Source organism: Oryctolagus cuniculus, chromosome 6 (genome assembly GCF_051225735.1).
Source record: "Oryctolagus cuniculus isolate XC-2025 breed Fujian yellow rabbit chromosome 6, ASM5122573v1, whole genome shotgun sequence".
Taxonomy (NCBI): Eukaryota; Metazoa; Chordata; class Mammalia; order Lagomorpha; family Leporidae; genus Oryctolagus; species Oryctolagus cuniculus.
Window position 1 is genome coordinate 83,563,201 of NC_142872.1, and position 144,179 is coordinate 83,707,379.

Sequence of the window (144,179 nt, forward strand, 5' to 3'; positions counted from 1 at the left end):
CCCTATGTTCCTGACTTTACAACATTTCCCATGTCCCTCGCTCCATAGCCACTTATACTGATGATTTTAAAAGGTTGCTGAGGGAAAAAAAATGGTTGGAAATCTTTTAGGTTGTTATAGCTGCTTTAAAACCAATTACAGAATCAAATATCATCAACAGAAATACTCTAACATTATAAGGTATAGTAATTCATGAAACTATTTCTGAAATAATCTTATACTATTATACAAATGATTGAGGCAACACGAATGCATAAGATAAACAACCAATAGCTATTAGACTGCTGAAGGTTGCAAAAATGAGTATTTCTGGAGCCCCTTACTTCTGCCTGGTATTTTAATGGACTTAAAAACTTACCCTGCAGGCCGGCGCCGCGGCTCACTAGGCTAATACTCCGTCCGCCTTGCGGCGCCGGCACACCGGGTTCTAGTCCCGGTCGGGGCGCCGGATTCTGTCCCGGTTGCCCCTCTTCCAGGCCAGCTCTCTGCTGTGGCCAGGGAGTGCAGTGGAGGATAGCCCAGGTGCTTGGGCCCTGCACCCCATGGGAGACCAGGAAAAGCACCTGGATCCTGGCTCCTGCCATCGGATCAGCGCGGTGCGCCGGCCACAGCGCGCCAGCCGCGGCAGCCATTGGAGGGTGAACCAACGGCAAAGGAAGACCTTTCTCTCTGTATCTCTCTCTCTCACTGTCCACTCTGCCTGTCAAAAAAAAAAAAAAAAAAAAAAAACCTTACACTGCTCTTGATTTAGGTTTTGGAATCTGAAAATAAAGACTACTTTTACAGAGATCGCTCAGGTTTTAATGTTGATTTTGACTAATGTAAAGCATCAATATTTAAAAATTTAAAAGTTCTGCCAGGATCAACATTAGCATACTTATTCCACTTCGATTAGCACAATCAAGGCCCATTTTATGTTAAGAATTCCATCGAAAACCATTGCTCTCATTTCCTTCACTCTAAAGCCCATTGAAAAGCTGTGCTGTTTCATGCAGCAAACAGCCCTGCACTACAGTGCTTTTCACTTCAGTAAGTTGTACCTCAATTCAGTGTTGACTGAAATCACACAAGGCTCCTCTTCCTTTAGACTCTTCTTCTTATAATCATAAACTTTGCCTTATGAATCTCCAGGCTTGCAGAAATAACTTCTATAAGTCATGCAGCACAGTGAGATAAACTTAATGAGTTTCTTTGCCTGTTTCTTAGAACAAAGTTATAAGCACTGCTCTTAGGAGAGTTATGAAAATTGTTTCAATCCATTGGAGGTGTTGTATATAGGCAAAGCCTTGAATATAACTGACAGAAAAATTCAATAAAAATAAAAACATAAACATGTAAGTAGTGGAGGAGAAAGCAAAGAGGGATTGAAAGAAGGCACTTGGAGCAACTGATTTTCTGTTTGCCTTTTGCCCACTGCCTGGAAGTTAAGACAGGGAAGGGGGACAGGTGTATTTGATAAAAACAAGTATGTACAAACTTACACTAAATCAGAAGCTAAGAGTTCTTATTTAAAAGAATACCCTGAGATGTACAGCATACGTCCATGAAGTGAGCCTGCAGTTCCCAAGATGCACACAGCCTCAAGTCAAACGGAAGTCAGGGCATCCTCCAGGAATCTGACCACCAATAAGAACCTGCACTGATTGGTGTTCTCTTGGTAATTAGATAAGACCTGGAAATTCAACACTGGACTCTACCAACCACCAATATTGTGCTTTCTATTGAGGGCTGGTTGTGAGTCAATTGCTGTGCTCATGGGTCCCATGATATCATTGAATAACTTACTGGGGCAGGTCTTAGTATTCTTGATTTGCAGATAACACATCTGGGTTGGGCAGGATTAACTACTTTTCTCAAGTCATACAACCCATAAACTTGAGAGTTGGGAGCTAAATATCAAGGTGATGTAACCCATCTGGTTAGATCACCTGTTAGAGCTTTGCTGATTCTCTGTGGATTTCATGATTTGCAATGTTGTAACAATACCAATGAAAATCCCCTCTGATGCAGAATTTTCAGAGACTTATCAAAGAGTTGGATAGACCCAGATTAGGAATCTTGCTCCATTGTGTCTTTAATAGAGAGGAACAAAGAGTTCACAGATATTTTTTCACTGAAAATTTATTTTACCACTGCTCCACGCTATTCCTCATCGCAATATAGGAGAGCTTCCAGTGACTGTTACTAGGAGTAAACCATTTCTGCATAAATTGGATAAAGTGATATACAGGTGTCCCCCCTAGGGCATACATTTCACCTGTGAGTGCCTGAAACCACAGATAGTGCCCAATCCCTGCATATACTAGTTTTTCCCCTCTACACCCATGCCTATGGTAAAGTTTAATTTATAAGTACATCCTAGTAAGTGATTAACAACAGTAACTAATAATAAACTACTACAATATGACAATGCACTACAATAAAAGCTATATGAATGTGGTCTTTCATCTGATTCTTTTTTTTAATTTTTTATTTTTTGACAGGCAGAGTGGACAGTGAGAGAGAGAGAGACAGACAGAAAGGTCTTCCTTTGCCGTTGGTTCACCCTCCAATGGCCACTGCAGCCGGCGCACTGTGGCCGGCGCATCGCACTGATCTGAAGTCAGGAGCCAGGTGCTTCTCCTGGTCTCCCATGGGGTGCAGGGCCCAAGGACCTGGGCCATCCTCCACTGCACTCCCAGGCCACAGCAGAGAGCTGGCCGGGAAGAGGAGCAACCAGGACAGAATCTGGAGCCCCAACTAGGACTAGAACCCGGTGTGCCGGGAGGATTAGCCTAGTGAGCCGCGGCACCGACCTTTTCTGATTCTTGAAAAAGGAATTTCCATGGATGGAAGAAGGAAATCCTTTTTCCAGACTGCATTAAGCCAGAAGGATTCATCTACAATTTAGTTGAGACTTAGAGAGGGATCCAAGATGGCTGAATAGGGTATAGCCACACTAACCTATGCTGCCCTGGGGTATGAAAAAAATAAAGGAAGGAACATGTTTCCAGGGTTCTGACTGATAGAAATTTTGCAAAGAAGTGGAAAACAACAACCAAGCGTCCATGGGACAAAAGGAGAGACGACAGAGACACTGCTGCAGTCACGTGGCCTAGCCAACTGCTGGCTGTGAGCTGCCATCTCACCACAACAAAGTAGGAGGAGATTGCTGCGATCCCTGAGAGGGAATTCCACAGTCACCCACTGACTTTTACTGCAGCTGGGAGCAGTGACTTGGGTCTGAGCAACTGCTGGACTGGGAGCAGGGAGGCTATCTTGCTTTCTTCCCCTCCCTAACTCCCTCAGAGTGCCATATTCAGCAGCAAAAACCAGAAACCAACAAGAACAATAGAACACTCATAAATACTTGGAAATTAAACAACATACTGCTGAACGATCAATTGGTCATTGAAGAAATTAAAAATGAAATAAAAACTTTCTTGAAATAAATTAAAATGAAAACACAACATATCAAAACCTAAAGGATACAGCAAAGGCAGTTTTAAGAGGGAAGTTTATAGCATTAGGTGCTTACATTAAAAAAGAGAGAGAAATGACTCAAATTAAATATCTATTGATGTATCTTGAAGACTGTAAAACAAGAATAAACCAAACCCCAAATCAGCAGGTGAGGAATAATAAGAATCAGAGCAGAAATAAATGAAATTGAAAAAAAAAATCAGTAAAACAAAAAGTTGGTTTTTTGAGAAAATAAAAAATAGATAAACCTCTAGCCAGACTAGCAAAGGAAAAAAATGAGAAAAAAATTGAATAAATAAAATCAGAGATAAAAAAAGGAACTGACACCACTGAAATACAAAAAATCATAATAAATTACTATGAAGAACCATATGCTAGTAAACTGGAAAATCTCAAAGAAATGCATAAATTTCTGGATTAACAACCTACCCAGAATAAACCAAGACAATATAGACTATCTGAACATAACCATAACAAGCACAGAGAGTGAAGCAGTAATCAACAATCATCCCTCAAAAAAAGTATGGAATCCGATGGCTTTTACTCCTGAATTCTACAAAACATTCAAAAAACAAAATAACTCCAATACCTTTCACACTATTCCAAAATATTGAACAGGATGGAACTCTGCAAAGGTCTTTTTATGAGGCCATATTTACTTTGATAGCAAAGCCAAAGACATGACATAAAAAGAGAACTACAGTCCCATGTCCTTAATGAACATAGCTGCAGAGATTCTCAACAAAATACTAGCAAATTGAATCCAAAAACACATCAAAAGAACATACATCAAAATTATGTGGGATGTATCTTAGAAATTCAAGAGTGATTCAATATTCACAAACCAACAACTATCATAAATCACATCAATAGAATGAGGAATGAAAAACTATGGTCATCTCAACAGATGCAGAGAAAACATTTTACAAGATTCAACAGACCTTCATGATAAAAACCTTCCACAAATTAGGTAAAGAAGAAACATTCCTCAAAATTATAATGGCTATCACAAGCCAACAGTCAATATCATACTGAACGAGAAAAAACTGGAAGGATCCCCTCTCAGATTCAGAACAAGACAAGGATGTCCATCTCCTTTTTTTTATAACTTTTATTTAATATACACAAATTTCCAAAGTACAGCTTTTGAATTACAGTGGCTTTTACCCCCATAACCTCCCTCCCACCCACAACCATCCCATCTCCCGCTACCTCTTCCATCCCATTCACATCAAGTTTCATTTTCAATTATCTTTATATGCAGAATATCAATTTAGGATATACTAAGTAAAGATTTCAACAGTTTGCATCCACACAGAAACACAAAGTATAAAATACTGTTACAGAACCAGTTATACCATTAATTCACATAGTACAACACATTAAGGACAGAGATCGTACATGAGGAGTAAGCGCACAGTGAATCCTGTTGTTGACTTAACAATTTGACATTCTTGTGTATGGCATCAGTAATCACCCTAGGCTCTTGTCATGAGTTGCAAAGGCTATGGAAGACTTTTGAGTTCACCACTTCTGATCTTATTTAGAAAAGGTCATAGTCAAAGTGGAAGTTCCCTCCTCCAGTCAGAGAAAGGTACCTCCTTCTTTGATGGCCCAATCTTTCCGCTGTGATCACACTCACAGAGATCTTTCATTTAGGTGTCCCCCCACCAGAGTGTCTTGGCTTTCCATGCCTGAAATACTCTCATGGGCTTTTTAGCCGGATCCGAATGCCTCAAGGGCTGATTCTGAGGCCAGAGTGCTGTTTAAGACATCTGCCACTCTATGAGTCTGCTGTGCATCCCGCTTCTAATATTGGATTGTTCTCTCCCTTTTAATTCTATCAGTTAGTATTAGCAGACACTAGTCTTGTTTATGTGATCCCTATGACTCTTAATCCTATCATTATGATCAATTATGAACTGAAACTGATCACTTTGACTAGTGAGATGGCATTGGTACATGCCACCTTGATGAGATTGAATTGGAATTCCCTGGCACGTTTCTAACTCTACCATTTGGGGCAAGTCAGCTTGAGCATGTCCCAAATCGTACTTCTCCTCCCTCTCTTATTTCCACTCTTATATTTAACAGGGATCACTTTTCAGTTAAATTTAAACACCTAAGAATAATTGTGTGTTAATTAAAGAGTTCAACCAATAGTATTAATTATATCAAAAAAATACTAAAAGAGATAAAGTATTAAGTTGTTCATCAACAGTAAGGGCAAGGGCTGATCAAGTCACTGTTTCTCATAGTGTCCATTTCACTTCAACAGGTTTCCTTTTGGTGCTCGGTTAATTGTCACCTATCAGGGAGCCCATATGAGATTTGTCCCTTTGGGACTGGCTTATTTCAGTTAGCATTATGTTTCCAGATTCCTCCATCTTGTTGCAAATGACCAGATTTCATTGGTTTTTACTGCTGTATAGTATTCTATAGAGTACATGTCCCATAATTTCTTTATCCAGTCTACTGTTGATGGGCATTTAGGTTGATTCCAGGTCTTAGCTATTGTGAATTGAGCTGCAATAAACATTAAGGTGCAGACCGCTTTTTTGTTTGCCAATTTAATTTCCTTTGGGTAAATTCCAAGGAGTGGGATGGCTGGGTCTAACGATAGGGTTATCTTCAGGTTTCTGAGGAATCTCCAGACTGACTTCCATAGTGGCTTAACCCGTTTGCATTCCCACCAACAGTGGGTTAGTGTCCCTTTTTCCCCACATCCTCGCCAGCATCTGTTGTTGGTAGATTTCTGCATGTGAGCCATTCTAACCGGGGTGAGGTGAAACCTCATTGTGGTTTTGATTTGCATTTCCCTGATTGCTAGTGATCCTGAACATTTTTTCACGTGCCTGTTGGCCATTTGGATTTCCTCTTTTGAAAAATGCCTATTGAGGTCCTTGGCCCATCTCTTAAGTGGGTTGTTTGTTTTGATGTTGTGGAGTTTCTTGATTTCTTTGTAGATTCTGGTTATTAATCTTTTATCTGTTGCATAGTTTGCAAATATTTTTCCCATTCTGTAGGTTGCCTCTTCACTTTCCTGATGCTTCTTTTGCAGTACAGAAACTTCTCTGTTTGATGCAATCCCAATTGTTAATTTTGGCTTTCACTGCCTGTGCCTCTGGTGTCTTTTCCAAGATGTCTTTGCCTGTACCTATATCTTACAGGGTTTCTCCAATGTTCTCTAATAATTTGATGGTGTCGGGTCATAGACTTACAACTTTAATCCTTATTGAGTGGATTTTTGTGTGAGGAGTAAGGTAGGAGTCTTGCTTCATACTTCTGCACGTGGAAATCCAGTTTTCCCATTTGTTGAATAGACTGTCCTTGCTCAAGAAATTGGTTTTAGATCCTTGATCAAATATAAGTTGGCTGTAAATATTTGGATTGATTTCTGGTGTTTCCATTCTGTTCCATTTGTCTATCCATCTGTTTCTGTTCCAGTACCATGCTGTTTTGATTACAATTGCCCTGTAGTATCTCCTGAAATCTGGTATTGTGATGCCTACAGCTTTGTTTTTGTGGTACAAGATAGCTTTAGCTATTTGAGGTCTCCTGTGCCTAAATATGAATTTCAGCATCATTTTTTCCAGATCTGAGAAGAATGTCTTTGGTATTTTGATTGGTATTGCATTGAATCTATAAATTGCTTTTGGGAGAATGGACATTTTGATGATATTGATTCTTCCAATCCATGAGCATGGACGATTTTTCCATTTTTTGGTATCCTCTTCTATTTCTTTCTTTAAGGTTTTGTAATTCTCATCGTAGAGATCTTGAATGTCCTTGGTTAAGTTTATTCCAAGGTATTTGATTGTTTTTGTGACTATTGTGAATGGGATTGATCTTATAATTTCTTTCTCAGCCATTGCATTGCCTGTCTATACAAAGGCTGTTGATTTTTGTGCATTGATTTTATATCCTGCTTCCTACTACTTTGCAAAACTCTAATATGAGTTCCAATAGTTTCTCTTTTGTTATTTTATTTATTTTTTTTTGACAAGCAGAGTTAGACAGTGAGAGAGAGAGAGAGACAGAGAGGAAGGTCTTCCTTTTTCCATTGGTTCACCCCCCAAATGGCTGCTATGGCCAGCGTGCTGTACCAGTCTGAAGCAAGGAGCTAGGTGCTTCCTCCTGGTCTCCAATGCGGGTTCAGGGCCCAAGCACTTGGGCCATCCTCTACTGCCTTCCCAGGCCACAGCAGAGAGCTGGACTGGAAGAGGAGCAACCGGGACAGAATCTGGCGCCCCACCTGGACTAGATCTCGGGGTGCCAGTGCTGCAGGAGGAGGATTAGCCTAGTGAGCCATGGCACCAGCCCCAATAGTCTCTTAGTAGAGTTCTTTGGATCCCCTAAATAAAGAATCACATCAAATGCAAAGAGGGATAGTTTGAGTTCTTCCTTCCCAATTTGTAACCCTTTAATTTCTTTTTCTTGCCTAATGGCTCCAGCTAAAACTTCCAGAACTATATTGAATAGCAGTGGTGAGAGTGGGCATCCCTGTCTGGTACCAGATCTCAGTGGCAATGCTTCCAACTTTTCCCCATTCAATGGGATGCTGGCCGTGGGTTTTTCATAAATTGCTTTGATTGTATTGAGGAATATTCCTTCCATACCCAATTTACTTAGAGTTTTCATCATAAAAGGATGTTGTATTTTATCAAATGCTTTCTCTGCATCTATTGAGATAATCATATGGTTTTTCTTCTGCAGTCTGTTAATGTGGTTTATCACATTGATTGATTTGTGAACATTGAACCATCTCTGCATACCAGGGATAAATTCTACTTGGTCTGGGTGGATGATTTTTCTGATGTGTTGTTGCATTCTATTAGCCAGAATTTTATTGAGGATTTTTGCATCTATGTTCATCAGGAATATGAAATATATGAAGAAATAGTAGTTTTTATATGCTAATTATAAATTCACAGAAAGAGAAATCAAGGAAGAAATTCCATTCACAATAGCCACCAAAAAATCAAATATTTAGGAATAAATTTAACCAAGTAAGTGAAAGATCTCTACAATGAAAATCATCAAACATTGATGAAATAAATCATCATGTACACAAAAATATGGAAAGATATTCCTTGCTCATGGGTCAGAACAATCCGTATCCTTAAAATGTTTATACTATCTAAAGCAATCTACAGATTCAATGTAATCTCTATAAAAATACCAATGACATTCTTTACAGAATTAGAAATAAGCAATCCTAAAATTCATAAGGAATCACTAAGGACCCAGAATAGTCAAAGTGATATTGATCAAGAAAAATCAAGCTGTGGGAATCACAATACTTGACTTCAAAGTGTATTGCAAACTATAGTAATCAAAACAGCATAGTACTGGCAGAAAAACCAATACATATATATACATAGATCAAAGGAACAGAAAGGCCAGAAATTAATCTATGTACATACAGCTAACTTATTTTTTGATAAAAGCACTCAGACTGTACAGTGGAGTAAGAATCTTCAACGAATGGTGCTGGTAAAACTGGATTTATATATGTAGAAGAATGAAATCAGATTCATACCTCTCACAACATACAAAAATCAACTCAAGATGGATCAAAGAACTAAATTTAAGGCCTGAGACTATGAAGTTGCAGGAAGAAAACATAGGGAAATCACTCAAACACATTTGTATAGGGGACAATTTCCTAGACAAGACCCCCAAAGCACAGACATCAAAAGCAAAACTAAACAAATTGGACTATATCACACTCAGAAGCTTCTCTTCAGAAAAGGAATAGATCAATAGAGTGAAGAGACATGGAAAAGAAGGGGAAAAATATGTGCAAACCACCTACCCAACATGATTAAAATCCTGAATATTTTAGCCAACTAAAAACTCAGCAACAAAAAACAAAACAATAAATCCAGTTGAGAAATGTGCAAAGGACTTCAGCAAGCATTTCTCAAAGGAAGAAATACAAATGGCCAAAAAATGTATGAAAAATGTTCAACATCTCTAGCCATTGAGAAAATGCAAATCAAAATCATGATATCACCTCACACCTGTCAGAATGGTTAAAATCCAAAAACACAGAGAGTAACAAATGCTACCGAGGATGTGGACAAAGGGGGATGCTTATACAGTGATGGTGGGAATGTAAATTAGTGAAGCCACTGTGGAGATTTCTAAAAAAAAACTAGAAATAACCTTGCCATATGATCCAGCAATCCCACAAGTGGATTTAGACTGAAAAGACTTGAACACAATGTATAAAAGAGATACCTGCATTACCATGCTTTCAGAAGCACTGTTCACAATAGCAAAAATTTGGAGTCAACTAAAGTATGCACCATCAGATGAATGAATGAAGAAAACATGGTTCATACACACAATGGAATATTATTCAGCCAGAAAAAGAAATATAATTCTACCATTTGCAGCAAAATCTACATCTCTGGAGGACATTGTATTGAATGAAATAAACCAGCCCCAGATGTTCTCCCTTATATAGCTAAAATTTTAAAACTAACCAAAAAAGAAAGAAAAAAAAAAACAAATGCCTGTGTGCAATATTGTTACAAATATAGTTTTGTAAAACTATGATACCAATGGTTAAGAATGTTATACTACTCCAGTTTTAATTATCTGATTACTTTAAAATTGCTGTATATGGGTGGAATGGTTATTTTTCCACTTAATTGCTATTTATAGCCACTGTCTATATTCCCAATAATCTAGGGTCTTTTTGATTTTACTAGTTAAACTTCTAATCCAGTGAAGTATTAATCCTTTTTACTATACTGTAATTTAAAATATGTTATTTCAAAAACTACAAAAAAGGACAAAAAAAGGTGAAGGAAAGAGAATGGCAGGGAGGGAGGGAGGAAGTGAATATCATCATGTTCTTAGAATTATGTCTACAAATTTTATTGAATCTGTTAAAAATTTTTTAAAAGAACAAGTAGTGGGTCCAGCACTGTGGTGCAATGAGTTAATCCTCTGCCTGCAGTGCCGGCACCGGTGCTAGTCCCAGCTGTCCCTCTTCCATTCCAGCTCTCTGCTGTGGCCCGGGAGGGCAGTGGAGAATGACCCAAGTGCTTGGGCCCTGCACCCCATGGGAGACCAGGAATAAGCTCCTGGCTCCTGGCTTCAGATTGGCGCAGCTCCAGCCGTAGCAGCCATTTGGGGAGTGAACCAACAGAAGAAAGACCTTTCTCTCTGTCTCTCCCCCTCACCGTCTGTAACTCTCTCTCTCAAATAAATAAATAAAATCTTAAAAAAGAAGAAGAAGAAGAAGTAGCGTATCACCTTATTCTCATTCAGAGATTAAACCCTGCTCCAGATGCTCTCTTTCCAACCCTGCTCTCTATTTTCCAGTCTTGACCTTCTGCTCACTTTTTGTGCTGTTCTTTAGAGTTCGATGGTCAGATCTTTCCAGCAAGGGCTCGGAGCTATTCCACCACAACTCAGGTTTTCTTCCTGGCTCAAATGGTGTGCATTGCTTTTGGTAAGCTTCCCCTCCCAGCTAAACCATTCCAGAAATCCTTATCTTAGTCCACATCCTCAGCAGGTAGTTTTCTATCGGTTTTACTTCCATTACGTAAGAAGGAACCAGAAAATAATAAAAGTGCAGACATGATCATTCACTGAGAAGGAGATCCGGTAGACATTCACTTTGGAGAATGAGAATAAGAACATTGATGACACTAGTTCTTGGGCAACAGCACAGGTTGCAATAGTCACTCTATCATTGGGGGCCACAGTGCCTCCCCCTAGACTTTGCCAATCACATACTCTTTTAAAGACCACGCTCACTTTCCAAGTCAGTCCCTGAAGGCAGCTTTTTACACGCACGAGACAGATGGGTATCAACTTGTAAGACAGCCATTCTCAGTTCTCCTTGGTTGATTTATTCCATTACACTAATAAGGAAACAGAAACCAAAACATTGTCATATATAAACATGAAATTAAATGACACAATTCAGCTAAGAAAACTTCCCGGAGTGAAGGAGGGAAGAGAACAAACATGTCTGCTTCAGAAGCCTGATTAGTATTGAAGGCTGACTATTGGCAATAATACCAGGATGAAAACAAGAGCAATGCAATCAGTTCCACACAGAACAGCTAAGCCTTAGCAAAGCATTGAGGCTCAAATGACCAATGAGTAAGAACTGGTTGTGTAACTTATAGAGTTTTCAGATGATGAGATCCTATGCACCCACATTAAATCAAATTTTCAATGAATAGTTACGGCCAAAAAATGCCTAACTATACTCATTCAAAGTTCAAATATAACATATTTAATGTCATCTTAATCTTTCAAATTTTTATTTGATAAACATTCTTATTATTTGCATACCCAAAAAGAAGCTAGAAAATTTCAATATATAAAATATTATTTTATGTATAAATATATATTTAAAAATATATGTTCATATATATTTTAATGTATTATATACAAACATATGTGTGTATGTTTATTGCTGCATAGTGTCACTTTCTAATTCACAAAAAGGCACTTACCTGAGGCTGCAGTCACCTCAGGACCAAAAAGACCTGGTCTTTAGGGGCCTGTCCACAGGTAATTGGATCCCACACATTAGGAAGGAAATAAGATTGGGCCTCTGTCTTACAAGGATGAAGCAGAGGGACCAGCGCTGTGGCTTTGTGAGCTAGGCCTCTGCCTGGGACACCTGCATCCCATATGGGTGCTGGTTCATGTCCTGGGTGCTCCACTTCTTGTCCAGCTCTCTGCTTATGGTCTGGGAAGGAAGCAGAAGATGGCCAAAGAACATGGGTCCCTGTACCCATATGGGAGACCTGGAGGAGGCTCATGGCTCCTGGCTTCAAATTGGACCAGCTCTGGCCATTGAGACCATTTGGGGAGTAAGCTTGTGGATAGAAGAACTTTCTCTTTCTCTCCTTCTCTCTGTCTGTAACTCTACCTCTTAAACAAATTAATAAATTCTTTTTAAAAACTAAGGATAAAGCAGAACCTTCCTTAGGCCAGAGCAGTGATCCTAGAAAACTGTCACACCACCTAGCTAACCAGCAGATTGAAGAAAAGTTCTGCCTCCACCTCTATTTGTTTGGTTATTTGTTTGGGGGACGGGGGAGGAGAGGTCAGAGTTACAGAGAGAAACAGAGACAAAGATCTTACATCACTGGTTCACCCCAAAATGGCTACAACAGCCAGAGCTGGGCCAGGCCAAAACCAGGAGCCCATAACTGTATTTGCATCTCCTACATGAGTGGCTGTCTTCCACTGCCTTCCCTGGTACATTAGCAGGGAGCTAGAGTTGAAGGGCAGCAGTTGGAACTCAAACTAGTCTTCATATGGGGGATGCCAGCATTGCAGGCAGAAACTTAACAGCTACACAACTCTGCTGGCCCCTTGAGACAGTTTATTGCGTGGGCGTGGTAGGCAGCAGATACCCATATGACATCCAGGAGGTGTAGGCTCCCGAGCCCAACTCTGAGCCAAGGAACTCAGGGCAAATTTAAGAGTTCCGCTATCAGGCCTAGGCCAACTCAATTCAGTTCTACCTGAGGGATGAGCTGTAAATGGACAGGAACAGAGATGGACAAGAGACAGGGTGAGGCTGATGGCCCACTTTCTGTTATAAGTAGACTGAGCTAAAGCATTGGGTAAGGTCCCTGGGGATTACCCATGAGACTACCTGAGGGCCCAGCTATGAGTTACTGTGCCAGAAAGAGTCTGAAGAAATCAGACAGGGGCTGGTCCTCACAGAGGGCTGCACCTTCTGTACCAATTCCAAGTTTGCAAACTTACAACATTGGGAGTATAAATGATGACAAACAGTAAGAGATGTAGGCTGAAAACTGAAGCCAAAGGCCATCCAGGGAGGAGGACTGACGTTTGAAAATGACTCCCCATACTGCCTTTGCAATCTCATGAACACATTGTAGGCACCCTTCACCAAGATGTTTTATCAGATATCACAATACTTCCATCTTCCAGGAGACTTTTGTAAGACTTATTCATTGACTTTGTCTATGGTGGCCTCCCAGGGTTTTTAGCACAACCTGCTCAGTCTGCTGAGGCAACCCTGAGTGACGGCAAGCCTTGACCTCCAGCTACATTTCCCTACCCTTTCTCTGGAGTCCCTTTCACAAGCACAGTCACATTTAAAGGCGCTCCATTTTCACAGCTTCATTCCCTCCCAAAGGCCCTGCTTCCTAATCCCATCACATCAGGTTCGAGTATTTCAGCACACACATTTGGAAGGGACATAAACATTCACTCCATTACAAACACAGGTACTGCAGAGGTTGGCAGGCTCCTAATAAATTAGTTATTAGGAGTAGTGAGAGTGGTTATAAATGCTGCCATAAGCAAATTTGAAAGCGCCCATTCCAACACATCCTTCCAAAGACAAATGGAAGTCAAGTTAATCTCACAGTCTTCTATGATAGCCAAATGTGTGTGGATCTGCATAGTCTTTGATAGTCATCCATATTCCTACTATTCCTAGATTGTGTCATTTTTACGCTTTTCCTTTTTTATTCATGTGTTACACCCTGAAGAAAAATATGAAATTATCCCAGACGGATTTGGATGAATAGGTATTCCATTTGCTATTTATCTTTTGACTCTTAATGAACAACTTTAGTGTTAAACATGCTGTCTTTCATCTATCAATGTTATAGTCCTAAGGTTGAAAGTGAAAAGTTGTATTTTCAATATGATAGTTATATATGCCAATGGTTTATATTTTTTAAAAAAGATTTATTTCATTTATCTGAAAGGCAGAGTTACAAAGAGAGAGAGAGAGGGAGAAAGAAAGATTATCTTCCATACATTGATTCACTCCACAAATGGCCACAATGGACAGGGCTAGGCCAAACCGAAGCCAGGATCCAGGAGCTTCTTCTATTTCTCCCACATGTGTGCAGGACCACAGCACTTAGGCCATCCTCTACTGCTTTCCCAGTTACACTTACCAGAAAGATGGATCAAAAGTAGAACAGTTGGGACTGGATCCAGCACCCACATGGGATGCCAGTGGTGCAGGCAGTGGCTTAACCTGCTACATCACAACAGCGGCCCTATATTTTATTTTATTTTATTTTATTTTAGATTTATTTATTAATTCGAAAGGCAGAGTTAGAAAGAGGCAGAGGCAGAAAAAGAAAGGTTTTCCATCCTCTGGTTCACTCTTCATATGGTCGCAACAGCCAGAGCTGGGCCAAATCGAAGCCAGGAGCCAGGAGCCACTTCTGGGTCTCCCACATGAGTGCAGGGGCCCAAGCACACGGGTCAACCTCTACCGCCTTCCCAGCCCACAGCAGAGAGCTACATTGGAAGTGAAGCAGCCGGGTCTCTAATCGGCTTCCATGTAGAATGCCGGCACTGCAGGCGAGGCTTTTCCAGCTGTGCCAAAGTGCTGGCCCCAAGTCCCCATATTTTATTAAATGTAAATGTAATCTTACTACAGTCATATAAATTGAAACTACATAAATTATATAGTATTTGGATGTTGTATCTATTTATTTATTTATGACTATGATAAAATCAAAGCATAGAAATAAATGAATTGCAATCCTTCCTCAAACTTGGAAATAACTATGGTTAACGTTCCTTGAGCTTACTCACTAATTCCAAAAAACGATGTCAAAGACAATATAACAAACATGCAAGCATTTCAAAATTGAATCTTTTATATTTTATTATTGCTGGAAGTATGGTAAAAGGTTTTAAGCAAGATTTTCAAGTAGTTGATTATTTCTTGCTACAATATGTTTTTTTCTCCAAAATAATTATTGAAGGAAATGGTTCTAAGTGACCCAATGGAATTGCAGAGCCAACAGTCAGTCATACTATATTCAATGGCAAGGGGAGTTGGCTATTGGAACTGACCAATCCATGTGAACTGATCTCCAATACTGAAGTACCTGGAAGTGGCTGTGTGGCTGACTTGAAACAACCTGGGTGGAGTCGCAAGGTAAGAGTTCAGCCTGGACATGTGGATTTGCTTGTGTGAGGAGCACCCAGCAAGACTTGTTGGGTGCTCTGCCCTGATAGAGCTCAAGTTACAAACTCATCACACCACCACTGGGAAATGCACCAGGGAGATGGTCTAGGTGAGAAGTCAAGAGGACCAGGGAGACACTCACAGGGTAAGTGAATCACTCTTTGAGGAAAAGCAGCCATTAGAGAAGGCAGACAGAGCAACCAGAAGAAAAGGAGGTAGAAACAATTGATTAGTCTTTTTTTAAGATCCCAAAGTATTCCACTTATTAGGATAGAACACTCAAACATATTAGAAGTTGCAAAGCCCAAGAAGAGCAAGCCACACATCAATAAAATCACAAATCAGAATCCTTGCATTTTCACATTCTACCCTTCATGTGAAATGCAAACAGACTAACAGTGTTGAAGATGGATGATCTTTGTTCTGTCCATAACACTTATTTAACCAAGTAAATGGCCACATAAATACTGGGAAAGACAACACAACATTAGTAAAAGACCCAAAGCTGTTCTCTAGGGCCACATTCTTAAAGTTTGTACAATTAACTGACCCATAGTTTTGGGGACAGGTTGGGGGATGGAAGGATGGATTAGGTGGTTTTCCACATGGAAATAATTTCAAATTAAGATGCTTTAAACAGACTGTTTTAGATATTTTTGACTTTCTAAATATGGTCAACTATCATGAACTATTTCTTTTCATTGCAAAAATATTCCATATATTAAGAATTTATATAATCTGGGAAGGTGGGAGAATCTAGAAATATTTTTTTCTGAGCAAGAAATCTAAAAAGGTTCTCTGAAGTCATGAGTGGAAATGTCATACCCCCTAATGAGATACTTGAGCTCTTCAACACATCATTCACATATTTCATGCAAATTCTACTTCAGAGCAAACTATATGGACTTTTCTCAAGACAGATCTTTCTCAGTCAGCATCTTCACAACCCTCCAGAAAGTTTTACAGTCTTGACAATAAACCTAGTTAATCTATTTGGTTTTTGTTGCTACTGCCTTAGAGCAACTGGTTAGCTGACTGCCTTCAAATAATTCCCCTCCCATTGTGTTGGGTTCAGGTTCCCCTGGCTGCATGATGCGTGATGGCACCTTGGAGCCTGCCTCATGCCCAGAGATTCCTGACAAGCTGCTTTCATCTGACGTGCATAGATTCTCAGCAGCCCGCTTGCTCACAGCTCTGCAAGCTTCTTCTCAGCCTGCTGAGTTTGTCCAGTGCCTTTGATGGAGCAACTGCTGAAGAACTTAAGAGCGCAGTGTTTCTTGATGTTTTCAAACACTGGACAGATCTCTTTACTGCTTTGTTGAGACTGATGGAAAGAGTATGTTTTGCTTCTTTCCAGAGAGTAGCGTCTGCTGCTGACACTGGACCCAGATCTGCTGGGTGGAGAGTGCTCGCAACCCACTTTTCTCAGATACTCTGAGAAAAGAAGCATCTCTGCTATGAGAAGACCAATCCTTTATATAATAAGAAGAGAGCAGAAACGTTTTCTAAAGCTATGTCTCATGTCTCTGCATTCAGGCTGTTGGTTTGTAAAATAATCACTTCTTTTCCATTGATAGCCAGTCATAACCAGGGTGACTTTAAGGAGATACTCATTCTCTCGGAAGTCTCTCATAGTCATGTCATCCCACAGATCACATTTCCTCTCCTCTTTAAGCCACTACTCAGCTTTGGAAGGGCCAGGAACACAGTCATTCATTTGGTTTCTCGGAAACCAAGGGTGAAAAGAATTTTAAGTAAAAGCAGGTTATCTATGATTCAAAGAGATTGGGTCAGATGATGGCTAAAAAATGGAGATGTGATGGACATTGGGCACAGCTGTTAAGATACTGCTTGGAACATCCACATCCCATATCAGAGTGCCAAGTTTCAATTCCCAGTTCTACTTCCCATCCAGCTTCCTGCTAATGTGCTCCCTGGAAGACAGCAGTTGTGTCTCAGTCTGTCAAAGAGACTTCCATACGCCTATGTTTATAGTAGCCAAGAAATGAACTTGCCTCCCTGCCATCCACATCAGAGATCCAGACTGAGTGCTTGGTTCCTGGCTTCAGTCTGACCCGGGGCTGGTTCTTATGGGCATTTTGGTAAGTGAACCAGTGTATGCAAGCTATTCCTCCATCTTTCAGTCTTTTTCTCTCCCCTGTCTCTCTGTCTTTCAAATAAGATAGAAATAAATGACTTTTTTCTTAAGTGGAGCTTAGGCTTGGATAGAGGAAGTCCCTGGTGATGTTTACAAGAACTGGCTAAATAGAGTACAAGAGAAGCCTGGCCACAGAGGGGTACGGCAGGGGGTGAGATCAGCAAGGAAAGGCCAATTAGACAATGCTTTCTTGAAGCCTAGCTATGAAAGAATAGACACAGGCAGACAAAGAATGGAGTAAGAGATTTTTTTATGGTGCAAGAAAATCTGTTGTGTTTATACACTATGAAGAAAGAGCCTGGAGAGGGAGAAGGCACTGTAATAGAATGGATGATTGGTAGAGCCAGAAGTAAGTGGAAGGGAAGAGATTTAGAGGGAATACATCATCCTTCAAAGTGAAGGACGGGAAGGAATGGTGGTGCATGTGAGCATGAAGATCAGAAGCTGAGAGTGCTTGCAATTCATCTACATATTCTCAGGATGACTTCACAGTTTCATCCAGTGACATCAACCCCTGCAGAGTAACTGTGTTTCAAGGCACCAGCCACATTTGTTTTCTTTTCTTTTTTTTTTTTTTTTTGAGAAGTTCTCCTTTCCTTTTTATTGCTTAATTTGAGTGAGTTATACCAACTCAATTTTAAACACTCTTTAAATGCTGCCCTAAAGATTAAAAAAAGATATAATGACTAAAATAAAAATAATTGAATTAGAATTTCCTTCCTTTATCAAGCAAATATACTATTATTTGCCTTGATGGATATAATTTTATTTACATATTATTTACTGATTTATTGACTTACTTAATCTGTTAGTGATCATAAGAGGGATCTGACATTTTTTGAGACACTTTTCCAAAAAGAATACCAGTCAAACAAATTACAGTAAAAATGAAGCTGCTGTATTTTGCAGGTCTTTACAAACATTGAGACAGTAGACTCTAGAGGTGTGCTCATCATTGGCAGTGAGCTAATCCAGGAAGGATATTTTTAAAATCTAAAGTGCAAGAGCTTTATTGATGTTTCTTTAAAGGAAAGTATATAAATCTACTTAGAAATGTGTGTGTGTGTGCGTGAGAGAGAGAGAGAGAGAAGGAAGGAGGAAAGGAAGGAGGAAAGGAAGGAAGGACATAAGGAAGGAAGGAAGGAAGGAAGGAAGGAAGGAAGGAAGGAAGGAAGGAAGCGAGGGAGGGAGGGAGGTTGATTGAGGTTAATGTCATACTCTATAGTTATAGGACATAGACTGTGCTATGGTGGATAATCAGTACAATGACAGCTTTCCATTACAAACTCTTCTTGAACAAAAGTCACGTTCTCTATGTCTTCAAGTGTCCAGCTTCTCCTGCACTCCCACTATCTGGATGGATACAAATCTACCCTACAGATGTGCACAGCCACACACCAACTCTTCTTTCCCCATGACTAGTATGAAAGTTGTTCATTCTTACTACAGGCAATCCAGTGGTGAGAAATTTTCAGTGTCATCATTATAGCCCTTAATTGCTAAATGATTAAACTCAGAATCCATTCAAGGATTCAGAAGGCATGTTACAACAGAATTTTATATGTTGTTTCCCTGAATTTAAATGAAATTATTAGAAAGTAAAATATTATAGTATGCTAACACATTGATTTAAGATTCCATTTACTATTGTTTGTTTTTTTGTTTGTTTGTTTGTTTGTATGTTTGTTTTGACAGGCAGAGTTAGACAGTGAGAGAGACAGAGAGAAAGGTCTTCCTTGCATTGGTTCACCTCCCAAATGGCCTCCACGGCCGGTGCAATGCGGCTGGCAGGCTGTGCCGATCCAAAACCAGGAGCCAGGTGCTTCCTTTTGGTCTCCCATGCTGGTGCAGGGCCCAAGCACTTGGGCCATCCTCCACTGCCTTCCTGGGCCACAGCAGAGAGCTGGACTCAAAGAGGAGCAACCGGGACAGAATCCGGCGCCCCAACCGGGACTAGAATCTGGAGTGCCGGGACCGCAGGTGGAGGATTAGCCTAGTGAGCCACGGTGATGGCCTCCATTTATTATTGTTTAACTGACTTTGATGTTCTCTTCCTATATAAAGAGAGATACAAATGTCTAACCAAGTTTTTCTGTATTTCTGCTGGTAAATCTATGGTTAAGTATATTGTATCCTTATGCTGACCTTTTAAAAATAAACCTGTCCAAGGATTTTGTCCCAGGAAAAAAAAATAGATGATGAATATGTATACTTTCAGAGTCAAAAATTTTAAAAATATTTTCCTAATTTTTGTTATTTTGCCTTTTTTTGTCAGAAATTATAAACTAATTTTTATGTCCAAATATAAACTTGTGCTTTATTATATAAATCATTTAGAAATTTGTGGGTTGCCTAATCCACTGATGGTGGGAATGTAAACTGGTAAAACCACTATGAAAGATGTTTGGAGAAACCTCAGAAATCTGAATATAGTCCTACCATACGACCCAGCCATCCCACTCCTGGGAATTTACATAAGGGAAATTAAATCAGTAAATAAAAGAGCTATCAGCACTCCCATGTTTATTGAAGCTTAATTCGAAATAGCTAAGACATGGAATCAACCTAAATGCCTGCCAACTGAAGACTGGATAAAGAAATTATGGGATACATACTCTATGGAATACTACACAGCAATTAAACATGAAATCTAGTCATTTGCAGCAAAATGGATGAATCTGGAAAATATCATGCTGAGTGAAATAAGCCAGTCTCAAAGGGACAAATAATGTATGTTCTCCCTGATCTGTGATAATTAATAGGACACCTAGGGCCGGCGCCGTGGCTCAATAGGCTAATCCTCCACCTTGTGGCGCCGGCACACCGGGTTCTAGTCCCGGTCGGGGCGCCGGATTCTGTCCCGGTTGCCCCTCTTCCAGGCCAGCTCTCTGCTATGGCCAGGGAGTGCAGTGGAGGATGACCCAGGTGCTTGGGCCCTGCACCCCATGGGAGACCAGGAAAAGCACCTGGATCCTGGCTCCTGCCATCGGATCAGCGCGGTGCGCCGGCTGCAGCGGCGGCCATTGGAGGGTGAACCAACGGCAAAGGAAGACCTTTCTCTCTGTCTCTGTCTCTCACTGTCCACTCTGCCTGTCAAAAAAAAAAAAAATTAGGACACCTAAAAAGAAATCTGTAGAAGTGAAATTGACACTTTGAGAATCCATGACTTGAACAGCCCTTGTCTTGACTTTCAAGGAATTTTTTTTCCTTCTTAATATCATTGGTTGAACTCTTTACTTAACATAGAATCAATCATATGTGTATAAAGTCAATTGAAAATAGATCCCAGTAAAAAATAAGAGTGGGAATAAGAGAGGGAGGAGCTGTATAGTTCTGCATATATTCCTACAGTCTTACTTCTAGAGGTACAGCTAAAAACTTGCCATGGGACTCCAAATCCCATTAAACTGGGTGGTAATAATGTCATCTTAAGTGTTAAAGTGATCATATTAAGTGTTAAATTGATCATATAGATAGGATTAAGTGTTAAAGAGATCATATAAATAAGATCAAGTGTCTGACAATAACAATAGATAGAATTAAAATGGAGAGAATGTTTCAACATGGGAAGCAGTCCACACAACAGACTCATAGAATGACAATTACTTAAAAAAGGACTATGACCTCAAAATCAGCCCTTAAGGCATTCTGTTCTAGCAGAAAAGCCCATGAGAGCATTTCACACATGGAAAGCCAAGACACTGTTGCAAAATATGTCCTACATGAAGGATCTCTGTGAGTGAGACTCAAGTGGAAAGAAGGAGCCATCAAAGAAGGATGTACTTTTCCCAAAGGGAGGAGAGGACTTCCACTTTGCTAATGGCTTTGTCTAAATATTGATGGAGATTTGTGGACTCAGAAGGCTTCCATAGCCTTGGCAGCTCATGTCAAGAGCCTTGGGTGATCACTGACATCATATATAAGAGTGTTAAAAACAACTCCTTAGTGAGTTGTACTATAAGAACTAACTGTAAAACTTACTCTCAAACAGTTTTTTATATTGTGTGTGTGTGTGTGTGCAAATTGTTGAAATATTTACTTAGTATGGACTTGGTCTTCTGTGTATAAAGTTAATTGAAAACAAATCTTAGTGGAGAATGGGACTAGGAATGGGATAGGGAAGAGGTGGGTGGGAGTGGGATTGGGAGAGTGTGGGGGAGGGGAGAATCGCTATATTCCTAAAGTTGTACTTATGAAATTTGTACTCATTAAATAAGATTTCTTTAGAAAAATAAATAAATAAATAAATGTGCTACCTATGCCCAGAAGGGTACACATTAAAAAATATACTAGAGTCCAGAAATTTGCAAAAGAAATCAACACATTAAAGAGTTATCTTTCCTCCTATGTTCATTTCAGCTCAAGTCACAATAGCTAAGTTAAGGAATAAACCTAGATGGTCATCAGCTGTTAACAGGATAAAGAAATTATAATATATATATATACACACACTGTGGAATACTACTCAGCTCTAAAAAAATTAAATCCTGTCTTTTGCAACAAGATGGACACAACTGGAAACCATTATACTTAGTGGGATAAGCCAGTCCTGAAAAAGACTGATATATGTTTTCCCTGCTCCAAGGTAATTAATAGAGCACCTCAAATGTAGTGTATTGGAGTAAAATAGACATTTTGAGATTCGATGATTTTTATAGCCCTTTCTCTTCCACTGAGGAACAGTGTATTTTTTTTTCTCTTCATACTATTTGTTGAACACTTATTTAGAGTAGAGTTAACTATACAATCATTAAGTATACTGAAAATAGATCTTTGTAAAAATAAAGAATGGGAATGGGGGAGAGAGAGGGGGAAGGATTGGAGCATGGGTGGGTGGGAGGGTAGGTGTGGGAAATGTCACTATGTTCCAAAATCTGTATATATGAAATACATGAAACTTGCGTAACTCGAATAATATTTTAAAAAAATTGTGGGTTGCAATTCCCAAAGTACTTACATTTAAATATTTTTCTGTTGCTTTTTTAGAATAGGTAATTTAACTGCCTCAGGTAATGGTGTGATTATCCATTTACTTGAAGAGTAATTCCTCCATCACCCATCACCAGTACTCCAGCTCATCAATGGACAAGCTTTCACAGGAGTCAGTTGTAGGCCTCTCAGCAGCCTTGGAATTCATTCCTTTAAATAAAATGAAAGGCAGCTTAGGCCTGGGCATGAAATTATCTTCAACTCTTGCCTCTCTCTCCAACATTGGAAGCACACCAGAAATAGATCAAATGAAGGGCTGCCTCTGACTATTTTGCTTCGATGGATGGTGAGACCCTTGGGTCTTTGTAGCTCTTCACAGCTTGATGTGTCTGTTCTCTAGAGTCCTGTATATTTGACTGTAAACATAGAATTTCAAGTTCACATAAATCTGTCATCTTTTTTTCAGCCACTGGCAATGCTTACTTTTAGAGTAACATCCTATTTAGGTTATAACAGGAGTAATGATCAAAGTGGTTGAATGAAAGACCAGTGGAAGATGCAGCTAAAAAGTGATGCCTGCTCTGACTACTTTCATGTCAACCTCTTCTACCGAATTTTCTCCAGCATGCTGCTGCCACGTGATGCTGGTAATCAAGTAAGAAGCAACCCTGGCTCCTGGCTACACCCGCCTGCTGTTTCAGTACAAAAACAAACATTGAGAATGCTTGTTTGGAACTTGAACCCTGAAGCAGTTGGGTTTTCTGCTACTCTGTCTGGTTTTTACTGCAATGTGAGAACAGTGGTGATTCCCACAGCTCTCTGGGTCATCCCACCCATAGTGGGGAGGCAGCAGTTTATGTCAGCAGAGTGAAACTGACTCCTTGTCCTTAAGATTTGCGACCACTGCTTTGCAGACCCTGCTATGTCTCCATATAAATAAACCAAGCCTGGAAAGTCTCAAGGGCACCTCTGTTAAACAAGAAAGGATTTGCACTTCTGCTCGAGAGCTTCCTGGTAACATTATTTCCATTCCAGCAAAGAAGTAAAGGGACACAAATCAAAGTGATAGTGACAAAGCACAGCGAAGACTATCATGAGATTGGAGCTAATATTGGTTTAAGTGTGCATTCTTCAGACATATGGATTTCCTATTTCTTGGTGAATTAGATATGAATTTTATCACATTTAAAAATCACAAAGTTGACTTCATGTTGGCCTTCCTTGTTGACAAAGTAGAATAGCAAAGTAAGAATTTTCAACACAAGTTTCATAAATGTGATAGTAAGAAAACGACATTAGATTATGTGTGATTTGACTACCTTGGAGTAGGCAATCAGCCAAACAAATCAATAAGTAATAACACAAATGGCAAGTTTCTTGTGAGATCCCATAAAGTTTGAATCATATATTTCACACTGGACTCACTGAATAATTAAAGCTCATCCTCCATCAAATCAAGTTGACAGTCATGATGAGGTTCTCTTGGCCTGGATCCTTGGATACCTTATGGCAACAGTCAGAACAGAGATATACAAGTTAGCAAATGGTGTGTCTCTGTGTGTGTGTATGATATTGGTCTAACAGATAATACTCTCATATATCTGTCAACGAAGGTGAGATAGGACAGACCCAAAATCCATAACCAGAAGAAAGAAATTCACTGGACAGTAGGTACAGAAGAAATAAATAAGATTTTTATATAGTATACCAGTGTATGGAGAAATGAACTGAACTGTATCTTTCCAAAATTCATTATGTTCAAATCCTCACCCAAGGGCATCAGAATGTGATTGCACTTGAAGACAGGACCTCTAAAGATGTAATTAAGGTAAAAGGAGCTCATTAAGGTCATCTCTAATGCAATGGAACTGATGTCCTTATCAGAAGAAGAGGTTGTGCACCTGCTGGCTTGCACAGAGGAAAGACAGTGTAATGGTTCTGAGAGAAGATGGTGATCTACAAGCCAAGGAGAGAGACCTCAGGAGAAGCAACCCTGCTAGTGTCTGGGTTTTGGACTTCCAGCCCCTAGAACTGTAAGAAAACAAATTCATGTTATTTAAGCCAACCAGGCTAGGATATTTTGTTATAGCAGCCTGAGCAAATCACTACACCCTCCATCTTTTTGTTTAAAATTTATTTGTTTATCTATTTGAAAGAGCATTGTATAGAGACAAAAACATGGAAAGAGAGGGAGAGAGAGGAAGAATATCTTCCATTCTCTAGTTCACTACCTAAATGGCTGCAACAGCCAGGTCTGGGCCAGGCCAAAGCCAGAAGCCTCTCACATGGGTGGTAGGTGCCCAATCACTTGGGCCATCTTCCACTTCTGCCTTATGTATGTTAGCAGGAAACTATGTAACCAGAACTCTAATTGGCATTCTGACATGAGATGCCAGCATCGCAGGTGGAGACTTAACCTGCTGCACCACAACACCAGCCCCTCTTCTTGACTGACATTTTCTCAGTTGTCCAATGGTTCTCACTCTGAATATAAACAAAGTCCCTGCAGTCTAAATGACCATTCACAGAAGTGTCCTGGGTAATTTTAACAGAAGGGAGGTGGTACCAGAAGTGTGTGGAAAAGATACCCCTACCTTCCAAGTCTTCCAACAACCATAATTACTGCCTTAATAGATTCCTAGAAGACAGAGAGTAAGTTATGTAACATTAATACCTCCTCTTCATCAAGCTTTTCTGAAATGTTCCACTATCACAAGTCAGCCAGGCTTTCGTTTGAGGTTCACAACTTTCACAGTAACAGACATTTATTACACACCCCTCTCAAGTAACAAGACTGCTTCTGCCATTGCAAATGAGTCCCGATGTGTATCTAACACTTTGGGCAACACAATTATTTCTGTTTCAGTAACACAAAAGAGCTCTCTTGAAAGAGTTCCAAAGCATTTATAAATACAGGCAAGTCAGAGGAAAATAACAAAGATTTTTTTTTTTCTCCTGAAGCCTATCGTGCAATGAGATTTCAACACTGGGCATCATTTTTCTCTTTTAGGAAAGATGTATGTTATAGATGTAGATTCCTGAAGAATAATCCCTTTAATCGCAAAATATTCCTGTATGAATTCTATTAAGACAAGATTATTTGAGAGATTTAATATCATTATTAAAGAAATTATGTGCATAACAAACAAAAAGCTAATCAACTAGACCAATAGATGTAAATTAGCATTTTGTTCACAGTTGTAAATAATGACATAAGCAATTCAGATTAAATCACCCATCTGTTCTAATAATTTTCTGCAGCAGGCAACATTGGGTAACCAAGTTACTCAAGCTCTGTTCTCCGTTTCCTATCTTCACTAGAATCTTTCTAGTGATCCTTTCTAAACTCCCTTGCAACCCAGGAAAGACATGCTACACAGTGATATGAGAGGAAAAGTCTTTGCTGTGGAGAATGAGATAGCTCTAGAAAACTGAATTCTTAACAAAAGAAATCAACAGGATTGCACTATCCCTTTCTCTTTCTTATTCTCTCCAATATGCATGAGATTCTTTGAGCTCTGCAGCATTCTTGGGAATAAGAGACAATGTGCGTCAATATGAATGACTAACACATTAAGGACAGCTTAAAAGAAAGGGCTAAACGAATATGATTTTTGACAGCATTGTTGAGAAAATACTCCTAACACTACCACTACAAATTATTCAGGTCAATTCTTCTTTTTATTTTATTTTTAAGGTCTACTTATTTATTTTTTGAAAGGCAGACTGATAGCAAGGAGGGGTAGATATTTCATTCACTGGTTTACTCCCCAAATGCTTGTAACAACCAGGGAGGGCTAGGCCAGGCTGAAGCAAAGAGCCAGCAACTCCATCTGGATCTCCCACTTGGGTGGTGGGAACTCAAGTACTTGGGCAACCATCTTCTGCCTCGCAGGCACATAAGCAGGAAGCTGGGTCAGAAGTATAGTGGGAACTCAGTCCCAAACATTTTGATATGGATAAAGACATGCCAAGTAGCAACTTATCCCACTGTGCCCCAACAATTACCCTGGACTTCTTTTTATGACAAAAGTAACCACTATCCCTCTAAGGCACTGTTAATTGGGTATTCAGATCCATTCAACTGAAACCATTCCCAAATAATTATTATCCTCAGTGACTTGCTGTCGCTCTTACCTATAGGAGGTTTGTACATCTCTATGTATTATCATGCACCTGGCAGTGCCCCTCATAATGCAAGGCAAAACCTCCCATGCCCCCTGCTGTTGGCCTTAGCTAAGGTCAAGGTTTCTCTACACCACACCGCTCTTTTACCACTGCCATAAGAGTAATGTGTCTGCTGTGAGAACACTATGAAAACTGCTGCTCCTTCAGCAATCACAAAATAGTCATGTGGAGAAGAGACACAGAAGTCCACTCATGGGAACCAATTTGTAACATGAGTGGAATGAAGGACTTGAATGGTACCATCACTTGTTACAAAGCAAACACAAAACCAGTATCGAAATGGGTGTGACAATGCAATATGCTTTGGCAAGTGAAATATGACCTGAAATGATGCATGCTATGAGCAGGAAATCATCAGAGAATTTCCACTAGCATCTTGCTCTCTTCCTTTGGCAAAGAGAATAGCTTGTCTGGATCCCAGAGTGGAGAAGAAATTGAAACAAAATCGTGATACTTGACCTATTGTGCTGACAGTTAATAAGAGTAAAAAAATAAGTGTTATTGTTATCAACGGATAATTGGATTATTCCAGAAAAAAAATATATATATGTATATTTCCACATATGTAAAATTTTATTTCTTTTTTTTCTTTTTTTTATAAAGGTCTTCCTTCCGTTGGTTCACCCCCCAAATGGCCGCTACAGCCAGTGTTACACTGATCCAAAGCCAGGAGCCAGGTGCTTCCTCTTGGTCTCCATGCAGGTGCAGGGCCCAAGCACTTGGGCCATCCTCCACTGAACTCCCGGGCCACAGCAGAGAGCTGGACTGGAAGAGGAGCAACCAGGACAGAATCCAGTGCCCCAACCGGGACTAGAACTGGGGTGCCAGCACCACAGGTGGAGGATTAGCCAAATGAGCCGTGACGCGGGGCAAAACAATATATTTATTAATATTTCATGTCTATATGTATAAATATATATATATTCATTCATTCATTTTTAAAACCTATATCACACACAGAGACAGGGGGATATAGAAAGAAGTTTCCATCCACTGGTTCACTCCCCAAATTGCCACAACAGCTGGAGCTGGGCCAATGCTAAGCCAGGAGCCAAGAGTCAGGAACTTCCTCCAAGCCTCCAACGTGGGTACAGGAATCCAAGGACTTGTGCCATCTTCCACTGCTTTCTCAGGCACATTAAGCAGGGAGCTGGATCAGAAAAGGAGTAGCTGAGACATAAACCAGCGCCCATTTGGAATGCTGGTGCTACAGGCAGGAGGCCCAGCCTACTATGCCACAGTGCCAGAGCTTTCATTCATTTATTTTAGAGGGACATTTATATGTCCCCCTCTTAAATATATATGTCCCCGTAAAATAAATAAATAAATTTTTAAAAATAAAACTGGAGAGAAGTAAACAAGTGGCAGAGGTTCCTGGACTGACCTCTCACATACCACTTGAAAGCCACATGTTAATCTGTGTATAAAATGAATGTCATTAAAAACATAAGATAGTATTTCTCAAAGGATTTTGTGAGTAATTTCATTTCCACAGACAATTAAAAAGTGAAAATATTACATACAAGGCAAAGATGATCCATGATCCACAAAGTCTGAGAGGAAATAGACTAAACAAATTGTACAAGGTTCCTTAGAGCTTTTAACCTGTTAATGGATGTATATTGCAAATGTTGAAGATGACAATTGACTATGAGTCTCCTAAACTTTCTTTTGTCTCAAGATAATTTATTTTTTCAGTGCATCTCTTGGGACTAGAATTTCACGTAAGATGATTTAGGATAAAAGCTGACAATAATGTGAAAAAATAGCTTGTACAACATTGGCCTTGGAGCGCCCATGCAGCAACATCTGTGAGCTGCTGCTGCCGGAAAGACAAACACCTTGACAAGGGCAAAGCCATAGGTCTACCCCTAAGAGTATTGACTCTGAGCTCATGCCAAAAATCAAGCGACTCTTCCAACTAACATGGCCTTAAAAGGTCCCTGTAGATCACAGAGAAGGCTGATGTTGCAGAGTCCAGCATGCCAAATAACAGGGAAGTCAGATTGGAGCACGAGAGAGTAGTGCAGCCAGCACATCACAGTGTTCACAGGAAGGAAACACACTTTCAGTAGAAACTCAGTTATGGAAACTTAGTACTTAAAACTATTCTTCAGGGGTCAGCGGGGTTAAGCCGCAGCTCGCATTGTTGGCATCCCATATCTGCCAGTCAGTTCAATTCCTGGGAGCTCTGCTTCCAGTCCAGCTCCATGCCGATTCAACTGGGAAGACAGCAGAAGTTGGTCCAAATGCTTGAGTCCCTGCCACGCACTTAAGAAACCATAATGGAGTTCTGGGCTCCTGGCTTCATCTTGACCAGACCTAGCTATTGTGGCAATTTGGAGAGTGAATCAGAGCTTGGAAAACTGGGAGAAAGATGTAGAGGGGGAGAAAAAGAAAGATGAAGAGGCCCAAAGCAAATCCTAAGACCAGCTTAATAAGTCTAGAAATCCTTAGGAAAGAACCAGCAACTGGTATAAGGCCACCTCGAATGCCCTTTGTAGTGAATATGTAGACTTCTCCAACAAGTTGTGTTACATCATGACAACAGAAGCTAAGTGACATGTCCAGTTTCTACTCTTCCTGTAAAGACAGATAGACCACTACCTAGAACAAACTACATGGAGTGTTGACTTGAGAATGCCTATGGCAAGGAGCTGATAAAAAATGAGATTGGTGGTCATAATTGAACTGAGGGTCCAAAACACCAGACAAAGGCAGACATGAGAGAGAATACCACAGGCGCCTAGCAAGAAAGGATGGGAATGGCTTCCTTTTTTCACAGCAAGACCCAGACGACCTTCATTCCTTAGCTCTATTCCCTTTTGGTCACCCAAAGAGGATGCAGAGGCCTGGCAGAATGGTGACTATCTCCTTTGTGTGGAAGGCAGTGTAGTTCTTCCTGCCTGCAACAGGGCACTGCAACCCTGGGCCTACCATGATTTTCATACAGACTTGCTTTTTTTTTCTAATCTATTTCATTGAAAGGAAAACAGAGAAAGAGACAGAAAGAAAGAGTGAGATCTTTCTATCCACTGGTCACTCCCCAAATGCTTGCAATAGCTGGAGCTGGGCCAGGCTGCAGCCAAAAGCTAGGAACTCAATCCGGGTTTCCTATTTGGATGCAGAGACCAAAGTACTTGACCACTTCTTCCCATAATCTGCATTGGTAGGAAGCTGGAATTGGGAGCAGGACCAAAACTAAAGCCAGGCAGTCTGATGAGAGATATAGGCACCTTAACCAGCATTTTAACCACTGTGCCAAATCCTCACTCCACATTTTATTTTTTTATTTTTAAAATAGATTATAGTGTGTATGTTTAAAATATACAGTATGATATTATAAGAGATAGATATAGATATAGATATGGATATAGATATAGATGATATAGATAAAAACCGGGTGCTACATGATGGTATTTTCCATCAATGACGGACTGCATGCACTACAGTGGCATAGCTTATGTGAGAACACTTCATGACATTCACACCAGGATGAAATCAAACAACAAACTTCTCAGAATGTGTCCCAGTTGTTAAGGGATGCGTGACTCTATGTGGTGAAATGCTTATTAAAGGAACAAATTAACATGTGCATCAGCAAACACAGTCATCCATTTATCATTTTGTAAAGTTGATTTCTGTTAAAATTTTTAGTTATTTATTAAAAAAGAAGATTGAGGGAAAGAGAGATGAGAGAGAGAGAAAGAGACAGAGACAGAGATTGAGACAAAGAGATAACTCCCATCCACTGGTTAATTCATTAAAAGCCCAAAACAGCCACGGCTGGGCTAAGCCACAGCCAGGAACTCCATCCATGTTCCCCAGGCAGTGACAGGAACCATCATCATTGCCTCTCCAGGTCTGTATTAGCAGGAGGCTAGAGTCAGGAGCTGGAGGCAAATATCAAAACCAGGCACTACAGCATGGAATGTGGGCATCTTAACTGAAATCTTACTTCTAGGACAATTGCCTTCCCCACAGTTCTCCATTTTAATAGTGTTAAAACTTGATACAGTATCCCACCTGTCCTAACCATGGATTAAGCTTAAAATTCAGTTGTGACCTGGCTTTCTTCTCTTCCCAGTTCCCTAATTTCTGCTGGTTCTCTACCTTCTACCAAGGCCCTTGTAGGTGGATGCCTTTTTAAGCCTTGGAAGGGTCAAAGTGCTTGTTAACATAAAAATAGAGACAGATCTGGGGGAAGAAAATTGCTTCCTTCCACCCTTCCAGGTTCTCTGGCTGGTCTAGGAATTAAGTTGAACTAGACAGATTAACTGAAGAGAAACAATTTTAATTGCATGTACATGTGCAGAGGAGTCCAACAAAAATATGAGACTCATGAATGTAGCCAAATGATTGAGACTTACACAGTATCACCCTGAGCTATAGAAAGGAATAAGGGTTTGGGACTGCAGGGTTGGTACAGACAAAGGAGGAGGAATGGAAGAAATGCAGATGAGTCAGGTAATAGAAGTTTTCTTGGGATAAGTCTCTTCCTGGTACAGATATCTTGACTAAGGAAAATGCCTTGAATAAATATGAATTTTATGAATTTCCTTTATGCAGCTTAGTCTTGCAAAGCCACACTGTCAAGGATGAGCAGAGCAACAGTGCCCTTTTCCCACACAAGGACACCAGGGACAGGCTTCAGTGAACATTTGCTCACAGGCATGTACATTTTAAAGAGCAGGTGGAAGGGGGCGTAACTAACTCTGGGGAACGCTAACAATAGGACAGAACTGATACACTGTTGCCAATATGCCTCTCCAATCAGCTTGAAGATCATGTAGTCAGGATGGCTCCCCAGGTGGTCCTAATGGGCCTGGGCTGCATCCAGGAGTTGTTTGCCTGATTATCAGAAGGTGGGGTTTGGGAGAAATGTGCCTGGACTCAGCTAACTGCTGGGATTGTCCACACCTTAACAATCATTTGGCTCCTTCTCTGTGTCTCATATTTCTGTTGGACTCTTGTGCACGTGTGCACATAACTAAAATTGGTTTTCTCCAGTTAACCTTATTCGACTTAATTTGTAGACCAGCCAGAGAACTTAGAAGGGTAGAAGGGAAGCAACTTCCTTGCCCACCTGGAGGTGAAGGAGAGGAAAGAAACAGAGGCCTTCTGTGTGGGTGCAAACTGATGAAATCTTTACTTAACGTATGCTAAATCAATCTTCTGTATGTAAAGAGAATTGGAAATGAATCTTGATGTGAATGGAAGGGGAGAGGGAGCGGGAGAGGGGAGGGGTGCAAGTGGGAGGGAAGTTATGGGGGGGAAAGCCATTGTAATCCATAAACTGTACTTTGGAAATTTATATTTACTAAATAAAAGTTAAAAGAAAGAAAGAAAGAAAGAAAGAAAGAAAGAAAGAAAGAAAGAAAGAAAGAAAGAAAGAAAGAAAGAAAGAAAGAAAGAAAGAAAGAAAGAAAGAAAGAAAGAAAGAAAGAAAGAAAGAAAGAAAGAAAGAAAGAAAGAAAGAAAGAAAGAAAGAAAGAAAGAAAGAAAGAAAGAAAGAAAGAAAGAAAGAAAGAAAGAAAGAAAGAAAGAAAGAAAGAAAGAAAGAAAGAAAGAAAGAAAGAAAGAAAGAAAGAAAGGACTGCCAGTTGGTTCAGGATGTCCAAGCAAAGTGACTCCTGGAGTAAAAAGACCTCGACATCCTCTGGAACACAAACTGTGCTTGTAAGGCCGCCACAAAACACTGGAGTAAGGGAAAGAGTTTATTGAGGGAAACCCAACAGACTGGAGGGAAGGGGCGAAGAAGGAAAAGAAGGAGGAGAGTGTAAGAGAGAGATCCAGAGACAGAGATCAGAGGACGGAGAGAAAGAGAGCCACATGATTAGGAACAGGTCCTTTTAACACTTTGCCAGGGGGCGGGCAAGGAAGTAGGAGCAGCAAATCCCATTAGGATGGGGGTGGTTGGGCCATGCGGCCACCTGGCTTCCAGCAATGGCGGCAGGGGACTAGAGCCTAGGATGGTGTCAGGGTATAGATCGCCATAGAAAAGACTGAGCCATTTTACTAGCAATGCTCGTCGTGGCAGAGTAGCTAAATCGTTTTCCTTCTGCGGATGCACTGTTCTTAGCGGGAGCAGGCCTGAGAGCTGTGAGGCCCGTTGGGCAGATAGCTATCAGCTCCACCAAGGGGTAGGGCTGAAGCCAAGGTGGTAACTATAGGGAATTTTAAAACAGTTTTTTAAACTGAGAATTGGTTTATTCATTATTATTCCCATCCACTGACAATCCTAAACAATGGCAATGACAAAATACTCCTCTACAAAACATGTTTTTAGGTATAATTTCAGCATTCTAAATTACATGTGCTACATGTGCTCTTTAGCATTTTTAATTGTGGTAAAATACATGCATTAAAATTTAGCAGCTTAACCATTTTTAAGTGTAAAACTCCCTGAGCTTAAGAACTACTTAAAAACAAAATTTAACAAATTAAAATTTAAGCATCTAATTGTCTTATATCAGAGATTCATGAAGTGGGCAAGATCCAGTCTATAAAATAAACAGAAACTCCATATCAAGGTGGCAGAATGGTGAGTTTTTATAAAGTGGTTTGAGCAGAAGCAAGGCAGCAGCATAGTGCTTAGAGCAGATGGCTTGTCATGAGGTTAAGCAGAAACTTCCTTAAACCGCTCAGTTCAACTCAGTCTCTGTTGATACTGGTTGCTGTGAGTCTCCTGTTCTGTTTTTTGTTTGTTTGTCTGTCTGTTTTTAACTTGGGTTGTATTCAAGTTCAAGTTGTGACTTGGATTTAGCATGAGTGATTCCATTCTGGTTTAGTTGTTGGGGTCCAGCATAAACACTCAAAAATAACAGCCCATGTGGTTGGTTCATCAAGTGGTAAGATATCTGTTTCCCATACCATCATGCCTAGGTTTGAGACCTGGCTCTGCTCCCAAGCTCAGATTCCTGCTGCTGCGGACCTGGGAGGCAACTGGTGATGGCTTTAATAGTTTTCCTGTCACCTAAATGGGAGACCTGGGTTAGGTTCTTGGCTCCCAGGCATTTAAGGCCTTAACCAGCCAATGAGTTTTCTATCAGTCTGTCTATCTCTCTGTACCTCTCAGATAAATACATGAATGAATAATTATTTGAGCTGTTTAAAAAATAAAAAAACTGCCATGTGGGGAGCAACTGGGAGCAACTGGGACTAGACTAAGTTACTGGAATTAAGACTTATTCTATGCATCTGCTCTCCCACAATATGGCTCTGGGAGAGGAGGAAACAGCTTCTACCCAGCTGCCTCTCACCAACTTGACAAGCTGCAGGACCTGCTCCTGATTGGAGGAGAGCAGCGTACTCGGCATGTGGGTAGCAGAGTTGGGATTGGTGGAAGAGGACTATAAAAGAGGAGAGAGACAACATGCACCAGGAACATCTAAGGGGAACATCTATCTGAAGGAACACCTGTGCAGCCCCCGAGAGAGCCGGCCGGCGGTGTGCCGCTCCCCTGAGGAAGTGGGGAAAGTGGCTAGGGGGAACCGCCCTTCCACGGAGGTGGAAGGGTCGGTAGCCAACCCGGGAAGAACCAGCAGCAAACCCGGGGAGGGCCGAGCAGACGAAAGAACAGCGCAGGGTCCTGTGTCGTTCCTCCACGAAGACGGGGAGCGACACTGCCATAAATTTTATTTAACAGTATATTCACATTGTTGTACAACCATCACCACCATCCAGAACATCTTGTATAGCGCAAACTTTGAACTCATTACACAACTCCTAATTCCCCTTGTTCATCCTTGCCCCTGGCAGCCACAATGCTGTCTGTCATCATGAATTTGACTACTTTAGGTATGAAATCATGTGCCTACTTGTAGTCTTTTTGTATCAAAAATTTTAAGCAGTGAAACAGTTTACTACCTGCAACATTTTCATTTGATAGATGCTAATTTTAGTTTCTGCATAAAATATTTTACTGAATTTGAATACTAATCTAAAATTTGTAACATTTGTTTTTAATTGCCTATGAGTCAAGGAGATAAAATGTAATATTTTTAGAAGTATTTTTTTACTTATTTATTGAGAGGGTAGAGAGATAGAAGACAGGTAGATAGATAGATACAAACATACATACATAGGTACATAGATACATAGACAGATACAGGCAGAAAGAACTTTCAACTGTTGGTTACTCCCTAAATGTAGGCATCTGGGAACTCAATCCAGACTTCTCAAATGGATGGTAGGGGGAATGACTTGAACCATCACCACTGTCTCTAAGGGTGTATATTAGTAGAAAGCTGGAGTCAGGATCCAGAGTCAGGAATCAAATCCACGTACTCTGATATTGGATATGGGTTTTCTTAACAACTAGACCAAATGCTACCCCAAGTTTAATATATTTAATAGATGCCTAAATTAGATCTTTTGCACGTTGTTTGGTGTTATTATATTTTCCTCAATATAATTTTCATTAGCATGATTTAAGAGTTCAATAAAATAAAGTGTTTATTGTCTACAGTTTTTTCTAGCCATTATTACTATTTAAGCCATTTCAGGATTATTACTGAAAATAACTGTATTGTATATGGAAGGGAAGTGCTGAAAGTGGTCCAGTCTGAACACTACACACACCAGGTGCACACCACCTCCCACATCCAACACTGCAGTCTCCCAGCTGTTCTTCTACTGCATCGAGGTGGCAGCGGGTGACTGTGGCATGGTTCCTACAGAGCCATCCTCATCACAGGGAAGAGGAGTATAGTGTGCTCTCAAATGCTTAGTAAGTCCCCACTAGATAACCTGGATGTAAGTAAATGATGCTTTAAATTAGCTTAAACATAGCAAGAAGATGAAGCAGAAGAAAGACAAAGGAACAAGAAGCAGCTGAAAGCATAAAATATCCTCTGCAGGGCCGGTGCCGCGGCTCACTAGGCTAATCCTCCGCCTAGCGGCGCCGGCACACCAGGTTCTAGTCCCGGTTGGGGTGTCGGATTCTGTCCCGGTTGCCCCTCTTCCAGGCCAGCTCTCTGCTGTGGCCCGGGAGTGCAGTGGAGGATGGCCCAGGTGCTTGGGCCCTGCACCCCATGGGAGACCAGGAAAAGCACCTGGCTCCTGGCTCCTGCCATCGGATCAGCGCGGTGCGCCGGCCGCAGCGCGCCGGCCGCGGCGGCCATTGGAGGGTGAACCAACGGCAAAAGGAAGACCTTTCTCTCTGTCTCTCTCTCTCACTGTCCACTCTGCCTGTCAAAAAAAAATTTTTTTAAAAATCAAAAAAAAAATATCCTCTGCAGCAGCGGTGCCTGCCCTAAAGCTTCCGCTGAGTCTCCTTCATGGGTGTTTCTCATTTGAGCCATGAGTAGCCCTGTGCAAAGTGTAGTCAGCTCCAAGAGACTTGGTCTGGAAAGTTCCGCAGAGGCATGCCGGGGCCTCTCAGGCCATTCAGACTGGGGAAGCAGGACGCCAGGACAGCTGCCCAACTGTTTGCAAAGCAGCACGAATCTGCCCAGAACAGTCCTACTGGACGCTGTGTGCAGTTGTTGAATGTCATGCTGAGAAACGCCAGAGGCTGCCAGAGTTAACGTTCCTCATCCCCTTAGTTTGCTTTGAGGAGTGAAAACTTGCTGTGTGTCCTTAACTCCAGAGCTGCTGTAGGCCTCTGCTCAGAGGGCCACTGCCCTTTCTGTTCCACAGACACCCTTACTACCCAGGGTCTTGATCTTCTTTTCCTTTCCAAACGAAATGTGCTCTCTCACTTGGTCGCTTTCTCTAAGGAGTGCTCTAAGGTGGAGAAGATCAAATCAAAGCCATATTTAGGGAAACAATGGAACATCTTTGAAACAGTAAATTCTTTGGAAATCAGTGAATTTTTGGATTTTATCCTAAAGTAAAATATCCTTTATATTATATATTTATGGCCTGCGCCGCAGCTTACTTGGCTAATCCTCCACCTGCGGCGCCGGCACCCCAGGTTCTAGCCCCGGTTGGGGCTCCAGATTCTGTCCCCGTTGCTCCTCTTCCAGTCCAGCTCTTTGCTGGGGCCCAGGTGCTTGCGCCCTGCACCCGCGTGGGAGACCAGGAGGAAGCACCTAGCTCCTGGCTTCAGATCGGAGCAGCGCACCTGTCATAGTGCCATTTGGGGAGTGAACCAACAGAAGGAAGACCTTTCTCTCTGTCTCTCTCTCACTGTCTAACTCTGCCTGTCAAAAGAAAATAAAAATTAAAAAAAAATTTTAAAATAGATGATATACTTATATACTTGAAAATTTGCACAAGGTGAGCTTACCCTCATAACCAACATCAGATTAAGAAAGAAAACATCACTGCTACTCAAAACACTCCAGCCCTCTTCTAGCCATTACAATCCACCAGATATCTGCCATCCTCACTTCTATCATCACAGACTAATTTTATCTGTACTGAATTCTACAAAATTTTTTCCAGGTGTGCTTTTGTATGCCTGAACCAGCACAAATGACATACATGAGAAGTATTGTTGTATGTGTTTATTCTCATTATTGTATAGTATTCCCTTATAAGAATACAACACAACTTATCCATTCTACTATTCTTGGGTTTTGGTATGTTTTTCCATCTGGGATAGTCACAAACAATGCTGCTGTGGACTTTCTTATACATGTTTTTATGATCACAAATTTACATGATTACTTGAACAATAGGTATCTCTCTTGGAGTGAACTTAAGTAATAGGATATGATATACTAATCTTCCTAGATACCAACAAAAAGTTTTCCAAAGCAATTATATCAGTTTATACCCCCCAACAGCAGTATAGCCACATGCTTGGTGCCTAACAGTACCACATTATGGTTTATGTTTCCCTGAAAATTAAAAAAAGTCATTCTTGACCTTTCCTTATGCTGATTGGAATTTCAGACATCTTATTAAATACTTGTTCAAGTTTTTGTTTTGTTTTGTTTTGTTTTGTTTTGTTTTTTAAAGATTTAGTTATTTAGTGATTTATTTATTTGAAAGTCAGAGTTACACAGAGAGAGGAGAGGCAGAGAGAAAGAGAGAGAGAGAAGTCTGCCATCCAATGGTTCACTCCCCAATTGGCTACAACTGCAGGAGCTGCGCCGATCCAAAGCCAGGAGCCAGGAGCCTCCTCTGGGTCTCCCACGAAGGTGCAGAGGCCTAAGGACTTGGGACATCCTCCACTGCTTTCCCAGGCCATAGCAGAGAGCCAGATAGGAAGTGGAGCAGCCGAGACTCGAACCAGCATCCATATGGGATGCCGGCACCTCAGGCCAGGGTGTTTAACCCACTGCACCATAGCCTGGCCTCTTGTTCAAGTTTTTTGCCCACTTCCCTATTGGATTCTCTGCCTGTTTTTTAATTGATTCCTACAGTAAGAATCAACGGACATGAGTGAATCCTTTGTTCACACAATTTTGAAAATATCTTCTCACAGTCTATGACTTATATTTTCATATCTTTGAAACATGGTTTAATAAATAGAAGTTCTTGGTGCAGGCATTGTGGCACAGCAGGTTAAGTCACGGTGTACATTGCTGGTAGCCCATTTTGGCTTTCCAGTTCAGGTCTCAGCTACTAGCTTCTCATCCACCTCCTTGCAAATGTGCCTGAGAAAGCAGCAGAGAACGCTCCAAGTGCTTGGGATCCTGCAACCCACATAGGAAATCAGGACAGAGCTCTGGCCTTCTTATTTTGGCCTGGCTCAGCCCCAGCTGGCTGTTGAAGTCATTTGGGAAGTGAACCAGAAGACAGAAGATCTCTTTTTCTCCATTTCCTTCTTCCGCAACACCCCAGCCCCACCTTCCCTCGCAGTCTCTCTGCCTTTCAAATAATTAAACAAAATGAATAAATATTTAAAATAACACAAATAGAAGTCCTTGATGCCAATGTTCAGCACCTTTGCAAGATTTTGGTGCGCCCTTTGTTGTCCTGTTTACATCTTTGCCTTCCCTAATAATACAATCTGCTTTTAGTACCCTGTCTGAGGTCAAGCACTCTGACCAAGTATCCTTATTTTTTTTCACTTTTATTTAATAAATATAAATTTCCAAAGTATGGTTTATGGATTACAATGGCTTTTTCCCCCTATAACTTCCCTCCCACCCATAACCCTCCCATCTCCCGCTCCTTCTCCCATTCCATTCACATCAAGATTCATTTTCGATTCTCTTTATATACAGGAGATCAATTTAGCATATATTAAGTAGAGTTTTCAATAGTTTGCACTTACACAGAACATAAAGTGTAAAATACTGTTTGAGTACTAGTTATACCATTAATTCACATTGAACAACACATTAAGGACAGAGATCCTACATGAGGAGTAAGTGCACAGTGAATCCTGTTGTTGACTTAACAATTTGACACTCTTGTTTATGGCGTAAGTAATCACCCTAGGCTCTTGTCATGAGTTGCCAAGGCTATGGAAGGCTTTTGAGTTCGCCACTTCTGATCTTATTTAGACAAGGTCATAGTCAAAGTGGAAGTTCTCTCCTCCCTTCAGAGAAAGGTACCTCCTTCTTTGATGACCTGTTCTTTCCACTGGGATCTCACTCACAGAGATCTTTCATTTAGGTGTTTTTTGTTTGTTTGTTTGTTTGTTTGTTTTTTGCCAGAGTGTCTTGGCTTTCCATGCCTAAAATACTCTCATGGGATCCTCAGCCAGATCTGCATGCCTTAAGGGCTGATTCTGAGGCCAGAATGCTGTTTAGGACATCTGCCCTTCTATGAGTCTGCTGTGTATCCCGCTTCCCATGTTGGATCGTTTTCTCCCTTTTTAATTCTATCAGTTAGTATTAGCAGACACTAGTCTTGTTTATGTGATCACTTTGACTCTTAGACCTATCAGTGTGATCAACTGTGAACAGAAATTGATCACTTGGACTAGTAAGATGGCATTGGTACATGCAACCTTGATGGGATTGAATTGGAATCCCCAGGCACATTTCTACCATTTGGGGCAAGTCAGCTTGAGCTTGTCCCAAATTGTACACCTCTTCCCTCTCTTATTTCCACTCTTATATTTAACAGAGATCACTTTTCAGTTAAATTTAAACACCTAAGAATAATTGTGTGTTAATTACAGAGTTCAACCAACAGTATTAAGTAGAACAAAAAAAAATACTAAAAGGGATAAAGTATTAAGTTGTACATCAACAGTCAGGACAAGGGCTGATCAAGTCACTGTTTCTCATAGTGTCCTTATTTTTTTTTAAAGATTTATTTATTTATTTGAAAGTCAGAGTTACACAGAGAGAAGGAGAGGCAGAGAGAGAGGTCTTCCATCTACTGATTCACTCCCCAACTGGCTGCGCCAATCCGAAGCCAGGAGTCTGGAGCTTCCTCCAGGTCTCCCACGTGGGTTCAGTGGCTCAAGGACGTGAGCCATCTTCTACTGCTTTTCCAGGCCACAGCAGAGAGCTGGATCAGAAGTGGAGCAGCCGAGACTTGAACCAGCGCCTACATGGGATGCTGGAACTGCAGGCGGCAGCTTTACCCGTTATGTCACAGCACCGGCCCTGTAGCCTTCTTACTTGTAGGCTATGATGACCTTCCGGATTCAATTTGTCCTATTGTCATCTTCCACAAAATATCTAAATACCATGGACAATGGCATTTAACTCCATGAATTTGACTATCTTGCTTTGTAAGTACAAGAAAATCTCCCAGCACAATACTGAACCTTCTCTCTTGAGCCTTTTATGCATATTTCCATGATGGGTGACACTGGGTGTGTTACTGCCACTAGAAAGACAGCAAGCCACAGCTCCAGACCCCCAGTTCTGGCAAGCCTTCCAGTCATTTCCTCTCTTCCAGGAAGGATGCAATTGTTTCTGACAGGAACCGCCGGCAGGGAAATCTCAATCTGCTTTGGTAAAAGTACTCTTTCCCAATAAAGACTTTTGAAATGTTGATACACAGTCTGCCATACTAAAAGCCCATCAAAATTTTAGTTGCATTTGTGGTACAGAGAAGTTATGTGAGAATTACTGTCAGAACAATATGTACTAAGCAGTAGTTCCACCATTAGTTTCTTACTGGTGATTGGGGAACTATGGGCAACTAAATTTTCTGAGTTTAGTTTCCATACCTGTTAGAGGAGGATGATAATGACTATTCTACAGTCTGGAGAAGACGTAAATGATATCATTTATCTGAAAATATGTGCATAATCTAAAATACATATCTATACAATAAATGTTATTTCTGCAATAACTAGAAATTCTAAACAGAAATGCATTAGATTGATAACAGCATCTAACACATACTAGCCTTACTAAAGTAACCCCCCTATATAGGCTGGTTTTAAATTCGTGAATTCAGAAAATTACACAAAACACTCAGAAAAAAATTTGGTCTATATAGAGCGTGAGCAGACATTTTACTGTCATTATTTCCTAAATAATACAGTATAATAACTATATGGCATTTTATAGCATTTGTGTTATACTGCATGTTATGAGTAACGGAAAGATTATTTTAAGTATACGGGGGAAGGCAGACATTTGGCCTACCTAGTTGACAAGATACTCGTTAAGATGTCTACATCCCATATTGGAAAACATGTATTCCAGCTCTGGCTCCTGACTCCAGCTTCCTGCTAATTCAGATACTGGGAGTCAGCTGGCAATGTCCCCAGTATTTCAGTTCCACATAGGAGATCTTGACTGAGTTCCCAGCTACAACCAGACTTCAGCCTGGCCCAGTCCCAACTTCTGTGGGCATTCAGGCCCTGAACCACCAAATAGGATGTCTCTTTCTCTCTCTGATATATAAATAAAAATTTTAAATAAGTAAATAAACAGGAGGATGTTTATAGGTTATATGCAAGTATTGTGGTATTTTATATAAAAGACCTGAGCATCCAATGGATTTTGGTATCTAATGGGTCCAGGCACATATTCCCCACAAATACTGAGGGACTGGATCTGTGAAGTGATATTATAAGCATCTGACATGCCTTAACTCATCTAATCCCCTCAACAATCCATAGTAATACAACTGCTTCCAGATGAGGAAAAAATGTTAATGATTCATCAAAGTCACATGGCCAGTGAGGGCAGGAGGATGTAAATCAGCCACAAAGCTGACATGCTGAGGAAGTCACATGATGCCCGTGGCCCAGAGACTCAGTTATAGAGGCTCTTCAGTGCTACATGGTGAGGAGAAGAGAAATAATTAGGGGCTCCAGTCAACATCATTGAAGACCACTTGAGTGAGGGACACAGCCTCTATAAGAGCTTCAAAGAGACATTGTTTTAGAGGGAGGAAGGGGACTGGTATGTTGAATGGGTATATAAAGCTATTGTGAGGTGCTCACAACCTTATAGAGCTTTATCTCCATTTACAGATGAGAAACGAAGACTTAGATATTAAATGACTCACTTACATTCACAGATTTGGGACAACATTGAAACTCACACTCAGACATAAGAGGCTGTTTTCTCTAAACTCACTTCCTCCAGATATTTAAGAACTCCAAGTAGTTTATTGGACTTAATTGCACCTGAGGACTCATAAAAAGAGAACTTAGCTAGCTGCTGCTACCGCCACCATCACATGTTATGCAACATCAATAGATTTTATTTCCACGGCTAGAAAAAGATTGTCCATAACATACAATTGAAAAGTATTGTAGGCCAGCGCCGCGGTTCACTAGGCTAATCCTCCGCCTGCGGCGCCAGCACACCAGGTTCTAGTGCTGGTCGGGGCGCCGGATTCTGTCCCGGTTGCCCCTCTTCCAGTCCAGCTCTCTGCTGTGGCCCGGGAAGGCAGTGGAGGATGGCCCACGTGCTTGGGCCCTGCACCCCATGGGAGACCAGGAGAAGCGCCTGGCTCCTGGCTTTGGATCGGCGCAGCCAGCCAGCCGCATTGCACCGGCCGTAGAGGCCATTTGGGGGGTGAACCAACGGAAGGAAGACCTTTCTCTCTGTCTCTCTCTCTCACTGTCTAACTCTGCCTGTTAAAAAAAAAAAAAAAGTATTGTAAAGGAGAAGAAAATATATTACATCTTTCTCACGAAACAATGGAAATTGCTGAGCTATGAAAGGGCCATGACAACAGCCACAACGAAAGCTTTCCACACTAGTGAGTAATTATTCACTCATGATTTCAGCCTCTTCAATGAAAAGTGGCAGTTTCACCTGATCAATCCATTTCTCAGGCTGTTTCAGCAGGATCATAAATTAAACACTAGACAAGTTAAAGTTCCTGATGTTCCATTCTTCTGCAATAGAAACCATCAGAGAATATATTTATTCATAAGAGAAAGTTACAGACATTCAACAAAAACTGTTAACAAATGCATTAAGAGCCACAGGGTCACTAATTTATTAATAGCTTAAATTATTAATAGTTTCCCCACAATTCTTTTCTTTCTTTTTTTTTTTTTTTTTTTTTTTTTGACAGAGTAGACAGTGAGAGAGAGAGAGCAAGACAGAGAGAAAGGTCTTCCTTTGCTGTTGGTTCACCCCGCAATGGCTGCTGCAGCCAGCGCTCTGCGGCCGGCGCTGCACTGATCTGAAGCCAGGAGCCAGGTGCTTCTCCTGGTCTCCCATGCGGGTGCAGGGCCCAAAGACTTGGGTCATTCTCCACTGCACTCCCTGGCCACAGCAGAGAGCTGGACTCAAAGAGGAGCAACCGGGACAGAATCTGGCGCCCCAACTAGGACTAGAACTCGGTGTGCCAGCGCTGCAGGCAGAGGATTAGCCTAGTGAGCCACTGCGCTGGCCTCTCCACAATTCTTAAACCTATCAGGAACATTAACAATAATGACAATGAATGACCATTTGATTTTGTGGGCCAAATAATGGGAAAAGCAAGTCCATTTTCTAAATTTTACACATGCACACACACACACAAGAAATCAAAAATATGAGCCCCAAAATAGCCAAAAATGTTTGTCTATAGGTACAAAGGTATGATGTTTTTAGCAAAGAAAGTGTGAACTTTTTAATTTATATTGACATTGCATGCTTTAGAATGCAAAGTTATATAATGTTACACTAGCAGTCATTATATAGTCTTTAAAAATAAATTGTACATTATTCAGTCAGCAAAAAGATGCTTATTAAAATATAAAATAAACATAATATGTCACTTGTGGGTTAAAGGCCAAGATAAAAAGTCAATCAGACACTTTATAGGGTTTTATTTTTTTAAAAAATATTTTATTTATTTGAAAGACAGTTACAGAGAGAGGTAAAGACAGAGAGAGAGGTCTTCCATCCACTGGTTCACTGCCCAGATGGCCGCAACGGCCAGAGCTGCGCCGATCCAAAGACAGGAGCCAGGAGCTTCCTCTTGGTCTCCCACATGGGTTCAGGGACCCAAGGACTTGGGCCATCTTCTACAACTTTCCCAGGCCACAGCAGAGAGCTGGAATGGAAGAGGAGCAACCGGGACTAGAACCGGCACCTATATGGGATGCCAGCGCTTCAGGCCAGGGCTTTAACCTTTTGTGCCACAGTGCTGGCCTCTACTTTATATGGTTTTAATAAAATCCAATCCCTCATTCTATGGGGAGAGCTGAAAAATTCTGCTCTTGGGTAACCAGATACTATCTTCTTAAGTTCTTTCAAACTACAGCAAAAGAAAGGAGAAAGCTTATGGAAAAGATCACTTGTCCCTCCCCCACCCCATAAAAAAGCAAACAAAAAACAAATTTAAAACAAATAATGACTAGGCTTCATCCTGACCAGTCTTTGATAGATCTAGGGATTAAGAAATGATAGCCATTCTCTGCTCCACAGCTATTACCACATCTGGAGCTCCCTCCACCCTCTGTCTTCCACTCCAGAATAACACAGAAAGAGGCCTATAATAAGCTGGTTCTACTGCCTCCTTAGTCTATGTTTCAAGGCTGTCATAGTGATTTATTATTTATGTTCCAGCTGCACAGGGGAGACAATAGAAGTTGCTATGTTTCCAATTAGCCATTGAGGTTTATGTAGGTAATTCTTCAATAACAAAGCAATGATTAAATCCAATGAGATTTCATTCTGAGAGTGACTTTTTATTTGAATTCAAAAAGATGTAGGCAAAAGAAAGATAGGAATTGAACAGAAGAAGCTTCAAGATGTCCTTGGAAATAATGGAATTTAGAGCTGGAAAAAGAAAACATCTGGGAAAGAAAGGTTCAGAGGCTGAAATATAATTGAATAGCACCTATGAGAAAGCAAGTTGAAGACTAGGAGGAGCAAACACCACACTGTTGAAGCTTCTTAATAGAATAGAATTGGGGAAAGTTGAGACATCCACACTCGTGTTTTGATACTCTAGAATTATATAACAGGGAAATAAGAAGGGAATTTAAAAAGTAGATAAATCGGTTAGGCTGCTTCTATGGTTAAAAGATTGTTCCATTTTCTCTTTATTGATTTTCAAAGTCAGACCATTTCCCCTTAATGGATATTGTGTTTTGTGCTGACATGGTCATGTTTATTAGACTCTCTTTCTATTTATTCCTCTGGCTCTTCAATAACAACATTAACTCCTATTACAGCAGGAAACCCCCTCAGATCTCTGTGTGTCCCTCTCCCCAAGTCTGTGTGCAAAGGGTCTATGTGGGTAAGGTAAAGGTTGGGCTGATGTCATCCTGCACTGCACTTCCTTTGGCCTTTTGTCTTAAATGCATAGTATAGCACACACCTGCTTCCTTCTTTATGGCACACACATGCTCACCATCATTGACTCAGGAAATAATGTTGGGACCATAGCATACTCTGGCACTCTGCTGCACTTATCAGATGGAATGGTCATATCAGGTACAAGCAGCAGGTGGTGTTATCTTTGCTTGGTAGGCAATAAAACTTGTCTCCAGATCAGTAACTGAGTGAGGTAGGTCTCATGAAAAATACATTAGTACTAGAGATTAGCTCATGCAGTTCAATGCCTGAACAGTTGCTCACTGAGGGATCCTGAGTTCATGTGTTAATTTCTCTAAGCCTTGGTTATCCCATCTACAACACAGGGACAATGACATGTATGTGCATGGATCCTAAATATGAAATCAGACACAATATGCAAAATGCATCGTGCAGGGGTGACACAGAATTTGAGCTCAGTAAGGCACAGTTGTCAGTTGTAATCAGAGTAGTAGAAGAGGGAGCCAAGTGCTGTCATGGCAAGAACAAACACTGGGATGCTGCAAATATGTGTCAGCATCCTGCCCCTATCCCTGGGAAGCCAATGATTACAAGTCTGTCTCTATGTCTCTATAGCTATGAAATGGTGTCAGAATGTTCCTACCTTAGAGAATTCTTAACAAAGTAGATGAGAAATGGCACACTTTCTAGGGAATCATGGGTTCAGGGAACTCTGGTGTTGCATTTGCCCATTACACAGTTTTTGATGCCAGGCGTTGTGCTCTGCCCAAGGGTTATGGTTCTCAGGAGCGTAGATACCATGGCTGATTTCATTGTTACCTGTAACAGCAGCAAAACAGGGGATCTGAAAGCAACTCCCTGAATCTGAGTTCTGTGTTTCTTTTCTTTATACATCAATTCTGCTTTTCATGGGGCAGGGAAGAAGCATGATTCAAAAAGCAGGAGTATAACCCCAAGTCTGAGTTGCCCAGAGAGATGCACAAACAGAAAAAAGAAAAATCTGGGTGATTAACAGAGACACATACAAAATCCTACAGAGAAAAATGAGTGAACGAAAATTTACCAGAGTTGCTCATCATAGTAGAATTGTTGCTGATTTGATTTTCTTTTAAACCTACCATAAATTTTTAAAAATTAATCAAAAAGTTCATTAAAGACTTGCAAATAATACATTAAAATTGGAAAATATAGATATTCTTTAACATTGAATTGGAAGAATTCCAATACTGTAGTACACATGACATAAATAAAATAGTTTTCCATTATCCTTTCTACCATGTAAATGGATATAGGGTACTTGCACTATAGAATAACATGTAGGTCAACATAACACTGGAGTCTCTTGACTAAGCTCCTGGAAGCTTGAAGATCTCCATTAGTAGAAAGCAAATGTCTATTTTAAAGACACTGTGGTCCACATGGGAGTAAGTAGAGAGATAGTCAGGAAGCTAAAAACTATGAAGTCATTTTGAGGAAAAATAGCAAGTTCATTAGGAAACATTCTGTCATTTTTGGTAGCAAAGCTGTCTTAAGTCATTTTTTTCTGAATAAGAAAATAATTATTCTTATTGAATTATAGGCCAATAGTGCTATGCAATAATTTATGAGGCTTGTGTTACTGGGCCTTGCTATAAAATACTCGACTTCTATGTGAAAATTAAGGAAGGTTACAGTCACAGTTTGCATAAAGAGGCAATGCAGCCTTCTTGCTGTCTGTTTTAGCAACCAAGGACAAGAAACACCTCTGTAAGTATTCATGGTAATGAGAGAATGTGCCAGCTATTCACCCACAACCAGCCAGAGAGCACACATCAATCTGTGCATTTCACCACCACGCGGTGAAATGCTACACAGAGCCATGGCCATATTTAATGGAGCAGGCAAAGCAGAAATGGAAACCTGTCATCTTAAAACTACCAAGTACAGAAGAATAAACCCAGGGCCTGAAAATGTGGAGTATGTCCTTATGTGCTCTGGGTTCTCCAAGCGAGTGGATGTGGGTTCACATGAACCCTCCCCTGCTTCCAAACACAACTTCTGGCAGGAATACTACAAAAATTAATCTGGTATAATTTCCCATATACTTTTTAGAGAGAGGTATTGTCTAAAAATATCCCAAGCATTTTATCCTATAGCACAAGTTCTATTTTTGTCTTACAGACCAACCCCTTCCTTAGATGAGTAGTGACTTAAGGATTAAGATAGACTTGAGATGGCTGACGTTTTTTAGAAGACAGTCTACACGCCATTAAGACTGGGTCATCTCAATGTCTGTTGGCTCCATAGCTCACGACATGAGACCTCATGACCACCACCACTCCCAACACACGCACAGAAATATTCTCCAGTTCCTTCTTCCAGAGCTCCCTTGGGTTGCACTGTGGACCCTCAGACAGTGATATACTCTGCTGTCTCTCTCTCACCCCAGTGACATTGTCTCTGATGCTTAAATCAAGTTCAAAAAGGTTCATCGCCATCACTGAAGATAGTGAAGATGCCAAAAAGACAGTCTCTGAATATTCCAGAATGTCTAGTCTTACCATGTTCAGTGCTCAGGACCATTGCCAAAGCTCAGGAGCATCATCACCTTTTCCCAATCTTGGGACATTGTTTTTTTAAAGGTTTGTTTGTTTGTTTGTTTGAAAGGAATAGTTAGAGAGGCAGAGGCAGAGAGGGAGAAAAGTCTTCCATCCGATGGTTCACTCCCACAATGCCCGTAGCTGCACAGATCCAAAGCCAGGAGCCAGGAGCTGCTTCCAGTTCTCCCACGCAGGTGCAGGGGTCCAAGGATTTGGGCCATCTTCTACTACTTTCCCAGGCCATAACAGAGAGCTGGATCAGAAGTGGAGCAGCTGAGACTCGAACTGGTGCCCATATGGTGCCCATACAGGGTGCCGGCACTGCAGGTGGCAGCTTTACCCTGTATGCCACAGCACCAGCCCCGAGACTTTCCTTCTGAGTCACGATATCTCACCTGAATAGTTCAGTTAATTCCTATTCTGTTCTGCTAGCCCAGAATAATACCATGTTTCTCATGAAAATTGATTTCAAACAACCAAAGTCGGGGCCAGCGTTGTGACACTTAACCATGGGTTAAACTGATGTCTGGGACAAAAGCATCCTTTTTTGGAACTTCAGTTTGAGTCCCGGCAACTCCACTTCCTGTCAAGCTTCCTACTAATGCACTTGGTAAAGCAATGGAAGATGGGATCCTGCCACTCATGTGGGAAACCAGGATCAAGTTCCTGGCCCCTGGCTTTGGCCTATCCAGTTGGGGCATGAACGTCTCCGCGACCACTTGCTCTCTCTCGCTCACTCCCTCTCTTTCTGTCTCTGTCTTTCAAGTAACTAAATAAATAATTTTTTTAAAAAAGTTATTCCTAACTCAATCTGTGGAGTTTGAAAGGGAACAGTTGTCATAATATCCCCTCTATATTCTACAACTCTCAACTGAAACTCCTCCCGCCTTCACCAGCTACAGAGGTTCTCGTGTGTATTTCAACAAGTGCAAGAATCTGTAAGCTTAGGGGAAGAGGATATGAACTGCTGGAAGACAAGGATGATGTCTATATGGATAATGTCTTGGTCGCAGCTCAACCAGATGAAAAGCCCTACATGGAAGATTAACAAATACCAACTTTTGGCCAGCGCCACGGCTCACTTGGCTAATCCTCTGCCTGCTGCGCCGGCACCCTGGGTTCTAGGCCCGATTGGGGCGCCAGATTCTGTCCTGGTTGCTCCTCTTCCAGTCCAGCTCTCTGTTGTGGCCCAGGAAGGCAGTGGAGGATGGCCCAAGTGCTTGGGCCCTACACCTGCATGGGAGACCAGGAGGAGGCGCCTGGCTCCTGGCTTCGGATCGGCGTAGCACACCGGCCACAGCGCACCGGCCATAGTGGCCTTTTGGGGGGTGAACCAACGGAAGGAAGACCTTTCTCTCTGTTTCTCTCTCTCACTGTCTAACTCTGCCTGTCAAAGTAAATAAGTAAATAAATAAAAATAAACAAACAAACAAATAAAAGAAATACCAACATTTAACCTGCACTCAAAGCTGAAAGATTCCACGACTAGAATCATCCATCACACACAGCATTTGCCCTCTAGCTGAAACAATACATTATGGCATTCAAAGCTGCTGACCAGAAGTCAAGAAAATTTGATTCCAATCCCAGCTCAGCTCCATTCTAGCCTTGTGTCCATGTTCACATATGAGGGCAAGCACTCTGTTTTGTCCACCACTCTATCCTCGTAGCTTGACAACTGCTCAATTAATATTTAGCTCAAATTTCTCTGTGCTCCTCTGCAGTCCATAAAGTTGAAATGATAACAACAGCCATCTTATTTGCCTAATGGGGTTGTAAAGCTAAAAGATAAATGTGGACATGTGCACTTAGTGCCCTCCTTCTCCTTACGAGTCCAAACACACTCCTAACAAAGTCTGATAAGCATAGCATTGCACTCCTGGGGCTTCTCATCTAGGAAAGGAACCAGAACCCAGCACGTCAACCCCTCCTTTGGAAGTACTCAGGTATCACCTTCAGGGGCTACTTCACAACCTGAATGCAAGGGCAACTCCTCCAGATAACCTGTTTTGATTCAAGCATTAGCCTTTGAGATGAATTTTTCAATGTGCTGATTCTTCTAAGCTCAAGCATCTTCTACTATTTTGTTGCTGTTATTGTTGTTATTGTTAAACAGCTAATGCCACAATAGGGCAAAAAGCCACAAGTTTTTGACAATGAAATTATCACACAATGCACTCTATACTCACCTGGGCTCCTGAATGCCCACAGAGATCTTCCCTGGACTGGTAGCAAGAACAGGAAACAAATTTTCATGGAATGGAATGTCAAGGTTCATCAGTGATTTCAGCGTAACCTAGCCCATCCTGAGAAATTCAGGCTTATGATAAAGACTCACTATTGACACTAGTTGAGAACAAGCTAAGAAACAGAAGCTAACAGGAAAAGTCCTGTATTCCAGAGGTCAGGATTTTGGATCCCAACTCCAGCTAAAACTTTACTTACTCTGTAGCCATGGTCAGGTCATTATCTTGAATAAGTCTCATTCTCTTTATATGTAAAGGGAGAAGACTGGATTAGCTTTAAAGAGTTTTCAAGTCTGGCATTGTATAAATGAATTTCTGCTTTCCTATCTAAGGACATACCCTCGTTATATAGCCTTTTCTCTAAGATATTATGCTTGTTTTCTTGAGCTAAAGAAATTATTGCCTAGAGCTGGGATTGTGGTACAGAGGTTAAGTCACCACTTAGGATGCTATCCTGAATCAGAGTGCCTGTTGATGAATCTCAGCTACTCCGCTTCTGATCCTACTCTCTGTTAACACACCTGGGAGACAGAGGTGATGGCTCAAATACTTGAGTCCTTGCCACAGACATGGGAGATAGATAGAGCTCCTGGCTCCTGGCTTTGGCATGGCTCAGCTCTCAATGTTATGAGCATTTCTGGAGTGAACCAGTGAGTGGATGCTCATTCCCTTTCTCTCTTTCTCTCTCTCTATCTCTCTACCTCTTTGCCTTCAAATAAATATATATTCAAATAAATATGATGTAATTATTTGGAACACAACTCATTTACAAGTCTAGGCTTAAAAGTTAAAGTTTCATTTAGTACCAAGTTACTTACATAGCCTGTGTTTATTGGAAGTAGTTCTACTTCAGAAAGCAAGTTTTCTTTGTGTGTGTTTGTGTGCACATTTTTAACTACATAATCATCATCCTTACAATGTATGCAAATTAAGCACACAAAATACTTAACAGAATCCAAAATTAAAATTTAGTATCAGTGGGTGAATGAATGAGGTGCTTTGGTTTGAGTATGCCCACAAATGTTCAAGTGCTAGGAGTTTGTTCCCCAACGTGGGGGTGTTGAATGGTGCTGAAAAGAAACACAGGTAGGGCTTAGTGAAAAGTCACTGGGCATACTGCCATCAGAAGTGGTTAATGTAGTTACTAAGGGACCCTGGCTAGTACCTACAGGAATATGGACAAGAAGATCAAGCCTGACCCCTGAGTGTTTGTGGCTTCCTGTCTTATCATGTGTTTTCTGTGTGCGCTTTCACCATTGATCATTCACCATGAGAACCTCCCCCAAAGCCCCACAGATGGGGTCACCCAGTCATGGACATTCAACCTCAAAGATAACAAAGCTTTTCTTTATAAGGCACCTAGCCTCAGGTAGTGTGTCATAGCAGCAGAAAGTGTTTTGGAACTGAGAAAGAGGTAATGATCTGATTTACTGTAGTAAATGGAAGTTGCTCTATAAAACAACATAAGTGAAAACTAATGAAACTAAGCTGCCTTAACAGCAAAACTGAATGGAGACTGTTGGGGAGTTCCCGTATGATAGGGAAGTAATCCTGCTCAGTTCATAAGGCCCCATTCTGGCTGGACACTTACGCCATGGAGCTTAAAGGGGGCTTTAGAAAAATCGCATTACAACAAGAGACCATGCACGAATGTTTCTGGAAGGGGAGTGGGAGAGCCAAGCCTCTTTGTTTTGGTATGAATTAAGTTTTCATCTCTGCTTTTGGAGCTGGACGACTGGCTCCTGCTCAGTTTTCCTTCTAGCATTTGCCTTGGCTGTAGCGCCAAGCTTCTACTGCATCAATTAACATCTCATGCTTTGCCCACTTCATTTCCTGCTTGTCGCCTAACATTTTACTTGATTCATTTTCAAATTCTGTCTTCGGAACAAACCTGTACTTATCCCATGTTTGGGCACCAATGTAATCAAGTCATGTTTGTTCATTCATTCATACCGTTTAGACCTGTGTTTGGGAAAATGAATACCTTTTACTTTGAAATAGTGGATACAGAATGCAAATTTTTGCAAGCTGATTTTGCAATAAACACTGATTACCTTCCCCTGGTTGAGTTACCTGAGTCATTGCTTAGATATATACATGTATGCATGAAACTAAGAAAAATAATGAAACTAAGTTATGTGCACAGCAAATTGAATGGAATGTTGGGGAATTCCTTATAATAGGAAAATAATCCATTTCAGGCCATAAGGTCCAGTGTTGGTTAGAATCTTATGCCTTGGAGCTTAAAGATTGCTTTTGAAAAATCATGTTATCATATTCATATCATATACAAAATCATACTTATGTGCTCATATACCTATGCATACTAACAACAGACATACACACAGAAAATACAGTAAGCTCTCTATTAGAGTTAAACTGAATAGTAAACATGCTATTACTGCCTTAGAATCTTATAGTGTGTGTAAAGTGAATAATTATTTATTTTCTTTCTGAAACAAATTTATATTGTATCAAAATGTGTATAAAACAAGGAAAATAAGTGCAACTGGAATATTGATTTTGAAGATCATTTTTAAATTTCCATATTTCTCTCCTTGTGATCAGCCAAAGCATCCATGTCTGAAAGGAGATGAATATTTATTACAATACAATTTAAGGGAAAAGGATGAACCAATATTCAGCATCTGACATCCACTGGATTTTGCAAAATGACTAGAGCCTTGAGGGCCCAGGACTGAGAGGGAATAGGTTTCCAACCGTTTTCTTCCTTCTTGTGTCTACCATAAACTGATAGGCTTATTTTTCTTTTGTGTTTTCCTATAGCTCAGGGAAGATTTTATATCTGCCCAAGAGGTGGAAGCCGTAACCTTACCACTTTTTTTTTTTTTTTTTGATAGGCAGAGTGGACAGTGAGAGAGACAGAGAGAAAGGTCTTCCTTTGCCGTTGGTTCACCCTCCAATGGCTGCCGCGGCCCTCACGCTGCTGCCGGCACACCGCGCTGATCCGAAAGCAGGAACCAGGTGCTTCTCCTGGTCTCCCATGGGGTGCAGGGCCCAAGCACTTGGGCCATCCTCCACTGCCTTCCCGGGCCATAGCAGAGGGCTGGCCTGGAAGAGGGGCAACCGGGACTAGAACCCGGTGTGCCGGCGCTGCAAGGTGGAGGATTAGCCTAGTGAGCCGCGGCACCAGCCTAACCTTACCACTTCTAAGGTGAAAGGAAGAGAGGAAGGTGTTCATTGTGGAACAGTGTGTTAAGCCACTAATTGGCAAGCCCATATCCTGTATAAGAGTGCCTGGGATAGTGTCCTACTTCCACTTCCAATTGAGCTTCCTTGCCTCAAAAACAGCAGATGATGGTTTAAGTATTTGAGTTCCTACAACCCATCTCAGAGACCCAGATGGAGTTATTGGCTCCTGATTTGGGCCTGGCTCAGTCTGGATGTTGGAGGCATTTGGAGAGTAAGCCAGAAAATAAAAATAAAAAATCTTTTTCTCTCTCTCTCTCTCTCTCTCCCCCTCTCTTTGCCTCTCTGCATTTCAAATAAATAAATAAACTTTCAAAAGGAGGAAGAGATGAGTTAGGAGAAGTAAAAGAAAGACCTTCTCTCTGGTTCAAAGAGAAGGTTTGCAAAAGAACAAAGAAAAGAAGGAGCACGAGCCAGTCAGACATATCTGTCCAACTTCTGCTGAGGCCAGGGAGGGGCTGTAGCCAGGATTTAGAAAAGGTGGCAGAGATCAAAGATTCCTTTGGCCTTTTTCTCTCTGTGGGTTTCTAAGGGTTTCATGAGGAAGGCAATTTTCAAGGGGAATAGAACCTTGTTCAGCACAGGGAAGACTTGAGATTTTGATCTTCCAAACACTCCTTGTTTCACTGTGGGACAGACATTCAACTGTGGTCCCAAGGGTCTGAACTCAGAGCTTTCAAAGACATCACCATAGGGGGAAAAAGTGACTTGGCAGCGAGGAATACAAGAGAGTTGCCTGACAGGTGGCCAAATGAGAATCAGAGGCTTGTCGTGGAATAATCTGTGGTGCCAGGGGAAGATGAATAGAGAAGCATCTGGGAGCTCCAGTTGGGAAATGCTCATGTATTCCCTAGTGGCAGAGCTCAAGGCTGGAGACCAGCAGGGAACCAGCAACCAAACTAACTGACCGAAGGGAGAAGATAAGGGCACTGGGCCCAGGCCCCCAGTGTTTCTCTGTCTCATGGCCAAGTAAGCCTTAGACGCCATCTCACCAAAAGGGGCCAGGAGAAGAACGGCCAAAGAAAAACATGGAACGTTGGCAGATACGACCATTCAACTAGTATATCATGACTCACCTTGACAGATTGAAATGTTAGTTGTTTTTTCCCCATTGACCATTGATAAGAACTCATAAGGAAACAAGGTCACTATAAACAAAACAGAGAAATTGCATTTTCCTTAAAAATCCAAGCTCTTATGCGGCCTAAAATGGTCAATGCACTACACAGATTGAAAGAAATTATACATAAAGTAGATTGAAAAGCTTCAAAGTTCAAGATTTACTAGGATGCAAAAGCAACAAAAAGCAACAAAGGAGAAATGTCTTAGGTTTGTTCTATTTTTTAATTTGATAAACAGAAAGAGAGGGACAGATAGAGAAACTCTCCTCCATTGGCTCATTCCCCAAATGCCTGTAGGAGTCAATGCTTGGATGAGGCTGGAGTTGGGAGCTGGGAACACAATACAAGCTTCCCACAAAGATGGTAGGAATCCAACTGCATGAGTCATGACCATTGCTTCCCAGGGTCCACATTAGAAGGAAACTGGAGTTGGGGGGGGGGGGGGGCTAGGAATCAAACCCCTGCACACTGAATAAGAACACAGGATCCTAACTGGTATCTTAACCAAATGCCTGCTGTGCCTTTGTTGTTAGGATCACAGTCTTGCTTCTGCCCAAAAAGAGACATGAAAGGCAATTTTAAGCATTTTACATGTGTTTGTATGATGGCATAGACTGCTTTCATATTAACATGAATTAGGTGCCCTTCCTTCAAGAGATTTTTTCATTTAATCTCATTTCACTAAGATATAGCCATAGGTTTTGCTTTAGATGATAAAATGTAGGGAGAAGTGGCCGGCGCCGCAGCTCAACAGGCTAATCCTCCACCTAGCGGTGCCGGCACACCAGGTTCTATTCCCGGTCGGGGCGCCAGATTCTGTCCCGGTTGCCCCTCTTCCAGGCCAGCTCTCTGCTGTGGCCAGGGAGTGCAGTGGAGGATGGCCCAGGTGCTTGGGCCCTGCACCCCATGGGAGACCAGGAGGAGCACCTGGCTCCTGGCTTCGGATCAGTGCAGTGCGCCAGCTGTAGCACGCCAGCCGTGGCAGCCTTTGGAGGGTGAACCAACAGCAAAGGAAGACCTTTCTCTCTGTCTCTCTCTCTCACTATCCACTCTGCCTGTCCAAAAAAAAAAAAAAAAAAAAAAAAAAGTAGGGAGAAGTGACATTTCTCACTTCCATTATTAACATTTAAGTGGCAGCCTGTGGTTTACCACACGGGGTGCTTTTCTAACAATAAATGCTCCAGTGCCAACAGGGTGTCCTACCATTCAACGCAGTTCTAACCTCCCCTACTTGACACAGACCCTACTTGACACAGACCCCACAGCTTAAAGGCTCAGTCCACATGACTTCCCCTACTTCCCATGACAATGCCAAGCATCAGTCCAGCCATATTTCCCCTGATCTACCAGCTGCAAGCTACAACTCCTTCCTCAGGTTCAAAATGGCTTCCGAATCTATGTGCCATGACCACAAGGCCTTGCAGGGCTTTCAGTTTCAGATTAGTTTCAAGGGATATTTTTCAATTCCTACCCTGGATCTGGGCTCTGCCATGCTCCAACAAACCTTAATTTCTTCCTTGGACTGGATGTTGGTTTTTCTCCAAAAATCATATGTTGGAGCCTAATAACCACTGTGACAGAATTAAGAAATAGGGCCTTACAGGGTGATTTAGATCATAAGGGCTCTATTCTTTCTGATGAGATTAGTGCCCTAATAAGAGGCATGATGAAATCTGCTCACCCCTTCTGCCACCTGAGAAAATACGAAAGTCTCTCACTGAGAAGCCGAGAGCAGTTATCAGACACTGAGTCTGCTGCTACCTTGATCTTAGACATCTCTGCCTCCAGAACTTTGGGAAATACATTCCCCTTGTTTTCTAACTTCCAGTCTAATATGCTTTATTTTAGCATCAGGAATAGTTTCTTTGGCACAAACCTGTATCTTACAGATACTTACTATGACTAAGTCAGCCATATTATTTTTCATAAAATTGTTAATGGAAAAGGCAAACAGTGCATATTGTAAGATACAATGCATTGTGAATCTATACTAAAATTTTAATTCACTATCTTCTCTATCAGATTTTTATATAATCTCAAGCACCTTACATCTCCTTACACTGTCAAAATTGCAGTTCTTAATATCAATAAGCTGACTTCTCATTTACTCCAGCACATTCTACAAGTGCATGGTTTTAGAATAACAAACCAACACTACTGTCAAAAATGTATGCTTTTCTTGAGGGGAGCAATTCTTTGGATATTGAAGGCACATCCCACTAAGGATACCCAGTCAAATTACTGCATTGGTCACAGTGCCTTGAACAGAAACTCCCTATGTGGTTACTCTATCTAAACAGGATGTAGAGTAAAATTCATTTATTTCACTTTACTTCTGATTTTTCAAGATTGCATTTTAAAATTTATTTTTAATTTTATAAGAGATTTACACAATTTTAAAATCACATCCACAAAACAGTGTACATTATACAGAAATTTCCCCATCTTGCTTTTTCACATAAAATATATTTAGAAATTTATCCAAAATACTAATACAGAGGGATTTTCATTTTGCTTAAAAGACACATAGTGCTCCATCATATGATTATGCCTGTTCATTCAATCAGAACCCAATTATGTCAAAAAGTAAATTATTATATAATTTTGCTAAATAGAAACAGCAAAATTATTTTCCATAGGTATCGTAGAATTTTGCTATCCTACCAGCAAACTGTAAGACTTCCTGTCTTATAGGTTCCACACAGTCTATCAACAGATTATCTTAATTTCTTGGAATTCTACCATTTTATGAGACAGTGTATAGTAGTTATAATTTACATTTGTCTTATAACAAGTCATGCTTGAGGCTGGCGCTGTGGCTTAGCAGGTAAAGCAGCTGCCTACAGTGCTGGCATCCCATATGGGCACCGGTTCAAGTCCCAGCTGCTCTACTTCCAATTCATATCTCTGCTATGGCCTGGGAAAGCAGAGGAATATGGCCCAAGTCCTTGGGCCCTTGCACCTGCATGAGAGACCCAGAGGAAGTTCTTGGCTCCTGGCTTTGGATCGGCGCAGCCCCAGCCATTGCAGCCACTTGGGGAGTGAACCAGTGGATGTAAGACCTCTCTTTCTCTCTCTGCCTCTGCCTCTCTGTAACTCTACCTTTCAAACAAATAAATAAATCTTTAAAAAAAAAAAAAAGTGATGCTTTGCTCATAGCTGACAATCATTCGATTCTTGGTTTCCCTAAACAGTGCTTCATTAGCTCATTGTTTTTTTTGCTTGTTTGTTTGTTTTTTGTTTTTACATTACAGTTGTTGTATATCATTTTCTCTATTTTTAGAAGCTTTTATATATTAGGGATATTCATAGCCTATGAATATGTTGCAACTATATTTTTAAGTTTTTTTTATTCATTTGAGAGGAAACAAGATAGAGAAAATGAGGGAGACAGGGAGGAATGAGGAGAGACAGAATGAGACACCCAGCTCTCATTTGTTAGTTCACTTCCCAAATGCCATAATGGACTGCAATAGGCCAAAGCCATGAACCAGGAACACAACCGAGGCCTTCCCAGTGGGTAGCAGGAATCCAGTCACATGAACCAGCACTATCACCTCCTAAGAGACTGGAGGAAAGAGCCAGAGCCATAAAGTGAACCTACATACCCTGATACGGGATGCAGCACCCTAACTGATGCCTTAACCACTAGGCCAAATGCCCATCTCAAATTGCAAATAGTTTTCCAGATTTTTTTTAAACGTTGCTTATGTTATTGCTGCAGTTCTTGTTTTGTTTTGATTTAGTTTGAAAAGGGGGTGATTTTTCACACAATAATGATCTTGTAATCAAATTTAGTCATAATTTTTCTTGTTGCTTCTGAATTTTGAGTCATGATTAAGAAAGTTTTTCTCACTAAGTTATAAAGAAATGTGCCTCTATTTTTGTCTGGTACTTATTTCATGCCGTATTTTTACAGGTAAACATCTGATGTAGCAATTTGTCAGGAATTTCAATAAGAGGCATAGATTTTTTTATACCATAACTTTTCAGTAATCCCAATTTTACATATTAGAAGTTCATCTATAACTTATTTGAGATGTTACTTTTGTTGTATGAACAAATGACATCCCCTTGAGTCTGTTGCTAGAATTTTCAGTTTTGTTACATTGTTTGGACCAGAACTAAACTTCAGAAGCTTTATATTATCTTTAAGCATTTAGTAAGGAACAGCTCAATGCATTCACTTCTTCTATACGGTTTTCCAGGTTTCTTGCCTATTTTCCTACAAATCAAAGTTAAATAAAAAGCCTTCAGATGTTTTTGTACAGATTACATTAAATATATAAATCATTTTTGTAATAATTGGTTTCTTTATAGTATTGAAACTTTCTATTCATAAACATTATACGTCATTATTTATTCAGTTCTTAATTTGTACCTTTTGGTAATGTTATAAGATTTTCCTCATAGAGATTTTGAAATTAATTACTATATGAATATCATGTTATTTTTTTCTCTGTGGTGTTTTAAACAGCCTTCTACTCAATTGTGTTTTCAAACAGGTTTGTATTTGACATAGGAATATACAAAGCTTTTGGTACTGTGCAACCTTATGAAATTTTAACTGTTTAGTTTATTCTTTGAGGATTTCCAAATACTTGGTCATATCACCTGCAAGTGTTAACTCTTCCTATCCAATTGTTATGCCTCTGATTGCTCTATTTTAGTCTAATTGCATTGAGTAGTCCTAACTTAATAAAAGTTATTATCCTTTGCCTGACTTCAACAACAACAAAAAAGTCCTATAGCATCTCTCCTTAAGTAAGATGAAGCTTTCAGGGATGAAATGCACACACACATACACACACACACACCATTATTTTCTCTTATTTTAGTCTTTTTCACATGAACAGATATTGAACTGTGTCGATGCTTCTGCATCTACGGAGACAATCATTTAGTATTTTTTACCTGAACTCTAAATAATGCATTGAGTTCTAAAAATTGTTTTAAATTGGCACAGCTCTTGTATTTCTGAAACAAACCTTACTTGGTCATATCCCCTGATTTTTAAAGTGCTATTGAATTGTACTTCTTCTTATCTTACTTAAGGTTTTCATATAAAATCTAATAAGTGAAATTGACCTGGTTTTTCCTTTATGTTGCAATTTCTTTGTCAAGTTGGGAGAGTAATGTTATTCTCACTTTATAGAAAGTTTATGAACATCTCATCTTTTGATTATCATCTGGTTCAAGTAAATTTGAGATTCGTTTATCCTTAACAACTTGATATATATACTCTTTGAAGCCACTGAGCTTCTCTGGGGTTGGAAGTCTCTTTAATTCCTCCATTTGCTCTATTGTAATTAGACTGTTAAGGCTTTCCATGTCCAGCAAATCAATTTTGATATGTTATAGTTTCCTTTCAAAAGAATTTATGTTTGGGGCCAGCACCATGGCACAGTAGGTTGATCCTCTGCCTGCAGCGCCAGCATCCCATCTGGGCACCGGTTCTAGTCCAGGCTGCCCCTCTTCCAGTCCAGCTCTCTGCTATGGCCTGGGAAAGCAGTAGAGGATGGCTCAAGTCCTTGGGCTCCTGCACCCACATGGGAGACCAGGAAGAAGTGCCTGGCTCCTGGCTTCAGATAGGCGCAGCTCAGGCCGTTGCTGCCATTTGGGAAGTGAACCAGCAGATAGAAGACCTTTCTCAGGGCCAGTGCCGTGGCTCACTTGGCTAATCCTCCGCCTGTGGTGCCGGCATCCCATATGGGCTCCAGGTTCTAGTCCCGGTTGCTCCTCTTCCAGTCCAGCTCTCAGCTGTGGCCCGGGAAGGCAGTGGCGAATGGCTCAAGTGCTTGGGCGCCTGCACCCACGTGGGAGACCAGGAAGAAACACCTGGCTCCTGGCTTCAGATCAGCCTAGTTCCAGCCGTAGCGGCCATTTGGGATGTGAACCAACGGAAAAGGAAGACCTTTCTCTCTGTCTCTCTCTCTCACTGTCTAACTCTATCTGTCAAAAAAAAAAAAAAAAGTTCTTTCTCTCTGTCTCTCCCTCTCACTATCTGTAATTCTACCTCTCAAATAAATAAATAAAATCTTTTTTAAAAAAAAGAATTTATGTTTTCATGAGATCTGCTTTGGCCAATGAAACTTTGCAAACATGATGGCAGTTGAGATTGGAGAAGTGTGTGGGCATTGAGGGCATGCTTTCTCACTGCGGTTGAAACCTTGTAAGCGCTAGGTCAATGAGCCTGAGCCCATCTAGTATGAAAAGTCATATGCAAAAGGACCAGGATATTCAACCCATCAGCTTGCCAATGGTCAGACATGTGAGGGAGGCCATCCTAGATCAACCAGACTCCACCTGGCCATAGAGAACTCAACCAAGATCAGCCACACACATCCAAACCAAAGAGAACACCCAGCCAAACCATAGGAAAAGAGTGGTCATGTAGGCTGTTAATTGCGGGGTAGTTTGTTATACAGCATAAACTGATAAAGAAATCAACATCAAACTGAATTATAAAAATTTACTATATTATTTAAATAGGAAATCAACTGACAAGAAAGTCTCAGACAGCCAGCAAGGCCTCCCTGATTAACTTCTGCAGCCAAATCCAGGCCCTGAAGCTACCCCTACCCTCTGTGCTACCTAAGAATACAATTCCACCCAGAATCTAAGTTCCTTTTATGATGGCTCAAACAGCTCTGAATCAACATCATAAATTTCTCCAATTGTTTCAGGCACGCAGCCCTTGAAAGTTGTTAGCAGTTGAATTGAGTGCCCCCAAAATTCATACTTGTACCCCAGTATTTCAGAATGTCACCATGTTTCAAGCTAAAAGGCAATCATCAGGGTTGGCCTTAATCCAATAAGACTTATAACGAGAGGAGATTAGGTCACAGGTACACATGGAGGTAAGACCACATAGAAATATGTGGAGAAGACAGTCATCTACAAGCCACAGAGAGAAACCACAGGAGAAACCCAAACTGTTTACACCTTGCTCTTTGACTTGTGGCCTCCAAAATTGTGAGTAAGCAAATGTCTTCTGTATACGTCACTTAATCTGTTGTGCTTAATCATGGCAGCCTTAGTTGGCAAATGTGGAAGAATAGGGCATAAAATTGTGTATGTTTGAATTAGTTAAATTGTCAAATTAGGTTCAGGTAAACCTAGAGATGGGTTCCACCTCCACAAGGTTTTGCATGCAAATAAAAAGCAATTACAGAGGAAAAGCCAATATGTATAAAAATCTCAATAAATAAGTCAGCACTTGCATATACTTTTTTGGGAAACTGACATGAAATAAATGGTAGTATTAATAATAAATGCTAACAATAGTAAAAATATGCATCGATCTACAGTTTGTTCATTACCTGACATTAATCAAACATTGCAATTAAACTTCATGAACATTGTTTTACTTTTTATCTTCAGAATCCAATGAAGTGATTCTCTCCAGCCTCACTGTTCTCTTAAGGTTGACTTTTTATTTGAAAGGAAGAGTGAAACAGATAGAGCAAGTTGTGGTTAATGATTTATTTATTTATTTGGAAGGCAGAGTTCCAGAAATGAGGGCGAGAGAGAAAGAGGTCTTCCGTCCAGATGCACTCCTCAGATGGCTGCAACAGCCAGGGCTGAAGCCAGGAAGCAGGAGCTTCATTCAAGTCTTCCATATGGATGGCAGGGCCTCAAGAACTTAAGGTATCTTCCGCCGCTCTCCCAGGTGTGTTAGCAGGGAGCTGGACTGGAAGTGGAGTGGGCATCACAGAGGATGGCTTAACCCACTGTGCCACAACTCGGGTGCAAGAGAAATCTTCTATCTGCTTGTTCACTCCCCAAATGTCCACCACAGCTGGGCTGGGCCAGGTCAAAGCCAGGAGCCTGCAACCCCATTTGTGGCTCCCACAGGTGTGGCAGGCTCCATACACTTCAGCCATCACTTGTTGCCTCGAAGGCTGTGGATTTTCAGGAGGCTGCGTGGAAAGCAGAATCAATACCCATACCCAGGCACTCTGACTTGGGCTGTGAGTGTCTCTCGCAGCAGCAGCTTAACCAGCTGCACACAGTGCCCATCTCTCTTCAGCCTCATTTTAAAAGGGAAATTGATGCGCACAGAACCAGTGAGTTATCTAGAGTATCTGCGTGAGCAGCAAGAGCAGATTTTAACCCAGGGCCTAATACCAACATGAACGTCTTTTCATTACAGGATTTACGATTTTACACAAATTATTATTCTTCAGTCGATCTTTATCAGGAAGAATAAATGCAGACGTGGTTTCATTTGACACGACTGATAAAGTTGGAAGTGATTTTAAAGCTTGCCCTGAGAGGAAGGTAGATCTATAATCAGCATAAGATAAATCATCTTTATCTTTCACAGAAATAGCTATAATCAATGCAGTTCTCACATCTCATTGATACTGACCTGAATTTCAATGCCTTAAATTTCAGATGAGTTCTGGCACAAATAGATGACAAAATGGAAAATGAATGCATCTACATTAGCAAAAAGAATTTGCAGATTTCCTAGCGTTAACAATTTCATTCTCCAAGAGTTTAATCTGTTTTTCCTACATTAAAAAGATACATGAAAATAGTTCTAACTTAGACGTATTACCCAGATTTAGGTGGCTGTACGAACTTTAAAACATGTTGGTGCTGTGGTGCAGAGGATTAATGTGCCACTTACAAGGCTAGCATCAGAGTGCTAGTTCAAGTCTGGGCTGCTCTGTTTCCAGTCCAGCTCCATGCTAATGTCCCTGGGTAGGCAGAGAAAGGTGGTTCATTTGTTTGGGCCCCTGTCAGCCATGTTGCAGACCAGGGTGGAGTTTCTGGCTCCTGGCTCCTGGCTCCTGGCTCCAGCATGGCCCAGCCCGGGCTATTGCAGGCATTTGGGGAGTAAACCAGCAGATGGAACACCTCTCCCTGTATCTCTCCCTCTCTCTCTCTGACACTCTACCTTTCAAAATAACAATAATAATAATATGATAGTAGGTTCTATAGAACTTAACATAAGAAATGTTATTAGATACAATATAGTTGTAAAAAAAATTGAAGTATGGTTTAAATATACTACTCATATTAACATGTTTGGGAAGATTATGATTCTTTCCATTGAATTAGCTATATTTTCTTTATTTAACTTATGAGTAAGTGATCTCATCTTAAATCAGCTGTATCCTTCCTGGCTTTGCCTTTTATGCTTTATCCCAATTATTCTAATGTAAGAGTATTGTTTCTCATTTTACTATCACTGGGAATTATGACTGAAATTTTTCAAAGGAAATCCTTACTCAAGATTTGCCATTGAGACCTGGCTGTTCCCCTTCTGATCCAGTTCTCTGCTATCGTCTAGGAAAGCAGAAGAAGGTGGCCCAAGTCCTTGGGTCCCTGTACCCACATGGAAACCCAGAAGAAGCTCCTGACTCCTGGCTTCGGATCAGCTCAGGTCCAGCCATTGTGGCCATCTGGAGAGTGAACCAGTTGATGGAAGATCTCTCTCTCTCTCTCTCTCTGCCTCTCTGTAACTCTGCAATTCACATAAATAAATAAATCTTAAAAAAAGAAATTTAAATTGATAAAAAAGATTTTTGTTTGCCACAGATACAAATTACAGATACAAATTCTGCTCTGCTCTCGGTAGCATAAAGATAGACCATCATTACTTAGAGGATGTGCTTTAGAAGACAAAACACAATTTGGGAAAAACCAAAGATTTTTTTAAGGTTTGTTAATTTGAAAGGCAGGTTCAGAGGGAGAGAAGGAAAGACACAATGAGAAATCTTTTATCCACTGATTCACTCCACAGATAGCCACAATGCCCAGGGCTTGGCTAGGCTGAAGCCAGGAGTCAGGATCCCCAGCTGGGTCTCCCATGTGGGTGTCAGGGGCCTCAGTAGTTGGGACATCTCCATTTGGCTTCCCAGACACATTCACAGGAAACTGGATCAGAATCAGAAGAGCCAGTACTCAAACCAGCACTCTGATATAGGATGCCGGCATCAGAAGCAGTGGCTTAACTTACTGCATCACAGTGCTCACTCACAACATTCAAGATTTTATATTTGAACAAGGATGAGTGAATATTTTATAGATGAGTTTTGGTTTGAAGACACATGCTCTGCCCCAAAGATTATTACGCCAGTGATTTTACTGTTGTATTATTTATTTGTTTATATATTTTCTTTTTAAAAAAAAAAAAGATTTATTTATTTATTTATTTATTTATTTGAAAGGCAGAGTTACAGAGAGGCAGAGGCAGAGAGAGAGAGGTATTCCATCTGATGGTTCACTCCCTAAATGACCTCAGTGGCTGGAGCTGCACCGATCCAAAGCCAGGAGCCAAGATCTTCTTCCAGGTCTCCTACGCCATGCAGGGGCCCAAGGACCTGGGCTATCTTCCACTGCTTTCCCAAGCCATAACAGAGACTTGGTTCAGAAGTGGAGCAGCCGGGTCTCGAACCAGCGCCCATATGGGATGCCGGCACTGCCAGTCGTGGCTTTACCAACTACGCCACAGCGCTGGCCTCTGTTTATATATTTTCTAGATAAACATTATAACTCCAGAATCTGAAGTCAAGAGGTAATTAAGTCACAGTAGCTTTTAATGGAACTATGGACAGACATTTAAAATTGAACAAGCAACTTTCTATTCCTTCCAGGTAGCACGTAGTAAGGAGCTCCTGGTGAGTGGCTAGTCTGGGTAGTGCTGTCAGTGCTTTCCCAGTGCGATAGTGTTTCCACGGTGGACCTGAGATAAGGCCTGTTTTCCCTACTTTACAGAAGAAGAATCAGAAGTACAGTCTCCTGTTCAAATCTTCTCCTGGTTCATGAGTGCAGCAATGTACCAGTTGTCTACAGTCGCATAATAAATTACCCCAAAATTTTATTTAATACAAAAAATTATTATTGCATAATTTCTGAGGGCTGGGAAAGCCAGAGTGATATAGCTGAGTGGGTGTGGCTGAAGTCTCTCATGATGTCATCCGGGAAACAGGATTTTGGTGTAGCAGATAAAATGCTGGTTAAGACACATGCATCCCTTTTCAGCGTACCTGGGTTTGATTCCCAGTGCCAGCTCCTGACTCCAGCTTTCTGACAATGCAGGCGCTGGGAGGCAGGGGTAATGGCTCAAGTAATTGAGATTCTGCCACTCATGTGGGAGACCTGGGTTGTTTTCCAACTCAGAGTTTCAACCTGGCCAAGCACCTGGCCATGACAGGCATTTGGAGAGAGAAGCAGCAGATGGGAGTGCTCTCACTCTCTCTCACTCTCTCTCTCTCTCCTTTCTCTTTCTACTTTGAATTCAAAAAATTTGCAAGAAGATGTCAGCCAGGATTCCAATCATCTGAAGATTCCACTGAAACAAGAAGATCCACTTCCAAGATTGCACACTCACACACTGTCAGAAGTAGTCCGCAGTCTCTCTCCAGCTGTTGGCAGTAGGCTCAATCCCCGCAGCATGGGCCTCTCCACAGGGCTGTCTGTGCATCCCCACAAAGTGGCAGCTTGCAAGAGAGTGAGCAAGGAGAAGGCCCCGCTAAGTGCTCACTTGGCCTTGTCTCAGAGGGGACACTCCTTCACTTTTGCTACATTCTAGTCACTAGACTTTAGTCTCCAAGTACAGCCCGCATTCAAGGGGCAGGAACTTGGTATCCACCTTTTGAAGGGAAGGGGTATTCAAGAATTTGTGGACATATTGAAAACCATCTCCCAAAAAATCTGCTTTAAGAAACTATCATTGTTTTTTTGTGGAACATACACAGTTTCAGTAAAATTCACAAATCTTAAGTAAATAGCTCACTCCCCAAAAAGCTGCAATGGTCAAGGCTGGGCCAAGCCAGAGCCAGAGCCAGAAACTCCATCCCACATAGATGGCAGTGGCTCAGGTTCTTGGATCATCTTCAGCTGCCTTCCCTGGAGCGTTAGCACAGAGCTGGATCAGAAATGGGCCAGCCAAGATTTGAACTAGCACTCTGATATGGAATGCTGGTGCCACAGGCAGCAGTTCAACTCACTCTACCACAAGGTCAGCCCTGGAACTTCAAAGAATTTTTTTAAAATATATTTTTGATCTATTATTGGTTTAATCCATGTATGCAGAATCTGAGGATATAGTGGATCAAATGTATGCATATCAAATGTATATATAGACATATATGTATATGCTATATACACATCTTTATAAACCACACAAATCAAAACATGAAATATTCTTTGCACAGAAAATTCCCTCAAAGCAACCTATTTTTTTAGCTTCTACTTTACTACTTAGTAACAATTATTATTTATTATTAACTATTTTCATCTGACTTCTTTCTTCACAGATCAGTTTTGCCTCATCTATAAATTCACATCAGTAAAATCAGATGGTATGTACATTTTTGTACCCGGATTTTTTTTTAACTTATCTATATTATTTTTGTAATTGCAGCTAATTCTTTCTCATCATTGCATAACACTCCATTTTAAGAATAGACCACAATTTTATCTATTCATTTTTACTTTTGATGGACACTGGAGTCAATTTCCATGCCACACCTATTACAAATACTGCCTGTGAATATTCTTATCCAGGCCTTTTGGTGAGAAAATACAGCCACTTCTATTTAGTATTTCAGTAAGATCAGAACTCCTGGATCTATAAAACATTTATGGTCAGTGTTCAGTTTTAATAGAAAATGAGAGCTTTCCAAAATACTCATATAAATTTATACTCTCACATGCAGTAAATGGAAATTTCATAATTCTACACCCTGTTAATACTTAGTATTGTCCATTTGGAAGATTTTAATTTTTCTGGTAGGTGAGCATGTTTTTGCAGCACCTTCCTCTTCTGATTCATAACTCTTCTTTTTGTATGTGAAGTATGAGTGTCAGGAAGATAATTAGACATGAACAGCTGCAGAGAGACACAAGACCCTGCTCTAAGGGTGAGATCAGCAACCTTGCCCTCCCCTGGAACTCAACTAAGACCGCCCACTTTGCAGTTTCACTTGTGGTTAAAGTATCCTGATAAAATGAGAGCTCACCCAAACCAGAAAATCCTAGTTTATAACCACATGCACAGAGCACAAATGCCAGCTCCTAAATGTCAATCACAAATGTCAACCAAACAACACCCTTAAGCATTAGGGATAAAAGCCCCAACCAGGAAGAAATGGGGCCATGTTCTCTTGACTGGTCTGTTCCTCCCTTGGAACTTACTTCAGTAAATTTCTATCTCTCTGAGCTATATAATTCATTGCTCCATCTATGAAAAAGAATCAAGGCAAGCCAGCCACTGCCAGTGACATGAGTATGAGGGACATGTAGTACAAACATTTTGTCTAAGGTTCCTACCTTTTCATTCTCTTCCCAGTACTTTTTGATGCATTGTTCTTAATTTTGATGTCTTATTTTTCAGTTTTAGCCCATATTCTTGTAACATGTATAAATGGACATAGAAAAATTTAAAATTCAGGAGAAAGATAAAAGCAATGTCTTTGATAAGTCATCCAAAATATAAATTCTTGTTTAATTATTCAAATCAAGAGTGTAAGAGAAAGAGAGTCTATTCTTGCTCGGTTCAGACACAAATGACACAAATGTCAAAAAAATAAAATAAAAGATGAAGTGAGCACAGGGCTAAGTCCCCCACACAGCTGAGAAAATCCAGGTGCAAATATGAATTTAGGAATGTGGGTGGTTCCCACGAGATATGGGGTAGTGGATGCCACAGCTGGGCCTGGCTGGGAGTTCAGCAAGACTGAGACCAGGAAGGCAGGGACCATGTCAGCATTGTTGACCTATTTATCTGGAACTCCTATCAATGTCTAGGGAAAACAAATATGGTTCAAACTATTTGTTTAATGAAAATATAGGAATGAGCTCCAACTCAAATGAAATGCTCCCTTCCAGTATAAAGATACCATTTAGAAGGGAAAATGAGTTTTGCCTAATAACATGGCATCTAACACACAGGTGACAGCAAGGCATTTCAATGAAATGTGTATGAAAATGCACGGTAGGCAGAATAATGGCCTTCCAAAGAAATCTGTGTTCTAATCCTCAGTCACTTCAGGTGATCAAAAGCATCTTAGCGGCAGCACTGTGGCACAGTGGGTTAATGCCATGTCGTGAAGTGCCAGCATCCCATATGGGCCCCAATTCGAGACCTGGCTGCTACACTTCCAATGCAGCTCTCTGCTATGGCCTGGGAAAGCAGTAGCAGATGGCCCAAGTCTTTGGGCCCCTGCACCCATGTGGGAGACCCAGAAGAAGCTCCTGGCTCCTGGCTTCTGATTGGCACAGCTCCAGCCGTTACAGCCATTTGGGGAGTGAACCAGCGGATGGAAGATCTCTCTCTCTCTCTCTCTCTCTCTCTCTCTCTCTCTAATCTGCCTTTCAAATAAATAAATAAATCTTTTAAAATAATCTTAGTAATGATGAAGTTGAGATCTTGTAGCCTGGATTATCAACAAGGTCACAGTGTAATTGCAAGCATCCCTGGAAGACATCAGCAAGGAGGTGAAAGAAAAGGGAGGTGTGGCAATGGAGACAAGAGGTGGCAGTGACACAAGGAAGGTGTTACAAGCCTAGAGATGTAGGTCACTCCTAAAAATTGAGAAAGGCAGCCAGTGCCACAGCTCACTAGGCTAATCCTCCGCCTGCGGCGCTGGCACCCCGGGTTCTAGTCCCGGTTGGGGTGCCGGTACTGTCCCAGTTGCTCCTCTTCCAGGCCAGCTCTCTGCTGTGGCCTGGAAAGGCAGAGGAGGATGGCCCAAGTGCTTGGGCCCTGCACCCACATGGGAGACCAGGAGAAGCACCTGGCTCCTGGCTTCGAATCAGCACAGCGTGCCAGCCATGGCAGTCATTTGGGGGGTGAACCAATGGAAGGAAGACCTTTCTCTCTGTCTCTCTCTCTCTCTCTCACTGTCTAACTCTGCCTGTCCAAATAAAATAAAATAAAATAAAATAAACTGAGAAAGGCAGGGAACAGATTCTGCCCTCAGCACTCCAGATGGACCAGCTCTGGATTGCGTCCACTGAAACTGATTTGGGATTTCACTAGAACTCTAAGATAATACATTGTGTTGCTTTAAGCTATGGAGTTTGTGGCCATTTGTTTCGCAGCCATATAAAATTAATACAACCACAGTGGGATATTATCTCATACCTACCTGATTGGCCCAGGTCTAACAGTTAATATGCTACCAAGAGCTTATAGGGATCCTCATTCACCTAGGGGAGAAATTCAAAAGAGTATAACTGCTTTGGAAAACATTCACTAGTAAAATAGGAAGCACATTTCAACCAAGCAATTCTCTTACTACATATGTATTCCCAAGAAAATCTTGCACAGGTACACAGAAATATCTGCAGCATGCACTATATAGCAGCTCTGTTCTAACAACAAAAGCACTGAAAACATCCCAACTACTCACTGAGAGTTAACTGGACAGAAATAACATTGCAGAGTCACAGAACAGCTATCTCATACTGGAGAAAGTGTGTATGCCAGAGCTGTCTGCATTATCCCGGATGCATTTCCAAAATAGCTGATCGCAGAAGGACGCAGGCAATAAGATTCCATTTATATAAATTTCAAACAGGCAAAATTAAATAAATGGTTACTGATTCATGTTATGTTGAAAAGAATAAAAGAAAGCCAGGGAATGATTAACACAAACTTCAGAACCGTGAATCTGGTGCAGAAAGCGCGGAGAGAGACTTCCAACAGACCTCTTAGTGTTCTGCTTCTTAAGCTGGGCAGCCTGTATTCCATCTTCTCATTCTTTATATTCGTATTTATGTTAAATACATTCCTTTGTATGTATGACATATCTCAAAATAAAGAAGAACTCTAATATATTCCAATAAACTCAATAATGTTCTCATTTAAGTTCTTGCACATTTTTTGATATATTCCTACATATTTATTGTTATTATTTTTGGTTACCATTATAAATGGTAGCTTTTAAAATTTGTTTTTACCACTGGCATGTTCAAATGTAATCAACCTCTGTTTACTGTTCCTCCATCTGAGAACACTGTTAAACTCCCTTATACTAATGATTTATTTAGAGAAAGCTGTGTAGATAACCATGTCATCTGCAATGGCAATATGTTGACTTCTTTATAGCTGTATTTCTTTCTTCTTGTCTTAGGAAATGAATAAAGGCTTCAGAACCATAGCAGTGGTAGTGATGGTGGCTCTGTGCAGCTTCTTTCTGGTCTTTAAGTCTCTTCAGTAAGGATAGCATCGCTGCAGGCTTCTGTAGACATCCTTCATCAGGTTTCAAAAGTTCTCTTCAATTCCTTGTTGCAAGTTTGTAAACTGAGTGATTCCTGGAAGACAAGGAGACAAGGACAGAACAGCCTCACAGGTTGGGAATCTGAATAGAGCTAGAGGTACAGAGTTGAGGGTGAAGGGCTGAGATCAATGACTTTCCTGAACAGCTCCATCTGAGAATACTGTTAAACTCTCTTCTACTATTTTCTGAAAAGCTGAAATGACAAAATTTGTCTATTTTAACCTCTTAATGTGGTAAATTACATTCACATGTTAGCTACTTTTCCTAACTTACATTTATCTAGTAATTTTCACACTTTACCTGGTCTTTTAAAAAAAATAATAATTATTTATTTGAAAGAGTTACACAGAAAGAGAAGGAGAAGCAGAGAGAGAGGTCTTCCATCTACTGGTTCACTCCCCAATTGGCTGCAACAGCAGGAGCTGCACTGAGATGAAGCCAGGAGCTTCCTCCAGGTCTCCCACGTGGGTACAGGGGCCCAAAGACTTGGGTCACCTTCTACTGCTTTCCTAGGCCATAGCAGAGAGCTGGATCAGAAGTGGAGCAGCAGGGACTAGAACCAGTGTCCATATGGGATGCCGGCACTGCAGGCTGCAGCTTTACCCACTATGCCACAGCGCCAGCCCCTACCTGTTATATTTAGTGACACGGAGCATTGGTTATGGTATTTCATCTTTTTAAGCTATACAACATCTGCATTAACGTATGATATCTGATATACAATTGTCTATAGCATCTGAATTTACACCATTTCAATTAGTAATAAGCAATATGCATACATATATGTAAAACACAACTAAAACCAGCTATCAGAGAAAAATTTTAAATTCATAGAATTAATCTTTTATATACCAATCTTGTGTCCTTCCCGAAGATATGGTGTCTAAGATTCTGCAAAATCACATCAACTTCATTGCTTCGAAAACTGCTACAGTTAAAGCAATAGTAGGTAACATTTGAAACCATCTGCTAGTATCACTAGAACTCTAATAACAAGAGTTCACCCTTTATCCCTCACAGCATCTTTTCAGAACTCTGTTAGATACCACCTCAAGTTTTGAGGTGAAGATTTTTTTATTAGATTTTTTTTTTGACAAGCCAGGGAAAAGGAATTGGCCATTTTTAATCTGATTGTATACCATGGTTTAACAGTCATGGGATTAACATTTGCCTGTCTGTATATACCCATTACAGTCATATCAGTTGTATTTACAATTCCTTCCCAGTGCATCACGAGGAAGAATGGCTTTTGATTCCTTCACCTGGGTTTGAACTAGGAGGACATCAGAACCTGAGGACGAATAAACAGAGGTTGGAGTGGAGCATGAGAACCCTCCCTTTTTCATAGGAGAAAACTCAGTTCCGGAGCAGCAGAGGGCTTTACTAATGACGCATGCATTAGGGAGGATATGAAGTTCCCACAGTACCTGCACTACCTAGGACGTACACTCCCGAGGCCTTTCAAGGAGGACGTAGCGTGCCTAGAAGGGATGACCCGACATTGCCTGCTCCTTGATTGTAACCTTCACTCCTCCTGGCAGACCAGATGTCAAACATCATTATCCATCCAGCTGAGATCAAAATGGAGTGTACTGAAAGGGACCATTATTCACTGAGCTTTGCCCTAGCTAAGTATCACAAGTCTTAGATTGACTGGAAGGCTTTTATTAAAGCACAAATAAAGAGTGGACAGATGGCATTGAGGTTTTCCAGAGAGGTTTCTAAAGACCCTATTCTTTACAAGAACTAGGACTTCCCTTGGAGCAAAGCGATGAGTTACCAGGCTCTAGAGAGAATAAATAAAATGCTTTGATGTTCATTTTTCATTCCCAGTAAAATATTGATGGAGCAGAGCTGTCAAAATCTATTTGGCAAACTGTTTAGTGTGCCTAAAATTACAGCCCCCAATGTTTCTGGACACAAAGAACATCCTCTTTCAAAATGTTCCAAAATCATAGGTGTAGGTAAAAACATTGGATTCTGGTTTGTATGATTGATAACAAAATCATCACCGTTGCATTTAAAGAAATGCTGTGTATGTTACACAGTCTAGCAAAATCTCTGACTCTCCTGACTGTATCTACAGCCACATGGAATATTTCTATTCTTTTTCCCTTTAATTTCAGAAAGATCATTTTGTCATCATTTTACAGCCCACTCTTCAGTATTTTGAACATTTTCTTTCTGCCATTCACAAACATTGCTTGGCTACTTGAAATCCCACAACCACAAGAGGAGAACTCAGACATAATACAGAGCTTTGTACCAAATACATAAAGACTATTCATTTGACATTAGAAGTATATAAAAAGATTTTACATTTGATGGCAATGTATTTTTACAGCAATAATATCAAAACATAAGAGAAATCATTTTGTCTTTGTTGATCATGTACAATATTCCTTTTAGAGCTAACCTTTTATTTTCAATGTTCTTACTACTTTAGAGAGGACATAGAAAAGGCCATAAGACACAGCCTTCAGTGGCCAATTAAGGCTTCTGTTCTCTTTCAATTTCTTGTACTTTACCAATTACCCTGCAACAAAGCATGAAAACAGGAAGGAAAACATCAGTCTAATTGTAACAAGCATTTGAATCCTTTTTGTGAGTTTCAATTGCATTCATTTTTTAAAAATAATTTTTTTATTTTAGTTGTAGACTTATAGAAAAATTTAAAGATATTACCTGGTTTCTACATGCATCATACCCAGTTTCCCCTATGAACATCTGAATTTGACATATTTCATACAAGTAATGAACCAATATTGATGCATTTTTAGCTGCGATCCTATTCCACTCCAGAGTTCATCCTAGACCCCACATTACATTTTGTTGTCAAATTCCCTGAGCTTCCCCTGGACTGTGATGGCGTCTCTGACTTCTCCTTGTTTATAATATTGACAGTTCAGAGGAGTCCTGATCAGGTATTTTGTAGACAGTCCCTCAGTTGGGATTTTCTGCTGTTTTGGGAAGAGGTCACGGAGATAAAGTGCCATTTCCAGCACACACCATGTTCTGGGCATACCGCTAGCAACGTGACTCAGCGTGCTGAGGCTGACCTTGAACGCATACCTGAGCGAGTGCTTATCATTTTCTCACTGCGAGGTGACCTTATTTCCCTACCGTCACTGAGCACTCTCCTTGGATTTTGTTTGTTGTTGTTGTTGTTGATTTTATGATTTTATTTTATTTATTTGACAGAGAGAAAGAGACAGAGAGAGAGAGGTCTTCCATCTGCTGGTTCACTCCCCAGATGGCCGCAAAAGCCAGAGCTGGGCTGATCTGAAGCCAGGAGCCAGAAGCCTCCTCCGGGTCTCCATGTGGGTGCAGGGGCCCAAGAACCTGGGCCATCCTCCACTGCTTTCCCAGGCGCACCACCAGGGAGCTGGATCGGAAGTGGAGCAGCCTGGATCCAAAGACCTGTGCCCATGTGGGAAGCCAGCAGCACTGTAGGCCAAGGCTTTAACCCCGCTTCCTTCAGTGCCCAGTACTGTTCTTCTTTTAAGACTGGTGAGTTGTTGGCTCAATAGGCTCAATAGGCTAATCCTCCGCCTTGCGGCGCTGGCACACGGGGTTCTAGTCCCGGTCGGGCCGCCGGATTCTGTCCTGGTTGCCCCCCTTCCAGGCCAGCCCTCTGCTGTGGCCAGGGAGTGCAGTGGAGGATGGCCCAAGTGCTTGGGCCCTGCACCCCATGGGAGACCAGGAGAAGTACCTGGCTCCTGCCTTCGGATCAGCGCGGTGCGCCGGCCACAGCGCACCAGCTGTGGCGGCCATTGGAGGGTGAACCAACAGCAAAGGAAGACCTTTCTCTCTGTCTCTCTCTCTCTCACTGTCCACTCTGCCTGTCAAAAAAAAAAAAAAGTTTATAAAGACTAGTGAGTTGTACTCTACCTCCTTAAGGGTGAATTTCTTTACATTATCAAATTTTAAAGAAATAGTTCTTTTAAGTTCAACTCTTAAACTGTTCTTAAAACTGGGCACAGGAGTAAGTATTGTGATTCAGCAGGTTAAGCTCTGCCTGTGATGGTGGAAGCCAGTTCATGTCCTGGCTGTTCCACTTCCAATCCCTGCTAATCTGCCTGAGAAAGCATTGGAAGCTGGCCCAAGAACCTGGACTCCTGCCACCTATGTGGGAGACCTAAGTAGAAGTCCAGGCTTCTGACTTTGGCCTGGTCCAGCCGCAGTCACTGAGGCAATTTGGGGAGTGAACCAGTGGATAGAAGATCCTTCACTCTCTCTGTCTCTTTCTCTCCCTCTCTCTGTAACTCTGCCTTTCAACTAAAATATATCTTTTAAATTAGTAAAAAACAAACACAGATAAAGGTAGAGCTATTTTTTTTTACTATCTCTTTAATTACTGGACACCTAAGAGGCCTTGCAGCATTCATTTTAAACAGTGCTTTTCTTCAGATCAATTTCCCTCTCTTCCTAGCTATACGATATCTAATAACTGGGAAGGATATTTTGATCAAAGGTGAATAAGTTAGCTATTTATATACTGGGTATATTTGCTGTGATGAAGGCGTAAATATTTTATATATAGTAATTTCTGTAATCTATATAATTGTCCTAATTCAAGGTAGAACACTATACAATAACAACACCACCAAAATGTCATCTCTCACGGAAGCCATACTTTTCTCACTGAAGGTTATGAGATCAAGATACAATCTTTTAAGCACTTTGAAGTATTCCAGTTGGAATACTAGTAAGAGTTGCAAGCTGACTTTGTATTTGGAGTTGTTTGGAAATACTAGAATTGGCTCTCAACGAGAATCTCTTTATTTCTAAATTTCATGTTTGTTTGTTTGTTTAACAAAGAGAAGGAGCAAAAGAAAACGGATGACTTCTATCTCTACACCAAAGAAGTGACTGAAGTTTTCACTGAATGGAATGATTTCTTTTGAAAGGACACACTATCTTAGAGATACAGTGGCATAGCAACTGCTTGGAAATGCCCAATTTAATCCTTGTCTAGAGTTACTTTGTCAGAGAATAAATACGTCTCCTATGCAAACTCTAGCTGATGGCTACATGCTGTTAAAATCCCCAGGTTGAAAGGATTCTGAAAACACCAGCATGATCCCAGGAGACCGGTGCTGTAATTGACTAGCAATGCCTGTCACCAAGGCAACATAGGAAGCATAGAAAAAGTCTTCTCTATTTACCTTTGCCACTTTATAATACTGACTGCGTGCAATGTGATTAACCTGTGTTTTACAATCAAAGTAATAAAACTCGGTTTATCTGAATAGCACTTGTAATTTTATGTGTAACACAAAATTGGTTCCATTTTTGGGCTCTGATCTTATTAGTTTTTTCTTACTCTGGATAAATCAGGACCATAAAATATATTACATAAAGCAACATCAGGCACATTTTTTCTAAATAAATCTTCCTGAAATCTACATTACTGGCTTATGCACTCCATAAGACAGGAATAATGCCTCGTCGCCTAACTTCCTGCAGTGTCATGCCTCAGAATTTCAAATGATGATGCGATTGCATAATACACAACTCATCCAAAGTCTTGACCATGACCTTCCAGCCCCTCTGTGAACCGGAACCTGAGCGCTTCTCTAACCTTTGTCTCCCTTTCCCTCCTCCACTCTTTAGTCCAGCTACTCTGACCTCAATGAGGGACTTCTGAGGGTTAAACCCAGTTCTGCCCACAGGTTTTTATAACACTGGTTCTTCCGGTGCCAAATCCTGGGCACAGGCATTGGCATGGTGTGCTTTCTCAGGTCTCCGCTCCAGGGTCACCACCTCAGGGAGGAAATTCTAAAATAGTGACAATCATCGTCCTCTCTCCCCTTCTACTGCTTTATTTTCAATAACAATCATCGCTTTTATATCATACAATAATCTCAAATACTCAAGCATTTATCGCTACCATTCGAACAGGACAAAATGTATCTTTATAAAAAATCCTTTTATCATTTAATTTTTTGATTAATGTGGAAGTGTACAGTTTTATTGGGGTACAGTGCACTATGTCAACACATATACACAGTATAAACCTATCAAGTGAGGCACCTTTAGTTTTGTTTCCTTATATGTTCTATGATTTGGAGCCTATCTGCTCCTCTCTTCCAGGTCTTCATGTAGCATATAGTACATTATATATTTTTAGATTTATTTTCTGTATTTGAAAGAATTACAGAAAGAAAGAGAGAGAATGAGAGAAAGAAACAGAGAGAGAGAGAGAGAGAGCGAGCTTCCATCCACTGATTCACTCCTCAAATTGCTGGGGCGAGGGGAGGCCAGAACCAGGAGCCTGGCACTATATACACATGGTCTCTCATGTGGGTGGCAGGAGCCCAGGTACTTGAGACATCTCCACTGCTTTCCCAGGAGTATTTTCAGGGATCTGAATGGGAATTGGAGCAGCTGGGATTTCAATCCATGCCCTTATGCAGTTGGCAACTCACCTTGCTGTGTCAAAACACTGGACCTAATGCATAGTACATTATTGTGAACTAAAGTCAGCCCACTGTACTGTGGAACACTAGACCTTGTTACTTCTATCTGACCATGCATTGCTAACCTCTCTCTTCATCTGACCCCTTTCTTAGTCTGTAATCATCACTATTCTAAGTTCACACCTACTATTTTGCTTTTCTAATGTCCACATATGAGAAAGAACCTGCACTAGTAGTCTCTCTGTGAATGCTAATTTGACTTAATCTAATGACCTCTAGCTCTACTCAATTTGCTGCAAATGTTAGAATTTCATTCTTTTTTTGTAACTGAATAACATTAAGTTGTCATGTATGCCACATTTTCTTTACCCATCCATCATATGATGGACATTTAGATTGATTCTATATCTTGGCTAGTAAGACCAGTGTTGCAGTGAACATGGTAGTTCAAGTCTTTCATATGACGATAGGTTCATTTCTTTTGAATTAAAAGTGAGATGATTAGGACATATGGTAGAATGGCTGTATTAATTTGCATTCCCACCAGCAGTGTATAAAGGTCCCTTTCTCCACATTCTTGTCAGCATTTGTTATTTTTTGTCTTTCTGATAATAGCTATTCTTTTTTAAAAATTTATTTATTTGAAAGGCAGAATTACAGAGAGAGAGTAGGAGAGAAAGATATTCCATCTGCTGGTTCACTCCACAAATGGCCACAATGACTGGAACTGGGCCAGATCAAAGCCAGGAGCCAGGAGCTTCTTCCAGGTCTCCTGCTTGGGTGCTGTGGGGAGCAACCCGGACTAGACTGTTACTGGAATTAAGACTTATTTTATGCATCTGCTCTCCCACAATATGGCGCTGGGAGAGGAGAAAACAGTTTCTACACAGCTGCCTCCAGTTCAGCCAATAAACTGTAGGACTTGCTCCTGATTGGAGGAGAGCAGCGTACTCGGCGTGTGGGCAGCCGAGTTAGGATTGGCGGAGGAGGACTATAAAGGAGGAGAGAGACGGCATGCACCAGGAACATCTAAGGGGAACATCTAAGGGGAACACCTGTGCAGCCCCGGAGAGAGCCGGCCGGCGGTATGCCGCTCCCCTGCGGAAGTGGGGAATGTGGCCAGGGGGGGACTGCCCTTCCACGGAGGTGGAAGGGATAGTAGCCAACCCGGGAAGAACCAGCAGCAAACCCGGGGAGGGCCGAGCAGACGAAAGAACAGCGCAGGGTCCTGTGTCGTTCCCCCACGAAGAGGGGGGAACGTTCTATTCTAACCGTTGCAAGAGGACACTTTATTGTGGCTTTGACTTACGTTTCCCAAATAGCCAGTGATATTGAGTATTTTTGCATACATTTGTCGATTAGTTGTCATTTGTATTTCTTCTTTTAAAAAATGTCTGTATAGATCCTTTGCCCATTTCTTAAATGCATTGTTTAGTTCTATTGTAGTTACGCTATTGTTGAATTTTTTACATTATTTATATTTTCTGGATATAAATCTTTTCGCTGATGAGTAGACTTGAAAATATTTTCTCCTATTCTGTTGGTTGTCCCTTCAATCTCTGAACCATTTCTCTTGCTATGTAGAAGTTCCTTAATTTGATATAATCCCATTTTCCTATTGTTGTTTTTCTTATCTGTGCTTTTGGGGTATTACCCAAAATACTGTTGCCAAGGCCAATGTCTTGAAACATTTACCCATGTTTTTTTCTCATAGTTTCTTACATTTAAGTCTTTGGTCCATTTTGAGTTGATTTCTTATTTCATTTTGAGTTGAATTTTTTATAAGATGAGACGTGGGAAAAGGTCCAGTCCCCTACATATATATATTTGTTTTCCCAGAACCATTTACTAAAGAGATTGCCCTTTATCCATACCTGATTTTTGTTCCCTTGTCAAAAATCAGCTGGCTGCAGATGCATGGCATCACTTCCAGTATCTCTATTCCCACATCTCATGAGAGAGCCTCAGTTCAAGTCTCATTTCTCTTTCCAATTCCAGCTTCCTGCAAATGTGAACCCTGGCATGTAGTTGCAATGACCCAAGTACCTGGGTCCCTGTCATACACTTGGGATACCTGGACTGAGCTCTAGGCTTTGGCCTGGTCTAGCCCTGGGTGTTGCAGGTACCTAGAGAGTAAGCCAAAAAAAGAAAGATTCTCTCTCTCACTCTCTCTCTCTCTCTCTCTCTCTCTTGCTCTCTCACTCTTTCACTCTCTCTTTCTCTCTCTACCTCTCTTTCTGTACTTTTCTCTTTCGGTAACTTTGACTTCCAAATAAATCTTTAATATACATAAATATGATTTTCACTAATAACTATATAGGTTCTAAATTTCCTTGCACTCAGAATAGGAATTTTTTATATTTAATAAGGTCTCAGAATGCAATTGATATCAAACATTTATACTAACAATGTTTACATATTCATGAAAATATTATCATTCTATTTGTTACCTTTTCAGCTGGAAATAAATCATTAATAATCCATTTCCACCTTTTGAGAGCACATCAACGGGGAGCTTGCAAAGTCAGAATGCATATGCTTAATTGAGAACTCAAGAAAACCACTGTGGTGGTGAATACCCAGCCGTACAAAATGTGTGAGTCTAAATGGACTGAAATTAGAGTGGTTTCAGAAGTTGAAACCTGCATAAATAAGATAAGAGAAATGGAGTGTGCAGGATGGCAGGAATGTGGCAAGCAGGAGAGGGAAGCAGCATGTTCCCTCACCTTTGAATGTTCTAATTGATGTAACTTCACATTCTGTCCTCCAGGCCTTCCAGCTAATTTAAAAATAACACTTACTTTTAATCTCCAATTTTCAGATGGAAATAATGAAAAGAGAGAAGTGAAGTGTTAGGTCCAAATTTTTTTCCCAGTTCTTATTCTCCACTTACCATACAGAAATAGGCAAACTTTTGAATTAGATGGCTTAGGTTCTGTCCTTTGTGAATAGAAGAAACGGCTTTAAAATCTTTCACATGCACAATCACTTAATAAGGAAGCTATTAAAATCTGATGTAGGTTTGAAACAAACAATGCCTTGAATGCAAATGCTTGATATCACCAGTTCCAGTTACCTAACCACCCTCCCTTAACTTAATTCACCAAAGTGAGGGAGTATACAGCTGATCCTACAAGATTCTAGACACCAAACCCATGAGGTCATTGGTTTCTCCAATAGATAACATTTGGTGGCCAATATTGCCTTGAGTGGTTTAATTTAGGGGAATTCCAGATCTGGACAGAAGAATTCTAGGTCCAGGTCAGGAAGTAACCACCACCTGCATGTAGCTCCCGGGCCAACTGAAACCTATTTGGCTATAGTACCAAGCAGATACATATTACATGTAGCTCATACAGAGCGTCTTGTGGATGCTCGCAGAATAGATGGCTGGCTGCCTGCTCACCCGTGTCCTAAGGTGCACATTGCCTTGTTCCATATCTCAATTTCTTTTTCAGACAACCAGACCATGAAACAGAGAAGTGGTGTACAACCCTTGATACCTGACCCTATAATGGAAGTTTAGAAATGAAGTTTCCCCTTTTGATAGCCTCTTTAAAAACCCCACAACACCTTCTTTCAGGAGAGTGGTAGTTCTTGGGACAAAAGTCTGCTATCCCTTCATCTGTCAACAGATTAAGCTAGTCTCTTTCCTTTACTCTCAAACTCTGTCCTCATTATTTCGATTTGGCACTGAGAACAGGGACCAAGCATTTGGTAACAAATTTAGCTCATTGAATCCTGTCATCTCCACTCTACTCCTCAGCTACACGTAGGTGCTTTAGCTCAAGAGAGTTCTTTATGCCTTAGCTTTGCCAGGTGAGGTTGAAGGGGCATCTTCTACTGAAGTGTTAATGTTCTCTCACCACATAGGCAGTCCAGCATGGGAATAGGTTGTGTCAATGTGTTAAGGTAGTAATTAGTATCCAGATTGGGTGAAGGATATTCAGAAAGTGTTCATGATAAAGGTTTATTGTGGAAAAATTATGCAGGAATCTAAAATTTTTTGTAACAACATGAAATTTTCTTTTATTTGTTTTTATTGAAAGAGTAACAGACTGAGATCTTCCATCCACTGATTCATTCCCTAACTTTTCATCAGAGCTGAGGCTGGATGAGGCTGAGGCCAGGAGCCACAAACTCAATCTGGGCTTCCCAAGGGAAGGGCAGGGACACAATCACCTGAACCATTTCTCACTGTTTCCCATGGTGCCCTTTAGCAATAAGCTGGAATCAAGGGCAAAGCCAGGACTTGAACTAAGACCCCTTGACATGGAATATGGACATCAAAGAGGTGTCAATGGTCTGACCAAATGCCAATCTTTTTTTAAAAAAAGATCTATTTATTTTTTTACTTGAGAGTCAGAGTTACAGAGAGAGGAGAGGCAGAGAGAGAGAGAGAAAGAGAGAGAGGTCTTCCATCTGTTGGTTCACTCCCCAATTGGCCACAATGGCCGGAACTGCACCGATCCGAAGCCAGGACCCAGGAGCTTCCTCTGGGTCTCCCACTCGGGTGCAGGGGCCCAAGGACTTGGGCCATCTTCTACTGCTATCCCAGGCCATAGCAGAGAGCTGGACCAGAAGTGGAGCAGCCGGGACTAGAACTGGCGCCCACATGGGATGCTGGCGCTTCAGGCCAGAGTGTTAACCCACTGTGCCACAGTGCCATCCCCCCAAATGCCAACCCTTAAACTTATCTCTTAATTCCATTTTCCACAGGCTTTTTAAAGAACTCTTGTATTCACCCATGGAAGGAGTATGGCAGATGATAGTTAGTTTCTAAGGCAGAGCCACAAAGTTTATGTAATTGATGACGAATCCAAGGTAACATTAGCAAGGTACAGTTTCAGTGATTTGAATCCCATTTTTCAACTTTGGTATTTACATAAAAGAATATGGATAACTATCCACCTTTGTATACTGTGGGGAGCAACCCGGACTGGACTGAGTTACTGGAATTAAGACTTATTCTATGCATCTGCTCTCCCACAATATGGCGCTGGGAGAGAAGAAAACAGTTTCTACACAGCTGCCTCCAGTTCAGCCAATAAACTGTAGGACCTGCTCCTGATTGGAGGAGAGCAGCGTACTCGGCGTGTGGGCAGCCGAGTTGGGATTGGCGGAGGAGGACTATAAAAGAGGAGAGAGACGGCATGCACCAGGAACATCTAAGGAGAACATCTAAGGGGAACACCTGTGCAGCCCCCAAGAGAGCCGGCCGGCGGTGTGCCGCTCCCCTGCGGAAGTGGGGAATGTGGCCAGGGGGAACTGCCCTTCCACGGAGGTGGAAGGGACAGTAGCCAACCCGGGAAGAACCAGCAGCAAACCCGGGGAGGGCCGAGCAGATGAAAGAACAGCGCAGGGTCCTGTGTCGTTCCTCCACGAAGAGGGGGAGCGACAGTATACCATTAGCAGGACCATGAATTAACACAAAATAGGTAATTTTGAAATAACTAGCCAAATTTCAATTCCATAACCTAAGAACTAATTAAGTCTAATTTAACATAAAGACATACTCAAACAAGTCTTCCAAAACACATGTAATGAACATTCTATCTATTCATTCCATAATTATTTACTTGATACCTACTATGTCCAGTGTAATTATCAAAATGTAATTTTCAAATATGAAATACATGGCTCTCACACAAATATAAAATAAATAAATACATGCCACAGATTTTATTGAAGTTATTAATTGAGACAAGTAGTAACTAGGCAAGTTTGGCTCAAAGAAAACTTCAGAATAAGGAGGTTTACATGGTTCTTTATAAATAGAGGGTTAGAATGATGTCACCAGACTACATACAATTGGGTCAAACTTTACAATTTTTTCAAACTTTAAGAACTTTTCTACTGGACACTGGCCAGAAACTACATCTTCACTGAACCCAAATCAATGTTAGCATGTATCTTTATAAAATCTGAGCCCTTAAATAATAGCAAATGCCAAAGTCAAGCAGTAATATATACTCCAAGAAAGTTAAATAATTTCTGGGTGAGTTTGTTAAATGATGCACTAGTGTGACAATGAAAAGATATGCTGCATGCTTTTGAACTTATTTCCTAATTCATGTAATTCGTTCTTAGCATGAGCATTGTGCTTGGGATATAACAATGAACAAAGCAAACAAGATTCTTACTTTCCTAGAACTGGTAATATTTGGAATAGAAAAAAATATTAACAGTAGGAGAGGTGAATAAACAATAAGAGATTTCATTGCAAGGGAGGATTGTATGAGATACAGTATACACTGTCCACATGTTAAATTAATTAGAAGGTCATTAGCTCCAGCACCTGTGAGTTCCTATGTCGGCTCACCTCAATGTCAACTGTAAAAAGAAACTGAAATTTAATCAATCAGAAACTGCAGAGGTGTGGAGCATCCAGCCCACAGGCCATATGAGGGCCAGAAAATCATTTGCTCTGGCTCTGCCAGGGAAACCACAGACGGGACTCAAAATTCAATAAATCTATAGCAGACTAATTTTAAGTTGACAATTTTGTTTGGCCTGTGAATGATGTCATAGAATTCCAAATAGCCCTTGGCAGCAAAAACCTTCTCCAACCCTAAACTAGAGACTTTACCAATCAGAAAACACCAACTGGCCTCCAACTAGGGACTTGCCACTTTAACCAATCAAATATTACCTCTGTCTCACTTCCCCAAAGGCCTTACAATAGTGCTCCTCTCAGGCTCTCCCCATGGAGTACTGATCCACTTGTGGTCTGGTGCTGCCAAACTCATTACTCTCTGCTCAAATCAACTTGTTGAAATTTGAATATGCTTAATTTCATCTCTTAACAAATTTTATGTAGCCTCCAGAAGACTACAGTTAGTCTGCAACTATTGATAGGCAGAGGGATAAGAAGCAAATTGGTGCTGCGGGTTATTACTTTTTTCCCAAGAGACTAAAAGCCTTTTCATATTAGGTTGGAAGCAGCACTAAGTTTAGAATCCCTGCATCTCCACTTCATCTCAGAGGAACTGGGCTGTGGAGTAAACAGCTACCATCTCATACTAGAGTTGACAGGAAGCTGGGTCATCACAGGTAACAGGAAATGGAGTGTCTAGCTGGGAATAGAAACTTGAAAGGGCACAATGTCAACATTTGGAAGGAAGGGAAAAGATGGAGGGCTGAAACAGGAGTTTGGGTCTTACAGCAAGGACACAGGGTGTATGGAAATGAAGAGGCTGGGTGAGCTTCTAGGAGCAGCCAGGCATTGATGGGAGTCACTAAGGGTAATGGTACAAGGGGAGATGATCTGACCCAATTCTCCTAAAAATTGATAAACTTTCAGTTTCAGTTTCAATACATAAGTAACCTGGAAGCTGTCATTCTAGTCCTTACAATAAGAAAAAGCTGGACAAAGTGAAAATTAGGAACTTCCTTGAAACTGTCAAAGAATCAAAGTCACTGGGTAAACGGTCAGTCTGGCATCCAAAAATCAGGTGCATTTAGACACATACAGAAACCAAGGTCTATGTACCTGAAGTAAAACCTGCTAGAACCATAAACCAGTAGATACAGTTAAGTAGTAATGTTACCAGGGGGAAGGCTGTGGAAGCCCTGAGGTTCTTGTCATCAAGCAAGAAAGAATTCAGGCATGAGACAGAGAGAAGAGTGATAAGGCTATGTTGGGGACAGGGCATCCGTCAGAACAGAAGGGACAGAGAGAGCACCCAGTCGCTTGAACTAGGGGAGAGCGAGGTTACATGGTTGAGTGGAGAGAATACACCTGGGCAGGCCAGGCAAGTGGCTCAGCAGAGAGGCAGCCAGCTGAGCACACAGTCCATTTGGACTCCATAGGTTTTTAAGAGAGTCTGTTTACCCACCTCCCCCTCTCTTCCAGGACAAAGGATGGAGAATACTGGTAGAAGAGTTTGTTGGGTGGAAATTAGCAAATTCCCCCCCCCCCCAGATTTGTTGGCACATGGCAGAGTAAGGGGGCTCCCCTTAAGGCATGTCTGAGAAGGTTGTATTGCCTCATGTTATCAGGTAACCCCTATGGTCCTGAGGAGAGAAAGTTCTCCTGGAGCTTTCCCTGGGGGAAGGGCTGGGATCACCTGGGAGGTTATGAGGGTTTGGGCAGGACTTTGAAGTGCGAGATGCTGGGCTTCTGGAGCTTTCCCAGTAGGTGCTGGTCTTCAGGCCTTTCTCATACACACATAGGCTCAATTTCTGACTTCCTACCTAACAGTAACAATGAAAAATCACTGGAGGCTGAATGTGAACAGAGAATGAATAGGAGTGAGAGACTAAAAGAATGCTATCTTAGGGGACACTTCTTCAGTTACTGAGTTTTCTTCTAGGAATCCCCCCAATTTCTCTTAGTGGCAACCCAATAACACATCTCCTTGTTGGTTGGGTGTAGTCCTTAGCAAGGTAAATCACCACTTGGGACACCCACATCTCATACTACAGTGCTGGTTGGAGTCCTGGCTGCTCTGCTTCCAATTCAGCTTCCTGTTAATGTGTGCTGAGTGGCAGCAGATAATGACTCAAGTGCTTGCGTCTCTCCCAGCCTCTTGGGAGACTTTCATGGAGTTCTGTGGTCCTGGCTTCTGCTTAACCCAGTCCTCACTGTTATTTAGAGTGTAAAGCAGCAGATAAAAGAAATGTAATCTCCTTTTCTCTCTTTCTCTCTCTCTCTCTCTGTCTCTCTCTCTTTCTCCCTCTCCCCTCCAATCTTGCCATTCAAGAAGAGAAAAATAAATAAATAAAAGCTGTAAAAATAAATAAATAACCTCTTCATGATTCTGATCAGGGAGATGAAGATTAATTAACATCAAATATGCCCAGAGACTTCTCCATAACAAAGGACTACTGTGGAAGTTTAGATAAATCCTTATCTAAATTGAATGAAAAGCACTCCTTCCAACTCTAGCCCCCTCCAGGCTTCTTATCTCAGTTTTGATTACACAATACATATGCTTAGATTTCATCTAGAAATTACAAGATGTGCATGCACACACACACACACACACATACACATTCACATACAGAATCTGAAGAAATAAAGAAGTCATCAGAAACCAAGGCAGATATGACTTAGGTTTTGAAATTCTCACACAGGGAATTTAAAATAACAGCAATTAATATGTTGTGGCATTAACTGAAAAAGTAGATAAAATAAAAAGTGGGTTAGATGGCTAATTTAAGCAGAGAGATAAAATTCCTAAGAATAAGTTGGGAGCAGGTATTTAACCAAGCCTTAAAATGCCCATGGCCCATATTGGAGTACTTCAGTTTGACTCCCTGCTCTAACTTCTTTTTTTTAAAGATTTATTTATTTATTTGAAAGTCAGACTTACTCAGAGAGAGAAGGAGATGCGGAGAGAGAGAGAAAAAGAGAGAGAGAGAGGTCTTCCATCCACTGGTTCACTTCCCAATTGACTGCAACTGTCGGAGCTGCGCCGATCTAAAGCTGGGAGCCAGGAGCTTCTTCCAGGTCTCCCATGCGGGTCCCTGCTCTAACTTCTAACTCCAGTTTCCTGCTAATGCAAAACCTGTGAGACAGTGGTAATGGATGGTCAAGTAATTGGGTTCCTGCCACCCACAAGGGAGACCTGTCAGGAAGCTCCTGGCTCCAGTCCTAGTCCAGCCCTAACTATTGCAAGCATTTGAGGAATGAATCAGCAGATGGAGAGCACTTTCTGTCTGTCTCTTATCTATTATCTCTATATTTCTATTCTCTCTCTCCCCATCTCTCTCTTTCAAATCAATTTTTTGAATGCAATCAAGAGGAAATTATAGAAGTAAAAAATACTATAACAGAAATGAAGAATACCTTAGATGGGCTCATTAATACACTGGGCATGAGTCTGAGAACAATTCTAAGAGCACAGAAAGCAACCACCACTAGAAACAAAAGCACATAGAAGCCTAGAGTGCAAAGATATGGTAAAATGTGATCTAAATGATTTCAGCAGAAGAGGATTATATTAGTCCATTTCCTGTTGCAAGAAATACCTGAGATTGGGTACTTCATAAAGAAAAGAAATTTAGGGGCCAGCATCGTGATATAATGGGTAAAGCCATCACCTGTGACACCAGCATGCCATATGGGCACCAGTCCAAGTCCTAGCTGTTCCACTTTTGATCCAGCTCCTGGCTAATGGCCTGGTAAAAGCAGTGGAAGATGGCCCAAACACTTGGGACACTGCACCCACATGGGATAGCTGGATGAAATTCCTGGTTCCTGGCTTAGGTCTGCCCCAGTCCCATTGTTGTGGCCATCTAGGGAGTGAACCAGAAGATAAATGGTCTCTCCTCTCTCTCTCTCCCTCTCTCCCTCTCTCTCAGTCTCTACCTCTCTCTACAGAACTCTGTCTTTCACATAAATAAATATTTTTTTAAAAAAGGAAAATATGCTTATTTGGCTCATAATTTTGGAAGCTGAAAGTTCAGTTTCAATTCGCTGGCTGCATCACGTCCTGTTGAATGGCATCGTGGTGGGATCATGTGGGAGAGAGGGAGAGATCTCATGATGAGGCAGGGAGACAGAGAGTAGGGAGAGGACAGTCTTACTCTTTTTTACTAATCAAAGTCTCAGAAGAATTACATGCAGGAAACTCAGAGAACACCTAGCAGGATAAACATCAAGAAAAACCATACATAGGTCTATCATGTTCAGAATAATTCATCCCAGCAGCCCCAGTAAGCAGATGGTGCAATCCAGCAATCTAGAAATACTTGCATGTACTTCCTTCAAATAATGTTTGACACCAAAGTTCCTCCCTCTCTCAATTCCAGCAACTCCTTTATCTTATCTTCCTGTTGCCTGAGTGTGGAACCTCAGCAGGTGTCACATGGAACTAACACAACAATCTCTTTGTCACCAGATTCTTCCCCTTACATGGAGGACAGAATTTCATCAAAAAATGAAAAAGCCAACTCTTTGGCACCTGTAAACTAGAACCCCAAATTCTGCTGAAAAATCTGACTGAAAAATGACATTTTAAAATTAATTTTCATTACACAACTTTCATTTTTCCAAACAACCTACTTCTGTTCCTTCTGGGCCCTGTTACAAAACATTCCCTATTCCTGGGACACATCCTACCTTTTCTTCACCTGCCAATCCTTGCTCATCTTTTAATATCCAACTCAAATGCCACCTTCTCCATGAAGAAGCCCAAATTCCCATGGTTAAATTAGTGGCTCTGTAATGTTATGCCTTAATGGTAAGTTCCCAATAATTGTTGAAACAATTTCCATGTTAGTTATATTATTTTTAATTGTGCCTTATGTCTTTCTAAGCTTCTACAAAGCTTGACTGCAGTGCCAGTCGTCACTAGTGCAGCAATCCAGAGCAGAGGTCATGGGGCAGAAGCAGGCAGCTTAAGCAATGACCCTCCCCTCTTGTCCCAGGGTCTACTCAAGAGTGAGGCATATGTCTCAAAGAGACCAAGACTCCTTCCTCACTGTCAGTGTTCCAGACTTGGTGGCTACAGATGCCCCTGTGGCCTGTGGACAGGGCTATATTTCCGTGTCCCTGGTCCTTTACAGTGCTATGAATTTAATCTTCTAGTTTAAAGCCATCATCTTTGAGAAGAAGTCCATGGCATGAAAGAGGTTACAAACTGGCAAGCTGTCCATATAAAAGGGCAATATTTCAGGAGGACATAGAGCCCTCGAAATAAAATGTGAATTATACAGTAGGTGCATTTTTCTGAGAAATCCCAGAGCTTCAATAGAGTAAAATAGTATCCGGAGAGCCAAAAACACAATTCTATTGCTCTCAGGTGAATATTCTATTTGGCAACTTTTTAGGTAGCTTCTTTGGACACTCCAAAATGTCTCTCCTTTGAGTTTCCATAAACATGTTCTATTTTAAAAACTTACTCTAGATTGAGGGAAACTGTGACTAGTAAGTACTCTTGCATGCTAACTGATCATATCTTTTACTGAATCTACTAGTCAAAGACTAGGGCTTAAATTGGGAACTCAGGGCTTCTGGCAGCCCTGTCTGTATAATATCCTTATTGTGTGGGAACAAGTCATTTGGGTTCGGGGTATCTTACTATTTGCCAATGTTTCCACAATTACTATGCTAACTCATTTTTACAGTCAGTAAATCTTTAAGGGTAGAGTTAGTACCCACCCCTAGCAATAGTATGACTTCAGGCAGTCTCTGCATTATCCTGACCCAGCAGGAGAGCTCCACAAGGAGGCAGACCTTGATAGTCCACTCCCTCTCTTTGTCCCCATCATTGGTCATTGGCAGAGAGCTGCCCTGGGAAGTGCAGTGATAGGGAATGTAAACTCTTCAAGCTCTGCAGACCCACCAGCCTGGGGTGAATTGGATCGAGGAGCCTGAGAATAATTCTCCAATGAGAGCACAACAGGTAGCCATAGAAGCAAAAGCATACAGAAGCTTAGGGTCTAGGTGCAAAGATAAGGTAAAAGGAAATGTAAAAATTTGGGACAGAACACATAGTGTTAGTTTATTTTCTGCTGCAATTAATACATGAGGCTGGGTACTTTGTACAGAAAAGAGGTTTATGTTGGATATAGTTTTGGAGGCTGAAAGTCCACTTGGCTGCATTACATTGTTGCGGAGGGCATCATGGTAGAACTACACAGGAGAGATCACGTGACAACGTAAGAAGCCATCCAGTGGTGAGGGAACAGTCATGCTCTTTGATAACAACCAGGGGCCCAGAAGAACTCCATGAATTCCTCCCAAGGGCAGCATCCTCCATGACTCAATCACTTCCCACTAGGTTCTGCCTCTCAGAGGTCCCACCACCATCCGGTGTCTCCACTCTGAGGATCAAGCCTCCAGCATATGAACTCTTGTGGAAAAAACTGCATCCAACTGCAACAGAAATTGAGTGATTTCCCAGGCAAATCTGAAATTCATACAGCCTTCAGACTCGAGTACCACTATTGTGTGAGACGTCTGCTGTGTAGAAGCCTCACTTTTTGAGAGCATTCTTGCTATGCAACTAACTGTAGCATATCCTTGAGATTAAATTGCCATCCGGACCCTATTACAAAGCTATGCAAAATCACCTAGTAATTCCCAAAAGATATAATAATATGCCTTGCTAACTTGATTGCTAAAAAAAAAAAAAGTAATAGGTAACATACTTGGTCAAGTCCCTGGTGACAACTGTGACTTCCCTCAATGTGACCCAGGCTGGGATCACAAAAGGAGAGACCAATGACTGTTGAAAGAATGACTTGAATGGGACATCTAAAGTAAGATGCATTCACAGGAAATGAAGCTTCATTAGCTCAGATAACTCCATATGGAACTACTTGTTAGGTCACCAGCTTTCCAGAAAACCATATGAAACCCTGGGAAATGTCTGTTTTGGATGCAAGAAATCTCAAGGGATTTTATGGATTCAAATCTTTGTTATGGAAAAAGAAACTTTTGCTTAGCCTGGGAAGTTTTCTTTCTGGGAGACATGCCAAACGCAAAGCTGATGTGATTTGCAATAACCTAGTTAATCAACCATAAAAATCAGGCTTTATCATTTTTTAGAGATAATCACACACTGTAATTTCAAATAGGAAGACTTACTGTGAGAAAGTCATGCGCTTCAGCAAGGGGACATGTTTGTTCAAAAGACCACAAAATATAAGGAACTCAGCCAAGAACGTTCCCTATATATAAATATCCAACATGCTGATGTTTTCAGATACCACTGGCCCATATTTTTAAAAGATAAAGTGGCTTCAGAGAACGTTCAAGTTGGCTTTAGTAATTACAGAATCATCTTTTTAAATAAAAGAAATTGACTTTCACTGAAAAATATCAGAAATCTGTCCATCACTTCACATCATGGAGCCAATTACATAATTCTTAAGTAAGCAAATCAGAATTTTGGAGCTAGAACACAGGCAGGCTAATTCTGAGACTGTTTTTTCTCTTAAAGAATCAGAATTTGACTTCCTTTTTTAAATTTTTGTTACAGACTATCTGGGATCCAAAGCTGAAATTCTACAAAGGGCCTTGAGAAGCTGGTTTGGAGGTCTGGCAGGGAAAGAGGGTGAGATGCAGGAGAGAAGCACACAGGCAAGACAATCCTAAGAGGAACAGTGTGGAAAGTAAGGCTGGGTTCGGATGCCCTCTGTCTCCCACTTCAGAATCTCTCCTTTTTGAAATACCCAGTTCTTTGAAGCTACCCAGGCCTTGCAGTGTGTCCCAGCCAGGTGTGCTTAGAAGAGTAACTGTGGAACTAAACAGAATAAATACAAGTTCCTGAGACTTCAGCTTCCAAGAGAGTATTCTAGGTACCCCTCAGGATTCCTGAGACACTATCAGGGGCTGCAAGGCCAAAAGTATTCTCATAATGACATTAAGATAGTATTTGCTTTTTTCTTTAATTTTCCATTCAGTATCCCAAGGAGTTTTCCAGAAGCTACACAATGGATGACATAATAACAGATTAAAATGCAGAAGCAGATAAGAGAATCTTCAAAGAGATTTGCAAAAAAAGAGAAACAATTCCACTTTTCTCACTAATACTTTTGTCATTAAAATTGTTGTAATCCAAAAAAAATTTATTTTCAATACTGTTCATTATTTGTAAAATAAATTAAAGAGGACATATTCTTAGAGATGCTCAGGTTTTCTCCACAATATGGTAAATATTAATACAGTCACATGCCATATAATGGTGTCTCAGTTAACAATGGACCACAAATATAATGGTTTATACAACATAGCAAAGATGCGTAGTGCAGTGCTCCATCTAGGTTTGTGTAGGTGCTCTCTGTAATCTTCACTCAACAACAGAATCACTTACTATGTATTTCTCAGAATACATTCACATCATGATGTGCGCATGACTACACATGGAATCCCTCCAAACAAAAGAACTCTGGGGACTCCAATAAATTTTTAGAGTTTCAAAGTTGTTCTGAGACCAAAAACTTTGAAAACTGTCAGCATAATAGAATGACCCGCTGATAAAAAAACATTGTCTAAAATGTAAACCAAGTTTTTAGAGGCAGTGTGAACTGACAGAAGTAGGTAATGGGCACAACTCAAAATAAAGTAGACTCAGGCATCCTGGGAGCTAAATACCAAAGCCAGTTGTGTACTCTGAAGATACAGCTTAGTCCTAGAAATCTTTGGCTTCTTGTTTGATGAATATCCAAGGCCTAAACAGAGACCACTTGATGTGAGAACTCAATCAGAACTCCTCTTATAAAACTGGAAGCCACTTTTCTTTATGTTCTCAATTTGAGAAGAGCAAGAATAAATCTGCTCAGAATGAGCCTGTTGAGTTTTCCTGTCTTGACTGCAGTACTAAGTAGAAGTAGAGAAGGGATGAGCTCTGTGGTTCATTCACCACCACAAAGGAATTTCCCATCATGCACAGAAGCCCACACTGGTCACACCTATGCAGTCTAAAACAGGTCATGTAAAACATTTAATTTGAAAGTCAGGTGGTAGCATCACTGGACAACTGACAGAGTCGGTTGCTTGGAGAATACAATTGTGACACAGTTTCCTAAAGCCTACAAACAACCATGAGACTGATGTGAAAAACAACCACATGAAACTTCTGGAAATAAAAAATGAATATAATAAATGAAACTCGACATTTCAACAATGGCTTTCCTATAGGCCCTGTAGGCTTAGACATGAATATCCTCATATCTTTTTCTAGCCACAGGTCAGAGAAGTCAGTGAAGTCACCAGTCCAACCCCTGCCAACCAATGCAGAAAGGGATCAAAGATGGAGTGTTGACCTGTGAGCCTGTGACCATCGCTCCCAGGGAGAAGCTGGCAGAACACTTGGGTCTACAGAGAAAAGACACAAGACAGAAGGTGAAAAGCAAAGTGTTCAAGAATAAACAGATTTTAGTGGAACACATCTGCGGGATGAGGGCGCATCCAAGAAGAGAATGACTGAGGCGGAAGTGACAAAGTTCCTCCCTTTCTCTCTACACATAGAAGCCTTATCAATTCATCAATAAGTCAAAAAGCTCTCAGTGGACTGATGAAACAACAGATCAGACATAGCTAAAGAGACACTTCATGAAGTAGAAGGCAAAGCAGAAAATAATATCCCATATGTAGAAAAGAATTAGAAATTACAAGAGATCAAAAGATGTGGAGGATAAAGTTGAAAGGCCTATTAAAATTCCTGACTTCAGTTCCAGAATTAATTATTAAAATAACAAAGGAATAGAAATCCTTCAAGAAAACCTAAATAAGAAATGTTCAAAAATTATCAAAAGGTATCATCAATCTTCAGACCCAGGAAACTCAAAACCATATCTAGACACGTCATCCCTTAAAATAAAGAATACTAAAAAAGTTTAAAAAAAAAAAAAACTAAAAGCAATCAGAGAAAATAGACTGCTAAACAATGAAAAGAATAATTCATATCAGTCACAGAAAAACAAATTTATGCACAATTCCACTTATATTGGCAATTTTAAATAGTTAAACTCAAAGAAGTATAGAAAATAGTGGTAGAATAGTGGTGGTTACCAGGGGAAGGAGAGGGAGGTAAGTAGGGGTTTTCTAGTGGTTATAAAGTTCCATTAATGAACTGAAACTTTAAGATAATAAGTCCTAGAGATCTACTATACAACCTTGTGTTAATATTTGTTAACAATATGGTATTGTGCCCATAAAAATATGTTAAGTGTGTAGGTCATAGATAATTTTTCTTCAACTTTTTTAAAATTTATTTTACAGACAGAGAGAGGGAGAGCACTCTGATCCACTAGTCCACTCTGCAAATGAACGCAATGCCCAAGGCTGGATCAGGCGAAAGTCAGGAGCCAAGAACTCAATCCAGGTCTCCCACATGGGTGTCAGGGACCCACTTGTTTGAGTCATTACCTGCTACCTCCCAAAGTCTGCATTAGCAGGAAGCTGAAATCAAGAACTAGAACTGGGAATCAAACCTAGGCACTCCAATATAGGATTTGAGTGTCCTAACTTATGTCTTAACTGCTGGGCCAAATACTGACCCAAGATTAGATGTCTTTACCATAACAAAATTAAAATTAAAATTGGAGAATAACATGTTGAAAATGGATTTCTCAATAGCACTAATGGAAGTTACAAAGAAATATATTTTAATTAATTTGAGAGAAAATAACTCTCAAAATATAATTTTATATTCAACATAAACCTTTTCAACAGAAACAGCAAAATAAGGACATTTTCAAAGAAAATCATTCTATAAGACTTTTACATTAATAGATCCTCACAAATGAACATTCTAAAAGAGATATCCCAAAAAGAAAATATGCCCAACAGGAAGGCCTGATATGCAAGAAGGAATGATAGGCAAAGATGTTGGTAAATAGGTGGAAATTCAAACTCATGGGTCATTAATAAATAATAATATCAAATGTAGGGTTTAGAAACAAGATAGGTTGGGATATTAGACAAAAGAATGTAAAACTTTGGAGAGAATAATCAGAATTATTTGGGAGGGATTAAAGAAACTACAAAAATGCATATTAAAGCTAGCTAGAGGGGCCGGCACTGTGGCGCAGCAGGTTAACGTCCTGGCCTGAAGCGCCGGCATCCCATATGAGCATCAGTTCGAGACCTGGCTGCTCCACTTCCAATCCAGCTCTCTGCCATGGCCTGGGAAAGCAGTGCAAATTGGCTCAAGTTCTTGGGCCCCTGCATCCACATGGGAGACCCAGAAGAAGCTTCTGGCTCCTGGCTTCAGATCGGCACAGCTCTGGCTGTTGCAGCCATCTGGGGAGTAAGCCAGCGGATAGAAGTCCTCTCTCTCCCTCCCTCCCTCTCTCTCTCTCTCTCTGCCTCTCCTCTCTGTGTAACTCTGACTTTCAAATAAATAAATAAATCTTAAAAAAAATAAAAATAAAAAATAAATCTATAAAAAATAACCTAGAATAACAACTAAATAATGGGAATTAAGCATGTAACTTCCAAATATTTTTTTTAAACTAAAGAAAGAAAACAATCCAAAACGCCAGCGCCGTGGCTCACTAGGCTAATCCTCCACCTTGCGGCGCCGGCACACCGGGTTCTAGTCCCAGTCAGGGTGCCAGAGTCTGTCCCGGTTGCCCTTCTTCCAGGCCAGCTCTCTGCTGTGGCCAGGGAGTGCAGTGGAGGATGGCCCAGGTCCTTGGGCCCTGCACCCCATGGGAGAACAGGATAAGTACCTGGCTCCTGCCATCAAATCAGCACAGTGCGCCGGCCGCAGTGTATGGGCCCCGGTGGCCATTGGAGGGTGAACCAATGGCAAAGGAAGACCTTTCTCTCTGTCTCTCTCTCTCACTGTCCACTCTGCCTATCAAAAAAATAAAGGAAAAAAGAAAAAAAAAGAAAACAATCCAAAACAAGTGAAATAAAGGTGGAAGAGCGTGGACAGGGAAGAGAAGAAGCAAACAAAAATATAGGAAATTAGCATGCACATAAATGTATGTGAAATCATAATAAAGTAATAAACCACTGAATTAATAAGCAAAAATTTACCAGAGAAAATTACCTAAACTATGTATGTTTAGAAGTAAGACTAAGTAGGGTTGGCAAACTGTAGCTCATGAGCCACATCTGTATTCAAGGGGTTAGGAAAAAACAGACATAACAGAAATCACACATGACCTGCGAAGAGCTGAAAGTTTTAGTATCTTCCTCTTTAAAGAAAATGTTTACCAGGGCAGGCACTGTGGCACAGCCGCTAAAGCAGCCACTGTGAGACCAGCATACCATATGGCCACCAGTTTGTGTCCCAGCTGTTCCACTTCCAATCCAGCTCCCTGCTAATGGCCTGGGAAAAGAAATAAAGATGGCCCAAGTGCTTGGGCCTGTCACCCTTGTGGGAAACCCAGATGAATTTCCTGACCCAGCCCAGGCCATTGCAGCCATCTGAGGAATGAACTAGCAGATGGAAGATATTCTCCCTTCTCCTCTCTCCCCCCCCCCCAACTCTGACTTCTAAATAGATAGATAAATAGACAGACAGACAGATAAGCATTTTAAAACAGAATAAAATATTAGCCACTTCTGCTCTAAAATATAAAAATATAAGATCCGGAGTGGAGAGAGACTGGAGACAGATGTCTCAGTTTTAAAAAGGACCAGAATTCTCACTGACTATCTAAATATTAGCTAGATACATGTACACCTTGCTGAATAGCACAGCTCTTAATCTCTCTTGCAGCCAGCTCTTAGAAGTGAACTGCACTGGTTTACAGAACTCCCAGGGCAATCCCTTAAGGTGGATGCATACCTTTCTAAGTCCACTTTGCTTCTTTCTTATACAGGAGAAAAGAGGGTCGGGGGCGAGGAACCATCTTTGGATGAGGTCATCACTGGAAACTGTCAAAGCACTGAGATCAAACACACCTAGGTCTCTAGATAGCATATGGAAATAGAATTATTCTGTAATCTCTGTACTGCCTAACTCCAAATTATTACACGTTAGCTAGAAACAGTCTTCTTTCTTTTTTAGGTGGGGACATATTACTGTAATTTAGCCTGTATCCTAAGTAATACATCAAGAAAACAGTAACAAAAAAAAAAAAATCCAGGTAGCTAAAACCATATCACCCAAACTGGACTTTAGAGCAAAAACAGGTTTTGGGGCCGGCACTGTGGCACAGCAGGTTAAAGCCCCACCCGCCCCACCCTGCAGCACTGGCATCCCATGTTGATGCCAGTTCCAGTCCTGGCTGCTCCACTTCTGATCCAGCTCCCTGCCAATGCTCCTGGGAAAGCAGCAGAGGATGGCCCGCGTCCTTGGGCTCTTGCACCCACATGGGAGACCCAGAAGAAGCTCCTGGCTATTGGCTGGAACTAGAAAATTGTAGGCTTCCAGTGGAAAATCTTGGAAGATATCATCTCAGCCAGGTCACGCAGGTTCAAATCTCCAATGACATTTATCAGCATCCAACAGCCCTCATATGAGGAACTGAAAAGGGCGCATCACCTTTCCCGTAAGGCATAACCTGGATGGAACTACAAGAAAGCACAGGAAGGGCTGATGCTGTGGCATAGAAGGTTAAGCCTCCACCTGCTGTGCTGGAATATGGGGGCAGTTTGAGCCGTGGCTGCTCCACTTCCAATTCAGCTCTCTGCTAGTGGCCTGGGAAAGCAGCAGAGGACGGCCCAAATGCTTGAGGGCCTGTCATCCATGCAGGAGACGCAGATGGAGTTCCAGGCTCCGGGATTCAGCCTCGCCCAGCCCTGGCTATTTTGGCCTTTAGGGGAGTGAATCAGAGGATGGAAGACCTCTCTCTCTTTCTCTCCCTCTCTCTGTGTGTGGCTCTGTCTTTCAGATAAATAAATAAATCTTTAAAAAGAAATAAAGCACAAGAAAAATATACATTGAAAGATAATTGAAAAAATCATGGATTAGTTCTGTTCAAAAATCTGAAAGTTGCTGAAGACAAGAAATGGTGGAGGAGCTGTTGGAGATTCGAGGGGGTGACAAGTGAATACAGGTCAGGAATGCGGTTCAGGCAAGGACAGCGGTGGAAAGCTGCTGGCTATGTTCTGCTTCAAAACCCCCAGCATTGCAGCAAGGTTAATTTCTGAGTTTAGATAAATGTCCTAGAATTAGATATCAACATAAAGGGAATCTGTGTGAAGAAAATAGCAACTTTAGATTATTTTTGTAGATTTCTATAAGTTTAAATTGATACCAAAAGTTTTTAAAATAAAAGCAAAATATAAAGAATCAAAGTAAAATGAGTGGTCGGAAGACAGTGAAACAAGCACAGGCAGTACAAATCCAGACTCCTGTCCACAACGTCTTCCCCCAGATCCAACTGCAGGTCTCAGTTCGGTAGTCGTGGGTACAGCTCAGTCCTGGGCTTTACAGTGAGCACCCCTTATGCAAATGCTTGGGACCAGAAACTGTTTCAGATTGTAGATTTTTAAAAATATCTTAGAATATTTAAATATACTTAATGAGCTATCTTGGGGATGGGACCCAAGTCTAAACATGACATTCACTTTATACAATATTTTTAGTCTACCTGCATTTTGTCTCATGAGGTCAGGTGTGGAATATTCCACTCTTGACATTATGTTATTTCAAATTTGGAAACCTATTGGACTTTTGCATAAGGAATATTAAACCTGTGGTACATTTTCAAGGAGACGTAAGTGTTTCTAGGAGCAACAGAGATACTCTTATGTTGAACCTAATTCTGTATTTCATACCAATACCTCATAACCCATTACCTCCAACCACTGCCTTATATTAACTCTTTCCTTATTTTTCTTTGATCTTTTCTGAAAATTCCTGTTAGACGAGCAACCAAAGGGACCCTAGGCTAGCACTGACTTCTAGACCATTCACTTCCTTGGAGAAAGAGAATTTTCTTTCCTTCCCAAAAGGATTTACACATTTCTGAGTTCATACAATGGGCTCCATTGTCATGGTGCTGGCATCGTGTTTTGTGCTAGGAAAGTCTACGAAATTCAAAAGAACGCATGTTTCTGAATCTGTCAGACTTTGCCAAATCATAGATTATAGATGGTGGGGTAAAATGGACTTCACTTGGCCAGACACTGTACTATATTGGCTTCATGTTTTCCTAATAAAAGTCCTGAAGAGAAGATCATTTACCCACCTCCTTGTAAGATGAGAATACACTCCTTATAAAACTTAGGTCCCAGGTTCACAATCACACAGCTTATACGTGGGAAAAAGGTTTTCTTTTTTTTTTTTTTTCTTTTTCTTAAAGACTTGTTTGTTTGAAAAGTAGAGCAATAGAGAGAGAGGGAAAGACCTTGAGTAAGAGATCTTCCATCCATCAGCTCACACCCAAATGACGGCAAAGCCAGATCTGGGCCAGGGTGAACCCAGGACCCTAGAATTCCCATGAGGGCAGAAGGGGCTCAAGCAGGTGGGCCCTCTCCCACTACTTTCTGGGGTCCATTAGCAGGAAGCTGGATTGGAAGCTGAGCAGCAGAGACTGGAACCAGACTCTGACATGGAAAGCCAGCATCACAAGTGGCTTGACCCACTGCACCACAACACCAGCCCTGGAAAAGAGGTTTTCTAACACTTAGTCCCAGAAGAATTCTACTACAACCAAATGCCATCTAATCCAATGTTTTGTTTTCCAGTTTGGTGTCAGGTGAGTAAAGTGGTATTCACTTATTTTGCCAGCTCCACAGCTGGAGTCACATTTTTATTCTCCACGATGCGTCTTTAAAGCTGGAGAATGAACTATAACCTCCTGCAGTCCTCTTTTCTTACAAAAGGAAGTTTCGTAAATCCTGCCTTAATTAACTCATCATAGGCAAGAGAATGACAAGAGACTTCTACTTCCACGTGTGTATAAAACCAGCCCACTACAGTGTGATTATGTATGAGCCTGGCCACTCTTGTCTCTTTTCCAAGTGGTAGTCAGTGTACCTTGATTTCATTTAGCACAGCACAGCCTTCTAGTCTGAGCCTTACTGATGAATTGTGTCCCAGTGGATACTTTTTCCTAAATAATGTTGAATTAGATTTAATCTGAGAACTTCTCCAGCTGGCTTATTTTCTTATACCGAGTATTGAACCAAATCTCTCTCTCCTGACTCCCTTGGTTCTTTACCGATGAGAATAACCCATTTAATCAGTTCTACATCATTCTTGGATTTGAATAAAACCTTTAAAGCCTATGACTTAGCCTAGTAATAAATACCTCAAAAGGGTAAAAGAAGCAAAGGTAGAAAGAGCTGCCAGCTCTACAGGAAAAGAGGAAGGAGTAAGCAGATATATTTCCTTTGTGGTTCATTACAAATTAAGTCTTTCTGACATGGAAAGAGAAGTCTCCCTGATACACATTTTCCCTCGGGATCTGACACAATGTTATGCTACATCTCTTCATATTAACTGCCAATGAATATTGCCATCGTCTTGATCTACAATCTGGGGTCTTCAAACAAGTTCCTGGAAAATGCATATTGTGAAAAAACACTTGAAAATATGTTAAACAAAATAAATTAATCTTGAATTCCATTTTACTGTGAATTTTTTGGCATCCCCTCATCTTATTCAAAAATTGGTGCCATTCTATGGTAACTTTCTATTTGGATGTTTACCCAGAATCCCAATTTCATCCCATGCTAAATTAAATTAACCAGCTCCCTTCCTCCTATTTTTTCTCACACTTTTTCTTCTTCTTAGCTAATCTCTCTCTCTGGAAATGCTTTTACCATCCCCTTACCAACCTTTTCTGCATTTCGAATAAGATGCAAATACACACACACACACACACACACATACACACATACACACGTATGTGTGTGTGTGTTTAAGAAAAGAAGGTCAACTAGGATGAAAAGAAAAATTATAGCATTATCCAGATTAGAGTCTCAAAGTAGGGTCTGCTGTGGCAACTGGCCGCTTATAAAGGGATGATTAGTGTACTGGGAAAGGCTACAAAAGTGTAATCCTTTCTTTAGCTCTCAGGGAAGTACAATGCTCATCTTCACAGTTTTTGTTATTGTATCTTTGACTACAGGCTATTTATTAGTAGCCTACTATGCAAGTTACAAAGTTTATTCAAAGGGCTGGCATTGCGGCACAGCAAGACAGGCTGACACTTGTGATGCAAGCATTCCATACAGAGGTGGCAGTAGCAAGTCCCTGCTACTCCACTCTGATCGCACATCCTGCTAATATGCCTGGGAAGGCAAAATAAGATGGCCCAATACTTGGGACCCTCCACTCACATGGGAGCCCTGAATGGAATTCCTGGCTCATGGATTCAGCCTGGCTGGCTATTGTAGCCATTTGAGGAGTGAATAGCATATGGAAGATCTCTCTGTTTCTCTCTCTCTCTTTGATGTTCTACCTCACAAATAAATAAATTTTTGAAAAGTATTGTTTATTCAATTAGAATGGATGTCTGTTTTTGTTTATTATTACCTCTACTTTGGTTTTCTACAAAAAAGTACAACTCAAACTTAGCAAATTTTGAAGTTCCTCATGGACAGTCACAGAGTTAAAATTCCTACAATTTTCAAGATAGCTACCCTGAGTTGGGAACATAATTTCCTTTTCTTGCCAATTACTTATGTAAAGGATATTTCTTTTATATAATACCTCCCACATAGAAAGTGCTAATAAGTAGTAATTATCACTGTTATTTAATTCTCTGTAATCATTTACTTGCCAAACTCTAGATATTCTCCCTCTAAAATTTCCTCCTTTTCATTTCTACCACAACTACCTTAACCCAAGTTGGCATCATCCCACAGCTAGATGATTTAACACTTTCCTACTAACTTCAGTCTCCCTGAACATTCTCTTAATCCATCCCACAGCTAAATTAAACTTCCTTAGGTGCCATTTTAGAGTACCATTCATTCCTCTGACCTTTTTTGAAGATTTGTTTAATTTTTTTGAAAGGCAGAGTTGTAAAGAGAGAAGGAGAAACAGAGAGAGAGAGATCTTCCATCCACAGCTTCACTTCCCAAATGACCACAATAACCAGAGCTAGGCCAGGCTGAATTCGGGAACCTAGAAATCCATCCAGGTCTCCCCCAAGGATGGTAGGGGTGCAAGCACTCGGGCCATCTTCCACTGCTTTCCCAAGTGCATTTTAGCAAGGAGCTGGATCAGAAGAGGAACAGCCAGAATTTGAACTAGCATTTATGTGTGATGCCAATATTGTAGGCTGCACCACAATGCTGGCTCTTTCTCTCATTTTCTTATGATATTTAAAATTAAGGCATTTATGTGACTGATCGTTAAGACACCCGGCTTCCTTTCCAGTCCTTCTTAATTCCCATAGTTTGACACTACAAGCTCTCTGTTCCCAGTAAGGCAAGCTTTCACAGATTCACAAAGACTGTTAGGAATTCAGGTGTAGTACTCTGAGTTGGGAAGCCCTGCCATTTTTGCTTTAAATTCCCCAGTGTTGCCATTCATCATGACCTATGCTATCTTCCATCTGCTGGTTCACTTCCCAAATGCCTGCAAAAACTGGAGCTAGACCAAGTAGAAATCAGGAGCTCAGAACTCCAACCAGATTTCCCATGTAGGTGACAGGGACCTAACTATTTGAACCAGCAATTGCTTTCTCCCAGGTATGCATTAGCAGGAAGCTGGAGCCAGAGCGGGGCTGCAACTTGATCCCAGTCACCCCAATATTAGATGACGGTGCCCCAAGTGGCACCTTAACTGCAATGCCAAATGCCCAACGCCTGCCAAATCCTTCTAAACCACTCATTACATCAAACCTAAGAGAACTTGAATACTGTGCCTCCCAATACAACAGTTAATTATGCATTATCTCACAAAGTTCTTTATCCAGTCCATGTATACTTCTTGTATGTTATTTCCTTTCTCTAAGTAGCTAATTTCCCCAAGGATAGAAGCTATGTTTCACTGACCTCTTGTTTGTTGTTTTTTTAAAATATTGGTGGGAATACAATATAGTAAGTTATCACAGTGTACAATTAGATCTATCAGGCAAAGTGTGAGATATTTTAGTTCAGTTACGTAGGTTAATGCATTGCTAAATAAACCTATGTGATAGACAGAATATTATTCCCCCATTTTAAAGATGAGTATTCTGAGGTCTGGAAACAAAGTGACTTACCCAAAGTCAGAGAGCTAATGAACAGCAAAACCAAGAGTTGATTCAAGGAATGTTTGACTCACAAGGTTTTGTGTTTTTTTTTTTTTTAAGATTTATTTACTTAATTATTTGGAAGGGAGAGCAATATAGGGAGAGACAGAAGGAGAGAGAGGGAGAGAGGGAGAGACAGAGAAAGAAATATATCATCCATCCACTGGCTCACTCCCCAAATGCCAAAGTACCAGCCAAAAGCTAAAGCCAGGATCCAGGATCTCTATCCCGCTCTCCCTTGGGGTGGCAAGAATCCCAGGACATAGGCCTTTTTCCACTGCCTCCGAGGTTAACTAGCAGAAATGGAGCCAGGACTCAAACCCAGGCACTCCAATATGGAATATGGACATCCCAAGCAGCATCTTAACCCACCGCACCACAATGCTCACTCCCACTCCTGAATTTTGATTATAGCAGGTCTTGAACTCAACCTTGATTGTTGACAATTCTTTAGTACCAATTTGTTCTAATATCATTTCAACAACTCCCATACCACCAACAGAGAGTCTACAGTCTCAAAACATACTTGTTGATTGACTATAGGCAAAGGTCACATAATTGAAGTAATAAACTTTGAGTATTGCAAAGGATAATAGAGGAAAAGACTGGTGAGCATCCTCTCAGCTATTCTTCAGAACTGATAGTTCTACATATCTTCCACTTGGAGAAATAAAAAAAAACACTCCCCAAATGGAACAAACAGAAGCTATTTATTCAGACTTTGCTAAAGCAAACAATCAGCCACATCACTTGTGTTTGGGCAAAGACTCCAAAGTAGGAAGAGAAATTGGAAAGGTTCACAATGGAACACAGGGACGACTCCAAGTGAGCTCTTGTTGGAGGCTGGTAGAAGCAAAGTATCTGTGTCATTGGTGTGGAAGCATATTTAGCTTTCTCTTGTTGGTCCTGAGGTGTAACAGGGGTGGGAGTGACAAAAGAACAAGGCATTTGGTAGTCACTGACCAAGCCCTGACATTTTTGGACCAATAGTTACAAAGCTTATGGCTTGATGTCCCAAAAGAATGTGGGTGACAGTGCTGTTGTCATAGATGGTCTGGCCATTGCCCACTCTAGAGTCAGTCTCTCACAGTTAACTACCAATACCTTTCCTTTCCTTGCATTTCTGTGGGTATTTGGAATTGTGCTTCCATTTTTTTCATTATATAAATCCAATTTCATATATTTCTAAAGACTTCCATTTAGTGGTTTGATAAATTGTTTTCTTAGGAAATAACATTTTCTTTAGAGGCTCTTATCTTTTAAAAATGAGCTTTTCCCTGCCAGCGCTGTGGCTCCATAGGCTAATCCTCCGCCTGCGGCGCCAACACACTGGGTTCTAGTCCCGGTCAGGGCGCCGGATTCTGTCCTGGTTGCCCCTCTACCAGGCCAGCTCTCTGCTATGGTCCAGGAGTGCAGTGGAGGATGGCCCAAGTGCTTGGGCCCTGCACCCACATGGGAAACCAGGAGAAGCACCTGGCTCCTGCCTTCGGATCAGCACGGTGCACTGGCCTCAGCGCGCCGGCCGCAGAGGCCATTGGAGGGTGAGCCAACAGCAGAAGACCTTTCTCTCTGTCTCTCTTTCTCACTGTCCACTCTGCCTGTCAAACAAAAAAAAAAAAAATGAGCTTTTCCCCAAAAATGGGAAGAAGTAGCAAGTAAATCAAAGGATGACTAAAAATGTCACTTTCCCTGCATCAAACACAAAGTGAAATTCTGGTGTTAATAAAGAATGATAGGTCATCAGCCATAGGATATAAATAAGGTTATTGGTCTTGTTTCAATATATCCTATAATGGGCCCTCCCCCAATCGTCTTTAAATCTATAAAATTTTGAGGCTTGTAAAATTGTTATTTTTTTCACTTTTACAAAATTCTACCTAGTTTGTTTCAGACAGGCTGAAATATAAATAGCAAAACTCTGTAACCAGCTCATTTGAATTTGTGCCATGACTTTTATCAAATCCAGGACTTTGGGACTTTAATCTCTGAAATACTTACATTTGTTAGATGCTCATTTACTGACTCACAACACAGTTTCTCCTCTCTACTGTAAATTAAATGTACTACAGTTCTCTTTGTGTTACTCACATCAAGTTGGACCTGGAATTGGTTTTATTCAAAGCTTTGTGCCTGGGTCCAAGAAAGTACAATTCTCTATTATTTACAACAGTGCCCATTCTCTTTCCCAGAAATAAGTGGAATGTCAGCTTATTCTCCCCAAGAAGATAAGCAATTTTCTCAAGAAAATATCAAAATACAAATCTCTTTTAAAAATTGGAATTCTTCAACATGAGAACTGATTTGCACAGCACTCAGTGCTTCTGAGTATAGCAACAGAAACCGAAGCTGACCTAGTTATCCAGAAGTTCTGATCTAGACAAACTTCAGTCCTCCTAAGCCAGCCGAAGAAAACCTCAAGAGCAGTCAGTGGGCACAAAGAGTGAGATATTGGAATGGGAGTTGGAATGGGGACAGGGAGGAAAGAGTTAAAGATGAAGGAAGGGCAGCAAGCATTGTGGCTCAGGGAGCTAAGCCTAGAATGCCAGCCTAATGTATCAAAAGGTTGGCTTGAGTCCTAGCTCTTCTGTTTCAGATCCAGCTTCCTGCTGATATGCTTGGGAAAGCAACAGATGATAAAGGATGGCCCAAGTTCTTGGGCCCCTGCCATGCATGTACGAGTATCCAGTGGTGTTCCTGGCCTCTGGCTTCTTCCTGGCCCAATCCCAGCCATTGTGGCCATTTGGGGAGTAACCAGGGGCTGCAAGATTCTCTCTTTCTTCCTCCCCCCTTTCTCTCTTTATCTTGCTCTTCCAAGTAAATGAATATATCTCTCTTTAAAAAAAAAATCTATTTTTATTTATTTGAAAGGCAGAGTTACAGAGAAAGAGGGAAAGATAGAGAAATCTTCCATCTGCTGGTTCATTCCCCAACCGGCCACAACAGCCAGGGTTGAGCCAGGCAGAAGCCAGGAGCTTCTTCCAGGTCTCCTACATGGGTGCAGGGGCCCAAAACTTGGGTCATCTCCTGCTGTTCTCGCAGCTGCATTAGTAGGGAGCTGGATCAGAAGTGGATCAGCCAGTACTCAAACCAGTGCCATATGGGATGCCAGCATCGCAGGTGGTGGCGTTACTGATTGGACTATGACGCCAGCTCTGAATATATCTCTTTTTTTTTTTTAAAGAGGAAGGGAAGCTTCCTGCAGGAGGCCAAACTTCAGCCAGTTCTTTAATTGGCAGGAGCTTTTCAGATAATAATATATATTGCAGAATATTTTAAATATATTTTGTATATACCATAGCTAGGCATAAAACCTCACCTGATTGCTTCTACTTAATTTGACTTTAACTTCCAAGCTCTACAATCCTACCCCTATCAAAAAATGACAGGCCTAATCCAGTCTCTGAATGGGGCAATATAAAGGAATTTCGCTCAGAACGCAGCATTACATCAGCCCAGCTGCCAGTCGGAATAGGATGCCTTGGGAAATAATTGAGCAGACTCTCCCCCAAAGTGCCTCTAGAACAATTTTTTTTCTTTTCTTCTGCTGCCATAAAAAATAAAAGTCCCTCTATGTGATGTTAGAAAGGTGAGCATAAATCAAACATGACCACATGCTTGTTCACACAGCTGAACTCTTCCAAGAGTGCCTGCTTTTTCGCCTAGTAGAATGGGGGACTGATAGTTTCAGGCATGATCGGAACCTCTGAGTCTGACTCTTGTAGTTATCACCATCAGCTAAGCCATGTGTATTTAAGGTCAGCCCAGGCATAGAAAGAAAAACTCTGTGTGTGGCCCCCAAACCACTCTTCGGGAGAAAAGCCCTTTGTCATCTCTACCCCATTGTAATCATCTGTGTGTCCATCTTCCCACACTCAACTCTGAATCTCTTCAAAGCAGGGGCTGAGTTAACCTCAGCCAGTAAGCGAGCAGGGACCCAAGATTCCTGCACTGCCTCCCCCTACCTGCAACACTTTCTTCTCCTAGGCAGTGTCAAACTTGAAAGCATTTAAGCACTGTCTTCCCTGGACGCCATAGTGGAATTCATTGCAGTTTGGCAGCTGTCACATTTGCTTGGCCTCTGGCTCCAGCCAAGCAATGCCAATGGTCTCCTGAGGTGTTTGTGTCACTACCAAGTTACTCTGTAATCTTGAAAGAACCCTAAGTCTGATGTTTCCAGTTTACGAGCATTTAGAGAGTGAGATAGGCGCCCTTGACAGCTGCATTTGAGCTGGGTTTTCATGATGAACTATTCTAGAACGAGCCTGCCTTTGGGGTAGGACTGGAGTTCCATCTGCTGAAGGCTGATTATGAATAACTGATAACCAGTGACCAGAATGAAGTCATGCCCTGATAACAAGACTGTTTATAACAGCATAGATCACTTTTTTTAGAAAAAAAATTAGAGATAAATGCTGTCTCCTTGAACGCCTGGTCTGGTAGTTAGGAGCCAGTTTACATTTTTCCAATTAACGTGATTCATTCTTTATTGCATGAGACGCCAGGGAAAAGGAAAGCTTTGGAAAGAAGAGCTAATCTTTAAAGATGTTTTAAAGTATAAACAACTTATTTTAGGGGGAATAATAAATATTTAACCACTTTCTCTTTAACTTCTCTAACAATACGCTGATGATCAGGAAAATGAAATAAGTGACAAGAAAACAGAGAATGAAGAAAGGAGAAAGGGAGGGAGAAGAAAGAAAATAACTTCCGTGTCTCTTCAGGTTTTTCTGCCAGTTTTGTTCTTTCTAGTGGTCTAACTGTACTATTAAAATATAGAATGAAAACCCATATGAACGCAGATGTTTCATTATAGACAGGAACCCAGATATGAGAGAAGACTGATAAACATTAATTCTGACACAGAAATAGATTTCAAAACATAGGTTCTTCCAGTGGTAGATTTTATCCACATTAAAACTAAAAAAAGAAAACATCTAAGATCAACCACAGAAGTCACTGATGCCTAGGTCTTTTAAAGCAGCACCAATAACATTTCTGCATACAATTTTACGGCAGTAGAGTTTTTCATCTCCAAATACTCCAAAAATAATGACCTTGGGCCCACCCCATACTGTAAATCCACTTTAGCACATTTTAATGAAGGTAAACTAGTCTCTGGAGTGTGCAATACCATTTTTTAACATTGTGGCTGACGGTGAAATTATCTTTTAGTGTTAACACTTGATTTAGAAACCACTTGTATGCATTGAATCTAAGTCATCAATACGATAATCAGATGGTGTTCGCTCCCTTGGAAATGATTTTTTGGAATCTCTTAGCATTACAAAGAAATGGAGACATTCAAATGCCCCCAACGAAAGTTCTGGAACATGAGCGCTTGAGTTCTAATACATATGTCTAAAAAAAATACTAACAGTTATCAGTTTCTCTTAAAGTTCACCATTATAGCTTCATGTATTTTTATCATTAATCTTATGTGAGAGATCTTCAAAAAGCTCATGAAAAATATGTATTACAAAGCATCATGCACAAGTAGTACAATTTTAGCACCAAAATAAAGTTACCTTTAAATTCTATTTGTTCTTCTTGAGAGGTAGAGAGACAGAGAGAGTGCATAGCCACTGGTTCACTCCCCCAAATGCCTACAATAGCTACAGCTGGGGCCAGCCTGAAGCCAGGAGTATGAAACCAATTACCTGAGCCTCCCAGGGTCTGGAGTCAGGAACCAGAGGCTGTAATCAAACTTAGATACTGCAATAAGGCACTCAGACATCTCAACTCATAGGCTAAACTCCCAGCCCCTTACAAAGTTTTTGGAGTCGTCTCGTATGAATGATAGATAAGGTTTAAGGAATTGAAGTGTAATTCTCTTGGAGACATTCTGTGTCAATAAATTCCCAGCTGAAACCAGTTAAATAACTTTAGGTTCCTCAAGGGAGCACATACAAGGAAAAAAGGCAGTCACTACGACATCTAACACGTTGTGAGTACTGGAGAATTCTTCCAACAACACTTCCAATAAATTAGAACTTAAACAATGACACAGCCTGTGACATGGCCTAGAGCAGGGCAGAATTACAAAATGTGGTCTGCTAACCTTACTCTGAGCAGGAAGCACCAGGACAGGAAGTAACACATTTGGGGCATTAATAGCAACTTTCCCACACACATTGCCAAGATAGCTTCAAAAGAGGAGAAGGCAGACACAACATTTTTATTTGCTTCTTAAAATATGCCTTTAAAATTTTTATTCAGAATTAAGTGAGTCTAGCAAAGCAAAAAGTAAACTTGACCATGGATGCAGGTGCAAAAAACTCCCTGGACTCAAAATTAAGTCAGCTGTGAAAAACTCCTGATGGAGTTTAAAGGTCTTCTCCAGCTCTAATTTCATCACTGAAGAATCAGAGTGCTGTAATGAGTCAAAGTGAGGGTTGCCCACTTGATATCGTAGTGACAAAACACTACGGGCTGCTGGTTGTTAATTGCTCAAAGTTAAGTAACATCACATTGCATGAGCTCTTACCAGGATCAAATATGCTAAGAATTCTGTCTGCGAACCGCTGACCCGCGTCCGGCTCTCCTCACTTGACTGCCATTTTGGCAGAGAATCCTGCCCACGTGAGAGCTTCAGCGGAGGCGTCTGCATTATGGTGTAGCCCGTTAAGCCGCTGCTTGCAGTGCCATCATCCCATTGTGGGTGCAGGTTTGAATCCCAGCTGCTCCGCTTCTGATCCAGCTCCCAGCTGATGTGCCAGGAAAGCAGCAAAAGATGGCCCGTGTCCACAGGCTCCTGCCATCCACCAGACCCTCTCTCTGTCTGTCCTCCTCTCTTCGTGAAACTCTGCCTTTCAAATAAATAAATCTTTTTTGAAAGGAAGGGAAGAAGGGAGGAAGGAAAAAAAGTCTCAGCTGAAATGCCCCTTCCTCCAGGAAGCCTTTCCTGAGGACAGCACTTTATCTAACCATGGCCACCCCCCGAAATGTTCCGAGGGGCTCTCCGAATGGTCATTGTTCTCTCTTTTCCCTACATTTTGTGGCCCCCATCTGGAAGCCTATGATACTTTTCACAAAGTAAAAGTCGCAGTAGCTCTCTAATCCAGCACTTTCCATGTACCAAGCACTGATCTAGGCTGTGTGTGAGTACGAACTCACATCTCACAGTGTCCCTAAGGTAAGTAATATTCTTATTCCTGTTTTTTTTTAAAGATGCATTTACATATTTCTGAAAGGCAGAATTACAGAGAGAGAGGGAGAGACAGGGAGAAGTCTTCCATCCACTGTTCACTCCCCAAATGGCTACAATGGACAAGGCTGGGCCGGACTGAAGCGAGGAGCCAGGAGTTTCTTCTGGGTCTCCCACACGAGGGTAGGGGCCCAAGGACCTGCTGCTTTCCCAGGTGAATTAGCAGGGAGCTGGATCGGAAGTGGAGCAGCCAGGGCACGGACTGGCACCAATATGGGATGCTGGCACAGCAGGTAGCGTCTTAACCCACTACACCACAGCACCGGCCCCTCCTGTTTTTTAAACACGGAAACCAAAACACAGATTGAATATGTTGTTCCAGGACACAGAATTGGCTTGTGCTAAATAATCAGGCTTTTCACCCATGAAACCACCATATGCCATCCGCATGCCTCAATTTTATACTTGACCAACCAACCAAAATTAGCTATGAGTAGTTTACTAACGTTCTCTCACCTTTAACAATTTCTTCTTGTAGACTGTGTGTGTGTAGGAAATCTGTACCTATTTGGCACTAATGAAAAGTGGTTCCAGAGTGTTAAGCCTTGGTGCCAGACTAATGAAGTTCTGGCACAGGGAGATAAGCCTGGGCCCCCCGATGGATGCCTGGAGCTACAGTGCTGTGACCCAGCAAGACTGGTCTACGGCAGCCTTAACAGAGGAGCGTCCCACTGCATGGCTCTCTGTGGATGTGGCTCATCCAAGAAAAAGTAACATTTCTCCTCCCATTCCTTTTTTTTTCTCTTTTTTTCCTTTTAAGTGTACTAGTTATTTCCTGTGCATTGTGGCAAGATAGTTATATTATTTTGCATTTTATATAACTTATGTTTTCGGTTGTCAGATATTTATGAGGTATAATGGGATAATTCCTTACATGTGTACAATGTGTCATGATAGATCACTGTAATAAGCACTTCCATTTCCTCTAACATTTATCATTTCTGTATTGGGAACCCTCTAGTTGTTTTGAAATGCGAGGAGATTTCAGCAGAGAGGTTGTTCATCGGAGTTCGTCGGAGCAGTTGTGTGTCTACCAGTCGAGATGCTGGTTAGGACACTTGCATCCCACAGTAGTACCTGGGCACAATTCCCAGCTCCACTCCAACTCCAGCTTTCCACCAGTGCACTCGCAGGGAGGCAGCAGGCGATGGCTCAAGCACTTGGGGCCCTACCACTTATCTGGGTGGGAGACCCAGAATGAATTCCTGACTGTGGGCTCCAGCCTCAGCCCAGCCCAGCCCAGCTCAGCCCAGAGCTGCAGGATTTGGGGAGCAAACCAGCAAGAAGAGTTTCTCTCTCTCTCTCTCTCTCTCTCTCTCTCTCTCTCACACACATGCACACACAAAAGAATAAAACAGTGTTTTGCAGCTAATGAAAAATTCTTATCACATTCCATGCTCCAACATATATATATAATATACATATATAATATATAAAATAAACTGTTGTGGGCTACTACACTAAAACTAAATCCCCCATCTAGCTGTATGTTGGTACCTGTTATCCAGTCATTCTCTAGAAGCCAGAACAAATCACAAACTTAAACATGAGCATATTTTGCAGTTTGAAGGTCAGACGTTTGAGCGGGCTCAGCTTGTAGCGCTGCCCCGCATTTTCCCTAGGCTGCCATCCAGGCATCTAGCAGAGCTCTGTTACTTCTCGCAGGCTCTAGGAAAGGAATGGCTTCCCAGGCCGGACAGGTGTTGGCAGAGCTCAGGTCCTTGCAGTCGTGGCACGGAGACCCTTGTTCCTTGCTGGCTGTCACCAGGGTCCTGAGCCTCCAGATACCTCCACTCTGATTCCTCTCCGGCAGCCGCGGACTGGGCCCTCCCTCACTTCCCATCTCTCTGAGTTCCTGGGCCTCGCACTCCAGCTGGCTTCTGCCTTCCTCCTGGCATTTAAAGTCTCATGGATTACCCTGGGCACATCCGGATAATCCAGGATAATCTCCCTATTTTAAGGTTATCTGATTAATAACCTTAATTCCATTTGAAATGTCCCTCTAGAGCAGTACCTAGATTAGCTTTGAGCTGAATAACTGGAGGACCAAAATCCTTGGGGCAGCTTTAGAATCCTGCTGACCACACATATTGGCCCTTCAAAAGCTATATTGAAACAGAGAAAGTTGGTAGTTATAATTCTGCTAAAATGATACTACAATCAGCAAGCATATTATTTCATGTGGTACCCCTTTATAATCTGTAAATGTATTCATTTAGTTGTTCTAAAATATATGTGAATATATTAATTGATGTGATGATGATGTTAGAGTACACACTTAAATTATTCTCAGAAAACTACGGACTTCTCACAATTATGCAAAATGTCATTCTCTTTAGTGAAATACTTTAAAATGGAAAACATTGAGGATGCTGTGAAAATATTATACATTTCTTTTGCTGGCTTGGTTCTTTTGACTATTAATAAATTTAGTAATCATGCTGAAATTATTTTCATGGACAGTTTTATTAATACTGTCTATGAAAATAATTTCAGCATGATTACTAAATTTTGCTCAAAATGATATATCCATCATAATAACATAATTAAGCAGAGACAGTAAAATAAGTGGGATAAAATATTTCTCTTAGAGATAAGCCAAATTAAGTGAAATGTATAATCGGTAAGAGTTACACGGTGCTGAGGCCGGCACTGTGGCACAGCGGGTTAAAGCCCTGGCCTGAAGCACCGGCATCCCATATGGGCTCTGGTTCTAGCCCCAGCTGCTCCTCTTGCAATCCAGCTCTCTGCTATGGCCTGGGAAAGCAGTGGAAGATGGCCCAAGTCCTTGGGCCCCGCACTCACGTGGGAGACCCAGAAGAAGCTCCTGACTCCTGGCTTTGGATCAGCGCACCTCCAGCCATTGTAGCCAACGGGGGAGTGAACCAGCGAATAGAAGACCTCTCTCTGTCTCTTCCTCTCTCTGTAACTCTTTCAAATAAACAAAATAAATCTTAAAAAAAAATAGTTATACGTGCTAACAGATTGTTAAGGGATTTCAGGATTTTGTGTATTCTGAAAAAGAAATCAAAGGGGACAAATATCATTTCTGACAAAGCATGGCACACTGAAGGAGGGAATGAGGTTTTGTAGAGGTGGTGGGGGTGGGGTGGGAATTTCACTAATTTGCTCTATGAAATATTGATAAAATAATCCAAAAATTCACCTTTGTTTTCTCATTCATGAAAAATAGTTACAGTGAGATGTTGCCTCAGATTCCTTCTAGCTTCAGATTCCATGATCATGATTTACAATAGTTTCCATTCTGAGTTTTCAATGTCCCATCCAAGATATTTATCAGTGGCAAAACTATAAAGAGATTTTTTTTTCTGAAGGAACACTTTAAAAGCAATTATAACAGAATTACCATAAGATTCACTTTCAGTTATACATGCCCACAAGACTGTGAATTCTCAAGAAATTAGTCTAGAGCCCTAAATGAGAAGAGAGAAATTAGTCCACCAACCTAAATGGGAAGGCAGCTGGGTAGTGTGGTGAGGAAGAAAAGGTAGGACATTCAGAGCAGTTACTGAGGGTAGGGCCTTAGACAAAGCCCTCACATTTTCTGTATGAAGCAGATGGAAGCAAAGCTCTCTGCTTTCCTGACTTGGAAAATAGAGGGCTCCCTAAGGAGGTCCACTCCACCCAAATCATCTTACTGTCCTGGGAGCTGAGACTTTTCCAATGATTTCAGTCTTTTGAGAAATAGGCTCAGTCTATACCAAGTTTCCAGGAATTGACTCCTGATGTCTAAAAAATACAATCTTTCCAGCATCTATCAATCTACCTACACACATACACCACAGTACGTCAGAAAGTTTGTGAAAAAACATGATTAAATGATACGTTTATTTTTGCTGCAAAAAATTGAAATCATGCATAGGAGTGGTCATCAAAAATTTAATGGAAAATGCACCTTATGAAAAATTTATGCATAGATGCCAAAATATCTTGCACAAAAATAAACTCTTTTAGTTCCAATTTTTGCACAAACTTTTTGAAATACCCTCATGTGTGAGGGTGTGTGTATGTGTATGTTTGAAAGTTGATGGGTACATAGCTTCTACAAGTTGAATGGCATCGTGTGCCTAGATCATTAAAGCAAGACAAGTACCAAATACTTAAAATCTCCAGGAATTATTCTACTGTGTCAGGCCCTCAGTGTTCATGTTTCCTCTCCTCTGACATTTCCACTGCTTCAACCAAAGGCCATTTCCTCTTGGTCTGTCAACAATGGAAATTGAAAACAGCTGCTCACCAATCCTTTGAACAACAGGTTCTCTGTGCACATAGTGCTGTCAGGTCTTTAAGGTCACCTTCAATACCTGAAGAGGTCAGAGAGGGGAAGAATTTGAGGGTTGAAAGGGGCCTTAGTAATCATGGAATCCAATTTCCACCAGAGCAAGGGTCCATCTGTAACTTCCATACTTGGGCCTCCCATGGCCTCTACACATACACTTCTAGAATGGGAGATTTGAGATCCCCAAGGCAGTACATTTATGTTTAGATCACTTGAACTGTTGGAAAAACCATTTTATATTTAACTGAAATCTTACTGTGGTTTCTATATAACCTTATTCTGTTACCTAGTGTCAAAAAAATGTTCACCCATGAAACAATTATGAAAGAAAACTTTCCCATTCCTGCAAATGGTTTATTCTAGTTTAAACATGACTACTTCTTCACATGAAATAGCTTACATCTTACTGTCTTTTAAAAATTAAATTCCATATGCTATTTGGTGAATGCTCCTTTTTAAAAAATTATTCAAATAATAGAATACTGTACACAGCTCAGCAAAAATAAATGACCTATTTTCACAGGCAAAAACATACCCAAATCTCACAATCAGAATATTCAGTAACATTACCAAGATGCAAAAGAGCAGAGTATATTTTATTTCAAATCAGTTTCAAAACTGAACTCTCTGTGAATGCATATACAGCTGATATAACTGTAATGAGAAGCCAGTGGAGCATTGTAAGAGACATAATATTTTCTCTAGGGAGAGAATGAAAGTGTGGTTAAGGGAGGACACAGGCTGGGCTCAAGGATGTTTTGGAAAGCTATTAATGATCTCTGCCACTAGTGAAGAAATGGAGTGGTAGAAGAAAAGAAAGTGGTATTTTAACTCTTTAAGCTGATTCTTTTGGTATCACCTTGTTCAAAATGACATATTTCACTGTGCACTAACTCCCCATGCAGGACCTCTGTCCTCAATGAGATATTTTATGAGAATTAACTGTAAAACTTGTTCTCAAAGAGTTTTTATATGTTGTGTATATGTGTGCAAACTGTTAAAGTCTTTACTTAGTATAGAGTTGGTCTTCTGTGTATAAAGTTAATTGAAAATGAATCTTAATGGAGAACAGGACTGGGAATGGGAGAGGGAGAAGGAGGTGGGGTGAGAGTGGGGGTGGGAGGGTGAGTATGGTGGGAAGAATCTCTATATTTCTAAAGTTGTACTTATTAAATCTGTACTCATTAAATAAAAAGTTTCTTTAGGAAAAAAAAAACAAAAAAGACATTTATATTGCTTTGTTTTGTGGCTTTAAGCATTATCTCTTGACTTCATGCTACAAATTTGAAGTTTTCTTTCACTAACATGTCCCCACCTACAACACGTACATGCATATTTCACTCCTCACAATGTCCCGATGTCGTTACATTACAATTTTCATTATGAATATATCGTGTTTACACAACTGTGACAATGAATGTAATACTCAGCTGAGTCATATAGTATCCCTCTCCCGCGAACCTTTTTGTTTTCCTTGGAGTTAGTCATTGCTTTTGTTTATTTGGTTGGTTTTCAATGTTCTTTTCTTCCCCAGTTGTATAAACCTTCTCTCAATTCATCCAATACTTGCTATATTTATCAGGATAACAGTTTCTTAACAGGATCTTTCCCAGAGCTTCTGACTGCCTCTAATCAGACCCAGGTGTTCACCCAGGACCTCTTTTCTCATCCTGGATATATTTTTTTTTCACTTCTTTTTTTTTATTGTGCCTTTGTTTCCTGGATCCCAAGACTTCCTCTTTCCTGGCCTACTCTCTTATTCTGTTATAAAGCATTCTTTTGTAGCTCCCTAAAAAGTGGTACATGGACAGTCATTCATCTGAGATTATTTTTGAGGCAGAGAGACAAAGACAATGAAAAATATCCCGTGTGCTGAGTCACTCCTGAAATGCCTACAATCATCAGGTCTGGTTCAGGTCAAAGCCAGGAACTGGAACTCAACCGGGATTTTCCAGGTGGGTGGCAGGCACTCAGCTACTTAAGCCATCACTGGCTGCCTCGTAGGTTGCATGCTAGCAGGAAGCTAGAATAGGGAACTGTACCCAGGTATTGAATCCAAGGGTTCTTATATGGGAAGCAGGCATCCATTCCAACCATGGCTTAACTGTTATGCCAAATGTCTGGAACTATTTGAAATTTGGAATGCCCAAAAATGTTCTTATTCTGACTTCTTGTTTAGTTAGTGGTTTTCATGGCAGAATCACAATGTTAAGATTCACTTTCCCTGAGACTGTGAAGGCATTGCTCTACTGTCTTCCAGGTTCCAGGGTTGCTAATAAGAAGTCTGATGTCAGTCAGCTTATTGCACTTGCATGTATAGTCTTGTAATTTTCTCTCTGAGGAACATGGTGAGCTTCCCTTTGTCCACGGGCTATGAAATTTCACAATGATATGTCTTGCTGTCCATCTGTTTTCCTTTACTGCATCTGGATACTCTGTGAGCATCTTCAGTCTGAAAATTTGAGTCCCTCAGTGCTAGGACATTATCTCAAAATGTATTTTTATATAAGTAGTTTTTATTTTTATTTAAAAAGCAGAGAGATGGAGACAATCATAGAAATAGATCTCCCATCTGCTGATTCACTCCCCCAAATGCTTACAACAGCCAGGGCTGAGCCAGTCGGAAGCCAGGGGCCTGGAATTCAATCCAGGTCTCCCATATGGGTGGCAAGAACCCAAGTACTTGAGCTATCACCTGCTGCCTCCTAGGGTGTGCAGTAGCAGGAAAGTGTAATCAGAAGTGGATGGGACTTGAACTTCAATATAGGATGCAACATCCCAAATGGCATCTTAAGCACTGTACAAAATGCCCATCAATTGAGTTCCTTCATCAATATTTTTCTCACCTATGAAGTCATACTTCTTCCTTCCTGCATCCCCTATTACTCATAATTTGAAATTTCTGGAATCACTTTTTCATTTTTCCCATCATTTCTCCCCATTTTCCATATTTATTCTACTCTCTGAGAACTTTCTGAGGTACCTATTTCTGCATTTATGTATACAGACAGTCAAATTCTTCTATTTTGAGAGAAAAAGAGAGAGAAAAGCTCCAAGTGCTGCATGAGCTCGGACTGGGCCAGGGCAGAGCCTTGAGTCAGAAATTCCATCCAGGTCTCCCGTGTCTGTGGAAGGGACACAAGCACTTGCTCTCTCATCTGCTGCCTCCAGGGTGTGCATTAGCAGGAAGCTTTATAGGGAGCAGAGGCAGGACTCAATCCTAAGTACTCCAATATGGGACGCAGGTGTGCCAAGCAGATGCTTAACTCATTGTGCCACAGCATTTGTACTTTTCATTTCCAAGAGTGTCCAGACCACTTATTTTGATCCATGAGTGCTCCTCTGTGTGTAGCACCTCAATCCTGACTCATCAATAGTTTCTCGTATCTCTCTGATAATAGCTTTCAATTTTATTGTATAAGTTATCATTTTCCTATTTTGTCTCATATCCTCCAAAGACTATTCCTTTTCTCCTCTCACTTGGGTCCTGCCTGGGCACCAAATAGTTCATTAGAACCCCTACAAAGGCACATGGAGTTTGTCAACTCTGTGCTTCACTGCAGAGTGATCTGGTTCTGTCACTGGATTGGAGAATCCCCAGTGTTATTACCCATATCACTCATTTGTCCAGAAGTGATTTAGCTTGACAGAGAGGAATTTTCTAATCTCTCCCTGGAGTGAAGAATCCAGCTTCTCAGGTCAGGCTGGGGGAAGAAGGCTGGTCGTGATTTGATGGAGAATACCAGCTTTCAGCTCCACCCAAAAGTTCTCCTGACTAACCTGAGGCACATGGTTTCACCCTCACCAGAGACCCAGATGCTGTCTTCTACCTGAGCAGGAGAGAGATCTTGGAGTTACCAACTTCTTGAAGTGCTTTCTTGAAGTCTTCCAGGTGTCAGCCACCGTCAGTCATTTTTCAGGGGTCTTCAGTGCTACCAGCGCTTACTCCAAGGAGTATGTCCAGTATCAAACAGGAGCTTCTCAGCTGCCTGCAGTCAGTGTTCCCTTTGTCATGGGCAGGCTGATTCAGTGGTCATTCAAGCCCTTTCTTCCCAGCTTGTCAATTGTCTTCTCTTCCATTTTCTCTTCCTTTATGGGTATTTGTCTCTCTGTTTATCTGTCTATCCATTATATATCTGTCTAATCCAATTTATTAGGGATTAGGCAGGAAAAGCAGGTAATCTGTTTCCAATTTACCATCTTAATTATAGACTATCTTTATACTCTATGCCTTGAGTTTCACTCTATTTTTTTCCATATTTTATGTGTTCCAAACTATTTCTTGAAAAAAAAAAGTGATCATATATATCTTTTTAAATTTTAATCTTGTGCCTTTTGGGCATCATTTCCCTCTGGGTAATTTGGAAACTCAATCATGTGGCAGAATGAAATCAACTGTTTTAAAAAGCTGCCATTTTGGGTGTGCTCAACATAATACTGGGTCAGAGTAATATGCAACCACCTCCTCACAGCTTTGTGTTAGCTGCACATCTGAGAACCATGTTCTTTGTCTTCACTTAAGTGATGGGTGGGCAAACCACAACCCATGGATCTAACCTGGCCAGCTGCCTGTTTTCAATAGCTTTGTTGGAAAACAGCCATGCTCGTTTTTCTAGTTTGCTAGCGGCAAAGTGAAGTAGTTGCAAAAGAGACCATATGACCTGCAAAGCCTAATACATTTACTCTCTGGCCTCTGAAGAAGAAGTTTGTCAGCCACTGCTTTAAGTTAGTGATAAAACCTATGTAATATGGCAAAGCAACTTCCAAACCCAGTGGTGGGGCATCAATGCTCTGTGAATGCTAGCATTTATTCATTGACCAGTACAGTTAGACTATTATCAAGCAGTTTATCTACCGCGCCATGAGTTTTAGGTTACACATACATATCAAGTCAATAAGCTAACAGCATAAAAATGAATGCTGACTTTGGATTAAATTAGTTATTTTACAAAGTGAGAAATCCCTATGCTCAAGCAGTAATGATACTCGAATACAAAAAAAAAAAAAATCACTACAGAAGAAATTCAAGCACAAGATTCCCGAATCCTGGATTCTACAAGACTCTGAGAATTCCAAAGTGAGTTCTAAGGAACACCCGTCATATGAAAGAAAAGAGGAGTTAATGCCATAAAAAGTTTGTGACATATGGTTTACTATATTCTCACTCTTGGAGATTTGCCATATATTAATACATAAAAATTTTTGATAATTTCTGCAAAAGAAAAAGCTGATTAACTTTATGAATAGCTTCCCCCTTGAAAATTACCCATTCAGAATCCCTTCTGACACTCAGACTCTGTGATTCCATTTTATCTGCATTTATATTACAAGAAATATTGCCAAGTTCTTTGTTGACATCATTGGTATTAACTAAAGTGATTAATGATGTGTTTCGTGGTTGCCAGAAACTCTAATCACTGTTTGGTTCTTTGTCTACTATAGCAGTGTTACCTGGAAGCTAGTCCTTAAGAAGCCAGCAGTCAGCAAAGGCAGAGGTAGAAGGCTAGAGTAAAGGGTGTTTGTCATTCATTGTTTCCCTCTGCCTGATTCTGAGCCCAGCAGAAAGGAAGAAGAGGAAAATAAAAATAGTAACTGTTCAGATGGTCACAAAGGATCCCCCACGCCTGCTGGAAGCAGCTGGAATGCTCTGCACTCAGCAACCAGACAGAAGCCAGCAAGACAAACCTTCCGCAGGTTGGTCTTGGAGCATGGTCTGTCAATCAAAAATCCGCCCTTATGAGATATGAAATTTTCTCTCTGTGATTTCTTCCTGGTAAATTCAGCTTAGCTCAAAAATCTCATACAGTTTGCTTATGTCATCAATTAAATATTATATATTTTGTGTATTTTTCTAGGCAGCAGCAAAACGCTAAACCAGTTGGTGGTTTTTAGATTCTTTTTCCCACTTTAAAAAGATAAGCAGAGGAAAGGCATTTATTTTTTTGCGTGTCTCCTATGAGCCAGAAGACTTTGTGCTATGTACTTACATCTGTTTCTTGTTTTATGTTTTCTTTTTACTTTAGTTAGCAAGTTAAATTTATTGACAAACAAGATTTTATAAGAGCAGAATATTTGTGTTTGACTTGGAGTTACTTGAACAACGTGTACTAAAGAAGTTAGGGACGCATTATTATTATCTCCATTTCCCAGATGATAAAGCAGTTTCAACACTGCACACTGCCTTGCTTACTGCCACAGAGGAGCTAGAAGTGAGCCACAGTTTAATCCCAGGTCTCTCCCATACTTTTACACCTGGGACATGTCAGGTGCTGCCTGCTCTTTTATCCACTTCTATTCATTGCATTTCAGGGATTTCAATAATTTTTTAGAAGATTTTATTTATTTATTTGAAAAGCAGAGTTACAGAGAAGCAGAGGCAGAGAGAAAGAGGTATCTTCCACCTGCTGGTTCATTCCCCAGATGGCCACAATGGCTGGAGCACAGCCAATCCAAAGCCAGGAACCAGGAGCTTCATCTGGGTCTCCCACACAGGTGCAGGGGCCCAGGGACCTGGGCCATCTTCTACTGGTTTCCCAGGCCACAGCAGAGAGCTCGATCAGAAGTGGAGCAGCCAGTATTCAAACTGGTGCTCATATGGGATGCCGAAACTGAAGGCAGTAGCTTTACCTGCTAGGCCGCAGTGCCAGCCCCTCAATGATGTTTTGTAATTATACTTGCAAATTGTTTTACTCAATACTTTTTCTGAAGACTTCTTTCTTTTTCGAACACCAGCATCTTTCTCCATTAGGAAAAAAAAAATTAAAGAAATGATTCCCAATGCTCTATATGAAAGAAAATGTGTTAATCAGACAAGCCAAGTACTTGTAGAAGACACAATGAAACTACAGCAGGTGTTTGGTGGTATTGATTGAGAGTCCCAACACTGTTACCTCAGGCCTGTATGCTATTTGGATTATCTATACTAACACAATATGAAAATTTTTGACATAAAGTTAAAGCACTATATCAAAGAAATTGAAAGTGGGTATATTTCTCTTAAATAAGAACACTTAAAGTCAGTGACCTGAAAAACCACTTTAGGGAGCTAAGAAAGAAGTAGTAAATTAAACCCAAATAGATAAAAGAAAGAGAGAGAGAAAGGGGGTGGGGGTAAGGGATGAGAATTAAGGTGGATATTTTGTCACTGGTTAAAATGCCTGTTGGAATGCCTGCATCCCCTATCACAGTGTCTGGATTGGAGTACAAGCTCTGCTCCTGTCCCAGCTTCCTGCTAATGAGCAACCTGGGAGGCAGCAAGTAATAGTTTAAGTAACTGTGACCCTGCCACCCGTGAGGGAAACATGAACTGAGTTCCTAGCTCCTAGATTTGGCTCCATTCAGCTCCAGCTATTGTGGGCATTTAAGGAGTAAACCATTGAACGGGAGATCACTCAGTGCCCCACCCCCCTCACACACACACACACACACACTTCAAATATATAATTTTTTAATAAAAAACTGAAGCTGAAATTATACGTAACTCCCATTATATTTCTGTTGGGCATTCTTATCTAGAGATAAATTCAAAGATATGCCAATCAATCAGTCAGTTAATTGAACTGAAATGTGACATTCACTTTGGTCATCATTCGTAGCTTTGTTACCTACCCAAGATTCTTGAACTCCCTTGTTACGGAAATTGACCAGAGACCAGTGTGCAACCCAGACAAGGTTTTGTGGGGATTAGGCTTGATCACAAACGATACAGCACCATGAGAAGAGGTTCCCTCAGTGGCTCAACATGGGCATCTGGGCAGAGGGTTTTGTGCAGTTGGGTGTGGCGCTTTTCACTTGTCACATGACACTTAGATTTGCATCCAACCCAATGTTCTGTGCAGACAGCATGTTCAAAATGGTGATGCTTACTACTGCCACCCCAGGCAGGTCACATATGGGTCACATTGATGGCAGCCATGCAGGTGGGTAAAGTCCCTAACAAGGCAGTAAGGGGTCTTCTGCAGTTAGGGTCAGGGTACTCCTTGCTCCTGGCTGGTTTGGAGCTGGGGCACGATCCATGTCAGCTTCAACAGGGCTTAGTTGAGTGAGCCCTGTTTCTATGCTGTCTCAGCTAGACTGCCCAGGCTCTTTCTGTCAAGGATCCCTCCTCATGGTTCTTGCTCCAGGCCATATCTGTTATCCTCCATAGTCACCTCATTTGCCAGCTTATCCATCAAAGACAACTGGAGTTTAATGGTGCTAAGGCAGCAAAACCAAATGTTTCCAGGAACTATTGCAATGGGGAGAAGAGTCCTCAGTATAGGATAGGCTCAACTCTGAACTCAACAAGAAAAAACGATCTCTAGCCTAGGAGCAGGGTGGTAGTCTGTAGCTGGAAAAGCACTAAAAAGAAATAGTAGCAGTCAGTGAGGGGCAGGGGTCAGAGAGTTGGCTAAACCAACCTGATAGCATTCTTGCTGAAGGCAGGCAGACCAGGGTGGTCAGCTGTCTGCTGGAGGATGGTGGGGGAGGTGGGGAATTTTGTTCAAATAGGGTTCTTAATAAGTTGATTTAGCAGGAGCCTTGCTTGTGAAGACAAGGCCCAAGGACATGGCCCAGACACAAAGAACGTAGAGAGGCCTTGCTGACATTTAGGAAGGGAGGATCTTTGTCAGGTGCCTTTCATCTCCCACCTCTATATCCTCTGTAAGTTTCAGACATGTTACAGACCCACGGAGGAAGACTGCCTATGATGACAGCTGCTTCTCCCAGGACCTAGTACCCTAACCTGGTTGCTTCTCTGACGTTTCTGCCACAGGCTTGTAGACAGGAACTGCAGATTCACAGGGAGGCTCCCTTTGGGCCATTTTCTCCTGCTATTGCCCCCGCTCTGGGAAATACTGTCTTCTGCCCAAAGGTAGGGTTCATCTGCTTGCCTAGAAAGTCAGATGATGCACTCAGGTGATGCACCTGTTGCTTCTGCTGGCAGACAGATCAGTTTGCACTTGCATCAAAGCCTTTGGTGAATGCCTCCTCCAAAGAAAGCTAAAGAAAGGTTCTAGTCCTTCCTGAAGCCCTCAGGAAGCTGCTTCCTGGCCCAGTGACATGTCTGACAAATTGTAACAAGGACTGTGCTGTATTCCTAAGCAAAGGAAGTAAACTTCTAACACTGCAAGTGGACCGGAGAGAAGGTCCCTGGCAAAATGACCCTGCATGTCTCACCATCTTGCTTCACTGTGCCTCCTCTAAAGCTATTTTTTCCATCATAGCCTTTCAACAAATTACCTAAGGCACCACTTTTAAAGAATATGTTCAGAGGGCTTGCAGCTCTGCCCAGCCTTGCTTCTGCTTCTAGGATGGGTAGGTTGGCAGGTGTGTGTGTGTTGAGGGGTGTTCTCAAAGAGGCTGAGCAGCTAATGTACAGGATGGGGCAGAGTTTTGGTTACACTGAGCTGCTCAGGAAGACAGGGCTGAAAGGTATGACCAGCTCAGGGCTGTAGAAACGAGCACAAGTGTCAAAAATTTCCCAGGCACATGTATGTAGGGCATAATTGCACTGTCTCTCTTCTCCAGGACCATGCACAGCCTACTTGACTCTAAATAAGAAGTTGCAAGGCCGGCGCTGTGGCTCAATAGGCTAATCCTCCGCCTTATGGGGCCTGCACACCGGGTTCTAGTCCCGGTTGGGGTGCCGGATTCTGTCCCGGTTGCCCCTCTTCCAGGCCAGCTCTCTGCTGTGGCCAGGGAGTGCAGTGGAGGATGGCCCAAGTGCTTGGGCCCTGCACCCCATGGAAGACCAGGAAAAGCACCTGGCTCCTGGCTTCGGATCAACGCGGTGTGCCGGCCGCAGCACTTCAGCCACGGCGGCCATTGGAGGGTGAACCAATGGCAAAGGAAGACCTTTCTCTCTGTCTCTCTCTCTCACTGTCCACTCTGACTGTCACAAAAAAAAAAAAAAAGTGCTTACCTGAAAAGTGTGAAAAGTGATCGCTGTTAAATATAAGAGTGGGAATAAGAGAGGGAAGAGATGTGCAATTCGGGACATGCTCAAGCTGACTTACCTCAAACAGTAGAGTTAGAAACATACCAGGGGATTCCAATTCAATCCCATCAAGGTGGCATGTACCAATGCTGTCTCACTAGTCCCAGTGATCAATTTCTGTTCACAATTGATCATAATGATAGGACTAAGAATCAAAGGGATCACATAAACAAGAATAGTGTCTGCAAATACTAGCTCATAGAATCAAAAAGGGAGAGAATGATCCAACATGGGAAGTGAGATACACAGCAGACCCATAGAATGGTGGATGTCCTAAACAGCACTCTGGCCTCAGAATCAGCCCTTAAGGCATGCGGATCCGGCTGAAAAGCCCATGAGAGTATTTCAGGCATGGAAAGCCAAGACACTCTGGGGAAAACAAACAAACAAACAAACAAACAAAAAAACTAAATGAAAGATCTCCGCGAGTGAGATCCCAATGGAAAGAACGGGTCATCAAAGAAGGAGGTACCTTTCTCTGAAGGGAGGAGAGAACTTCTACTTTGACCATGGCCTTGTCTAAAAATGATCAGAGTAAGTGAACTCAGGGGGCTTCCATAGCCTTGGCAGCTCATGACAAGAGCCTAGGGTGATTGCTGATGCCATAAACAAGAGTGTCAATTTGTTAAGTCAACAACAGGAGTCACTGTGCACTTACTCCTCATGTAGGATCTTTGTCCTTAGTGTGCTGTACATTGAGATTTAATGCTATAACTAGTACTCAAACAGTATTTTTCCTTTATGTTTCTGTGTGGGAGCAAACTGTTGAAATCTTTACTTAATGTATGCTAAACTGATCTTCTGTATATAAAGAGAATCGAAAATGAATCTTGATGTGAATGGAAGGGGAGAGGGAGTGGGAGAGGGGAGGGTTGAGGGTGGGAGGGGGGGAAGCCATTGTAATCCGTAAGCTGTACTTTGGAAATTTATATTCATTATATTCATTAAATAAATTTATATTCATTAAATAAAAGTTTTAAAAAAAGTGGAAATGGAAGTGGAAAGACAATTTCATTTTGGTACAAATATGTTAAAATCCATGCATGGTTATTTTCATAATATTCATTTTCATGAACTTTTCAAAGATTCTTTGTATATATACTTTCAAATATTTTTGCACCAAAGTTAATATTTTTATTCTATTTTCCACAAAGTTTTTTTTTTAATTTATTTTCCTTCTTTTTCATTTTGAAAGACAGAGACAGATAGAGAGAGCTCTTCCATCTGTTAGTCCACTTCCCAGATGCCTGCAACAGCCAGAACTGGGCCAGTGCAAAACCAGGGTCTACTACGTGAATGGCAGGGACCCATGTACTTTGACCATCATCTGCTGCCACCCAGGGTGTGCATTAGCAGGAAGTGGATAGAAAGCAGAAGAGCCAGGTCTCAAACCAGGCACTTTGATATGAAATGTGGAAATTTTAAGCAGTAGCTTAACCCCATACACCACCAACTTTGTTTAAAGTACCTTGGGTGTAGAAGGAAGACAAGAAAATACAGTCATCTCCATAGAACTTGGACAGCTGCATTCAGGACCATTACTACTAAATAATTCTCAATTGCTTTAGTTCACATAGAAATGGATAAAACTGAATTAAATTCCAATGGGATAGGAGAATCTGTGGTTATTGAAATGTTCCAAGCCTAGCTAAGTCACTGTCATAGTCAACATTGGAGAAGAGCACCTACACATGATGAAATGGGTCTTTGATGGTGAGAAAATGAACATTTCAGTCCTGCAGGAAGTATTTTCATGAATGAATGGGTGTCCATAGCTGCACAAAGAGAATTAATGGGAGAGATAGCACAATCCATGCAGCACACCAAATTCCAACCCACAGGCTTGGAAATGTAAGCCTCACCTTTTTCCCTTTGTTTTTCCTACTCCATGCAAAGGAAGGCTTTCTAACACATCCTGTTATCAACCTGAGGCTCAGTGAGTAGTAATATTCACTTTAAGCAGTTGCTGACTGGGGCTCTTTGAGACTTTATCTTGTGGCCTTTTCCCTTTCTGCTCAATGTTCCTTTATCTGCCTGACAGAGAGGCACAGCACTTGAATGAAGTGTGATTGATGAATTACCCTTTGTAAATTCTGCATTAGATGTAAGATCGAAAACCAAAGTAATTCAGGTGACAACTCTTATTTTGCCTGCAAAATACAGCTTTAGTAATTAACATTTGTTTAGTCAAGAATTTCGCTTACATGAGAACATGAAATCTGTTCTTTTTTTTAAAAAAAAAGAGCCATGTAGAATCATATAAATTTAAAAGTCAAAAACTTTTTAAAAGTGCACTGTTGCTTACAGAAGTTTGCATAGTATTCAGTAAGCAAGACACACCATAACACTAGCTCTCAAGATAGATTAGAATGACATTATGTGAAAATAAAAACAGATGTATAAGGTGCCAACTTTCCTATTTTTTTTTTTTCAACTTTCCTATTTTGATCTGGACCAATTATTTGGGGGGTAGAAAGCACAGTAAAATGTTCTTCAGTAGCCTCCCTTAAGAAAGAAAAACAAAATTGTGCTTTTTAAATTATTATTATTCATGTATTTCCAAAATTACTGAGGAATATTTGAATTTGTTCATTAAACTAATGAGATAAATAAGTTTGAAATGTTGACAACTTAAATGTGTAATTTTCATTTTCATCAAATATACGAGTCTTCATTCTGAGTGTATAATAAGGAGCTATTCTGGGATTGATTGGCACTCACTCTTGGGAAGCAGAAATAGAGTATGGCTAAGGAAATTTAGGACTATGGGGACAGTCTATTACCTGTGCCAAGAAGAAAGATGTCATAAATAACAGTTGTCTGCTTAGATATTACCTAGGAGAACCTGTCCAGCTTTTGCATTCTGGGCAATTTAATTAAGTCCTTCTTATTGGTGGAACAGAACAGTTACCCTGACTGCTTGCTGTTCTCCGTGCTTTGTATGCTGCTATCTTTTGGGGTTTTTGACACAGCCTAATAGTACCATTCTGATCTTTATCAAATTTCTGAACAATTGAGAAATAAGACAATGGGATAAAGCAAATGAAGAATAAGGCACTATTGAAGAACATAGTTCACATCCTCAGACAAGTGAGCTTCTCCATACTGGTCCTAAGAGTTCATTCAAGGCAGCTTGACTAAGCACAAGTCAGGACAAGGGAAGACCTGCCTCTCACCTCTCTCTGATCCTTCTCTCCCTGCAAAAAAACCTTTCCTAGAGGGAAAAGCTACTGAGCGCTTATTCCTAAAAGGCGACTCATCCGAAACCAAAGTGTCTGGACTCCGACGCTCAGATTCTCCTTCCAGAATCACCAGATGCGTCATTGCATAGCCCCAATGTCCTGTAGATACGACTAAGAGACATAGAAATAATCTGAGTTTTTCCATATGGAAGAACACATCAGGCTGAATTCATCCTCTAATTCTGTCCTCACTGAAGTCAGGTGTTTCTTGTATCAAGAGTGGGGGGTCTGTGACGCTCCAATTTTATTGTGTAATGCAAGGAAGGCATGCAGGTTTCATCTTGCATGATCAACTGAATTTCTGTGAGAGTCTTCCTGTAGCATTCTTTGGTGGGGATGATGAAGACAGAGCCATTTTCTGCAAAGTGGACCTATGACTTGGTAGAATCAGTCATAGATAGTTGGAAGAAATTAGTTACCAAGAATGTGCTGCCAGTTTCTCTTCATAACTCCCGGGCCCTGTGATCAGAGTCCTGTGAGGACTGGAACTGTTCAAGGAAACTGGAGAAATCTGTGTAAACTGGAATCCAAATCCACTGCTGTGATGGCTTCCCATAAACATTTATATTATGCTGTTTCACACTCAGTAGTATCCCCATTGCCTCCGGGATCAGAGTCAAATGCTCAGCTTGTACACCAGTATTTCTCTCCATATGCTTCTTGTTAGTCTGCTGTGCCAGTCACCATGGGCTGTAGCTCCTGTCTCATAAAATAGACAAACCCACCTCTGCAGAGCCATTCACCTCCATGGGTATGTCTTACCTGTAGAAATAGTTAGAAAGTAAGCAGTGTATGAAGACTTTAAAATTGGTTGAACACCCATGCATTTTACTTGGGAGATGGTTCATGGTTTCATTAGAATTTTCAGAAGATCTGAGCCTCGAGAGGAAAACAACTCAGCTCTACAGAAATCTCTGGCCCAGACAATGGGCCTAATTGTAGTTCATTGTTCCATGTGCTTTCCTAAAACAGCCTCCTGTCTTAAGTCCTTTCTCTTGGACCACTTTCCAATATAGAAATAGGTAACAGGAGTCATGGGAAGATATTTTGTGCGTCCTGATTGCTTGGAAATGGCCTTTTACCATGCTCTGCTACAACTCTCACTTCATTGTCATCATCTATACTGCCGTTAAGGATAGACCTGAATCTTTGCTTAGACTCCTACAAATACCATCAACCCTACAGGTTGACTTTTGGAAATTTCCAGTGGCCTTGCTCACTGAGAATTTTTTTAATTTTGCTTTTATACTAAACAACTAGGTGATCACTTTTCTCCATGTGAACTGGGTGAATTTTGATGATAATAGATTTTCCCAAGAACTCTGAGTGCTGCCCACATAGGAGGCACAGAAGGGAACAGTGGATGAGGTTCATAATATCGTCTATTAGGTCAGAAATGCCTGCTTGCCAAATGTTTGCTACAGTTGGTGGATGCAATTTTTAACATAGGAAAAAGTAAACCACAATTGATCCACAGTCTCCGTCTGTTTTGGAACTATAAAAAATCCCTAGACTGAACATTTACTGGGATCCTTTCTTTTCAAATCTTGGTCTGTAAAAGCCGTAACCAAGTTATGAGAGAAAGCTGAAATCTGTACTTTCCTCCTCATAAATTTTTGAGATTTCCAATTTTCCACTGAGCTCTGAAGATTACTGGAAGGACTCTTACTATTATGTTTGCAGTACTTTGAATATAATCCCATCTGAAAAAATGGGAAAACCTAAAACAAAGGAAACAAAGCCAATTGCTGAAGCCAAGACCTCAGAAAAGGCTCTTTAATCAACCATTTTTAGAATGCTCCATTCTTGAAAAAATAATCAAGAACTATTTCATCAACTTGAATTTATGAGAAATATTAGGGAAAATGAAGAGGGTACATGAATGTGAAACTTGACTCCGATTGTTCTGCTAGGTCCTCTGGTCCTCATTTCCTTCCTTGAAGTGAAATTTTCCTTGAGAGTCAAATCCCTGCAGATAGGAGGTGTGTGCTGGAACTGCCATGGTTCCTTCTCCATTTCTTTCCTCTATCTCTTCCTTCTTCTTCCTCAATGGTTCCTTCTCTGACTCACCCCAGGTCTAAATTATACTGTCCTTTTGTGGGACTTGTCATTTGCTTAGTGTCTGAGAGTTTCTTTCTTATAAAAGTATTGGAGAAGGGCTCACTAAGCCCCTTCTGGCCACAGCCAGGAGAGAAGGACCGTGGCACTGCTTGGCCACACGGATTCCTCTCCTCTCCTTTCCTACCTGTGTCACACATAGGAAGAGAACTGCTCCCACCCACCCTCCAGAAAACAGAGCTCCTGCTTATGCTGCCTTACCTCTCAGCTAACTGCGGGAGAGATGGACTCCACCTTTTCACAAGGAAGAGCTGGTAGCTTCTGTGAAGTTTTCCTGCACTCAGAGTTACAGACATCCACACACACACACACACACACACACACACACTGCTGGCCAAACCTTCAACCCCCTTTGGACACATCCTTCAGGACTTGGGAGGTTCTGAGGGAGTATCACCTACCCCACCTCCTCAGGAATGCATCGCTAATAACTCCCTCACCCCAAGCAAGCCAGTTGGGCTCAGTTGAACTTGGAAAGTTTTCAAGTCAGAACTCTCTTGCTTTAGGCTGTAGGCCACAAAATGGTGTTTGAATCAAATTCCTGAATTTTTAGTTATAGCAGTAATAAATTCTTTCTTATCTCAAATTGTACCATTTAAAATAATTTGGGTTGCTTAATTAGATAAAGCAGGTAATAAGTTAATTTGCTTACTTGTATCATCTATGTCAGTTTGGTAAATTTTGCTGATAATTGCCATTCACTAGAGAAGTCAGAGGGTTGAACAAATGCTCCTCTTCTGTTTGTATTTCAGTGGTTTAATAAAAAAGAAAATAATCAGTTGAGAGGTCTTAAGTTACACTTAAATAACAGAAAAAATATTATTTTAAAGGAATTTCTTAGTAGAAATGCTGATGAACTGGCTGTTAGCTAAGAAGAATCCACTTATGAAAATATTTTTCCTGGTTTATGAAGCATCATTACATTTAGAAGAATGCTCTTGGATGAAACTGAAGTATCACAGTGCAATGCACAACTTCATCTGTATGATTGATATTTGTGCTGATCTTCAATCAATATTTCCACATAAAGAAGAAAGAAATTTCCCTTAGTTATAATACGTTGTTAGGATTTAATCTCTATTTCCATATCTGCATGCCATTTCCAAACCCACTTCATAGACTAAGGCAATGCAAAGGTAGTCATGAGACTCCCCGTTACAAACTGTGCATGTTGTGCTGATGTTAAAGTTTAAAATCCTGCTTCACAGTTACTTTCCATAAATACTGAATTTAGAATTTTTAAAAATTTTTTATTCACTTTACTTGAAAGACAGAGAGATGGATACAGAGGTTCATCTACTGGTTCACTCCTCAAAAGCTTGCAACAGCCAGGGCTGCCTGAGGCAAAGCCAGACACTCATAACTTAATCCAGGTCTCCCGTGAGGTTGGCAGGGACCTAAGTACTTGAAGCATCACCTACTCCCTCCCAGTAAGCTCATGAACAGGAAGCTGTGTTAGAGGCAATGAAGCCAGGGCACACAGATAAAGTTATGTGGGGGCCCTAAGCGGTGCCCTAACCACTGCACCAAACGCCCACTCCAGATCTTGAATTTGGTGCATCAAAAGAGGATGTCCTGTTTTAAATGGATGCCAACAATAGAGTCCAACTAACATCCAGCCAAATGACATTTTTCAACTTAAAAAAAAAATTTATATAAATAGTGCAGTGAAAATTTTGTGGCTGCCTCCTAGGTCTCATGGTATAACAGGGGTACTATGAGCATGTTCTACAGTAACAGTTGATCTCACAAACCGAGCCCTTCCCAGACTTCTTTCACAGCTTAGTATAATTCTGATGCTTCCTTGATTCTCTGATCTATACCTAAAGTTTAGCTTGGGAGGATGCTTTAAATGTCCATTTCAGGGGCAGGAATTTGGCCTAGCAGTTAAAACAAAAGTTAAGATGCCCATATCTCCTATCAGGGTTCTATATACAGCTGCAGCTCCTGTTTACAGCTTCCTGCTAATGTAGGCCATAGGTCATGACTCAAGTAGCTGGATCCTTGCCTGCAACATGAGAGATCGGATTGAGTTTCTGTCTTAGTCTCTGGCTGTACCCAGCCGTTATGGAAATTTAGGGACTGAACCAGTGGATGGGAACTATTTCTTGCATGTGTGTGCTCTTGCTTTCTCGCTCTCATAAGGAAAGAAGAAAGAGAAAAAGAGAGAAGGCAAGAAGGAAGGAATAAAGGGAGGGAGGGAGGGAGGGAGGTCCATTTGAGATGTCTCCAAGAAACAGGAAAATGGTGAACAACCTTCAAGAGGGCTGATTGGATAAGAGCCACATCATATGCAGCATTTAGACATAATTGTAGCAAATTGTTCAAAGGCTTATTGCTACTCCACCACCATTCATGTCCAATAGGTTAAATCAAAGACTAAAAGCGGACAATTGTGCATCATTTGTTCTTCATTTACCAGCAGGAAATTATTGTTTGGTGTCCATTTTTAATAGTGTAAGCAGAGGTTCCCTAATATTCTGATAAAGTTGCTGCACTTAATGCCAAGGTGGTATGGACCAATAGGGATACAATGCAAATCTGGAAAAGCTGCTCCAGTTAATAAACTTCAAGGTTAGCAAACAATAATCCTTGTTCTGTTCAATTGTATCAGCGCCAAGGACATGGTTGGGGTGGCCTTGTTTTTTAAAATCATAGCCCTTGAGAACTTTGTGTTTAAACTTTATCAGTGACTGCAAGAACAGAATAAGTGAACTGTACTCCAAGACAGAGCAGAATGCTGAGCATCTAAGGCAGTCCTGCTGCTATTTGGCCACAATGGAAATCTTTTCCTCTGGTTGAACCAGTCATCATCTCCCCCCTTCTATCTAAACCCTGCCCTTTTAATCAGTGGGCGATACTTAAGACTCGCGCACACAGTGTCTGGTAAGACTGTGTTCTCAAAGATAAGTATTTCTTGCCAGTAAGCATCATAATTTTAATTTTGTCTTGACCTTGTTTTTGCACCCCTATGTATTTTTCTGGTCACACTTTTGTGCTTGAATTTCCTGTGTAGACAGAAACTTTGGAGCATGAAGACACTGTAATTGTACCTGTTTGCTTTCATGATGATGTCTTAAACTACTCTCTCAACTACTATTCAAATGTAAATATAGACGACTTTTCACAAGTATGTTGTTACAATTACAAAATGCAGACACATTCTTAAAGTACTTACATATGTTAGTTACTGTGTACTGTGTTTCTCTTTAGATTCTATCCTAGAAAGAAAAAGTAATATTGCAGTTATGGGCATTATGAAAATAGATGGATTTTAAAATGCTTGTCTATCACTTTGAAAGAAATGGAATTTTTCAAGACCATGCAACTCATAAATTTAAAAAAAGGAATGCAAAATCATACATAACTTTTGAAAACTATCAATTTAAAGGCACTATTCACCATCTACATAATAGATGTTAGAGTAGATATGTAAGTATGCACACAAGAGAACTTTTTCTAAAAGAATGGAAATTCAGGGGCTGGCACTGTGGCATAGCAGTATGGGCGCTGGTTCAGGTCCTGACTGTTCCACTTCCAATCCAGCACCTTGTTAATGCACCTGGGAAAGCAGAGGATGATAGCCCAAGTCCTTGGGCCCCTATTCCCATGTGGAAGATTCAAAAGACACTCCTGGGCCGGCGCCGCGGCTCAATAGGCTAATCCTCCGCCTGTGGCCCCGGCACACTGGGTTCTAGTCCCGGTCGGGGCACCGGATTCTGTCCTGGTTGCCCCTCTTCCAGGCCAGCTCTCTGCTGTGGCCCAGGAGTGCAGTGGAGGATGGCCCAAGTGCTTGGGCCCTGCACCCCATGGGAGACCAGGAAAAGCACCTGGCTCCTGCCTTCAGATCAGCGCGATGTGCCGGCCGCAGCATGCCGGCTGCGGCAGCCATTGGAGGGTGAACCCACGGCAAAGGAAGACCTTTCTCTCTGTCTCTCTCTCTCACTGTCCACTCTGCCTGTCAAAAAATAAAAAAAAAAAAAAGACACTCCTGGCTCCTGGCTTCAGATCAGTCCAGCTCCAGCCATTGCAGCCATTTTGGGGGTGAAGCAGCAAATGAAAGATTGCTCTCTCTGTCTTTCCCTGTCTGTCTCTATAACTCTGCCTTTTAAATAAATCAATCTTTTAAAACATTAGATTTTTAAAAAATAAATATATATTCTATTGAGAAATATAAAACTGATGCATACAAAATAATTTGGAGGAAAATGTAATACAAAATGCCATGATCCAGACTAAAATCAATGTGAATTCAATTAAACTATCATATCTGAAATAATCGCACTCCTTGGCATTATTTAAAACAAGAGACTGTCAATGAGAAAGAAAAAAAATTTATCAGATTAAAAAAAAAAGACTCCTGAATCAGACTGAATGTATTATGATTTTGACCCTGTTACATGCCATGAAAAATACACTTCTAGGGCCAGTGTTGTGTCTAGTAACGTGTTGTCTGCAACGTCGGTATCACTTATGGGCACCAATTGCTGTCCCAGCTGATCCACTTCCAATTCAGCTCCCTGCTGGTGGCCTGGGCAAAGTAGCAGAGGACAGCCCAGTGTTTGGATCCCTACTACCCATGTGAGAGACCCGGATGAAGCTCCAGGCTCCTGACTTTGGACTAGTCCAATCCTGGCTGTTACAGCCATCTGGGGAGTTAACCAGTAGATAAAGGGTCTGTGTGTACATGTGTGTGTGAGAGAGTGTCTATCTGTCTCTCTATAACTCTGACTTTTAAACAAATAAATAAATCTTTTCTTTAAAATTTTTTTTTTAAATCAAAAGATAAATTACACACTCATGGTTGATTTGATTGTTATTGTTGTGTTTTAGAAGTTTCTAATATATGTGATTAGGTACTTTTTGAGAAAAGAAATCTTATTGACCTGATAAATCAACAAGGTATTCTGATTGAAGAAGAAAAAATTAGGATTTAACAATATCATATAGCCATCTTCCAATGAGCAAGTTTTGTAGCATTAATTCTTTTTTTTTTAAATGTTGTTCTGGCTTTAATGGGAATTATCAATCCCCTGAGGACACAGTTTATTTGTTTTTGTTTTTTGTTCCCAGAAACCTTTTATTTAAGGAATACAAACTTCATATATTTCATAATTACAACTTTAGGAACATGGTGATTCTTAAAACTTACAAGATACTTTATGGTGCAGAGTCCTGGTCCTTGAACCCTAGACCTACTCAGAATCTGAGGAAAGGTTCCTATTTATTTGAATAATAAGTGAGTTCCCCGGTGATACTGATGCTATTTTAGGGAACACACATAGAGAAATACAACCCAAAGAAGTGAAAAGAGTTTATGGAAGACATGGTCTTTTATAACTTAAGAGAGTAAATGTCTCTCAATAGTTTACAAGCTAGGAAAAAAATACTTCATTAGTAGATCTAATCAGAAACTTTTATTATCCAACTTTTTTGAGAATATCAGCAAGTCTTTCTTAAACACATCTGGAGCATTTATAAATGTTGACCATGTTTAGTATCATACAGGCTACAGTGCCTATAAACTAAAACAAGCGGGAAATTAAGAAAAATAGAAATATTCCCTGAGCAGTGGGTTTTTAGACAATTATGACACTGATTGGGATACCCATATCCCATGGCCAAGTGCCTGGGTTCAAGTTCCTGTTCTGCTCTCAATTCCAGCTTCCTTCTAATTCACACACTGGAAGGCATCTGTGATGCCTCAAGTAATGGGGTTCTTGCATCTCACACAGGAGACCTGAACTGAGTTCCTGTCTCTTGGCTTTGACCTAGCCCATTCTAAGCTATCGTAGGCATTCTTGGAGTGAACCAGCAGGTGGGAGCCCACTCTCTCCTCTCTCTCTCATTCTCTCTCTCCCCTTCAAATTAACAAAATAAATACTTTTAAAAAAATAAATACACTTTAGTAGTTGAGCTATACTTTCAAATAATGATAAATTAGAAAGCACTTAGAACTAAGTGTAAATATGATACAATGAGACTTATGAAGTATCTTAACAAACACTCTAAGAGAAATATGTGGCCTTAAAATTCTTATGTTGGGAAAGAGGAAAGGCTGTAATTTAATGAGTTAACTGTCAAAGTTAGGACATTGCAGAAAAACAAAAGCAATTGACTGAGTCCATCCTGGCAATCTACAATGACACAAGAATTCTACAGTAGTCTTCCTTTTACTTCTTCCAGTCAACTGTGGCCCAAAAATGTCAGATGAAATATTCCAGAAATAAACAACTCATCCACTTTAAATTGTGAGTCATTCCAATACTGTGATGAAATCTCTTGTCTCTGGCTCCTTCTCGTCATGGATGTGACTCACCCCTTTGTCCAGCTCTACCCAGTACCTGCCCCTTCCCCATTCAGTAGCTGTTGCAGTTGTGAGATGGACTCTAGTGGAATCGTAGTACTTGTGTGACCTTTATTTTACTTCATAGAGGTCCCAGTGTGAGAAGTCGCGATGGTGGTAATTCAGGTGTGCCCAAAAAAGCCATAAGGTGCTTCCTTTAAGTATAGATGAAGTATAATAAACTATTCTGAGACAATGAGAAGAGACCACATTCACATAACTTTCCTACAGTATATTGTTATAGTTGTTGTATTTTATTATTAGTTATTTTTGTTAATCTTACTGTGTTTAATTTATAAATTATAAATTTATGGTAGGTCTGTATTTGGTGAAAAAATATGTGTAGGGTTCAGTACTTTCAGGCATCAATTGGAGGGTCTTGGAATGTACCTCCATAGATAGGGGCAACCACTGTACTGAATAATGAAATGTTAGCAGTCAGGAACTAGACAGTGACGTCATACACCATCATTGCCAGTTAATGCTGTTCCAGGGACTAAACCAGACCTGCATACGTTATGCAAGATTTCCAAATGTCAGCACTTCCACAGCCACAGTGCCAGCCTGCAGTGCCACCTTGTGCAAACAGAGCCCCCCCCCCCCCCGACACACACACACACCTGTTTTCTACTGGAGAGGTCCTTTATACTCAGCCTCTTGGAGGGTAATTAAAGTTTGTAAACATTTAACAGAGAGCACCAGTCCAAAAGGATCTCTGTGGATCGAAGCTGACCCTAAGTCCTTGGAGAAGCAGAGGGGCCTGGGACATGTCACGATTCTTCAACCAGAGTTTAGGGGGCAAACTGTAGCCACTGAGCTCAGTGGTAGAGGCAGCTCCCCATGCCCGTGACTTCTATGGTGTCCTGACAACCCCAGCAGGGGAGACACTTCACCAGCAACTTCTCTCAATCCTGCCACATGACTGAAAATTCCCATTTCTCATTTCTGAGAAAATTCAAGCCCATTGCTCTCAGCAAAAACCTGTGACATATTATTCCACACTGGGTAGCTCAGAACAGCAGAAAGGAACTCTCCTACAATCCTGGAGACCAGAAGGTTAAAACCAGTTTCACTGGGACAAAATCAAGGTGTCAGCAGAGCCAGGCATCTTCTAGAGACCCTAGGGGAGAACCCATTCCATGCCACTTCCAGCGTCTGGTGGCTGCCTGAATTCTTCAGTTTGTGGCCACATCACTCCAACTTCAGCCTCTGTGGTCACATCACCTTCCTCTCCTGTGTGCCATCCGCCTCTGCCTCTCTCTTAGAAAGGTAACTTGGGCGGGCGCCGCAGCTCACTAGGCTAATCCTCCGCCTGCGGCACTGGCACAACGGGTACTAGTCCCAGTCGGGGCGCCGGATTCTGTCCCAGTTGCCCCTCTTTCAGTCCAACTCTCTGCTGTGGCCCGGGAGTGCAGTGGAGGATGGCCCAAGTACTTGGGCCCCGCACCCCATGGGAGACCAGGAGAAGCACCTGGCTCCTGCCTTCAGATCAGCACGGTGCACCGGCTGCAGCTGCCATTGGAGGGTGAACCAACGGTAAAGGAAGACCTTTCTCTCTGTGTCTCTCTCTCTCACTGTCCACTCTGCCTGTCAAAAAAAGAAAGAAAGAAAGAAAGAAAGAAAGAAAGAAAGAAAGAAAGAAAGAAAGAAAGAAAGAAAGAAAGAAAGAAAGAAAAGAAAAGAAAGGTAACTTGTGATGAGATTTTATAGTCCACCCAGCTACTCTAGAGTCATTTCCCCAGGGCAAGATCATTAATTTAATCACCAGCAGGAATGCCTATTTTTCTTACAAGGTATCATTGACAGGTACCAGGAAATAGGACCTGATATTTTGGATGATCACTAACCAGCCTGCTGCAACGAGTGACCAGGAGCCCTCTCTAAATTGCATGGCAAGCTCGGTCTAAGATGATATCGCAGTCTGGTTTTGAGACTTTCACAAAATACCCAGCACTGGGTAATGCATTAGGATAAGAAGTTTATTTAGCTTGCAGTTCTGGAGATTCAAGAGCACTTGGTGAGCATCTGCTGGGCTCTAGTGGGGGCTTCATGTCAGATGGCCTCACAGTGTGGAATGCAGATCACGGGCAAGACAGGAGGACAAAGGGGTTCAGGGGAGAGACCAGGCTTACTTATCACAACCTGCTCTTATGGCATCTCCCACAACAGTGAGAAAGCACTCTCCTGAGAAAAGCATTAATCCCCCTTGAAGACCTAACAGCCTCCCACCAGGCCCTACCTCTCCAACCAAGCGATAGTAGATTATAGTGGGATGGGTGTTGATGTGCAGCAAGTCAAGCCACCACCTGGGATAGCTGTATCTCAGTTCAAAGTCCCAGCTGCTCCACTTCCAATCCAGCTTTCGGATAATGCATCCGGGGAGGCAGCAAACGATGGCTTGTGTACCTGAATCCCGGCCGCGCATCCACTCATGTGTGAGACTTGAGTCTGGTCTCAGGGCTTCAACCTGGCTCAGCTACTGCCGGCATTTGGGGGAGTGAACGGAAACATGAGATCTTTCTCTCTCTCCCTCCCACTCTCTCTTGATCTGTGTGTGTGTGTGTGTGTGTGTGTCTGCCCCTTAAGTAGGTTAAAATACATAAACATTATTAAAAGGCAGCAATAAGTTTTGCTCCTATAGCCCAAGAAGTGATAATGCCTATGGCTGCCATTAAAGGAGTATGTGGCCACAGCTGTACAAATGCTACTGGAGTATCCAAAAGGATACTCAATTTAAGGGCATGTGAGCATGCTCACAAAATTAAGTGCCACTTGCACAGGAGGTCATGAAATCAGTGTTGAGCTGAGCCAGGGAAGATTGTGAAGCTATTTCTTTCAAAGGAGATTAGATTTGCAGACAGTGTTCCTTAATTACTTCATCTTAGTGAAAATTATGGAACCCATATCAGACGACTGATGTTTTAACACGGCCTGTTGTGTTGCAAGGAACAGTGATCTACTCGGGAGAGAGGATTAGGGCGGGGTTATTGTAAGACTGTGCACAGGATGGCTGCAAGTGAACAGCAAGCAGATCCAAAGTTCTTCCTCCTCACCCTCGCCCTGACCCTGTGCATTTGTCTCCACAACTCTAGGTGCACAATGTGTTCCTCCAGATTCACCCGTTCTTCATAACTTCAGTTTGAACACGACCCATACTGGTTATCCCACTCAATCCCTCTCTGTATGGCTACTGATAATTCTCTTCTAATTGGATGACTTCAAAAGACTCAAAGTTTGATCACTTCAGCTTATTATTATTATTTTTAATCAGAGCAGCAGTCAGAGCTATGCATTAGCTGACCTCGGGGTCCTTTCCTCTCAATTCCCACGATGGACAGGATAGGGAAGCAATTAAGTCAGGGTCAAGGGTTAATAAAACACACCACTGGGTAGCAGGGGCTGTGTTCAGAGAAAAGTACCCCAGCCCAGGAGTGTATGTGGGTGGGCACACACTCTGACCTATAGCAACTACAATCTTCTGTTAGAAATTTGGATCACTCAAATTCAAGTAACTCCTCAAAAACCAGCATCAATATAAAGGTTAAAAATCTTAAAAAGCAAAACATGCCATCTGTTTGGTATAATATAAGCATTTGCTAACGAATAGATTTTTAAATATAATTATGCTCAAAATTTAATGTCACAGTCACAGTATATTACTGTATTCTTTCTTCATCTCTACTCTTTCCAAACGGTCAAGACACTTAGTAAAAGTACTGGTACCTTTAGTCTTACCTTCCAACCTCCTTCCTCTGTTCACTTCTCGCTGACCCCCCTGAGTGGACGACTGGACTCCACAAGGCTTATGATCCAAAGAAGAACACTTCTTATCTCCTACCCAGCTGTGTCTAAACCACCTTATTCTAAAAAAGAGACCAGATGCCTTGATTTCTGTTAAGTGGGAGGCCTGTTTTTAAATAGAATGAAGAAAATGAATGAAAAAAGAGGGGAACTAGCATAGAGTTGAAAACACCAAAATCATATCAAAGAGGTGACGTGGTTCTTGATAAGTGTGATATCACCTAAAGGGAAGACAAACTTAGACACTAATTTTCATCCACTCAGCATTGTGCATTGTGCATTTCACTATGAACTGAAAACAAAGCAAGGCACTTTGACAGGAGAATCCCTGAAATTCCCTCGGCAACTGAAAAAAAAAAAAAAAAACTAGACAAATTTACACTGTTACCTCCATATGGAAACAGAAGATTGCACAGAAATTAGCCCGACTGCTTGAAGGATTTGGAAACATAGTCTCGGGCACTTAGGACGTGTTTTGCTAAATTGATCCCATCTCCAGTTTTTGAGAGATATCTGGCAGAGAAAAGGGACAATCCTAGCATATAGAAAATTATGCTCCCACAAGAACTGGAGCCTAGTAGTTTGAAACACTTTTAGGATGGATGGAACTTTTAGGATGGGAGTCAAGCGCAAAGAGTAAGATTGAGGAAAGAAGGGCACACTGAGGCCAGGTGAGGAAGGACCTGGACAAACAGCCGAAGAATTTGGATTTACTTTGCATTCATGGAAGACACTAAAAGGTGTTAGCAAGGGAGAAATGACCAAACTTGGGTTTGGTGAAGGTAGAACAAGAGTAAAGGAAAATGGCAAAAGGTCAGCTGGCAGGAAATCATCAGAGAGGCCTTTATAACAGTGCAATAGCAACTCACAGAGCTGACACAAGGCTTGGAGATAGTGGGGTTGGCTTGAGAGACAATTGGGAGAGGATGGGAAAGATTTGTGAGATGTTTCAAAGATACTTCAACTGAGATTTTTCACACTGGGTGAGAAGAAAAACTTTGCATTTATTTAACCTGGGCTTGCTAGTTTGCATGGACAATGCTGTTAACTGAAATACCCACAGGACAAAGACAGGAGTTGACACAGGTATGGAGAAGCTGGCTAAGGACAGGGATGAGTGAAAGAACTAACAGTGAATTCAGACAGGATCGAGTATTATTTAAAGTGAGGCAGAGCAAATCCTAAAAGCCATTGGGTTATCGAACTATATACTTAAGTGAATGAATTGTATGGCACGTGAATTTTATCTCAATGAAGCTATTTTTTGAAAACCAGGCCAGGAAGGAAGACTCCACCAAAGTCATAGAGCAAAGAGATGGAATTTCAAGGAGGAAGTGAATACCTTTATATTTTTTCTTACTTTTCCTTCCTTTTCATTGTGAAAACCCATACTCCCCTGTCATTCCTAATTCTATTTCCAATTTCAAGTTTTGTAGTTTCTAATCTCTACCAGGAACATCCTGTAACTCATTTTTATTGGAACCCAAATTATGATAAATCTGATTCAGTAGTAAATTCACATATGCTGAAATTTCTCATAAAAGAGTTATATGTAGAGAGAAATTGTAATTTTTATTTCACCTAGCATATGTAGAATGTGACAAAATTTAATGCATTGTATAACACAGTAAAATGCTTTGTTTGCTTAATTTTTGAAGATTTTCTTAAAGAACCACATCAAGGAATTTTAAGAATGAAGTTTTTAATTTGATATGTAGAACCACATGTCAACACTTGTTGAGAAAAATTCTTTGTATTGGATAAATTCACAATCATGAATGTTTTGACACAAGTGATAAAGTACAGAGTCACTGACCAATGCATGGCAGACAGAAAAAGTGGTTTCAAACTAATACTGGTATGTGCTAGAAGATGATGATACTAAATTGTCCATATGAAAGAACTAAGTTGTCAAGAGAATAACACTGAAATAGCACTGTGCTCTAATTTTTAAAAGAGGAGTGTTATGGATTGCATGTTTGCATCTCCCAACATTCGCAGTTTTCAACAACTCCAGTGGGCTGGTACTGGGAGATGGGACATTGGCTTAGATGATGCCACGTGGGTGAGGCCTCCAGGATGTCCTTATCCAGCTTGTAAGTAGAGAAAGAGACTGGAATGCTCTCCCTCCACCATCCAAAGACGCCATTGCAAGAAGACAGCATTCCACAAGCCAGGAGAAGCACCCTCACCAGAAGCCAAATTGGTTAGCACTTTGACCTGGAACTCTCAGCCTCCAGAAATGGAGGAAATCAATGTCTGTTGTTTAAGTCACCAAGTTTATGGTTTAGCAGAAACTAAACAAGATAATACAGGAAGGGAACACCCAATTCAGAGTGACCCTCAGGGCCGGTGCTGTGGTGCAGCAGGTTAAAGCCCTGGCCTGAAGTGCCAGCATCCCATGTGGGCGCCGGTTCGAGTCCCAGCTGCTCTACTTCTGACCTAGCTCTCTGTTATGGTCTGGGACAGCAGTGGAAGATGACCCAAGTCCCTGGGCCCCTGTACCCATGTGAGAGACCCATAAGAACCTTCTGGCTCCTGGCTTCATATCGGCGCAGCTCCAGCCGTTGCAGCCATCTGGGGAGTGAACCAGCAGATGGAAGACCTCTCTCTCTGTCTCTACCTCTCTCTGAAACTCTGACTTTCAAATAAATAAAATAAATCTTTAAAAAAAAAAAAAAACAGAGTGACCCTCTTACAGTGCTCTTACAGTGCAAGGCTGAGCACTGTCATGATCACCTTGCTCTCCCAAGCTTTCCCATCTCATCCAGAACAAAGCACAGGAGGCTTCCATGACTTTGAAGATGCCATGATCCACAAGTCACCCCTCCTTATGGCTTGAACCTGTCTTGCATTCTCTGTACTTCAATGGCATGCACTGTAGAAAGGAAGCAGGTATACACACACATATTTATTTCACACTATGGTTCAAAGTCATGAGCATCTGGATATATATCAAATATCTATTAGAAACTAATTTTCAGTGAGTAATGTTGAAATTCTATGGATATATATTTCTATATAAAACAATTTACATGAAAACGAACTTAGTTATGTCTCGCATTATTTCACACAGACACACACTTTCTTTGTTATCTTTTTTCCCATCTACTGAACTTCCCACACTGCTCAATTGTCAACTCTGAATGCAGAGAATATATTTGCACCATTTGTATAAGTCTTACCCAATAGATTCAAGAGATGTCCTTATATATGTTGCAGAATATTTGAAAGCAAAGACAGGAATAAAGAGAAATACATAACATGGCTGAAGCAGTTGCCAATCACTATCAATCAGATTTTCCCACAATCATTTTGTCCAGTATTGTCTCTTCATAGAGTTTTGTTCTGATTAAATGTGTAAGTAAACAAATCATTAAAAAAATTTTAGTATTTATAATTTTTTGCCAAAAAAATCCAAATCTCTCTAGAGGTATCAGAACACACACACACACACACACACGTTTTAATGAGACTTTCCATTTCATAGTCTAAACAATATCCAGTTTATTTGGGAGCATATATCATAATTTTAAGAATGTAGACTGACTAAAGCCCAAGAGAATAAAATGTAGTGGAAAGTATATTCAGCATTATTGGAAATGTGCTTTATTGCAAAATAGTAAAGATTTATGGCTTAGTCATGCGGGTTAGCAATATAGTTTTCTCACTTTCTTTTACAAATAAATCATATTAACAATAGCTTTGTAAAACATCAGCAAGGTACATATATATATATACCATTCTTAAGTCATATAAATAGTGAATAAAACATTATTGAAGCAATTAAAATTTACATTCAAAACTACCTAGTAAATGCACTTATAATTATTTTATTAGAGTTTGTGAAGGTTTCAATCCCTCTGACCTGAATTTAATTACTTCTTAATGTATTTTATGTATCTATTTAAAATTTTAAAATGTTTTACACAAGTTATTAATTGTATGCTATATCCTCTGAGTCTAGTTGAAGGCATATGAAATTAAGGACAATTAACCAAGAATAAAAGTTTGCTGTGTATTCTTTCATGTTTTGAATTGCACAGGGTATAATTATTGTTCATTTCTTCAAGGAGAAATTCTCCAAGCAAAAACACAAAAATAGAGTTAACATCCAACCACAGGGTATTTATTGTTTATTATGAAAAGCAGATTCTATGACATAATATATTGAAAGGAAAATTCCAGTGTTTATAAAAATATTCTGACTACAAATTGTACATTATTTCCTTTGTCACAAGTTTTAAGAACACGAGTGGGATCTCAGTGCCATTCTCAGGGCCCTGGGGGTGATGGTGTCGACACATAGGTTTTTCAGACTGAGGCTGTGTCGTGTGTGCATTGTCCCTAGCTGAGCTCTGTAGTGCCCCATGTGGATGCCTGTTCCTTTGCCCTTAAAGAAATCCATTTGCTCCTATGAGAAGTATAATACAAGAGGTTTGCAGAAATATGATGTAACTCTTAGATAGTATTCCTCCAATAATCCTGAGTTCAAGTAAGAGTACTTTCTTGTAGACAGAATCAAATTGGGAAACCAGGAACTCCTGGGAAAAATATGCAAAG

General features: G+C 41.0%; 1 long non-coding RNA gene and 1 pseudogene across 2 annotated transcripts; both read right to left on the bottom strand.

Moving 5' to 3' along the window:
- Positions 1-16,209: 16,209 nt before the first annotated feature.
- Positions 16,210-17,097, bottom strand: LOC100359026 (periphilin-1 pseudogene; annotated as a pseudogene).
- A 44,826-nt stretch (positions 17,098-61,923) lies between these two features.
- LOC149126212 (uncharacterized) lies at positions 61,924-109,534 on the bottom strand. Of its 2 annotated transcripts, none has more exons than XR_016234926.1 (3): positions 109,111-109,534; positions 69,517-69,577; positions 61,924-62,328 (listed from the first exon to the last, which is right to left on the bottom strand). It is a non-coding gene; the product is annotated as an uncharacterized LOC149126212 (long non-coding RNA). The 2 variants fall into 2 exon arrangements; XR_016234925.1 differs by lacking the exon at positions 109,111-109,534 and adding an exon at positions 108,152-108,288.
- Between the last annotated feature and the right edge of the window lie 34,645 nt (positions 109,535-144,179).